This window comes from Panulirus ornatus, chromosome 42 (genome assembly GCF_036320965.1).
Source record: "Panulirus ornatus isolate Po-2019 chromosome 42, ASM3632096v1, whole genome shotgun sequence".
Classification (NCBI taxonomy): Eukaryota; Metazoa; Arthropoda; class Malacostraca; order Decapoda; family Palinuridae; genus Panulirus; species Panulirus ornatus.
The window spans coordinates 12,258,460-12,402,638 of NC_092265.1; the positions used below are offsets into that span (position 1 = coordinate 12,258,460).

General features: G+C 42.7%; 3 protein-coding genes, 2 long non-coding RNA genes and 7 other non-coding genes across 18 annotated transcripts in view; 1 reads left to right on the forward strand and 11 right to left on the reverse strand.

Annotated features, from left to right (window-relative positions):
- The first annotated feature begins 7,256 nt into the window (after positions 1-7,256).
- On the forward strand, positions 7,257-76,390 carry LOC139761905 (clavesin-2-like). Of its 2 annotated transcripts, none has more exons than XM_071686522.1 (6): positions 7,257-7,369; positions 64,677-65,078; positions 65,327-65,615; positions 66,905-67,079; positions 71,993-72,103; positions 72,302-76,390. In XM_071686522.1, exons 2-6 carry the CDS (start codon positions 64,910-64,912, stop codon positions 72,740-72,742), a joined length of 1,185 nt encoding a protein of 394 aa, XP_071542623.1. In that variant the 5' UTR covers positions 7,257-7,369; positions 64,677-64,909; the 3' UTR covers positions 72,743-76,390. The 2 variants fall into 2 exon arrangements, with proteins under 2 accessions (XP_071542623.1, XP_071542624.1); XM_071686523.1 differs by lacking the exon at positions 7,257-7,369 and adding an exon at positions 7,521-7,539.
- Positions 29,539-68,180, reverse strand: LOC139761906 (uncharacterized). Its single transcript, XR_011715636.1, has 3 exons — positions 67,511-68,180; positions 61,646-61,705; positions 29,539-29,639 (listed from the first exon to the last, which is right to left on the reverse strand). It is a non-coding gene; the product is annotated as an uncharacterized lncRNA (long non-coding RNA).
- A 14,387-nt stretch (positions 76,391-90,777) lies between the features above and the next one.
- LOC139761912 (phosphoglycerate mutase 2-like) lies at positions 90,778-107,765 on the reverse strand. The gene is made up of 6 exons (XM_071686544.1): positions 107,730-107,765; positions 105,396-105,597; positions 98,616-98,848; positions 95,756-95,898; positions 95,244-95,365; positions 90,778-91,249 (listed from the first exon to the last, which is right to left on the reverse strand). The coding sequence occupies exons 1-6, from the start codon at positions 107,748-107,750 to the stop codon at positions 91,083-91,085; spliced, it is 888 nt and encodes a 295-aa protein (XP_071542645.1). The 5' UTR covers positions 107,751-107,765; the 3' UTR covers positions 90,778-91,082.
- Positions 107,766-112,528: 4,763 nt separating this feature from the next.
- On the reverse strand, positions 112,529-137,670 carry LOC139761915 (uncharacterized). 3 transcript variants are annotated; one of them, XR_011715637.1, is made up of 11 exons: positions 137,563-137,669; positions 133,376-133,454; positions 131,789-131,867; positions 130,245-130,323; positions 128,682-128,760; positions 127,057-127,135; positions 125,349-125,427; positions 123,765-123,843; positions 122,233-122,269; positions 114,069-114,123; positions 112,529-112,593 (listed from the first exon to the last, which is right to left on the reverse strand). It is a non-coding gene; the product is annotated as an uncharacterized lncRNA (long non-coding RNA). The 3 variants fall into 3 exon arrangements; XR_011715639.1 differs by lacking the exon at positions 122,233-122,269 and having other exon boundaries at positions 137,563-137,670; XR_011715638.1 differs by lacking the exon at positions 122,233-122,269 and having other exon boundaries at positions 112,529-114,123.
- LOC139762056 (small nucleolar RNA SNORD31) lies at positions 123,909-123,975 on the reverse strand. Its single transcript, XR_011715673.1, has one exon. It is a non-coding gene; the product is annotated as a small nucleolar RNA SNORD31 (small nucleolar RNA).
- LOC139762057 (small nucleolar RNA SNORD31) lies at positions 125,493-125,559 on the reverse strand. The gene has a single exon (XR_011715674.1). It is a non-coding gene; the product is annotated as a small nucleolar RNA SNORD31 (small nucleolar RNA).
- Positions 127,201-127,267, reverse strand: LOC139762058 (small nucleolar RNA SNORD31). The gene has a single exon (XR_011715675.1). It is a non-coding gene; the product is annotated as a small nucleolar RNA SNORD31 (small nucleolar RNA).
- On the reverse strand, positions 128,826-128,892 carry LOC139762059 (small nucleolar RNA SNORD31). Its single transcript, XR_011715676.1, has one exon. It is a non-coding gene; the product is annotated as a small nucleolar RNA SNORD31 (small nucleolar RNA).
- On the reverse strand, positions 130,389-130,455 carry LOC139762060 (small nucleolar RNA SNORD31). The gene has a single exon (XR_011715677.1). It is a non-coding gene; the product is annotated as a small nucleolar RNA SNORD31 (small nucleolar RNA).
- Positions 131,933-131,999, reverse strand: LOC139762061 (small nucleolar RNA SNORD31). Its single transcript, XR_011715678.1, has one exon. It is a non-coding gene; the product is annotated as a small nucleolar RNA SNORD31 (small nucleolar RNA).
- On the reverse strand, positions 133,520-133,586 carry LOC139762062 (small nucleolar RNA SNORD31). The gene has a single exon (XR_011715679.1). It is a non-coding gene; the product is annotated as a small nucleolar RNA SNORD31 (small nucleolar RNA).
- Positions 137,671-138,389: 719 nt separating the features above from the next.
- Positions 138,390-144,179, reverse strand: part of LOC139761911 (tRNA N(3)-cytidine methyltransferase METTL6) — a 40,415-nt gene continuing 34,625 nt past the window's right edge. For all 4 annotated transcript variants that reach the window (XM_071686540.1, XM_071686542.1, XM_071686539.1 and 1 more), the window contains 3 exons: positions 139,101-139,302; positions 138,630-138,727; positions 138,390-138,428 (listed from right to left, as the gene is read on the reverse strand). The gene's annotated coding sequence lies outside the window, so the exon portion shown is untranslated. The remainder of the gene's footprint in view (positions 138,429-138,629; positions 138,728-139,100; positions 139,303-144,179) is intronic.

Sequence of the window (144,179 nt, forward strand, 5' to 3'; positions counted from 1 at the left end):
ATCGTCACATCAGGACACACTCCTGGCGTACCGTGCACTGTCTTACTACCCACCACAAACACGGAGGGAGCGGGACTCTTGAATGTGTTTACAGCGGACACTGGCTGGATTGTTTTTCTCGTGAGTCATGCATGGTGCGCTGGTGGGTGTAGAACCGTCATGCGAACACTGCACGCCATCCCCGGGTCCTCCTCCATCCATCCCTTCCTCCCTCTCCCAGGCCCTCCATCCTTCCCTACCTCCACCTAACCCTCCCTCTACTTCCCTCAAGCTATCAGGCCTTCTTCCTGCTCTCCCTTCATTCCTTCCTTCGGCTTCTCGGTTCCCTCATTCCAAACTGGTCGCTCCCCTCACCATCTCCAGACAAACCTCTTTCTCCTTCCTGTTTACCTCCTCTTCAGCTCTCCCTCCCTCTTCCTCTCTTAATCGTCCCCGTTCAACAGCCCTTCTCTCTCTCTCTCTCTCTCTCTCTCTCTCTCTCTCTCTCTCTCTCTCTCTCTCTCTCTCTCTCTCTCTCTCTCTCTCAACTAAAGCAACCCCTCACTCCTCTGTGTCCCTGGTCTCCTATCCTCCCTCCTCTATTCCCTCGGCCTTCCTCTCTCCCTTCTGTGCGCCCTCATACCTCCCTCCCTCCTGTGCGGCCTCAGCCTCCCTCCTATGCACCCTCTGCCTCCCTCTCCCCCACCCCTGTGCGCCCTCGGCCTCTCTCCTATGCACCCTATGCCTCCCTCCCTCCCTCCCTTCTGTGCGCCCTCGGCCTCTCTTCTGTGCCCTTTGCTGCTCTCCCTCCCTCCTGTAAGCCCTCCGCCTCCTTCCTTCCCTCTTCTGTGCCCTCGGCCTCTCTCCTTTGTGCCCTCTGACTCCTTCAAATCCCCCCTTCCTGTGCGCCCTCGGCCTCTCTCCTATGCACCCTCTGCCTCCTTCTCTCCCTCCCTCATGTGCGCCCTCGGCCTCTCCTGTGTGCCCTCTGGCTCCCTCCCTCCTGTGCGCCCTTGGCCTCCCTCCTGTGCGCCCTCGGCCTCTCTCCTGTGTGCCCTCCGCCTCCTCCCTCCCTTCTGATGTGCCTTCGGCCTCCCTCCTGTGTGTCCTCTGCCTCCCTCCCTCCCTCTTGTGTGCCCTCTGCCTCCCCTCCTGTGTCCCCTCTGCCTCCCTCCCTTCCTCCTGTGCCCTCCCTCCTATGCGCCCTCGGCCTCTCTCCTGTGTGCCCTCTGCCTCCCTTCCTCCCTCCTATGTGCCCTCTGTCTCCCTCCCTTCCTCCTGTGCTCCCTTAGCCTCCCTCCTGTGCGCCCTCAGCCTCTCTCCTGTAAGCCATCTGCCTCCCTTCCTCCCTCCTGTGTACCTTCGGCCTCCCTCTATCCCTCCCTCCCTCCTGTGTGCCCTCTGCCTCCTTCCCTCCTCCCGTGCGCCCTCGGATACCCTTCCTCCCTCCTATGTGCCATCGGCCTCCCTCCTTCCCACTTGTGCGCCCTCTGCCTCCCTACCTCCTCCTGTGCGCCCTCGGCCTCTCTCCTGCGTGCCCTTGGCCTCTCTCTCTCTCTCTCTCTCTCTCTCTCTCTCTCTCTCTCTCTCTCTCTCTCTCTCTCTCTCTCTCTCTCCCCCCACCTCCTCCTGCGGTGACGGTGGTGAGCGAGGCAGCGCGTGGGTCGCATGCCGCCGGTGCTCGGCAGGTAAGGTGACACCGGCTGCGGGGACTGTAATGCTTGTCAGACTGAAGCAATCCTTCAGCCTCATCTCCTGTGCTTGCTTCCACCGAAGCTGCTTGCATGATTATATCTCAGTCAAGCTTTCCTTATTGCTGGACCAGTTCCACTTCCTATAAACCTTGCCTCTGTACTGCACCAGTGCCCCTCTCAATACATCACTCCCCTGTACTGCACCAGTGCCTCTCTCAATACATCTTTCCCCTGTACTGGACCAGTGCCCCTCTCAATACATCATTCCGCCTGGCCTCAAACCTGCTTTTTACACCATGTGCCCCTCTCAATACATCATTCCCCTGCACTGCACCAGTGCCCCTCTCAATACATCACTCCCCTGTACTGCACCAGTGCCTCTCTCAATACATCTTTCCCCTGTACTGGACCAGTGCCCCTCTCAATACATCATTCCCCTGTACTGCACCAGTGCCCCTCTCAATACATCATTCCCCTGCACTGGACCAGTGCCCCTCTCAATACATCTTTACCCTGTACTGCATCAGTGCCCCTCTCAATACATCTTTCCCCTGTACTGCACCAGTGCCCCTCTCAATACATCTTTCCCCTGTACTGCACCAGTGCCCCTCTCAATACATCTTTCCCCTGTACTGCACCAGTGCCCCTCTCAATACATCTTTCCCCTGTACTGCATCAGTGCCCCTCTCAATACATCTTTCCCCTGCACTGGACCAGTGCCCCTCTCAATACATCTTTACCCTGTACTGTATCAGTGCCCCTCTCAATACATCTTTCCCCTGTACTGCACCAGTGCCCCTCTCAATACATCTTTCCCCTGTACTGCACCAGTGCCCCTCTCAATACATCTTTCCCCTGTACTGGACCAGTGCCCCTCTCAATACATCTTTCCCCTGTACTGCATCAGTGCCCCTCTCGATACATCTTTCCCCTCTACTGGACCAGTGCCCCTCTCGATACATCTTTCTCCTATACTGCACCAGTGCCACTTTCGTTATATCTTCATTCGTATGACGTCACCTGCAGCCACTCTCTTTCTCTCTCTTCATACCATGTTTGCTTCAAAAGTCAAGTCTACAAACACCTTCCGAGTCCTGATTCATTTCTTTCTTCTACTTTCTTTTCTCATGATTCTACCATGTTTTATTTGTGCCATGTCGTCACTATATATATATATATATATATATATATATATATATATATATATATATATATATATATGACACCAGGATGTCAATACTGTCGTTTCTTCCTACGTTATACGAAGGAAAGAACTGCGTACTTTATAGAACCACTGGTGTGACACACACAGACGAACGTGGCGCTCCGAGAGAATATTCATCGCCAACACTGAACGGCTACGTTTGGACTGCATGTCACACATGAACCCCGGGATGCACTCCGAATCTCTAGCCGGGGGATCAAAAGAGACGTATGGACCGCAGAGCACACGTATATCGCGTCCCTCACTCTTAAGTTAAAGGAGCACCATGCTACTGAGGACTGGAGTCACGCCAACGCCAGCGAGAGATGTTTGGTCAGGAGAGCAGCATCTGTCCCTTCAAGCAGAGTGAGTTACTCCCGTTGGATGGAAATGGAGGAGCCACGAAGGGCAATGACCTAAGTACCTATACAAGGACTCGGCTAGGGACTGGAGAGAGGGGCGTGCCAGCGGATTTTGTGGGAATCCTTTTAACAATAAATGACCTTCGAATTTCTCCCCCCTTTCCGCAAATCCGGTGCAGCTGGGCTGACTTGCGTCCTAAGGCCGACGCTTCCATAACTAGTCAGTCGTCTTGTGGGAGACAGTGTGGCGTACGGAACAAGTAAAATGACCAGTTCTTTATGGCTGATCCTTCCATTGGAGAGCGACCACGGCTGATGGGCCGCTTCTGGCTAACGACCCGTATACATTAGCAGTGAAATCCCTCTTCAGAAGATGGAGGGCTTCTTGTCTTGAGGAGGTTGTTGAACTGCGTTGTAATGATCGTGGGAGCTGGTGAGACTTGTTGGTGATGCCAAGATTTTAAAGCTGTGTGTGCTCCTGAGGTATTATTACCCTCAAGTGTAAGAGGAGTTTGGTCGTTTTCATCTGCATTTCACGTCCAGGAAAACCACTGCTGCCGAATCAGCTTCAACCAAAAGCTGGCGGAGGTGTGTAATCTCATGGCGGCGTTTAACTCGGCCCTGAAGTTCCGCTGGATTCCAAGAAGATTAGCCGCGCGATCTTTTTATGTCTCGTATTCGGCGACCACGTAACCTGTGCGGACACATCTGAATCTTCACCAGGGCCAACTCTGGGATACTCCTACACTTTCCAGCAGTGACCCGGAGTGGCAAAGTGGATCGTCGTCACTAAGGCGTCCTCTGATGACTCCATGGTTAAGGACACTCGAGATCAATGATGTGTGTAGAGCTTGTGGTAGTCGCGTTCCCTGTTGGTTCCCTGGGTCACGAACGAGGTGGAGCCCTTTGAGCCACAGTTCCCTTAACGGATGTCCCAGACACCATCTGATGACCCACTGGACCAACGTCGCTGTCCAGTGGGGGTGTGCGGATGCCTGGCGGACCCGAGGGTGTTAGGTCAGCAGCGCTGGTTCCAGGCTGGCGCACCGTGCAGCCGACACAACCAACGCGAACACGTGCTGCTTCCGGTTATGTAAGAACGAAGCGTCTGTCTTCAAGACATTGCTTTTCTCCTCCTTCCTCTTCGTATATGAGAGTGACACGGAATATCACCGAGTGACTTTTTTTTTTTTAACTACCGAGTGTCTACGGTGCAAGAGAATATCACCGAGGTTACCTTTTCTTGAACCAAATACATCTGTGAGACTTGGGTCTTGTAACTTGCTTGATTAGGGAGTTCTACGTATACCGGTGTGGACCGGTAGCCTGATCTCCGGCGGCAGGTCATCCTGGGAGGGTCACCTAAGGATGAGTAAAGCCAGGATGAAGAGTGGGTCGCGGCAACACACAAACTCGATGCTCCTGGTCGATCAGGTCAGAGTCCAGATGCTGGTGAGGTGAGGGGGTAAGTGGATGAAGACGAGCGAGGAGTGATCACGTCCCTGGCCTGCTGCACACGGCTGGTGGTGACTGCTGCAATGCGGCGCCAGGCCGTATGGTACAAACTTGGCTTTGGTCTATCGCTACTACTGCCGTCACCTGGTTTTCATCTACTACGACCGTTTACCATCATCTGGCTTTAGTCTACCACCACAGTTCGTCTGGCTTTGATCTACCCCACCGGATAAAATCACCTGCCTATCGTTGCCATTACCTGGCTCCGATCTACACTGCCACCTGCCATTTATCCACCAACATCACTACTTGGGTTTAAGGTACCATCATCACTATTACCACCACCTGGTTTTGGTCGGTCACAGTCATTATCATTAACTGCCTTTTGTATACGACCGCAATCGGGACCAGACTTCGATGTCACCACCTTCACGGCCAGGTTTCGATCCACCAACGCCACAGTTACCTTACGTCTTTGATTTCACATTAATACGACCGCTTGGTCTTCTAGTGTCACCTCCTGGATTTGTTCCATCACCGTTAGATCCTGGTTTCCTATAACGCCACTGACTGGAGGCCACCTTTGCTGCGCCACCATCCAGGTGTCCTCGAACTTGGCTTTGCTCCATCGTTTCTTGAGCTACCAAGGATTGCGATCACTTATCATTGTCTGGCTTCCGCCTGGCTTTCATCCTGGCAACTGGCTTTGCTCAAGACATGAGTACGGTCACAACCTGTTACCACTTGGGTCACCATCTACGGTGGCTTATCTATCACCATGGCCAGGCACCACCTGCAGGGCTTTTTACCTTGCCACCTTCCTGGAGGTTGCAGGGTCACGCTTAATGATCACCTCGCCATAGTCAAGGGGTTAGAAGTTCTCATGTTGTAAGGGTTCTTGTATCACTAAGACAAAATGACTCCGGCTGGTGTATCGAACAGAAGCCTGGCGACTGGGCTTGGCCAGGAATAGGCCTTGAAATGTAGGCAACTCAACGCTGGTACTCGCAGGGCAACTGGCGCCCTTGTGTGTACCTCCTGCCCTGCTTCGTTTTCACTGCTTTTGTTGATCTCATGCCACACACATACAAGGCAGCAGAAGACAGTACGTGTAAAAGCAACTACAAGTCCAAAGGTTATCATTTTCCAACAAAGAAATTCAAGATATACAGTTTTTTATCAGTCACCAACAGTATGACAAAGTAATGACATTTATCAGTCTCCAACAGTATGACAAAGTTATGACATTTATCAGTCACCAACAGCATGACAAAAGTTGTGACAGACAAGCAAGTGTACAGACCTTATCAGTTTCGCATCCTCCAGCTCATACTAAGTCATGGTACGACTTACGTAAATCATATCTGACGTAAATGAGTCAAAGCTTTTATCATTTTAGCATCAGTTGAAGATAAAATGAATGTCAGAATAATAATTTCGTAATAACGCAGACTAGATCTTTCGAAATCATTTCAAGTCAAGCACTTTAATCAACTAGTTTGAACACACTACCCTAAAAAAAAATATAATGTAAAACCTATGATAATTTTCTAAAACAAAAGCGCAAGTAAATCACAGTTCACATTCATGTATCCGGGGGAACTTCAGGACATGCGTTTGGCTACTGCGCAGCATATCTGGCTTATCCTCCCTGACCTGTCAATTGCCGTCTGGCAGCCGAGAATATTAGTGTATCGCACACGCGGACCGTTTTCTGTACTCTTTCTTCCCTTGTCATACCACTTGATTGTGTCAATACACTTGGAGACACAAAATCAAACTACAAACTATTCTCTTTATTCGTCACAGGGCTCGTGTTGCTACCACAGTTCACCTACGCTGCACGTTCATATCTGAAAAGTTGGTCCCCACGCGTAGCCGAACTGCTGGCCGAAGGCGTGCAGGGCCGACTGCAGTGACGTCACGCCTAGCAACCCCACACATGTGAAATGTTCCTCTGTTGTGACCCCCCCCTGACGCAGGTGAAGCCCATAATAAAAATCACATCTACGAAGAACAATGGTAATGCAAATCAATGAAGGCTGTTTTCACAGCTTCCCAAAACAATGAGGAGAGTTGCAGGCCAACATTAAACGTATGGTAGATCATCCCTAACAATCCACTATTGTTTTATTTTCATGTAAACTTAGGGGCTTACGTCATTCACCACAACAAAAAGGTTATGCAATGTGTACTGTGTTCAGTGCTGTGGAGAAGGCGAGACAAGGAAATGCCCGCTTTGTACAGTTCGTCAGCGGCGGCTCCAACCTCCCCCCCCACCACCCCTGCCACACACACGACTACAGCGCCTCAGGAACAATGACTGATGTAACCTTGGTGTTATTTTTTGTTTTTTTTTTTGGTTCGATGCTCACAAAGTCATGGTCGGTGATTGTCCAGTGATTGTTCAACGCCACGGAAATTTATGTATGAATACATCATAATTCATAACTTGTATGGAAAAGGTAAAGCATCCTTTTTATTGCCTTGTAAGTCAACCAGGAGCCCGTTTTCCCCCCATGGAAGCGCTGCTGGCTTCCAGGCGGGTACGACAGTGTTCCCGCCGACCCCGGCAGCAATCAGGTTGCCGCGGGGTGGTCGGCAGATTACACGCCACTCGTGCCTGGAACGTTAGAGAAGGCTTGTACGTCTCTTGCCCTCTTGTCGTGTAACACGTGAGTATCGGTGCATACAATTCGTTCGTTACATTCTCTTGAGAGGAGATTATGACCTTTATCAGTGTGTGTGGTGACTTGTGTTACTGGTTGGTGCCGCTCAGACACGTTAGCCGAACCGCATACTAGGCAAAGGTGTGGCTTGTACAGCTGTCCTCCCAGGTGTTCAGGTAAGTTCAATCGATTCTTATTTGTACTGATGAACAGGCGAGCCCGTTAGTACTGGGACGCACTGGAGGCTGAAGTCTACGTACACACGCCAAGAACATGACCATCAGCCTTTTTCGTGCTCACTACAGTTGCACAGAGATGCCACAGCGCGTTCTACACGTAATTAGACGCGATCCAAAGTGATCGATACCGGAGTCTGGTAGACTATAAACTGGAGCCAGGAGTGTTTCAAACCGTTAGGTAACCCAGAGCTGGATGTTGAATAAACAATCGTGTTGCTGAGGTGCCGCAGTGTGTGGTCACATTGAAATTTCATTGTTTACATACCATATATAAATATAATGCAAACCAAACGACCGCGGGCACATGCATAGTGAGAGTGCATGTGTGTTCTTATCAACTCCGAAGATGCAAGTGATTTTCGACGTTACCTGGCCATATTGTCCCTGGCAGGTGGTAGGCCTACAGCGTAAAGAACTAAACTTGCGTACTGTAGACCACGTGACTCGAGTGTGTGTTGGCGCACCTGAACATTGGTGGGAGCATTACTTTCCCACTGACAACAGTTTTACGTCTGGGAAGATCTTGGCGGGTAGTGTGTTGTCCTTCTGTTCCTATTTCTCGTAAGTGGTTCAGGTTATGTAGTCAGGTTGCAGATAATCCTCAGTATCATGTACCAAACTGAAATCCACTAATTAGTTTTTGGATTCTTATTCTTTTTTTTTTCCATTAGTGTGAAATGTGGTTACACAAAACTCCTAGAACCCGGTGTTAGTTCAGTACTGCATCTGTGGCCAGTGACAGTCTCAAGTGTTTGCTTGTGTAAGATGATAATAAGTGGTTGCGGGAAAGTCTGACCTCAAGGCTGAGCTAGCAATATACTTGTATGGTCTCCATTAACCGTGACCTCAGTCATTCTTTTCCATTCATCCACCATTCTTAGTCTTAAAAAAATACTATACAATCTTTTTGATTAAGTCTCTTGTTCCATGTTAGGGCCTCTGGCTGCTCTTACTCTACGTCTCTCAAAGAACTGGTCACTGTCCATGTCATTAATATTTTAAAAACGTAAAGTTTGTGATCAGATAACCCTTCAGTTTTCTTTATTCTAAGATGGAACAAATTTATAGCCTCTGGCCTTTCCCTGTAACATCTTTATTGCCTTCCTCTGGACCTTCGCTATTAGCTCTTTGTGCTTCTTTAGGTATGTTAACCAGACTTGAGAAGCACAATCTAGTTTTCGCCTTATAAGTTATGAACAGCTTGCTAAATGTTTCTCTATCAATATACTTAAAATTTATTCGATCTGCCAGAGAACAGTATGTGTCTGTGTTTTGTGTTATTGAGTTAACTAGCTATCCTGAGAATGCACATTTACACTGCTAGAAAAAAAAATAAAGCAGAAAAATAAAGTTAGTAGACACATTACGAATCTGGTCGAGCACCGTTGGAAGAGTGAAGGTGATGAGAGGTCGATGGATTCCTTTAATCATGAATAAAACATACACCGTCAGCAGGTAGACCTAGATACCACGAGAGACCGGTGCGTAGAATACCATTTAGATAAACTCGGAAATCATCGTGTAAATGCCCGAGCAGATCAGCCATTATAATAGCATTTGTCTCGTGTTGTGGTATCCAGTCCCTCACTTTGAGTTCAGCTCGGTTCGAGAATTGAGCCCTACCTACCCCTGGGTTGCGGTTAGTTAAAGGTTGATATATCTATTTTTTAACTGCTGTCTATGTCTATCCTCGCATTTCCTGGCAGCGAATGGAAGTTGCCACGAAGATGTCCATTTTAGAGTAACTCTTCTTGGTTAACGATTTAAACCAAAAGTGATTAGACAATTTATGGTAAACGTCTGGTTTAATTCATCATCGCTATTAGCTTTGAATATTGTACCAGACATTCATGAACTCTGGAAAAGACATGTGGTGTCGAAGGAAGCGTTAACTTTACTTCATTCCAGCAGTTTCTATGTAGGTCCATTCCGCGTAAAAGGTAGCACAAGAGACGGGCTGTACGTACGCATTCGTTTTACCGAAGGGGAAAAAAAAAAATGCGGATCTAAACGCTCTTCCCCATCCTGTGGGCGGTGGCACACACACGATGCAAAAAACGGCTCAGGAACTAGGTAGGACACACTGGGCAACTTACACGCTACGAGAGTGAACCATTTGCAACAAACAATACTCATTCAATGTCTGGAGTAAACAATATCTTACAAGGTATGTTTGGAGTTCTTTCTGAATGTCCGTTTTTTTTAAGTCGTGCATCATGTTACAAGTTGCAGATCCTGACGGGCGAGGTTTACACGTACATAGTGTCCACTGATCTTGTTTGTGAAGCCGTATATATAAATAAATGTTCAAGGTTCAGTTTCTCATGGATCACCTGTTATGTTTGAAGTTTAATCTTTTTAAGTTTTCTTTTTTTTTTTTAACTATATACAGATAAACCATAGCGCGGGTAGCTTCATCTCCGAGGCATATTCATGCTAAATGGTCTGTCCAGTTATTCTCTCTTGAGCTGAGCATGGGCCGGGAACGTGCAGGGTTAGCTCCCTACATGGACTGAAGCCAGCTACCCACTCACTGGCGCTCGTAAACCTTCCTCAACACGGATGATATTGTCATTTCAACTGAGATATATATTTCTCAGAGAGAGATGATCCTAACTTCACGAAACGAGTATCATATGTAGGAATACGAGTCTTTTAATATTATTACGAGAGCTGTGTCTTACATTCCCAGAAACACAATCAAGGACTAGTATTCTTAGGTATGACTTCTATGAGGATAATGACAATAGATACAGTTGTACTCTTGGATCGAATGGGGGAAGATTATCCCTCTTGAGCCTTACTGTATGTTTATAAACTACGCGAGTCTTGTGCACAGTGAGTGTTATGAGGTCTTTGAATTATCCTGAGCACTTGAAAACAGCTTTTAAAAAGGACTTTGTTATTGTAGCTTTACGTTGACGGTCATATTAATTACCCTGGCCTTTTGGTAGTCATATAATCCAGACAATTAACCCATGAACTTTTAGTTATTATCTGTGTTTTGAAGATTAACCATTATAGTCTCCCAAAGGGAAAAATGATTCGTAAATGCGTGTATATCTGATGTTTACACAAGTAACATGAAACTACCATATCAGTTTTACGACCTTTTTTTATCATCTCCGGAAGCATGTTATTTTTGTGTAACAAAACTACTGATGAACTCTGTCAGCTGTCTTATGTTGTATAAACTTCTGTTTAGACTCAAACGATAGTAGTAATTTGATATCCAAATGAACTCAAAAACTGTAGTAATTTGATATCCGAATTAACTCAAAAACACTGCCAAAAGTTTTCTTAATGATACAGTGTGTTTCTACTTTGATATTTTGAGCTCTTCGCGATTGCGGGTGTGTGAACCTTCCACCACCACTACATCCTGAGAGCGGGCCTTGGTACATCGAGGGTCCGGTGGGGGCAGCATCCTGTTAAAAGGTCGAAATACAGAACGTGAGAAAGTCACGTCCTGATCACTGGTTACACCATCGTTAGTTTTACCAATAAAACGAAAGGCTGGCTCCCACTCCTATCTCACAAACATCCCAAAAAATGATCCAGTGGGCTGAACGGCTGGGGCGACCGTCCGCTCATGTTATCAGTAACCATTGGTACGCTATAGTTTTTTTTTTCTTATGAAGCTCTCCACAGCTGTTTTGATGGCCCATAAAGTGGCATCGGCAGTTTGGAATTTATTCCGTCTTTAGTCTTGGAGAAGAAACTCCGGGGTTGGGCGTAAATAAGGGCGTAATAGATCATGGAACACATGTAATAAAAGGAACGAGCGAGAGTCGTGTGCTGGGTTCCCATCTGTTCCTTTTCCGCAACAAACTTGGAAGACTGCAGAGCCATATTGGCTCAGCTCGATTGCTGGTGGTGAATACGAAGCTAGGACAGGACATGGGGAGGGCATGACGTGCGAAGCTAGGACAGGACAAGGGGGCGTGACGTGCGAAGCTAGGACAGGACAAGGGGACGTGATGTACAATGTTTATAATGCTGTTTGAAGGCAATTCATATTTTTCCAATTTGTTTCTTCCTCTGCTTCCCCCTTCCCTCTCCTTCGTCTGCATACTTCCCTACAACCTCTCGTCTCGTATCCTTTTTTCTTAGTATTATTACTCTTCTTTCGGCTTCGTCGTGTCTCGGCTTATCCCTTCCCTCCGTCTGTGTTTCCTGCCTTGACAGTTTCTCATGTGTAAAATTTATACCCCGTACCTCGGGTACACCGAGTCGATATCGTCTGGTTGGCCGGAGCTCATCCCTTACTGTCCTCGGTGTGGTGAGCTACCGTATGCTGGTTCTCAGTACACGGGCGGCAATATGTAAACATGTGCATACGAACTGGGTCACTTGACTTTGCACTAACTGTCCGTACTAGAAATGTTACAAATTCTGCCGAGTCTGTGAACCGCTTACAGTTGTATAATGATAGTCAAAACTACACAGACAGAGGGTTCTGTTTGAAGACTCAGAACCACGACTATTGCGTTCGCTACAAGTTTCTACACAAAGGGATGCGCCAGTTATCAGCAGTGATGACTTCCATAGTAGTGTTTGCCCAGTAAAACCAGTTATGTTCATAGGGAAAAACATTGATGGCTGCTGAACTACCGTCATTCCACTGCGGAAGTTTCTTACGAAACAAATGCTATAAAGATTATATAAAACAAATATGAAATTTATGATATTTATGCAGTCGGAAAATGAACGAACAACAGTTTAGCTCGAGTACCATAAATACGAAGGTAGGATATATAAACATTTCTGAATATTGTAAAACACTACTTCGTCCTATTTTGCTAGTGTTCTCGGTAAAGTCAGTCGATGTGCGTCAGGCTGGAGCGTTTACAGCACAGTGTAAGGGCGAGCTAGGCTGTCGCCAGCGTGGCTCAAGGTTCCTAAATATTAGCACAACCGTGCATGCTAGCCCGCCCCGCCTGTTACTGCTTCACACTGTATTTCTCCCTCATCCACGTTTCTTCTTGCCTCCTTTGTTTACTTCCATCCATTACCCCTTCTTGCCTCACAATACGTCACTCCTTTCTGTTTATAACTACGCTGTGTACCACACAATAGATTTGTCCTCGCCTCAAACTGTATCCCTCCCTCGTCCACCCGGTAGTCTCCTTGCCTCACACTGTACCCTTTCCTACAAACGTCCTTGCCTCATAGTGTACCCTCCCTCCCTCCTTTAACTTCTTCCTCACGCTTTGCCCTTCCCTGTTTTCTGGCCTTGCCTGGTTATCCCCCTTTCCTTCCCTCCCTCCCTCCCTCCCTCCCGCATTTTATTCATAGTGTCCCTGCCTCCCTCCCAGGTAAACATCCCTCGCCTTTGGCTTCCCAGCCACCCATCCCCCAAATGAATAGAACCCGAAGCCAGCGGCTGGTACTGGTCCTCTCCCTTTGGCCCACCTCCTCTGTCAGCCGCATTAAAATGCTAACTGCAGTCCCTACTCTTTTCCAGTGTTCTGTTTTTTTCTTCTCATCTATCACCTGAATGTGACCACAGTGCAAAGCATCTGTATCCTTAATATCCTTGTGCACGACAGAGGGCAACACTGGAGTTCAACAACCACCATTACTGGGACAGCTCGTCCGTTCCCATATATCATACGCGTTCTTCGGCTGATGATATCTTTTACTTCTTCCAACTCGTTTGAACAGTAGTTAAACCCCCAGTTCATTAGCCAGTGGAGTCACTCGTGCGGCGGACACTGTGATAATGAGAAACGCTTATTGTCATAACTTACCCTAAGTCTCGCGGGCGTGAGGAGACTGCGAGAGGCAGAAGCCTAGTCGGTCCCCATCCCCACTCGGCTTCCCTCTCTCGCTTCCCGCGCGCCCACTGGTCATTCCCCCCAACGTCTCTGAGGTTTCAATCTAAGATCGGGAAAATGACTGCAGTTGTATGCCAACAGTATGAAACCTGAGTCTGGAAGTTGGACATAACACAAGAGGGTTGTAACCAGGTGAAGCCACTGTAGACAATGGTAGTAACATTCGCTAGCATCTCCCCGTCATGTGAACCATATCTGTTAAAGCTCTTTCTATCGACGACTCTTTGAGATAATTTACTGACAAAGGTATTAACTAAGTAGGATGGCTCAGATCCTATTATTATATTCAATACTGAACGGAACCTTTATAACAACTATAAGCTCAAGTATCGGACTCAAGAATAAACTTTACAAGAAGGACAGCCAGGACCGTAACAGGACAGACGTCTTGATTGTATCGGTCATCGCGTACCCTTTACACAACGTCGTGGATCCATTTAAACACAAAATGAACGGTGGGTTAATTTGTACGAGTAAATGCTCCCATGCATCAGCACTCAAAGTGACCGGCGTTTCTTGAATCTGAAAAAAAAAGCTTAGCCTATTGGGATGGTTGTAAGGTGTACATTCGTTTTACCTTTCAATGCATATTTTTCTTTTTTTCAGTTATAGCTGCTGAGAGAGAGAGAGAGAGAGAGAGAGAGAGAGAGAGAGAGAGAGAGAGAGAGAGAGACAGACAGACAGACAGACAGACAGACAGACAGACAGAGAGAGAGAGAGAGAGAGAGACAGACAGACAGACACAGACAGACAGACAGACAGACAGACAGACAGACAGACACAGACAGAGAGAGAGAGAGAGAGAGAGAGACAGACAGACAGACAGACAGACAGAGACACAGACAGACAGAGACACAGACAGACAGAGAGAGAGAGAGAGAGAGAGAGAGAGAGAGAGAGAGAGACAGACAGACAGACAGACAGACAGAGAGAGAGAGAGAGAGAGAGAGAGAGAGAGAGAGAGAGAGAGAGAGAGAGAGAGAGAGAGAGAGCAGTGCTAGTCTAGGGAGAGTTTTTAAGATTCCCAGTTGGTCGGGGGCAGTTGGCATATGACGAGGAGCGGTGCCGCACAGCTTGTTGATTACTATCGCCGAGCATCTGCTCCCGCGCTGAGGTCTTTGTTAATGGCTCGGGACCGGAGTCGGCAGGAGCGCAGTGACGTCAGGGTTGGCAAAGCAGTAACGTCATGGTTGCTGGCAGGTCTGATGGTGGGCTGTGATGTAGCCTCTCAGTGCTGGTTTTGTGGCAGTGTAGCGAGTGCAAGTCGCCTGGGCAGTGATGTTAATAGCGGTGCACTTGGATTATCGTAGTAGTGTTGACATGCAGTGACGTCTTGGTGTTAGAATACAGTGCCACTGTGCTAGTGTAAGTGACGCTGTCACGGCGTTAGCAGTGCAATGACGTTATGACTTCGATGTTGGCAAAGCAGTGACGTCCTCCAGTTGGTGGCAGTGGTGTCTGGCACACACTCCCTGGTTGGCAGGTGTTTACGCATGATGTTGCCAAGTGATGTCATTGTGTTGGCAGGGTTCTGACGACACTGACTATATAATAACATCACGATAACTGATGATACATACATATATTACTAACAGTATTATTAGGTTTGAACCAAAAAAATAATGTTACCAAAGAAGGACAAGTTCGTATAAAAGTCTTTAAATGTTTCGTTACGTCTCCTGGGTTGGCCTGATGCTAATAGAGATACGACGTTTAATTAGCGTGCGGTCGAGAGGCGATGTTCCTTCCCTGCTGTACAGGTGATGGGGGAGGAGGTAAAGGCAATACATCCCACGAGGAGGGGGGAAAAAAAAATATTGTTAAAGTTCAAATTATGAGACTGTATGACAGTGGGGGGAGAAAAAAGGTATATTTCAATTTCCGTATGGAAAATTTGCGTTCGGAGGCAATGGGAAAAATGATAAAATCTGGGAATGAAATTGTCAGAAAATTAGGTTTTAACCTTTTTGGTCCATGTAAAACTCTTAAATGTTCGTCCGTTCAGATCGTAAATTTTACAAAGGATATTATAATTTGTTTATACGACGAGTGTGAGGAGCTGGCTGGAGGCAGGTGTTGAGCAAAGGAACTCGACCACACAATCGGACCTGCTTCGGGTGTCTCGTCCCAGCAAGTGTAACATCCTGTTTCCCCCGCTGCGTACTGGGGAAGATTCATCAGTTTACCCTCAGTGGACTACACTGATCACGTGTCGGCAAGGTGGACGTTCTTCGTCTCGCACATTATCAGTATTTTAACAGATGGCGTCTTGGCGCCATCTCGCAGGTAGCGGCAACCTATCCTTCATGTCCTTGGTCGTCTGATGTGTGTTTACGAGCGTCATGGATGGACGCTGATTCCGCAGCGGCTCTCGAGAAGCGGCACATTATGTACGGTGCTATAGTGAGGCGTTTCCCCGTGAAGTGGTGAGAGACAGCACATGCACAGGGTTAGGAGGGTGAAGCAAGCAACGTTGTACAGTGTTTAGGCGAGAGGGAGCACCGCTGTGCAATGCGCTAATGAGATGCGGCGGGTTGTATAGTGGTGGCGAGGTAGCGAGGATGTCTAGCGTGAGTCTGAGGGCGCCATGTTTCCAGCGTAATGGTGAAGAGGCGGCAGACAACGCTGCATTGTTTTAATGTCGAGAGGCGGCAGCGTTTTATAGTGTGCTGATGGAGCAGCAGTACGAGTGAGGCGGACGTCACCCTACATAAGTTTGTTACCGAGGCCACATTGTGCCATAAGACAAACAGCAGAGTACGACTTCTGTGATGAGTCAGGATATACACTGTGGCCTGTTGACAAACGACCGGCATAGCTGTATAGTCTGCTGATCCACCAATGTTTTGTATTAGGGGCAGCTACACGTCGTATGGCGGTGGTGATAACGCAGCGGTATACTGTATGGTGCGCAAATGACACAGCCACACTGAATAATTAAATAATAAGACACCTGCCGTGCTTATGGTGAACCGGTGGGAGGCAGCAACACTATGGTGAACCAGCGAGAAGAGGCTCCGCTGTATGGTGAACCAGTGAGAAGCGGCACCACTGTATGGTGAACTACAGAAGCGGAAGCGGCACCACTTTATGGTAAACAGCGAGAAGCGGCACAGCTGTCTGGTGAACCAGTGAAAACCGGCATCGCTGTATGGTCAACCAGTGAGAAGCGGCACCGCTGTCTGGAGAACCAATGAGAAGGTACAACGCTGCATGGTGAACCAGCGAGACAGCGGCACCATATGCGGTGAAGCAGAGACGCAACGCGTTGTATGGCGATCATACAGCGGCAACTTGTATGGTGAAACAGGGAAGTGGTAACGTTGAATAGTGAAACGGCGAGACACCGGCATCCTGTTATGACGAGTCGGGAATTTTGTATGGTGAGCCAGTGTAAAATGGCACGTTTGATGGTGAACCAGGGGTAACGGCAACGCTGTATGATGAACCATGGGTAACGGCAACGCTGTATGATGAACCAGGGGTAACGGCAACGCTGTATGATGAACCATGGGTAACGGCACCGCTGTATGATGAACCAGGGGTAACGGCAACGCTGTATGATGAACCAGAGATAACGGCACGCTGTATGATGAACCAGAGATAACGGGCACCGCTGCATGATGAACTAGCGAGACAGAGGCCTTTAGGTATTAATGTATACACGTATATTGGAGGATTAAGGAAACTAAAGCCACTAAAACAGCCAATCATTCTCCCCTCTCGTTTTTTTTTTTTTTTTTTTTCCAAAAGAAGGAACAGAGAAGAGGTCCAGGTGAGGATATTCCCTCAAAGGCCCAGTCCTCTGTTCTTAACGCTACCTCGCTATCGCGGGAAATAGCGAATAGTATGGAATATATATATATATAGAAAACGTTGCGAGAAATTTTCAATACGCGACTCTGAACGAAAAATGTAGGAAGCTAACTGCTGATAACGCTTTGTTAGGAGAGGAAATAACGACAGTTGTCCATCAGCTGAGCAGAGATACGAGTTTTTATTATAAGTCGTCCGTCGTACGCTATCTGATCAAAGGGTTGTTATTGTTGATGGGAATCGATGAAGAGTGTGGTAACGGCCGCTCCTCTGCCAGCCAGCCTCGTCTCCACACACACAAGCTGATAGCCCCAAGTTTAAAGCTTCGTAATATTGTGGCTTTCTTTCATTATATTCTATAGAGCTTGAACGTAATGTAGATGTACAAGTACATAGTCCTAGCTGTGTTATATTGAAGAATTCTGGCATTAGTGGTGATGTAGCGTTTCTGCAAGTACATCGTATTCGCTTATGTATTTCTGGCCTAGGAATATAATGTAGAGTTCTTGTCTAGTCTGTGTAGTGTTCTACAGCCCCGTTATAATATCAAGTTTGAACACTCCATGTATATACTACAGTATTACTTTTAACAGATCTAGCTTGGTGATAGGCGAGAGTTTCAGCAGAGTATGAGCTAACTTCTAGCATAGATGGCCTAGTCTATAGCTGAGTTGTCCTAGTGTACGTAACAGTCCTAGTCTAAGAACAAGTGTTGAGTTCTAGTCCATTCAATGAGAACGAGCATTACCAGGGACGACTTTTAAGTTCAGCCGAAAAGGGCAGTTCGTGTAATGCCCTCACACACACACACACACTCTTACAAATTAGACTACGCTGGCAACGTCCCCTACGCTTTTCATCCTCCAGAGCGCCTGGGAACATAAACACACACACACCCGAGCCTCGAGATTCCAGGCATCAGTAAGTTAATTACCACATTATCCAGGATATCAGTGCGATGGTCGAGCTTCAATTAGGCTTCCATCTGGTTATTGTGGGAAGACTTAACTCATGCTCGACACACACTTAATACTTGCGCATGCAAACACATACACAAGTCAACACGCGCAAGCCTCGATTTTAGCCTCATTATTAGCTTCTAAAATTTGTTGGAGGAGCAGAGAGCTGGAGGAGTGGCGGCCCCCGGAAGGCAGGAGGCCGGTGTAACCTGCGGGTGGTTAGGTGAAAAGCGTGGAGGAAGGAGGAGGGAGGGAGGGAGGGTATGGCGTGCATACGTGATCGACCGATGGCGGTTTGGTGATACGCCTGGCGGGTGATTCCTGAACAACATGACTGTTTACCCGTGCTGGTTTCTGGGTCACTCGAGGTCGTTCTTGGTCGCTGTTTGTGCCATGGGGTTTTGCAGGTCACTGCTGTTCACCCTGGTCTCATTGGTCATTCGAGGTCAAATGTCAGTGCAGTATCACTTGTCTGCATATTTCATTTATCTTAATATAACTTTTTGATGGGTAACTACTGTCCATTTGTCCGTCCGGTGGTTTGAAGAAATCTTATTCACTGCTGGTCGTTAAAAATCGACCATCACTTAATTAGGTTGTCGATCACTTAAGTCTCTAGTGGGCCTCATCCCCTCAAGTTCTACCTCCACGCGTAGTTGCTTTACATTACTTCAACCTGTACAGTGAGGATCACTCCTTCCTTGAAAACACGGCGGGCTAAGCCGCTACCACCCAGCCCCCAACACAACAGAGGAGTGAGGCGAGCAACATTCAGTTGCTGAGCGGTTCTCTTGCTAAAGGAGGTTTGAGCGGTGCGGTTTCCTATGTATTCAGCTAGGCATACTGTGGTCTATTTGTCTGTCCAGTGACTTGAGAGGATTACGGAAGGAGTAGGGTTGATCAGTTCAGAGGTGTGTAGCGGGGGCTGCTAGGGTTAGAGGAAGAGTAGGGGTCGAATTCTTGGGTCTGGAAGAAATCTGTGGTGGGGTTGCTGCGAGGGGCAGAGAATTGGGTTGAGGTTGCTGATGTGGAAGAGTTAGGGTGGAGTCGGTGGTGTAGAGCGAGTTAGGTCGGGGAAGTACATGGGAAGGGCACCCATCTCCCTCTAGCTCAACCGGCATATTATATATAACAAAAGCATACTTCCACGGAAATTTTGTAAAGTCCTCAACCAATTTTACAAATGGCTGCGCTGGGGTTGGACCGTGAAAGAGATAAAGCATCTCTCCTTGTAGCAGTTTTATCTACTGTTAACACATTACCGAAGCATTTGTCTAGCTATGATTCCAAGGTAATGATAGTCTTTGCACTTGCTGCATGTGAAGTTCAAGTTTCCTTCAACGTTCGACCACTCGACAGCTGGGAAAACGTTTTTTTTTGATCGCGTTGCTGGTGAAGTTTTCTTTGGTCTAATCTTCACGTTATGTCTGGTTGGATCTCTTGAAGTCTGCACTTTGGGTAATTCTGGTTTTGACTTTTCTTCGTAACTTATTTCTGAGTGACGGGACAAATTTTGATGTTCTTTAAAATTCTTTCTAGTTTTTTCTGTGTCTTTTTAGGTTTAGTGAACATAATTTGAACACTGTATTCCAAGCTTAGTCTGACCAGAGCGTAAGAGTGATATCAAATCCTTTATTTTATACATTTCGTGCTGTGAATCTCAGGATCCTGTTGACTTTATTGTATGAAGCTTGGTATTGTTGACTGTAGTCACTCCAAGGTCTTTTACTTCTAACAATGGTCCACAAAGCATTGTGCGTTCATTTGTTTATCGAGCACCAGCGCATGCGTACCTCGCCATCTGTCAACGTGAAAATCCATTTGCCATGTCTGTTAACATCAGTACGTCGAAATACCCTCAAAGCCTCGGGTAATCTTCATTAAATAATTTCATGTCGTCGGCAAACTATTTTCTATATTGTACCGTTGGGTCTGGTCTCCAGGTCCTCCACATTGCAGGTGACGAAGCGTCCCAGGAGCGAGCCTTGTTGTACTCCACTTGCCACAGATGCATCATTCAACACCATTCGTTGTTTTCTATTCAACACAGACCAGTAGCCACGCGCCACATTCGATTTCCCATTCCGGGAGATTTTGATTTTTCTTTCTTAATATCTTTTTTTTTTTTTTGTACTTTATCGACGGCTTTATCAAAGACTAACGTACACACTGTGACATCAGAGGGTATTTTTTTCTGTTCCGTTTTTTTTTTTTTTCATATATAAAGAATTTAAGTCCTTACTCTCTGCAACGTCTCATGCTGTGGCTATTATTTGACCAGAGGCGCCCTCATAAAAAGTCTCTTGACAGCACTCGATAACTACGTGATTTTACTCATCTCTTTTAACAACCTGTTGTGTACATAAGTGATTTTACTCATCTCTTTTAACAACCTGTTGTGTACATAAGTGATTTTACTCATCTCTTTTAACAACCTGTTGTGTACATAAGTGATTTTACTCATCTCTTTTGACAACCTGTTGTGTACATAACAAAGTGAAAGATACCATTACTTGCGTCTCTTGTGAAGTAGTGATGACACTGCCGACAAAATAAATTCGCTGTGGAAAGCATTCTCAGAAAGTTACGTGGCCAGATTAAGTATCGAGAAGTGAGCCATGTTTCACAAGCGGTTCGAGTGAGAAGTGAATATAATGAGAAGACGTTGCCTCAAGGTAAAGCTGGTCTGCCACAGGGAGAGGCTGGGAAGAAAAAAAAAAAAATAATTGTGTGCCAGTGTGATGCCTCTCAGTAAAGCCCACATCTGCCAGAGATACAAGATCTAAAAAGCATTAGCTTCAGCGAGTCGGTGACTCTTCCTGCAGGGGAACCAGACAAAACTGGGTGATGGTGTGGAGGTCGGGACGTTATGTTTGCACACAGTTTTTACGCAAGTTTATGAGGTTTGTGGAGGTTGGCTGCTCTTCTTTTTTTTTTTCTACTTTTTCTAATGCAAGGATCCACAACATTTGCATATTTGCTGGTAAACATGAGCGGGGATCAGGAGTCCCGCAGGGTTCAACGCGCGTCTTGTACTGCAACAGCAGAGACAGGGTCAGAGAGGGGGCGGGGGCAAGATCCTGCAGCAGTGTGCACATGTGGGAGGTGAGGAAGCAGGTCTTACAGCATTCAGGGGTGTACTGAGAAGCCGAAATGAGCAAGGTGTCCTGGAACAGTCGAGAAGGGAGGGAGGGACATGCTACAGTGGGAAGCAGCGAGTCTTAGCAGTTAATAAACAAGTACCTGGCTCAGGCTGCGGTATATATATATATATATATATATATATATATATATATATATATATATATATTGTTATGAGTCCCCAGGGAAAATGAAACACGATAAGTTCCCAAGTGCTCTTTCGTATAATAATCACATCAGGGAAGACACGAGAGAAATATAAGTTAGTTGTTATACAACGAGGAGACGTAGCTAGGACGCCATTTGGTAAACATGTGTTTGTTCAAGACAATCATATGTTTACCAAACAGCGTCCTAGCAACGTCTCTTCGTTGTATATCAACTGACTGTAATATATTTCTCTCTAGTGTCTCCCCTGATGATGTGATTATTACCCAAAAGTGCACTTGGGAACTTTTCGTGTTTCATTTTCCCCGTGGACTCATAGGAATAAATAATACATATATATATATATATATATATATATATATATATATATATATATATATATATATATATATATATATATATATAATCATTAATGGAATGGCCATGATTAGGGCATCAGTTGCCCGTGCAGGCCCAGCTAACATGAAAAAAATATGCATCTACAGAATCTGCTCCACAGATCATGGATTTACAATACATCTATCAAGACTGGCGCCTGACTCACACCCTGCATTAACGGGTGTACGCATGTGTATCATTTGATATCGGCAACAGGTACGACGGCCTTTCAAATGGCCAAATCAATATGGTTGTAAATTTGGTACACATCGATAACATCTTTAACGGGAAGTATGATTTTCAACACGGTTGGAGCTTGGTAAATAACGAGCTGGCAATATTCACGGCAGTGTCTGTGGACGGGCGTGGGTCACGTGGTACGAATGTGGGTGGAGGGGGGTGGTCCGTGTTCACAACCTGGTTGACCAACACTTGGCCGTTGGTCTGATGCTAATGGAACAACCACCAACCACCCCCCCATCCCAATTCACCGTTCGGCTCCTCCGCTGTACTGACGGTCCCTGGGTACAAGCGTGTGGTTGTTTACAGCTGCGACTTGCTCCTGCCTGGATGCACAGGTGGTGGTGCATTTACCGCGGTGATGGACATTAGCGAAGGTGACGCATACCTGGCACACAGCGACCTTTGCTCGGCTGCTGCTGACGTCTCATACTGATCTAAACTGGACACAAGACATCGTTGCATATAATAACTGACACAGCAGCAGTTAACCATCCTAACTGTGAGGGTGTATTTCTCAGAGCCCATCTTGACCCTACTCCTATATCATATCTTGTCATTTTGCCTGATGCCCAAGTGGCTTGGGTTCTTATCCTCAACTTTCATGTCACGTGTAGGAAACTGCCATGAAAAATCCACGACATGCGAACTGCTTGTTATTCACTGTGTAGCAGGTGCGTGTCCAGGGTTGGTCAAGGGGAAGAGGACGTATTATAATATCGCTAAGGACATTTGAACAACTCGGAACAATATCTGAAGGTAAGATCACACGTTATCTTGAAGAACTTTGCTTTCTTTTTCTGATTTCTGTGGATGTTAAATTCCAATCACTAGTCCTGTTCACATTCTCCTAAACATTGTACACAGCGTCTGTACAGATGTAACGTTATAACACGAGTTCTGCGCAGACCACTTTCCACCGAAAATGTAAACATGAAAATTGATAACAGAGCCATCATCATCATCAAGAAAGTTTTGATCAAAAAGAATAATAATATCTTTTGCATGCAGAGGAAATTTCCATGATAAAACTAGAGTCATTACATTGAGTTGAAACTGACAATGTTGCTTCACCGGTCACAAGCGGACATCAGTGAAACAATCAAATAAATGTAGACCAACATTTATATTTCCCTTCGAGGAAGTAAAAGTGTAAGAGTTAATGCAGCAACACACTCCATCATCATGAAGTATTGTATATTCTCTTGGCTCGGGGAGAACTACCTACCCAACGGCGCCCCTGGATACGCCCCTGATGTCGTGGCGACCATGAGGGTCATTCTTAAAGTCACATGTCACAGCGGAGGATGACTCGGTCACAATCCTCAATGTACACAACAGCCAAGACACGTCGGGGCTCCTGCTGGTGGCAACACTGATCTCCGGGGCGGCGTTGTTAGCTCCTCACATCATCCCCTCCTCCTCCTCCACTCAGAACCAGCGTTAATACCACGCACTTTCATCTGCCAAAGGGCTGCGTTAATAGCACCCACCCCCCCCCCCCTCTGCAACACACACACACACACACACACACACACACACACACACACACACACACACACACACATGCGCGCAGGATAAGCATCAGATTCAGGTGAAAGACAAGGGCACGGCTTGGGCTGGTGGCCAGCGACGGTGGCAACTGGTCCCGAGACCACGACGACAATTTTCCATCTCATCATCATACAGCCCTTGAGGCCAGAGATGATAAATTCATCATCTTTGAGTCAACAGATAGGAGGTTCAAACAGACTGGTGCAACTGTTTGATAGTCGAGCGGACACAAACATGTGTATACTTACCTGCCATAATTCGACTGGTTCACTGATACAGGACCTTTACTCTCTCTCTCTCTCTCTCTCTCTCTCTCTCTCTCTCTCTCTCTCTCTCTCTCTCTCTCTCTCTCTCAATCTATCTATCTATCTATCTGAGGTAAGAGTGGATTATTCTTAAATACCTCCTACAGAACGATGGTCATACTACTGATTATTGAATACCGTAGACTAGGGTGGCTAGTGGATGCAACGCCACCCTGGCTCGATAATAATAACAATTATATATATATATATATATATATATATATATATATATATATATATATATATATATATATATATATATATAATTACATTCACGCAAATATCACACAAAGGCCATAAATAAATCAAGCGTCCTCAGAACACTTACCTGCACCAGATTTAGACCAGAAAGAGAATCCGGTAGTATCGTCTCCAGACAATTCGTCCGCTCCATCTTAAACTACGCCTCACCTCTCCTGCTATCCATCCTGTCAAAGACAAATATAACAAAGTTACAAACTACACTTAACAGAACACTGGGAACGAACGATAAGCGGCTCCCTAGCCACCACAAAAGGTTCAGCAACCACATAGCGAAAGAAAAAAAAAAAATAGTTCCAATGTAATGTCGCGTCATAATGCTGAGCACTTAGGTCACTGCAACAACACAGGACCCTTCCCATGCATACAGACCATTCTATAACCAACCACCAAGTGAGAAACTGAAAACTTATGCCAGCTTCACACTTCAGGTCATACTCGCAGATCATCCCTTGCTCCAGCAGACATGGACAATGAAAAATAAAAATGCAGTAGACGACCGCCCCAGTCTTCAACGCCACTTGACTTAACCTCCACATCAGAGACGGCAATCCCCATACATGAATGAATTACGCTTCCTGTCTGCCTTCTTGAAACCACCCATCTTTCCAGTACTACATATACTGATTCAACGCACCATAAGACCCCCTCATACCTGAGATACTTCGTCACTGAAGACACTCTTTACCCACTCCTCAGCTGTCCTGTACTTATACACACACACACGTCACCACCACCATACTTAAGCGGTTTCGCCCAATAGACGTGGCCCGGCTTCCTGAGTGCCGCAGGATCCCTATAGAAGGGCATCCTGGTGCAGGATAGTATTCATATATATATATTTCTTTTATACAATCCGCCATTTCCCGCGTTAGCAAGGTAGCGTTAAGAACAGAGGACTGGGCCTTAGAGGGAATATCCTCACCTGGCCCCCTTCTCTGTTCCTTCTTTTTGGAAAAAAAAAAAAAACGAGAGGGGAGGATTTCCAGCCTCCCGCTCCCTTCCCTTTTAGTCGCCTTCTACGACACGCAGGGAATACGTGGGAAGTATTCTTTCTCCCCTATCCCCAGGGATAATATATATATATATATATATATATATATATATATATATATATATATGGGGAGGTCAAACTGGAGATGAAAGGAATAAAAATATTTCGAATGATAGAGGCTGAACACGTAGGAAAGTGAAAGGCGTGCACGGAACAGTGCATTGAAACGCTGTGCAATGTGGTATACGCGGGTCGACGTACTGTCAACCAGCATGTGAAGCCGCCAGGGTAAACGAAGGAAAGGTATGTTGGGCCTAGTTGTGTATAGGAAGCTGTGGTTTCGGTGCACTGCACACGACAGAATGGATGTGGAGTAAGTGCAGGCCTTCTTCGTCTGTTCCTTGGCGCTACCTTCATAATACGTTAATGGCGCATATATATATATATATATATATATATATATATATATATATATATATATATATATATATATATATATATATATATTATCCCTTGGGATAGGGGATTAAGAATACTTCCCACGTATTCCCTGCGTGTCGTAGAAGGCGACTAAAAGGGGAGGGAGCCGGGGGGCTGGAAATCCTCCCCTATCGTTTTTTTTTTTTTTTTTTCCAAAAGAAGGAACAGATGGGGCCAGGTGAGGATATTCCAAAAAAGGCCCAGTCCTCTGTTCTTAACGCTACCTCGCTAACGCGGGAAATGGCGAATAGTTTAAAAGAAAAAGAAAAGAATATATATATATATATATATATATATATATATATATATATATATATATATATATATATATACATAAGTATGTGTGTGTGTGTGATTGTGCGCATTTTCTTTTATATTTGTTGGCCGCATTGACTATCTTAGTATGCCCCATTAGGAGCTATGTTAGTTCGTGATACTTCTAAAAATATATATCTATTTGAGCTTGCGTTTGTGGAGCCGACTCTGACGGTGGAAAAACCCTATAGGACGTAGGGGAAACACGAGCGACGGACGAGAAGTTAACACGATCTCTGTTGCAGAAGAAGAGGTGGTGTCAGAACGGCCAATCTCCTTATGGCTGGTCTTCACACGGGAGTTATAGGGGGGTGAGGGAGAAGCAGCCAGTCACGTGCCGTGGTATGTGAACACAAGGACCAGGACTCACGCACGCTGCACACGAGAGCAGTGGCTGGAATTGTGCAAGTACAACAGGTAATGATGAGGGACAGCACATCGGACGGAAAGGGATGGTGGAACAGTTGATAAGGAAAGTTTATACACCAGAAAAATAAGAAATAAAGAATCCAACTCTATTCACATCTATTCATGAGTCAAAACTGAACTAGTACACGAAAGTCATATATATATATATATATATATATATATATATATATATATATATATATAATATATATATATACACACACACACACACACAGATATATTCCTACGAGTCCACGGGGAAAATGAAACACGATAAGTTCCCAAGTGCACTTTCGTGTAATAATCACATCGTCATGGGAGACACAAGAGAGAAATATAAGTCAGATGATATACATCGAAGAGACGAAGCTAGGACGCCATTTGGTAAAGATGCGATTGTTCAAGACAATCATATGTTTACCAAACAGCGTCCTAGCAACGTCTCTTCGTTGTATATCAACTGACTGTAATATATTTCTCTCTAGTGTCTCCCCTGATGATGTGATTATTACCCAAAAGTGCACTTGGGAACTTTTCGTGTTTCATTTTCCCCGTGGACTCATAGGAATAAATAAATAAATAAATATATATATATATATATATATATATATATATATATATATATATATATATATATATATATATATATATATATATAATCATTAATGGAATGGCCATGATTAGGGCATCAGCTGCCCGTGCAGGCCCAGCTAACATGAAAAAAATATGTATCTACAGAATCTGCTCCACAGATCATGGATTTACAATACATCTATCAAGACTGGCGCCTGACTCACACCCTGCATTAACGGGTGTACGCATGTGTATCATTTGATATCGGCAACAGGTACGACGGCCTTTCAAATGGCCAAATCAATATGGTTGTAAATTTGGTACACATCGATAACATCTTTAACGGGAGGTATGATTTTCAACACGGTTGGAGCTTGGTAAATAACGAGCTGGCAATATTCACAGCAGTGTCTGTGGACGGGCGTGGGTCACGTGGTACGAATGGGGGTGGAGGGGGGTGGTCCGTGTTCACAACCTGGTTGACCAACACTTGGCCGTTGGTCTGATGCTAATGGAACAACCACCAACCACCAACCACCCCAATTCACCGTTCGGCTCCTCCGCTGTACTGACGGTCCCTGGGTGCAAGCGTGTGGTTGTTTACAGCTGCGACGTCCACCTGCCTGGATGCACAGGTGGTGGTGCATTTACCGCGGTGATGGACATTAGCGAAGGTGACGCATACCTGGCACACAGCGACCTTTGCTCGGCTGCTGCTGACGTCTCATACTGATCTAAACTGGACACAAGACATCGTTGCATATAATAACTGACACAGCAGCAGTTAACCATCCTAACTGTGAGGGTGTATTTCTCAGAGCCCATCTTGACCCTACTCCTATATCATATCTTGTCATTTTGCCTGATGCCCAAGTGGCTTGGGTTCTTATCCTCAACTTTCATGTCACGTGCAGGAAACTGCCATGAAAAATCCATGACATGCAAACTGCTTGTTATTCACTGTGTAGCAGGTGCGTGTCCAGGGTTGGTCAAGGGGAAGAGGACGTATTATAATATCGCTAAGGACATTGAACAACTCGGAACAATATCTGAAGGTAAGATCACACGTTATCTTGAAGAACTTTGCTTTCTTTTTCTGATTTCTGTGGATGTTAAATTCCAATCACAAGCCACTAGTCCGGTTCACATTCTCCTAAACATTGTACACAGCGTCTGTACAGATGTAACGTTATAACACGAGTTCTGCGCAGACCAGTTTCCACCGAAAATGTAAACATGAAAATTGATAACAGAGCCATCATCATCATCAAGAAAGTTTTGATCAGAAAGAATAATGATATCTTTTGCAGGCAGAGGAAATTTCCATGATAAAACTAGAGTCATTACATTGAGTTGAAACTGACAATGTTGCTTCACCGGTCACAAGCGGACATCAGTGAAACAATCAAATAAATGTAGACCAACATTTATATTTCCCTTCGAGAAAGTAAAAGTGTAAGAGTTAATGCAGCAACACACTCCATCATCATGAAGTATTGTATATTCTCTTGGCTCGGGGAGAACTACCTACCCTGCGGCGCCCCTGGATACGCCCCTGATGTCGTGGCGACCATGAGGGTCATTCTTAAAGTCACATGTCACAGCGGAGGATGACTCGGTCACAATCCTCACTGTACACGACAGCCAAGACACGTCGGGGCTCCTGCTGGTGGCAACACTGATCTCCGGGGCGGCGTTGTTAGCTCCTCACATCATCCCCTCCTCCTCCTCCTCCTCCACTCAGAACCAGCGTTAATACCACGCACTTTCATCTGCCAAAGGGCTGCGTTAATAGGCACCCACCCCCCCCCCCTCTGCAACACACACACACACACACACACACACACACACACACACACACACACACACACACACACACATGCGCGCAAGATAAGCATCAGATTCAGGTGAAAGACAAGGGCACGGCTTGGGCTGGTGGCCAGCGACGGTGGCAACTGGTCCCATGACCACGACGACAATTTTCCATCTCATCATCATACAACCCTTGAGGCCAGAGATGATAAATTCATCATCTTTGAGTCAACAGATAGCAGGTTCAAACAGACTGTTGCAACTGTTTGATAGTCGAGCGGACTCAAACATGTGTATACTTACCTGCCATAATTCGACTGGTTCACTGATACAGGACCTTTACTCTCACTCACCTCTCTCTCTCTCTCTCTCTCTCTCTCTCTCTCTCTCTCTCTCTCTCTCTCTCTCTCTCTCTCAATCTATCTATCTATCTATCTGAGGTAAGAGTGAATTATTCTTAAATACCTCCTACAGAACGATGGTCATACTACTGATTATTGAATACCGTAGACTAGGGTGGCTAGTGGATGCAACGCCACCCTGGCTCGATAATAATAACAATTATATATATATATATATATATATATATATATATATATATATATATATATATATATATATATATATATAATTACATTCACGCAAATATCACACAAAGGCCATAAATAAATCAAGCGTCCTCAGAACACTTACCTGCACCAGATTTAGACCAGAAAGAGAATCCGGTAGTATCGTCTCCAGACAATTCGTCCGCTCCATCTTAAACTACGCCTCACCTCTCCTGCTATCCATCCTGTCAAAGACAAATATAACAAAGTTACAAACTACACTTAACAGAACACTGGGAACGAACGATAAGCGGCTCCCTAGCCACCACAAAAGGTTCAGCAACCACATAGCGAAAGAAAAAAAAAAAATAGTTCCAATGTAATGTCGCGTCATAATGCTGAGCACTTAGGTCACTGCAACAACACAGGACCCTTCCCATGCATACAGACCATTCTATAACCAACCACCAAGTGAGAAACTGAAAACTTATGCCAGCTTCACACTTCAGGTCATACTCGCAGATCATCCCTTGCTCCAGCAGACATGGACAATGAAAATTAAAAATGCAGTAGACGACCGCCCCAGTCTTCAACGCCACTTGACTTAACCTCCACATCAGAGACGGCAATCCCCATACATGAATGAATTACGCTTCCTGTCTGCCTTCTTGAAACCATCCATCTTTCCAGTACTACATATACTGATTCAACGCACCATAAGACCCCCTCATACCTGAGATACTTCGTCACTGAAGACACTCTTTACCCACTCCTCAGCTGTCCTGTACTTACCCACACACACACACGTCACCACCACCATACTTAAGCGGTTTCGCCCAATAGACGTGGCCCGGCTTCCTGAGTGCCGCAGGATCCCTATAGAAGGGCATCCTGGTGCAGGATAGTATTCATATATATATATATTTCTTTCATACAGTCCGCCATTTCCCGCGTTAGCAAGGTAGCGTTAAGAACAGAGGACTGGGCCTTAGAGGGAATATCCTCACCTGGCCCTCTTCTCTGTTCCTTCTTTTTGGAAAAAAAAAAAAAAAACGAGAGGGGAGGATTTCCAGCCCCCCGCTCCCTTCCCTTTTAGTCGCCTTCTACGACACGCAGGGAATACGTGGGAAGTATTCTTTCTCCCCTATCCCCAGGGATAATATATATATATATATATATATATATATATATATATATATATATATATATATATATATATATATATATATATATGGGGAGGTCAAACTGGAGATGAAAGGAATAAAAATATTTCGAATGATAGAGGCTGAACACGTAGGAAAGTGAAAGGCGTGCACGGAACAGTGCATTGAAACGCTGTGCAATGTGGTATACGCGGGTCGACGTACTGCCAACCAGCATGTGAAGCCGCCAGGGTAAACGAAGGAAAGGTATGTTGGGCCTAGTTGTGTATAGGAAGCTGTGGTTTCGGTGCACTGCACACGACAGAATGGATGTGGAGTAAGTGCAGGCCTTCTTCGTCTGTTCCTTGGCGCTACCTTCATAATACGTTAATGGCGCATATATATATATATATATATATATATATATATATATATATATATATATATATATATATATATATATATATATATTATCCCTTGGGATAGGGGATTAAGAATACTTCCCACGTATTCCCTGCGTGTCGTAGAAGGCGACTAAAAGGGGAGGGAGCCGGGGGGCTGGAAATCCTCCCCTATCGTTTTTTTTTTTTTTTTTCCAAAAGAAGGAACAGATGGGGCCAGGTGAGGATATTCCAAAAAAGGCCCAGTCCTCTGTTCTTAACGCTACCTCGCTAACGCGGGAAATGGCGAATAGTTTAAAAGAAAAAGAAAAGAATATATATATATATATATATATATATATATATATATATATATATATATATATATATATATACATAAGTATGTGTGTGTGTGTGATTGTGCGCATTTTCTTTTATATTTGTTGGCCGCATTGACTATCTTAGTATGCCCCATTAGGAGCTATGTTAGTTCGTGATGCTTCTAAAAATATATATCTATTTGAGCTTGCGTTTGTGGAGACGACTCTGACGGTGGAAAAACCCTATAGGACGTGGGGGAAACACGAGCGACGGACGAGAAGTTAACACGATCTCTGTTGCAGAAGAAGAGGTGGTGTCAGAACGGCCAATCTCCTTATGGCTGGTCTTCACACGGGAGTTATAGGGGGGTGAGGGAGAAGCAGCCAGTCACGTGCCGTGGTATGTGAACACAAGGACCAGGACTCACGCACGCTGCACACGAGAGCAGTGGCTGGAATTGTGCATGTACAACAGGTAATGATAAGGGACAGCACATCGGACGGAAAGGGATGGTGGAACAGTTGATAAGGAAAGTTTATACACCAGAAAAATAAGAAATAAAGAATCCAACTCTATTCACATCTATTCATGAGTCAAAACTGAACTAGTACACGAAAGTCATATATATATATATATATATATATATATATATATACACACAGATATATTCCTACGAGTCCACGGGGAAAATGAAACACGATAAGTTCCCAAGTGCACTTTCGTGTAATAATCACATCGTCATGGGAGACACAAGAGAGAAATATAAGTCAGATGATATACATCGAAGAGACGAAGCTAGGACGCCATTTGGTAAAGATGCGATTGTCCATATATGTATATACAGCGAAAAGCACGAACGCTTTCAAACGCACACTAAAATGGCGAGGAAGCATACATTTATTTGCAGGTGTTAAGGTCCAAGTATCTGCACAAGTGTAACGAACAGACAGGCTGATATACACACCTGTGTGTGCGTGTGCGTGTGTGTGTGTGTGTGTGCGTGCGTGTTGATGTGATAAGGTCGACCTTGAGGGGCCGACCCACGGGCCTGCCTGACCTCCTCCATTGATCTTCGGCCACCTGCATGTGCGATTCAGGCCCGCCGGGACCCGCCGGTGTATAGGGATCAAGGACTAGTGGGGGGTGAGGGCAGAGGGAAGGGAGGGATGGGGTCCTGGAGATGGAGGAGCACGCCAGGCAGGACGGGCTATCACGCTTTCCTTTTAAGAAACCCGTCACGATGGCCTTCTGGTGCACTCGGCCTTTAAAGTGGAACTCGCGATGTCAGAATATCTACCGACGAGACACACACACATACACATTAGTTACTTTCAAGGTCTTTATGAATCTGTCCGCCTATTCTAGTTTTCCTTATTTCTATTTCATTTTCCACCTTTTCTCTACCGTCTTGTGCTCTTCCCAACCCCGCTCCACCTCTGCCCTGCTGCTGCTGGCAGGGCGATTATCTGTAGCTAAGGTGCTGGACGAGTCATGTTGTGGCCCTCCGCTTCACGCGTGTCAACAGCACCACGGTAGTTACTGCGTCATGATGGGACATGAACGACCGCGGCGAGGTATAGGAGAGAGAGAGAGGGAGGACGTGAGCGAGTTTAGGGCTAAGGGGAGCTTTAGTGGGGAGATAACAATAGAGGGAGGAATGATGGCAGCACTAAAGAGAAAAATGTAGTATTTTGCATTCGTCCTCACCCAGTGGCCCAGCAGGGAGGGTAGGTCGTGGGGGGAGAGCGTCAGGTGGTCCACTGGTCAACAGGGGCAGCAGTGTCTTGCCCGTGAGGTAAAGATGGTAGGTGCTGGTGAAGAAGGTCTTGCTGGCCTGCCGGGTCAGGTTGTGTGGCGCGGCCTGGGCTACCACCGACCTGTTAGGTCACGGCTGTTGGGCTGGCGTGCAGACCTAGTGGGATTACGGGAGCAAGAGACGTGGGGGGAACCTGTATGTGGGTCAGGTAGGACACAGGACATGGACGGGAGGAGTCAGACCCCAGCACCTCCATATGCTGGGGTCAGTGGAGGTGCTGGGGGTGAGGCCCTGAGCACCACCGGGATCCTCCAACCTGATCCTGTTCGTTACCAAACTTCAATCTGGTAGGACTGTAGAAGGTCGAGGCGGGATGGTTGGGCCTAAAATAACCCTGGGGAAACTGCAGGTTCCCTGACATTTGTGGATCTTGTGTCTCACACTTACCACACATCTGGTCTCCTGTTTTTAAAGCTGCCAGTGTCAAGCGTCTCCTTAGTGTGAGATGCTTCCATGACACATAGCTGCCGGACTGGCTCCTTTTGAACTCAAATATATATATATATATATATATATATATATATATATATATATATATATATAGATAGATAGATAGATAGATAGATAGATAGATATATAATACTTGATCGCCGTTTCCTGCGTTAGCAAGGTAACACCAGAAATAGACGAAGAAAGGCCACATCCGCTCACATACACTTTCTCTAAGAGATGTGTGTAATGCACTGAAACCACAGCTCACTGTCCATAACTAGGCCCCACAGACGCTTCACATTCCTTGGCTCAATACTCTGACAGCATATATATATATATATATATATATATATATATATATATATATATATATATATATATATATATATATATATATATATATATTGGAAAGGATCACAATTTTGCGCGTGATCAAGATATTCCTATGAGTCCACGGGGAAAATGAAACACGAAAAGTTCCCAAGTGCACTTTCGTGTAATAATCACATCATCAGGGGAGACCCAAGAGAGAAATATAACAGTCAGTTGATATACATCGAAGAGACGAAGCTAGGACGCCATTTGGTAAACATGATTACCAAATGGCGTCCTAGCTTCGTCTCTTCGATGTATATCAACTGACTGTTATATTTCTCTCTTGGGTCTCCCCTGATGATGTGATTATTACACGAAAGTGCACTTGGAAACTTTTCGTGTTTCATTTTACCCGTGGACTCATAGGAATATATATATGTGTGTGTGTGTGTGTATATATATATATATATATATATATATATATATATATATATATATATATATATATATATATATATATATATACACCAAAATTACAAACACTCGACCAGCTTCAGTATATACAGTTATACACACACATGCTGGTGGGAGGAACTGCTACTGCAGACGACCCCAGGTATCGTGTGGCACACCACCTAAATTCTGCCTGCGGCTCCCCCCACCATCACTGGCTGGCGCCCTTGTAAAATACCTCCTCCACATTTCCCAGACTTCTCTCTTGCGTTTGACTTTGCAAATTCTTTTCTCCGCCGTAACTGGTTCATTTAGCCTAAAAGGGGGTAGAAGCCAAGGAGATTACTGGGTCTTTTTCTTAAGAAATTTATATAAATTTTCTTACCACACCACTTAGTATTACGCAAGTCTTAGATCCAGTGTCTGGCAATTTCCGGATATTATACAGCTACGAGCTTCACGCATGCCAGTCTCCTCAAGCTGACGATTAACAATAAGACCTCTCGCACGGGGTTATGTAGCTAGTGATGGCTGTATTAAAAGATATCTCGATCGAGTCACCTTTATGTGGTCACGATTTACTTATTAAAATGTAAGTCTCACATCAGTTAGTGTTGTTGATTGAGGGATTATTTTACGTACAAGTCGTGTGTTAGTTTACGTATAAACCCATCACATAAGAATCACGTTTGATTTTATAAAAGGAATCCTTTAAATTTTAAGTTGGTCTCCACTCTCTCTCTCTCTCTCTCTCTCTCTCTCTCTCTCCTCTGTAATTATCACAACTTTCCGTTGTACATTGTACGAGTATATAACGCGACCAGAGTTAAAGAAGTGTAAATTGCAGTTATGTACAGGGTATCCCCCCAAAAAAAAATGTACTCACTTTCTGACACCCTGTAACTCACAGAATTTATAGGGTCAATTGGATCGGAAAAAAAGAAAAATTCAGCGAGTTACAGGGTGTCAAAAAGTTAATACATTTTTGGGGGACACCCTGTATATAACAATTCCTCGGAAGCACCATTTTTTTCGTGCCAAATGATAAAGTTCATTTTAGCATACGTTGGTCAGTTCAATTTGGAAGATGAACTCTATTCCGTTCCTTACGGAGGGAAAACAAACAAAACAAAAAATCCCAACCTTTTTGTATTTATAGATTTTTGTCATGTCTTCCTCTTATTACGATTTGAAATCAGGCAAGCTGTAAGCAACGTCATGTAATCACTGCAAGACCTTGGGGTGTTATACCACCGCCTTATTAAACGGACCAGATGATGTATCTGTGATGTAGACCAGAGGGCAATGGCTGCTGGCTAGCGAGAGACGCTGACGGAACTGTGCGCGAGATCATCTAGGGTGAACGAGCGAAGACCCGCCTGCCGACGCTGATTCATGATTCTTCGCTAGATCGTCAAAAACTTCTTACTTAAATGAACGCCTTTAGGTAGTGCAGGTTATGAGCCATTCTAGATTGTGGGGTCGTCGTGGGTAAAAGTTCCCCGCAACGAGCTGACGCTGATCTCCGCATGAAATAGGAGTTTAAAACTTTTAAGTCATTGTTCAATGAGGCAATGTTGGCGGTACAAGGTGCGGAGGCAGACTGTGTATGAAGGAGCCGGGGGGCGCGTGTCCCTAATGGGACACCGGGGACTTGCCCGAGACTGACAGATCCCTGGGTTGGACTAGTGGGACTTGCCCGAGGATCCTAGATTTAAGAAATCCGTGGATGGGTTGGGGGTTGAGGAGGGTCCTGTATTACGGCAACATAATCTTTTGTCATCTTAATTTGTGGTGCGGTCGACGCTACGTACCCGGGAATGGCCGAGTCCTGTGGGTTACCTTGGTGGCCCTAAGAAATGCCTGATAAGGTGCCCATAAACCTTTCTTAGGTTAACTTCAATATCTTGTGCCCTAAGAAATGCCTGATAAGGAGCCTAAAAACCTTTCTTAGGTTAACTTCAATATCTTGTGCCCTAAGAAATGCCTGATAAGGTGCCCATAAACCTTTCTTAGGTTAACTTCAATATCTTGTGCCCTAAGAAATGCCTGATAAGGAGCCTAAAAACCTTTCTTAGGTTAACTTCAATATCTTGTGCCCTAAGAAATGCCTGATAAGGAGCCCAAAAACCTTTCTTTATAATTATACAACCATCTTCATTCTGTCCAGCAGCAGTGTGGATCTACAACTAACCGTCAGTCTACGCACCAGCCGTGATGGTGGCCTGCGTGTGTACTTTCCCACCCTCGTCACGGTGCAGGGAGGTGCTGGTATAGGCGCGGATTGTGTACGCGCTCGTGTGTGTAGTACAAGTGTGAATGAATGTTGCATGGCTATGGTGCATGATAGAAATGGCGAGTGGGAGCGTTACAGGTAGGACTGGTGTGGTGGTGGTGTAGTTTCACGGATGAAGTGCGTGGACTGTGTCTGTTAATTAGTCGGTGTTGACGAGAAGTCTTGCACTCTGTTGCCGCGTTGCAAAGCCTTGTACATGTGCCTTGTCTTAACCTTGTCTATGGACACACCCCCAGCTTACGTCTAGCACCCAGGTGTGTAAATACCTATTTTCACTATGCAGGGAGGAAGTGATACACTGGTGTGTGTGTGTGTGTGTGTGTGTGTGTGTGTGTGCGCGCGTGTGTGTAGTTAAAGTGGGGGAGAGGTGGGGGGTGTGGGAAGCACCTTGCGTGAGTGTGGGGACGTGGAGCCGCAGTCTGCTGGTGTAGTGCGGTGGGAGTGGCGACCTCATGAATGATCTACGCCGGATGATGACATTTCTCGCAGTGACGAACGTTCGGGTTCCAGTCCGTGGTTGAAGCCAGCTTAGTGACCTTGTACTGTGTGTGTGTGTGTGTGTGTGTGTGTGGTCACTATCCCTTCTCTTGTGGGAGCGGGTCTAGTCGTGTTGTAACTGTATTCCTCGGAATACACTCGTGTATCATAGACTTTTAATAAGGTGTGGCTTCGTTGTCTGACGTGGCTGATCCCTTTCTCCGGTGTTTCTTCGAATTCTCTTAATACCTGGCTTCCGGTCAAGCTGATCTCTTTCTTGCGATCCTTTCTTCAGTAAATTATCACAGACGGCGACGACACAACACTGCCTGCATTCCTCCACTTGTCAAATCCACTCCATCTTCTGCTGCTCGATCTCTGGACCGTCACACAACTTTTCCTCTTTGATCTCTGATCTGGAACGGATATGCCAGTGGCACGGACAGACTTGCGTTAACTCCTTTACGTCTAACACCTCTGAAACTTGAAAGTTCTTCCAGGTTTCCTCACTGTAGAGCATCTCACAGCCTTTCTACCCGCGGCGGCTCAATAATTCCACCACTCGGCACAAAACAGACGTCTCACGTCACTTTAGAATCTGATCAGTCTTGGAATCCCCCCCACACACAATACACAACAAACCTGCAAGTCCACCTCCGTGGAACTGGAGATCTTGTTCTTATGCAGAAAAAATTTCTAATGACCGACTGATCCGACTATACAAAAGGCTTGATTCATGGCCTTTGTACTGCTTCGAACATCTCGTCTCGGAGATCCGAGCTACAGCCAGACTTCTCGGCTTTCCCGATCCCGCTTTAAAACTTGACCCACTTGGCCTAAGCCGATGTCTGTTCTCTCTCGCTCTTCTGCAGACAGGCCCTCCGTTTCTGCTCCCAAGGACTCGTGTAACCCCGGCATTAGCAGGCCCACGTGCTTCTGAAGAAGTCATATGATTACAGTGTCAATAAGTAGCTCAAGGTGGGACATTTGTGATTTCCACTCGACTCCCTAACACCGCTAAACTTTCGCAACTTGTGACCTTTTCATGTTACATTTTTTTCCCCCAACTGCTATGATTTTCTCCTTATCAAAAGGCAGGTTTTCCACTCACTGAAACTCCGACTTGTGTTTCCGATTATTGCCTCACATGGGTAGCATTTTTTTTCTGTCAAGCCGCACCTCGATGAGGACTTCTCTGGGCGAGTGGGACCTTCCACACACACACACACACACACACACACACACACACACACACACACGCGATACTTATCGCGATGAGAGATGGTGATGGCGAATGGGGTGGCAGGTGTCAGTGGTGATGGTGAGGGCTGATGATGATGATGATGGTCGGGCAACGGTGGTGGTGATGGTATGATGGGGTGGTGGTGGTAATGACGGTAGATGCTGACACAGGAGTGGTGGTAGTTGTGACGTAAAGACATAGTGATGATGGTTATGGAGGTAAGGGGTGATGAATGGGGGTCGTGACGACAATGAAAGTTGTCAGGGGGGTTGGTGGTGACGGTGGTGGTTGAGTGGTGGTGACGGCAGCAGGTCAGTGGTGACGGCAGTGGATCAGTTGGTGGTGGAGAAAGACAGTAGACAACCTTGTGGTTGGTGCGGCAGGCGACCGCAAGGGCGTCGTAAGCGACCTCGGCCTCACACACAGGATTGCTGCAGCGGTGGTGAGGCCGGTGGCCAGGAGACACGACGACGGTCATGACGGTATTATAAGTTTCTGCAGCTCTTTCATGCTGGCCTCCTCCTCCTCCTCCTCCCTCAACTCTCCCATCTTCATCATCCCTCCTCCTGTGCCTGGTGTTCTACAGCTGCTGCTGCTGCTGCAGGTGCTGTGGTGGTACTGTCGCTGATGTTTTCAGCTGTGCTCCAGCTGCTGATAATCCTGAATCAGAGGTTTACATTGCTACCCTTGTATTATATTTCTGGAGTGCGTACTATTTGTCATACGCATATTGGAACATTTCTTTGAAAGTGGTTTGAAGCTGGTGGGTGTGTGTGTTTGTGGGTGTGTGTGTTGTTACCGGCAGGGAAGGAGAGCAAGGCACTGGTACTTTCCTTGGGACGTATCGTTGTGATGGTGAATGACGTCTTCAGTCAGCGTGTGGTGCAGGTAGTGCTGTGAGGCAGGTGAGGACTTGCTGTGTGGTGCAGGTAGTGCTGTGAGGCAGGTGAGGACTTGCTGTGTGGTGCAGGGAGTGCTGTGAGGCAGGTGAGGACTTGCTGTGTGGTGCAGGGAGTGTCGTGAGGCAGGTGAGGACTTGCTGTGTGGTGCAGGGAGTGTTGTGAGGCAGGCGAGGACTTGCTGTGTGGTGGAGGTAGTGTTGTAAGGCAGGTGAGGACTAGTTGTGAGGCAGGTGAGGACTTGCTGTGTGGACCAGGGTGACGCATGCACACCTCCACGATACCCGAGGAAGTCTCCTCACCTTCTGCTACGCCACCAGACTGGTGTTGAGCATTGTTCTCGTGTCGGAAATATCAAGCTGAATGTTTATCATTGATAGATATAGCAGCATCAACCTGGAATCTCGAGTGATCTATTGCTTGTTCCATTTCTTTTCCCACAAGTGAAACTAGCCTTGAAATACTTTGGAGTCAAAGGTTTAACTAGTTTCCTTTTCAAGTCACGTAACTTGGGCTCGGTATTGTAACTACCTACACAAAGTGTTTCCTGACGGTCTTATGTCGTGTAGATCCTCAGGCCGTCCCTTCCTTCAGACAAGGTGGGAAGGAGGGAGGGCTAGAGGCTCCGTCAAAGGCAGGGGAGGGAAGAGTTCCTGTGGTGGACGCTTCTGGTCTTTGACCATTATCCTCCTCACATATATCGCCCACGACTCCCTACTGTGTGGCAGAGATGACCGAAACATTCGATGGTTCTTTCTCTCTCTCTCTGACGAACGCAGATGCCAAGTGGTGGTTGGGTCTCTGCCGAGCTTGGCCAGTGTGCTGCCACTGCTGGAATAGATTACACAGTTCCGTTCATAAATACCGAATTAGGTCTTCGATTATTCCCTGGACGGAACACAATTGGGAAAGTAATAAATATTGCGAGAAAACCCGGGAGGTTGTGAGCGGGTCGTGGGCCGCTGGTGCCTCGCTTATCGTCTACCTGGATGGACGACTCGATAAAAAAAAAAAAGAAAAAAAAAGGTCTCCGATTACGGCCGCTGATGCGCGCTCCAAGGTCGAGCCTGCTGGGGGGAAAATGAAAGTGTGGGCCGGTCTTTACATCGGACCTGCCGCTTAAAGGGAGCAAAAAATAAAATAAGATTATTGGAGTCTGGGAAGAAGACAAAGCAAAGGTTCTCCAGACCGAGTGGAGAAAGAGCCGATCATGGGGTCTGCCAGTCCTCAAGTCGACCAAAGTTAAATGATATATTCAGTGGTCAGTGAGTGAGTGACCTGTGCTCGTGACGGAGCCGAGGGAGGAGACACGCAAGCAGCCAACCCTCGGTGGCAGAAGCGCAGGGGAGACCACAGAGAGAGAGAGAGAGAGAGAGAGAGAGAGAGAGAGAGAGAGAGAGAGAGAGAGAGAGAGAAGCATTAGTGTCGCGATGAGAGAGGGGTTCTGGTCGAGAAGCGAATGTCAAAAGTGTTAGAGGAAAGCTCCTATGACCAGTGTGGGAAGGATGAAAGTGCTCCTAATGGTGTGTGTGTGGAGTCCTGTATGCCATACAGGGATGGATCAGTCCTGTACCTACCATGAAGAGAGACACACGCCTGAAACCTGGACAGAATCCTTGGTGTTACGAGAGACAGACACAGTTTTCAGTGCTACAGTTTCATCATATATCCAGGTTGAGTAATGTCAAGGGTACAATTGTGTTAAGCAATCAAAACAATTTTCAAGGGAAGTAAACGTAATCGAATTCTGAATTTAAAATCGTGTTCGGCGAACTCAAAAAAAGTAAACGATACACCGGTAAGTTGTATGGAACTCTGAAAAAAGGGAGATAAATTCCCACAAAACCAGTTAGACAGACGTCCGAGTGATCAACGTAGATGTTAGCAGTATCTGGCAACCCCACCTAGCCTGCTCCAGTCGTGTGTATTCTCCCTCGTAAAGCCCAAATAACAATTATGTTTACAAGTTTGTCAACGTCGTATCTCAGAGGCATTCCCCACATCGCTAGAGGATCGCTGGTACAGAATTCCCACCGGAAACCGTTACCTCGTAGAATTGGTCTTCCCTTGTACCTTAACGTACCGTCACACATTACAAACTACTTCTCGTATAATTACTCCCTCAGCCTAGTTTTGCATACCTGTATCTCAGCAGTCCGCATTCCCCCTTATTCTTATCAGCCATGGCCTAGGATATGTGCTGCCAGTTTTGATCCAGAACAAGTTACTCAGAACCAGTGTATCTAACAATACAGCCTTGCTGTCAAGACTGACACAGGTGTGTTACACGAAGACACAGAACAAACAGGTAACCACTATACATGTATTACGACGTTACCGTATGAAGAAACGCATCTCATTTGTTGGTAGTTTTTTTCGTTAGATGCCCCAGTCATGGACAGACGTCCACGTCGAGGCCCGGCCGTGAGTGAGATACAGAGCGTTAGGAAAGGGGAAAAACAAGAGACAAGAGAAAGTACTTGCGAATTTGAGAGATGTTGTAAAACCTCGTGTCTTTTAAAATGTGCCAGGTCATAGGAATTTGGGAAAGACGTGAGAGGGTCGAGAGTTCCAGAGCTTCGAGGTGTAGCGAAACCAACTTAACAAAACGGTCCACCCTTGAGCTGCCAACAGCCACACATTAATCATGTGACGCAGTAGCTTGCAGAGTATTGCGTGGTCAAGGCAGTGGTGGAGGAACACAAGCAGCCAGCTCTCGGGAGCAAAAACCAAAGTAATAGCTATGGAATAAGGAGAGTGAACCAACATAGCGGCGTAGGGCAAGTGGGTCAAGTTTTGAAGTCAGCCTGGGAGAATTTACAAGTCGGACCGCTTTCAACTCGACTGTCAAGCAAAGATGCAGAGCTAGTACCACCCCAGATGTGGGAGCATTACTCCATACATGGATGGATCGGTCCTTTGCATAAACGGAACAACTACTCAGAAGAAAAAAATCGCCTTCTAAATAGGGCTCCCAGTTTCTTAAGAGGCAGACATAGCTATCACCATAATGTGGGTTTTCGAGAGAGTGGATGTTACAGTAATGCCAAGTACCTTCACTTTGTCAAGAGGTGGAGATACAAAACTGTCAAAGGAAGGAACTTTGGAGGAACTTTCGAAAGACTTTCGAAAGAGACTGATAGAAACTAGTTCTTGGAGGCATTGTACTTAACCAGCTTTCGTTAACCCCTCTGAAATATCTTGTCCGAATTCGAGTTTATGGAAGAAATTGCGTCGAGACGAGATGCAGATCGAGAGATAGGAAGGATCAGAACTGAACGATGTGGAAGATTGTAGTGTTGAGTCGTCAGCTTAGGAGTGCATTTGGGTATTTGTGGAATAAAGTTAATCGATAAAAAGAAAACGGAGTTAGAGGACAGATTACGAACCTCGACGTACACCGCTGTTGACGGAGAAATGTGGGGGAGGCTGATCCATCAACCACGGAGACAGATCGGCCTGAGAGGAAGCTAGATATGAGGGAGCAAAGTGAAGAAAGGAAGCAAAGAGATGGAAGGCTAGAGACGAGACCCCGATGCCACACCCGTAAGAAGCTTTGAATATGTCAAGGGCAACTACATACGATTCTCCAAAGACCTTTTCAGGATGATGACCAGACATTAATGTAGACCTGAAACCTCTTAAGTTTTTCCAGAGTTTGAAGGTGTGGCATGTGAGGTTACTCGTACTTCCTTATACTGAGTTGAAACTTTCTGGCACAGTCATTCCAATTACCGATTGTCTGATTACTTTGATCGGAATCTTTTTCCCCCAATTTCTCGAATATATTAAACGACTATTCTTAGTAGAATGCCAACACTTTTACATAAAAAAAAAATATTCTCCCTCAGATGCTGTTTTAAATCCTGGTATTAATCTTGTTGCCTACTTGGGGAAGCTCTCCAGCAGGTATTTCTGTGTAGACCAGACCTATAGAGCGTACTCAAGATGTGGTCTTACTTAACGAGTTACATAAGAACCTTTTGAACGTTTATTGGCTTGTAATAAACAGTCTCTTGGTAGCCAACCTCAGCGGCGGCAAGATTTTAATTTCATATCTTTCGATATTTGCAATCCCTCGTCTGCATATACAAGCGTAAGATCACCTGAAGATTTATTTACCCCTCTCCCAATGTTTTTCTTGGCCTACACTAGTTAGGTTATAAGACAACTTGACCTAACATGGCCTGGAAAAATGTTGGAGGTGGGAAGATCTTCGGGGTATCCAAGCGAGTTCTTTTTCCCCCCCCCCCCCAAAAAAAAAAATTTCACATCTGTTGGCAAGTCGTACTGTACCCAATGAATTCGAAACCCATTCCTTCTTCCCAGCTATCGGGGTTAGAGATTCCAAATCTGCAGTATCAACGATTCCAAAGCAAGGGCGCATATATGGGTCTGCTCCACCACGCGTGAAGGACAAAGGAGTTTAGTATAACAGATGGAGTTTCATTTCCCCACTTGTGGCACCAAGTGGACATACGGCGGAGGCCATTTGGATACATACACAGTTTCCTGATGCTGTCTGTCAGAGTTTTCTATCGCCAACAGATCTCGAATTCTGGAATAGTCTTAATGCTACACGAGTAGTTAAATTGCAGGTGCATTATCCACTAGTTCAGACGCCAGTCCTGTGTGTGTGTATGCGAGAAACAGACGACTGGATAAATTCAGTAACGCTGACATTCTCGGAAGCAACACAAATGTCTGGCTGTACCTTGGTCCTTCCTAGTGATACACAATTTATATAAATCGTAAACAGGATTGTTGAGGACAAGAACTGAGCCTTGAAGTACACCAATTATTGCTCCCAAGATTCCCTTTTTTTTCCCCTCTATATCCAGCCAGGTACCTCGTCACGACCACCAGTGTGGACCAGATGCTATTCCTAACTAGGATTATATTACGTCCACGAAGCAGTTCACTATTTTTCTAAGACTGATGTTGCCACTATGATCAGGGTTTTTGCAATACTATACATAACCAGTTTACAGATTTTAATTATATATATATATATATATATATATATATATATATATATATATATATATATATATATATATATCTTCTTTTTCTTTTAAACTATTCGCCATTTCCCGCGTTAGCGAGGTAGCGCTAAGAACAGAGGACTGGGCCTTTTTTTGGAATATCCTCACCTGGCCCCCTCTGTTCCGTCTTTTGGAAAATTTAAAAAAAAAAAAAAAAAGCGAGAAGGGAGGATTTCCAGCCCCCCGCTCCCTCCCCTTTTAGTCGCCTTCTACGACACGCAGGGAATACGTGGGAAGTATTCTTAATCCCCTATCCCCAGGGATATATATATATATATATATATATATATATATATATATATATATATATATATATATATATATATATATAATTAAAAACTTTGCGACAAGTTGTTTGTTCAGTTTGCCTCCACGCTTGACCTGTCCCCAGGTATTCTCACCAAACTCATCTCACCTGACCCATTAAGATCCCAGTGTAGCCATTCCCGAGGTGTTAGGTTAAAGTTCGATAGTCCGTCACGGGTGATTGTACTGAATTCCTCTATTGTTATTCAGGGATTTATGTGAAATTACATTCGAACAGTCAGCGTTAATCATGGTGGACCCATGCTTCCCAGTGGTACGTATATCACAACAGGTCCGGAAACTGGTGCTGACAAGCCTGCCTGCTTATGGTATGGTGGTGGTGAGTGTGTCGCCCCGGGGAAGGTGCACACCGTCACACATCTAGTGCTCACGCCGCCGCTACCGCCGCCGCGCCGCCACCCAAGGTGGGCGGCAGGAATGTTTACAAGGACGCAGACTCCCACAGACACGTACATGTACACAAACAAGCTACTTTTCTAAGACACGTTGTCAAATGAAATCTATATATACATAAATACACATACTGTGCTCGTGCACGATTCTAAGCCCGTGGTAATCGTCCAACCTGTCCCTCCCAACGCCAGGCAAACAAACAAAACAAAAACCCAGGCAGGGGGGCAGGCAGACCATCGGCGTCACCAAACCACTTATGAGTCACAGATCCTCATCTAACAGTCGTGAACTTTCACTGTCTAGTTGTCACTCCTCGCTCGCTGGTGCGGGGTTTGCTGGAACTACATGCCTGACGACGTGTTGCCTCGATGCACGACGCCTCCTCCTCCTCCTCCTGACCCCTACCTGCATGAGGACGTCGATCAGCCTATGCTAGGTAGGCGGCCCTATGAAGCCACTACACTTCGTCAGCTCGTTGCAGGCTTCCTCCTCACAACCTGACACATCTTCTATTATATTCTCCTAAAACGTAAACATCAGCGTTCAGAGTGACCCCTGACTCTCCGCTTTACTCTTCCTATACCATCACACCGAGCGAGGCGACCCCCTGGCTCCACTCTAGACTCTCCCTGCGGTAACACGTCATCCTGTTCTTCCATTCACCCTCACCCCCTTCCTCCTATTCGTCCCGAGCATCGTCCCCATTCCCTGCTGTCCTTGTCTACAGACACAACACCTGGACCCGTGCGAGGGTCCCATGGCTATTATACTGGCCAGGCGCTGCGTTCCCACCTCTCCCCTCTCCCTCTTTCTCTCTCTCCCGCAATGTGTGCTCACACTACCAGTCTGTGTTCGCCTCGTAGGAGGCCCCCTCCTCTTCTGCAGTCGAGCACTCAGATCATACCCCAAGATGGGGGTCTGTATCCAGTGTTTTTGTATTCAGTTTACCTGGGGGTTTTCACAGTACTGCAAATCCAAGGTGTCAGAAGGTTAGCATCATCAAGCGACTGGCCTGAGGAAGTCTCGCTCGCCTCTTTAGCACAACCTGGTGGGCCGTCTCACACGCTTTCAGCAACGTTGACGTCAGTCAAGTCTCCGTGTAGCAGTTAGCCTTCACGTACCAGGCAACGCCCGAAAGGCTCGTGTCTGGCTGGCGGTCGTGTGGGGGTACCATCTGATAACGCCGTTACCCCTGGTGGCGGTACATCCTAAATGGCATTACGCTGGCTGGCGGAGGATGTAACCCTCCCACCATGATGTTCCTGTGTTGTGCTCTCATAGTGCTTGCTCTCCAGAGACGGCGTCCGTCAGTGATGCGGTCACGGGACAAGGTCGTGCGTCTCACTAGAATACTGACCACAGATCCATTACAGTATGATGATGGATACTGTAGTGTCATGGTTAATACTACTACTACTACGCACACTCTGTAGCAGCCTCCTCGACGCTAAGTTTCGACTGTATGCCTTTCATGTTTCTTGCGTTTAAAGAGGCAGCAACTGACTGAAGTCGTTGTCCAGGAGACTTCAACATGTCAGGCAGCGTCGCGTACATTTCCAGCGTTGTGTGCCGTAGTATCATGGTCGTGTTCAGCAGCAGCAGTTGTCCGGTCGTCTGGCAGTGATGTTCAATGACAAGACTCTTCGTCTTTACTGATCGGAGCGCCAGTCCTGGAGCAACACGTCAACAATGCGTCCAGGCATCAGACGATATGACCTGGTAGCAACCGCTTGCACGAGTGGTTGCACGGTACACAGTTGCAGGTCCTCTGGCATAGCATGGTGTGATGGGTCGCGTGCCACCACACGTCTGGCAGCCTGGTACAGTGTTGGTGGCCGTGTGGCATCGCGTGTTGGGACCGGCCGTTTACCACCAACACGTCTGGCAGCGCGGTGGTGGTGTGGTGCTGAAGTTCATCTTGCACCTGGCAGGGGGGTAGGGAGGGAACAGTTTTTCGGGCCATATATCTAGTACTGATATTGCATATTCATGATTTATATTTAATCAGAACATCTGATAATTTAAAACCCCACACCTGAGCCCAGTGATCCAACTTAAACTACGATTGGCTGTCACGGGATCAGCATGCCGTTCTTATTGGCCATCCTCACTACACTACTTCCTTCGTCACATTACGTTTTGTGGCAACTCGTTTGTTGGATAAAATTTGAAACGTGGCGTCTGATATCTCCTTCCCTCACCTCCCCATTTTCCCTCCCTCCCTCCCTCTCCTCTCCTTACCTTACCTCTCCCCGCCTCCTCACGCCTCCCTGCCTCCCTTCAGCGGCACCGCAGGCTCAGGTATTGTGTCTGCTGTACCAGAAGGAAGGGCCGGACACTGGTAAATACATGCTGTGGAAAAGCGGATTGTAACTTCTTTTTTTTCCCCCCTAAGTTCTCCATTTCTTTCCCCTCGCATGCGTCACACGCCCACACCCACAGTACGGCAGAGACGAGTCTTGTCATCTTATTCCCCCTTTAATGAGGGAGGAGCTTACGAGCAGAGGGGCGGGCGTGGTGGTGGGGAGGAGTCCTGCTATCCTTGGGTGGGTGGGGAGGGAGGAAGTGTGGGGGGCTGGGGTGCGGCTGATGCTCTGGTAACACACACACACACACACACAAAACGCTCTTTACTTCACCGATGTTACAAGCACATGCGACACGCGACTGCGTCAGGAGCCATGATAAAACTGTGCGCGCGTTAAGTCTAAATCAGGGAAGAGACCAGTGTTACTGCACGTGTGGAAAGCAACCATTCCGACTTGACTTGCGTGTATAAACAACGATGTACGAAGGTGGTTCTAGAGAGGACACAACGATGTACGAAGGTGGTTCTAGAGAGGACTGGGTTATCCCTGGGGTACAAGGTGGTTCTAGAGAGGACTGGGTTATCCATGGGGTACAAGGTGGTTCTGGAGAGGACTGGGTTATCCCTGGGGTACAAGGTGGTTCTGGAGAGGACTGGGTTATCCCTGGGGTACAAGGTGGTTCTGGAGAGGAATGGGTTATCCCTGGGGTACAAGGTGGTTCTGGAGAGGACTGGGTTATCCCTGGGGTACAGTGTACGGTCCTTGCGGCTGGGTTGGGTTGGGCCGGGCCGGTATAGCCCTGCCTGTTGTGACAGCACAAGCCTCCTCTGAACACCGTTGCACAGACACCTGCAACAATGCACAGAGAGAGAGAGAGAGAGAGAGAGAGAGAGAGAGAGAGAGAGAGAGAGAGAGAGAGAGAGAGAGAGTCTTCACCGATAATGACGGTAGGCCCGGGGAAGGGAGAGGCAGAGAGAGACACTTGGACACACACACAAGGCCACCACCCCAAGTCTCGGTGACTGCTACACAACAACAAGCCCGGCTGAGAGTGTCCCATGTTTACATTATAAATACATTCTTTCATGAGATATTCAAACATAAGTAATCATCTGGCTGTAGAGCAGTGACAGCTGCAGCGACCAGGTGGTGGTGTTGGGGGGGTGGCAGCAGCAGTGCTGGCCCCGACCCCGCCATACTCATGACTCACGACGGGTGGGTCATCCCTGCGGGTGACTGGCTCGCTGACCGGCTCAATAGTCACTTTAGGTGTAGGGGTAAGGAGGGGAGGTGGCTATAAGGCAGCGGTTAACGATGATCGACGAGTGTCGTGGGGGTGATTAACGGGGGTTGTCACGCTCTGTGACAGACCCCGCTAATCTGGCCCACGCGGAGTGTGGTGTGCGAGAGGGGGGAGGAGGGTGGGGTGTGAGGCTTCTGTCTCCCCCGCCCCAAAAGCTGGGGAATGGGGAGGGAGGGGAGAGTGATGCTGCCGGGAGGGGATGGGAGGAAGGAGAGCCCTGTGGTGGCAGACTGCTGGTGGTGGATGACGTCACCATTACTCACCTGTACGTTACCATATATGGAGGACCCGAACTACGCACATGTTCGTTCATGTGTCTTCCCTGAAGACAACACCCTCCCCGTTCCATCCTGTACTAGTTTAACCCGTGTTAATCCACTGTTTAGACTCCATCATTTCATCTTACACACCTGGGGTTATAACATGAGAACACGGCCTCATCCAACGACTGGTGTTAGCAGCAAGCTTGACCTCGCGCCACCCAGACCCCTTTACTCATGCCTCACACTTCAGCCATCCCGGTTACAGGAAATACTCAACATACTACATAAGGTCATCGTGGCGCTAAGTTACAGTTACAGGCATACCCCGGTCACGACCTCCTCTGTCCCCCCTCACAATCCACCACCACCTCTACCTCTACCGACTACATCAGAACTGCTGGTTGGCGAGAGGCCCTGGAAGCTCTAACTTGTACAACTAACCCTACATAAACCCGCGCGCGTCATTGACCGAACCGTTCCCCTGATAAACCATGCATTAAACCATAGGGCCAACCAGAGTGCTTGCTTTGTTCGAGTGGCAGAGGACGAGAGCGCCAGCGAGGGGTCTGCAACGTGAATGGTCGAGCGGGTGTTGTGATTGATAATTAACTGTATTGTGGCCAAACTTTATTTACGTGTCTTTTTACCGAGAGCTGTTTTCACACTTTTACTTGTGTGCTTGAATACATATAATTTCGTTTATTGTTATTACAGGTTACTGGACAGAAACTGATACAGTGTCACATCATTTACATGGTACAGCAGTGTATCAGCTCATGCTCAACAAGGTGTACGAGCATAGCCATATTGGTCCACTGTTACGTGCCTTCTTTTTTCAGTCCGCTGTCACACCTGCGCCCTGACTCGGTCGATGCCAGTATACATAAAACGTGAAAGTGGAAGTGCACGCTAATCGACTGGTCAGTTGCATTAGACTCGGTGAAGCTCGGATAGAAGTAAATCGGCTTAGTAACACAAAACATATATACAGTGCCTCAGCAAAGTACATTTAGATTATTGGCATCAAAGTCAGTGTCTTTTACACGTCCTAAAAACATTGGTGGATCAGAGCACTCGAGGTTTTGTTTATAGTTGTCCACAATGGTCCAGTGCGTAGGTCTTGTGCCGCTACGTGTCTGACGGTAAAATTGCGCTCTGGCTCTTCTTCGGCCCGCCATCATCACATCTCGTAATGTGCCAAGGTTGTCCCCAGCGCCCAAGATGGAGATATGCCCATGACAAGTACCTGGCGACCGGCACGTCCCTACGTGGTCTCCGCGAGACCCATGTATCGTACAACAAAGATATTCCTCACCACAAGCCCTCACTACAATACTCGTACTTCAGTTTATCTTCTCGGGGAAGGGGGGTAATCGGACTTCTTGTCAAGGTGGAAACAGCAGTCACCTCGAACATCAAACTGAGTAAAATTCGTTCCCATCCGCTCTTCCACGGGTTCTTGAGTCAACTGATAAGCACCAGAAGAAGGAAATAGATTGTTCCAACGTCTGACAACTGTAATTCGATAAGGCTCACACACACAAACACACACACACACACACACACACAGAGGAAAGGTGTTAGGAAGTATCATTTTAGTGTTAGGATGGTGGATGATTGCAGTGCAGTAAGATATGAAATTGTATGTATATCGACGGTAAAGAAAATTCGATGGGGCCCCACGAGAGTACAACTCTCTCCTTAGTATACGAATAGATAATGGCACAGTGTGCACAATAAGCGTCATCATTATTAGGAATTACAGTTATAGCAGGAATAATACACCCTCAGGGTACGACTCTTTGTTTAACAGTTGAGCGAGCTCAATATTGTTTTGGTGTTCGTGTGGTGGGAGTGGGCCAGGCTACTATGACTGCACAGTGTAACGTGAGGGGGGAAGAGCTGTGGTGAATGTTGGCCAAGTCCAGGCCCAGGGTGGTAAGGGCGGAGTGCTCTGTCCAGCGCCGCCACCACCAGCACCACCGCTCCTCTGGCACCTTGCTAACACACCGCCGTGGTGACGTGCACCAATACATAAACATACACAACAAACATACATGCTACACTGAGAGCCAGCAACACTGGTCCCTGCGTCTGTCGTCGTCGCGTCGTTTTCTTTGTTTGGCGCTTATTTGTGAAAATCCGCCACCTTAGCAGGTTATGGTGGTCGCCTCTAATCATGAATCAGATGGTAGCGAGATACCACAAACAATCACGAGATACTACACAGTTGTATGGATACACGTAAGTACGAGGCACATTTCAAGATATGATCAGCCGTGTGAAGCCGAATTAATCCATACGTCTGCTGGCGGCAGATGATTTAGGGGAACATTTCTGGATTTTCCATCAGTTTCTGTGTACACATATAGTTGACACATACAGACACCAACCAGATGTGCTCAACTGGTTGGTGTCTCGGGTCCAGCCGTGAGGAGCTGTGTGGTACGTGTTTACCTCAGGGACGCTCGAAGAGATGGAGGGACGAAAGATTTGTCGAGAGCAGGACGGGGACTACGCGCAAGGTTGTCAAGAGGAAAGGGGAACGGAAGAGAGAGAGAGAGAGAGAGAGAGAGAGAGAGAGAGAGAGAGAGAGAGAGAGAGAGAGAGAGAGAGAGAGGCGGAGTGATGGTAAGGGGAGGGTAAGTGAAGGGAAAGGGAGAGCCAGAGGAGGAGACAAGGGGAGGAAAGAGGGGCGGGGAGAAAGAGCTACTGCGCCGGTATTAAAAATGTAAGAGGTTTCTCCCGTGTCTGGTGACCTCTGACGAGTTCTTTAAGTTGTAGCATTTATTTATCTGTGCAGGTGAAGTGATACAGGTCTGATGTATGACTACTGTACATGGGAAGGATACAGGTCTGATGTATAACTACTGTACATGGGAAGGATACAGGTCTGATGTATAACTACTGTACATGGGAAGGATACAGGTCTAATGTATAACTACTGTACATGGGAAGGATACAGGTCTGATGTATAACTACTGTACATGGGAAGGATACAGGTCTGATGTATAACTACTGTACATGGGAAGGATACAGGTCTGATGTATAACTACTGTACATGGGAAGGATACAGGTCTGATGTATAACTACTGTACATGGGAAGGATACAGGTCTGATGTATAACTACTGTACATGGGAAGGATACAGGTCTGATGTATAACTACTGTACATGGGAAGGATACAGGTCTGATGTATAACTACTGTACATGGGAAGGCTTTAAGGTCATAGTTACGGCTTGACTACCATCCATGTGACCCGTACTTGATGATGGAATAAATTCCTCTGGGTTCGGAACCTCTGCGATCAGGCACGCTGATGGAGATACAATGAAAGTTTGTGTTGAAAATGTGGAGGGAGAGAGAGGTTGTGGTGTGCAGAGCATGACGTAACGTGGACACCTTCCTCTCCCCCTCTCTCTCTCTCCTTGCAGGGGTGTGTGTGTGTGGGGGGGGGGGGGGGCACCGCCCCCGCCTCACCGGCTTCACCCTGCCACATCACGACAAATACGACACACGACAAGTACACCACAACATGACGTACAAGTACGACCTGCAAGAAACGAGACGACCCACACCACCACCTTCCGTCCTGCACGACACACACACACGCCACCGAACACTCCCCGTTAAGGTCGATTCATACCAGCAGGACGAGGTAGTAGGACGAAGAATGTTATCTTGAGCAGCTTTCCGCAGTGTTCTGACGCAGAGCCCAGGGTTGTGCGATTAATGTCTCATGCACATAAAAAGCGGTGGATTATGATGGCGGGGAAAACACAGGCGTTTTTTTTCTTTCTTGTTTCTTTTTTAGTATTCATGTTTTCTTTTTTTTTTTGTCTTTTATTTGCTACGGCTTAGCGGCGCACAACATTGTTACGTCCTCGTCCACGTCGAAACCTGGACACACCTGTTGGTTTCCGACGTGGGTGTTACCCCCCGAGCTGGAGCAGGTTTGATTACGTGACTAATGTTGATGACGGTTGTTATTAGGTCGGGAGTTCACGGCGGGTTCATGGGGTCAGGTCATCCCGCTGTGCCGGGTCATTTCCACCACGGTGGCTAAACGCCGGATGGCAAATATGCCCATGGCTCAATGTTTCAGGTCATGAACCATTCTTTTTTTTTTTATACCGTTCTTCTGAAACATGCAGGATTCGGGAGGAGTGAACCAGCGAAGCCCGTGACCTGTTGGTCAACCTCGAGCAGGTCTGGCCACCCTGCCAGACTCATGATGGTAAACCGTTCCTCCTTGATGTCCACAAGTTTCGTCGACCAGCATCATGTGTCGTCTGTGCCAGAGGCCCAGCAGGTCAGGTCAGTGAAGGGGGGGAGGGAGGGTCACAATACAAGGTCGCCGCCAGTGGACTGTGTGCACGGCCTTCGGGTGGAAATCCTGCCCATCTTGAAACGTCCGCGAAGCCGAACGTGGAATGAGCCGGTTATTTTTGAAGGTTCCACACTGACGTCATTCATTCAACCTGCCCCGAGGGGCCTCCCGTCACGGACATCTGGCCACACTAGAGTGTCGGGTGTTGTTACGAAATATTTAGAATTTAACTCCGGAGTAAAGTGGTCCCTGTGATATATATATATATACATATATATATATATTTTTTTTTTTTTCATACTATTCGCCATTTCCCGCGTTAGCGAGGTAGCGTTAAGAACAGAGGACTGGGCCTTTGAGGGAATATCCTCACCTGGCCCCCTTCTCTGTTCCTTCTTTTGGAAAATTAAAAAAAAAAAAAAGGCGAGAGGGGAGGATTTCCAGCCCCCCGCTCCCTCTCCTTTTAGTCGCCTTCTACGACACGCAGGAAATACGTGGGAAGTATTCTTTCTCCCCTATCCCCAGGGATAAAATATATATATATATATATATATATATATATATATATATATATATATATATATATATATATATATATATATGCGAGAGAATAATGCTTTCTTTGACGAGGTTAAGGATTACCAAGACGAATCTTAGCTTGGAATTAAGACGTAAGCTTGGCATACAGTACATGTTAACCTCCATCCGGTTTGGAAGCTGTCGAATCATACCTAAAGCTCTTGTGTGTATCACCTACACCATAAGGATGTGTAGCAACACTGGTGTTATGAAGGGAACTGTGTATCAACTTGGCTGCCTGACTGGTTGGTGAGCACGACACGAGAGAAAGGTTGGTGAACTGCGCGGCGTCTGGTGTGTGTGTGTGTGTGTGGAGCAGGAGCTGTGGACACAGCCTCCCAGGAAGAGAGCGCAAACACACACACACACACACACACCACACTCGGCCACTGATGGCGGTCTCGATAAGGTAGCGAAGGCGCAGCTTGACGTGAGGGATGACGCACTGGTTCATGAGCCTGGTAGTCTCGTCATGCAGTATCATGCCGCAGATCACGACAGCAGTGGGTTGGAAAGGCGCCTTCCCTCGCCAGGAGTGGGACTCCCAACAAAGTGTGGTCATGGGCTTCGCCTCCAGCACCACATAGGAGCTTGCCCCATGCCCATCCTTCAGGCCTCCAGGTCCCATAATTTACGTACTTATTTATACCCACATCCTTGAGGATGTGACACTTCTGTACCTAAGCTTTCCAACCGTAGGAACCTCTACGTAATCAACTGTAGACCTCATGCTATGTGAAATGCCTTAGACTTCTCAACTGTACATGTACGCTAACCCTAATGATCCGACTTATCTTCGGGGTGTAGAGTTGAGAGTCACCTCGAGAGCGGCCAGGGTCGACCCCACACAGCTTTCATTCCTGGTAGAGGCATTCGGCATACACCCAACCCGTGTTCGTCCTTCCCTTGGGGATGGTCGATAAACAGATATCTGGCTTGGGTGTGTGTAAAGACATACATAAATATGAGTAAAGACATGGCACGAATATAAAAGGTTAAGGGATGGGCAACACGTGTGTATAAAACTCTCCGTAAGAAACAAAGAGCAATCACACAAAACGCAGGTGGTGACTGAGCCTGTTATGTCTGTGTCTGTGTTCTGAATACATGAGACCCTCAGCCCAACCGTGTCACTCGACTCGTGTGTCACCTGTCTATATGTGGGTACTGACCCAGTAATGTGCGAGTGTCTGTACTGAATGCACAAGGTCCTTAGTCCACCCTTGTGATGTAATCTTTGTATTGCTCTACTGTCCACGTATACTGGTACCGACCCATCCTGCACTGTGCTTTGAGTACGTGCGGAACTCAGCCCACCCCAGTTAAATGCCTCGAGTTTATCCTTATTTGTATATAACTAAACGCTGAGGTTTGGCGAGTACCTGCAATGTCCTGCCCACGCAGCAACTTGTGGTGCTGGTAATTCAAGTGGTTAAACAAAAGGTTAAACAAAAGCAAACTCCATCTTCTACCACTGTCGACCTGAGGAATCTAGAAAATTTGATCAGATTCCAAAAGAATTTTCCAACGTTAAGTGAAGAGGAAGTGCTTGGGAGGGGCTGTATGAGAGAGAGGCAGGGCTTGCCTCCCTTACACACACATCAGCTGAGGGTAGATGATGCAAGCGTCTCTGAACTAGAGGTAAGGATTAACGTCACAAAGATGGGTCACATCCAGGAGGACTTTCCTAGTGATGGAGGCATCCTGTAGTCGCTGATGAACATCAAATAGAAGCGAGAAGTCAAGTCGTTTGAAAGTCGCATCAGAGTCCTGTAGCGAAGAAAAAGATTGTATGACCGAAATACCATGACGCAACGTACCCACACAGGCTTCGGTTCACATTTTGAAAGACAGGATTGAGAATGTCATTTCAAGGGCCACCTGTAGTCCACAACAAGAACTCCTCTCACCACTTCCCATTTCTGATCACACAATGCACACAACCCATACAGTCACCAGGGAAAAACAAAAACACGACTAGAGAACGTAAGAGTGGCCGTACAGGGGCAGGATTCTGCTCGATTTGGTCCTTGTATTTCTGAGGAACATCGATGGTAGCACCCAGACCCGCAGGAGCGTTAGGTATGTACGGAGGATAATTGATGTTCCCTGGCGTACACACACAGGAGGATGGCCTACATCCACTCTCTACGAAACTCAGGTTGGTAACAACAGTTGGTGGTGTTCAAGGGAGATGTAGTTTCAATCGTGTGAGGCCAAGAACGAGATAACCGTTCTCAACATTGTCTATCTAAGCCAGATGAAATCATCAGCACGTATGGCATCAGCCGAGCGAGGAAGAATTATTCTAGTGTTCAATATTGACGTCCGAAAATGGCTGTTAGAAAGTGTGATGAGCGTCCTCGCTCACCGTGCCGGCAGGCCGGGGGCAGGAGCCCTGACATTAACGGTCTCTCCTCAAGTTCGGTGACCTTAATGAAGATTCTCCTTCATTCACACCAGCCACTCAGTGTCAGTCGGCGATGGCAGACGCCCCCCACCCATCCTCGCCGCTCCTCCTCAACCACGGCCGTACCTGTGGGTATGCCGACGGAGGGGATGGGAGGGGAGGGTGCGGTGCCCGCCGCCCCCCCAAGCATCACGGTCACGGCTTCAGCAGCCTGGGGTGTCGCTCAATCACCCCCCACCCCCACCGCTTGGCTTTCTCTTCCCCGCCTTCATACCCGCCATGTTGGCTTCCTGTGGAGGGTTCAAGCGTGTGTGTGTGTGTGTGGGTTATGATCGCACTTCACCGGACTGGCAGATGGGTCAGTTTAGTTTGTGTGTGTGTGTGTGTGTCGTACAGGGGAGGGGTACACAGAAACATCCGGGTCCCGCTCATTACCATAGAGATATAACCGCGTCCATATACAATTACCATAGATGGCCACCACACTGACTGAATCGCCTCCAGACAACGCCTACGGTAATGATCTAATTACATACGACTATGAAGAGTCGTACATCACAGGAGTGCAGAACACCAAGCTGGGTCAGTGATGGTGCGGTGGAAGGGAAGGTTTGGTGGCCACGGACGGATGAAGAAAGTTGCAGGGTGAAGAGCTGGCTGTCCAGCGTGGACCGACCGGCTCTGGAGGAATATTACATAAGGGTGTGCGTGCGTGCGTGCGTGCGTTGGATGGCCTGGCTCCGGGAACAGCCTCATCCCAACCACTGTCAACGGTAATATTTTTCCCCGCCACCGTCGTTTTCAGCCGTTCGCTTCAGTGGACAAGCCGATTATCATCACCTTTATCACTATTATCATCCTTGTAATTATTATTATTATTATTATTATTATTATTATTACAATATGGCGGGTCTTTGTTGTGGAGAAGCGGCAGGTCAGGTCCCACCCCCCGCTCCTCCTGGCCGGCCATGGCTGCCGTGCCGTGGGTGAGTCATGCTGCCCTTCACAGCTCAGTGCTCAAGGCCGCGCTGTTCCCGTTCTCCCTCACTCCCACGCCCTTCATCACCTACACCCCCTCTCTCCCGTCGGCACGCCCTTCATCACCCACAACGCCGCCTTCCTCGTACACATACTCACCTGTCGGGACGCCCTCCATACACACACACACACACATAACCTGTCGGGACGCCCCTCCGTACACACACACACACACACACACACACACACACACACACACACACACCTTGGTGTAGATGAGAGTCGCCTAGCTGTCTGCGCGCCATGACCACTAGTCTGTTATTAGAATAATTTAGACTCCAACTTTCCGAGCCGTAATGTTCCCTGCACACGTGAACACTCGTGTGATGTATGTAGGCAGGGCCACGCTCCAGGCCCAGCATTATCACGGACAAGGACGACCAAGCTGTAGCGCACTAACCTACATACTGAATAAGCCTCACACACCAGCGGCATCCATTCCGCTCATACTACCTAGCAATTAAATATGTATATATATATATATATATATATATATATATATATATATATATATATATATATATATATATATATATATATATATATATGTGTGTGTGTGTGTGTGTGTGCGTGAGAGACAATGAAGATGAGGCCCGGTGAGAGAGCCGACCGGGAGGAAATTCTTGGAGTGAAATGATGAGACGGGTGATCCCGGAGGACGGTGCTGCTGGCCAGTCGTGAGGAAGCCCTACCGGTGGTACGCCCTGTCCTAACACCAGCCCTCCAACCTGTTGCCATACTGAAGTCTTCCCTCCCTCCCTCCCCCCCTCCCCTGTACCAAGAGCACCTAAACCAGTTCCCACTCATGAAACTTCCCTCCCTCCCTCCCTCCCTCCAGCCCTCACTGCAGCCCTCCAGCTCTCACTGGAGCCCTCCAACCTGTTACATCACCGGAGTCCGCCCACCTCCTGGCTCTCTAGTCTCATTACCCCACCTGTGGGACCAACCCTCCCTCGCTAGTCATAATACTCGTGCCAAAATTGACTTACGCAAACGGTGAGCAGGTCTTGTGCGAACGGTATGCGCCAGATGAGCAGGTCTTGTACGAACGATGAGTATGCACCACGTAAGTAAGAATCGCCACTTGCCAAGAGACACTGTGTGTGTCACCTTCCTTGTGGCGAATCCAACCTGGAGGGGGCCTTGCATCACCTCCCTTCCATCGACACGGTGTCGCCTGGAAATGCCCCTTTCTCAGTACAGCCAATGGACACCGACATAGCCGGTCCCATCTTACACCACGTTCCAACACCATTACACTTCCCGTCAGTGAAATTAATAACTTGAGGGTTATATCTGCACCAGTAGGTGACCGTGCAGGGGTTGTCAGAAAACCGGCAGTCGGTATAACATAACCCAGTGCATCTATACTGACGGTTCTTGCCACTGGGAGGGCAGGCAATGTGCTGCCACTGTGATCATGCCCAATGGTAATATAGTAAGAGATAAGTGTTAGAATACACAGCTGGGCGTCTGTCTACTCCACAAACCGAATTGTTCGCCATACTTATCGCCCTTGAGCAGGTAGAAAACACTGCCACAGACAGTTCAATTATCACCGATTCTTTATCTCCCCCCCCACTTGCCCTTAACATCCCGAGATCAGAATGCGACATGCTGGTCGCTGAAGCCAGACACGAATACTCAAGACATAATTGCTCGGGGGATTCAAATCAAATGGTTATGGATTCCCTCTCATACAGGCCTCCGTGAGCATGACAAAGTTGATGCTTTAGCCAAACTTGCACTCAGTAAAGGTGGGGGGGAGGGGGGTTGAGGCCACCCCGAGGAACGTTGAAGACTCGCTCGTTCGATAATTACCAATGTTTAGCCTCGTATCCTGGGCAGAGTTGACAATGACTACTTAATATCATCTGTGCTTTCATCCGTGCTGACAAACAACATACACAGCCATATTCTGGGACTCGCGCTAAAGCTGCTTTCAAATAACAACAGAATATTGACGCGTCCTCCTGTAGCTGTAACATTGCTCGAATGAAACGGGAATTTATTCTGAAGCAAATTTGAGCGCAGTCTGCACGCAAACACTGTACAGGAAACTATATACAGAGAATATGTGCGAGTGAACGAGGCCTTTTCTTCGTCCGTTCCATTCCTGGGCCTGCCTCGCTAACACTAAAAACTACCACCTCTGTGTATATATATATATATATATATATATATATATATATATATATATATATATATATATATATATATATATATATATATATATATATATATATATATATATATATATATATATATATATCTGGAGAAGGCATATGATAGAGTTGATAGAGATACTCTGTGGAAGGTATTAAGAATATATGGTGTGGGAGGAAAGTTGTTAGAAGCAGTGAAAAGTTTTTATCGAGGATGTAAGGCATGTGTACGTGGAGGAAGAGAGGAAAGTGATTGGTTCTCAGTGAATGTAGGTTTGCGGCAGGGGTGTGTGATGTCTCCATGGTTGTTTAATTTGTTTATGGATGGGGTTGTTAGGGAGGTAAATGCAAGAGTTTTGGAAAGAGGGGCAAGTATGAAGTCTGTTGGGGATGAGAGAGCTTGGGAAGTGAGTCAGTTGTTGTTCGCTGATGATACAGCGCTGGTGGCTGATTCATGTGAGAAACTGCAGAAGCTGGTGACTGAGTTTGGTAAAGTGTGTGGAAGAAGAAAGTTAAGAGTAAATGTGAATAAGAGCAAGGTTATTAGGTACAGTAGGGTTGAGGGTCAAGTCAATTGGGAGGTGAGTTTGAATGGAGAAAAACTGGAGGAAGTGAAGTGTTTTAGATATCTGGGAGTGGATCTGGCAGCGGATGGAACCATGGAAGCGGAAGTGGATCATAGGGTGGGGGAGGGGGCGAAAATTCTGGGGGCCTTGAAGAATGTGTGGAAGTCGAGAACATTATCTCGGAAAGCAAAAATGGGTATGTTTGAAGGAATAGTGGTTCCAACAATGTTGTATGGTTGCGAGGCGTGGGCTATGGATAGAGTTGTGCGCAGGAGGATGGATGTGCTGGAAATGAGATGTTTGAGGACAATGTGTGGTGTGAGGTGGTTTGATCGAGTGAGTAACGTAAGGGTAAGAGAGATGTGTGGAAATAAAAAGAGCGTGGTTGAGAGAGCAGAAGAGGGTGTTTTGAAGTGGTTTGGGCACATGGAGAGGATGAGTGAGGAAAGATTGACCAAGAGGATATATGTGTCGGAGGTGGAGGGAGCAAGGAGAAGAGGGAGACCAAATTGGAGGTGGAAAGATGGAGTGAAAAAGATTTTGTGTGATCGGGGCCTGAACATGCAGGAGGGTGAAAGGAGGGCAAGGAATAGAGTGAATTGGAGCGATGTGGTATACCGGGGTTGAGGTGCTGTCAGTGGATTGAATCAAGGCATGTGAAGCGTCTGGGGTAAACCATGGAAAGCTGTGTAGGTATGTATATTTGCGTGTGTGGCCGTATGTATATACATGTGTATGGGGGGGGGGGGGTTGGGCCATTTCTTTCGTCTGTTTCCTTGCGCTACCTCGCAAACGCGGGAGACAGCGACAAAGTATAAGAAAAAAAAAAAAAAAAAAAAAAAAAATATATATATATATATATATATATATATATATATATATATATATATATATATATATATATATATATATATAATACAGTAAATTACTGGGTGGAACACAAGAGTCGGGGCTGCCTGCCTCATACCGAGGATCGGGAAGGATTCTCACAGTTGACAATAAATGGCTGATCTCACTGAACCTTCCCAGAGTAAGACTTAGCCGCTGTGGTATTCACCAGGTAACCTGCTCCTGCCTCTCCCTTTCGCCCGTACACGTACTCCAGCCTTCCTGTCTGTTAACTTGCACGGACTCAGCCAGCCTCCCTCCTTCCCGGTACCCCACCTGAGCTCTCCCTCCCCTTACCCCTGCTGTAACTAGCATGGGTCATCATTTCCTCTTTCCCTCTTGTCCGTTACCTCACCTGAACCCTCCCTCTCTCCCAGTAACTAGCGCCTTGGCGTACTCACGGTTTTTACTCTAACCAGGGACTCGGGGTCAATAACTAGTCATCCACACTCCAAAGGGAACTAATTGCTCTCCTTATGGCCCTTAAATATCTTGGAAAGTCTTACTGCAAGTGATTCTCTTTCATCATTAACCAGGTTATACTCGCTTCATTACGACTGTAATGTGTTTGTGTCTCAAGCACGACACAGGCGTAACAAAATCACTCAAGCTGGTGTTAGAATCCACTTTCTCAGGGTTCCATCCCATATTAGGCTAAGAATACATAATAAGGCTAATGAACCAACCAAACCTTGAAGGATGAAGTTGATTACCTCCCTGGGTCTACGTGCGATTAGCCTTGAAGCAATCATTTAAAAAGAACATGGAAGAAAATCTTTTAGGCTTGGTCCATCTACCACCACAGTATCATGCAAAAAAGATCCATATACATACGGTTCCACCAACAGGATTAGTACACACCTCGATGTTGTGGTCGCCCGACTTCGTGTAGCCACAGATATCCATGCGAGTTTGCCCCTCCTGTTGATAGTGAACAAACTAAATGTAAACTTCACCAACATGAGTGATGCTCACACCTTTGAGCATTACATCCTTGACTGTTGTAAAATCAGAGTCCAGAGATCATACGTGCCAAATATTGCAACAAGATATGTGCAAACATTTCATACAAAATATTCTACATTTCATACCTAATATTCTACCTTGGATATTTGTGAAGTATCAAAACTTTGCTTATTGTAAACATCTCTCATTCAGCCAGATACGTAATCTGATCACTGTTGTTCAACTCTTGTAATCTTATGTAATTTGCCAAATCATTCATTGTTACCCAAACCATGTTAACACGTTCCTCCTGATGTAACCTGTGATGTATTTCAACCACTGAAGCCACTAGTCCCTAGGCCTTTGGTGCACTGCGTATCCTCATGTGCCACCGCCCAAAAGATGGTTAGGAGTGCACAATAAATTAACCGCAATTGCAGCAAAAATCAAGCCTAAAATCTCGTTTCGTCGTGTTCTTCGTCATTGTACCCATTTCCCACGTTTTTACGCAAGTCCTCGCCGCTCCGGCCTGTACAATTTGCTTGTCTGTCTTCTTCAGTGTAGTCCTGTTCACGTCCCTGGCCGTGGGCCTTAGAATTGCCTCCTCCACCGCTCTTACCCGACTCCACACCTCCCCCTCCCAACCCTTCCTATACACACCTCTTCCCACTTCCTGCTTTCCCCACGTGAAGGAGCCACAGACGGACACTTGCCCCGTGTGATAAGACACAGTTGGATACTTGCCCCACGTGATGATGTAGCCACAGACGGACACTTGCCCCGTGTGATGAGAGACACCGTTGGATACTTGCCCCACGTGATGGAGCCAAAGGGGTCACTTGCCCATAATGGTTGGAGGAGCCACAGACGGACACTTGCCCCGTGTGATGAGAGACACCGTTGGATACATGCCCCACGTGATGGAGCCAAAGGGGTCACTTGCCCATGATGGATGTAGGAGCCACAGACGGACACTTGCCCCACGTAATGATGGAGTCTGAAGATATTTATACCTCGTGAGTCACGTCTTGCCGACTGCTGTGTCAGCTGCGGCGGATCAGGTGGACGGGATCCTCTTACACCTGCCTGGCCTACGCGTCAGTTGGTCACACGTGTCATTTGTGGTCAGGTCAGGCACATTCCTCATATGTTACAAGCACCTCCTCGCCTACTCTCAGGTCAATAGTTATCCTCAGCCCGGGTCGACGTCTGCATCTTTTGCTCATCTGTCCTGCCGCCACTTCTGCTGCCGTCTTGTTCCTCCTGCCCTTCCGTCCACCTGGTGCTGCTCCCCGCTCGTCTGCGGCTGCTACACGGTGCCGCCCACCAGTGACAGATGCGGCCTTCCAGGACCATTAGGTCGGACTCTGCCCTGCATCTCAATGAGGCTGTTGAGTACTGCTGTGTCGCCAGGTCTCGCGTGTCGCGGAACAATTTTATGTTCAATGTTTTTAACTGAACAAGTTATTATGTTTGGGTTTGACAGCGTCAAATGTCACGGATAATATCGTGCAATCGGTCTGCATCGTCGTGCTGACTGGGGTCGCAGAATTCAGATGGAAAGGGGCTGTCAAGTCCTGTAGTATATGGGGCCGAGACGTGGTAGATGAACTGGTCGAGTTCTGCTGGGTAAAGTCGTCGACAACAGACGAACCTCATTCATCCTCCCAGGCTCTCCCTGGTAAACTGTCGCGCGCGCGCGCGCTCGCACGCCTGGACGTCAATCGTGTCGGGGGTGTGGGGCGCCTTTCCTGCAGTTAAGTATTTAACTGCGAGCGCCCAGCCAGCGCCAGCCTTGGAGCCAAGGAATCAGCCCGCCTTAGGACCACTGGGGAGGTCTAACAAGAGGTTTTACCAATGTAGCATTTCGCAAAGCATTGATGAACAAGAGCCAAACGAGGGGAGGGACATTGCATACGCTGTTCATCTAACGAAGAAAAGAAAAAGTGGGGTGTGTGTCCCTCCCGTCTCCTACCGATCGACATCCATGACTGTCTGTGGGGGCGACTTCGGGTGAGGTTATGGGAACAACAGTAGTGTGACCCAGACCAGCACACCGCCACACACTGGCTGCAGCCAGGAGCACAGGGCACCGTGTGTCGTCGGATTAATCATTATACTCGATGGGATTCCCTTCCCAGCTGATCCTGATTACTAAAGTTTTTCCCATCACTGGGTAAAGGGAACATCACAGTGGACTACACATCCGTGTACACCGGTACAACGCATCGTGTGGAATCACGGAAATAATATTCTCTCCGGAGAAATCAGTAAAAAGGCTACAAATGAGGTGCACGGGACAGAGAAACGACAATCAGGGTCTTTACATAACTGTGACTGTGGGGAGGGGGGTGTGGTTCCTTCTCATCAGTATACTGTCTGCCGAAATATAGCGCAGTTGTGATAACGTGCTGATCCGATACAAGTAGTTAATCTCCCCCTAAAAAAACGAATGAAGTACAATACTGCACTGCTTTTTTTTTTTAAAGGCTTGCGTTTATACTTAAGTCACGACTGTATCACTGGGCAGAACACCTGTAGACGTGCGGGTTTTAATTTAAAGTAATTCTCACAACTTGTCCACCAAATAAAAGTCAAAATTACTATTTAAGTATTTTCTCGAGTGAGTATTTGGAATTTTTGCACGTACTGTTTTGCGTGCTGCATTTAAAATGTTATAATCACTTCAATATACATCTGGTTATAATGCGCTTATGCGTGTGTAGAATGATTTTAGTTTTTTTTTTTTTTCCTTTCAGTGGATAAGTAAGATATAACAGTACATCGGCAAAATTTGATTCTGTGTGTCAGAAGAATCGAACACTCGAAACTGTGCCATGAAATACAATAAATAAGTTCAACTTGCAATGCACCCAGATTTTCGTTTTTCTTCGTTGTCCGTTTTATTAACTATTTGTTTCATAATCATTTTTTCCCCAATCCGCAGGTAAGCTGGGTGAACGCAAAGGCTAAAACGCCTTTTGTTGCTACATATTAAGGAGCAACGCAGTGTACATCGAAAGCAGAAATTGGAAGCACGTAATACCAAGAAAAATCCAAGGGAGGAGGGATCCCGGCAGGTGAGGCTAACAAGGAGACTGACCTGTTATAAGCAGTTACCACTCAGCCAAGCTGCTTAGGGCTGCACTCAGGGGAGCGCTCAAGACGGCGCCTCCCGAGATGGACGTGTGTGACCTGAACGGTCCGTGGGGCAGACACATGCCAGCGCCCTACAGCTGCGAAGAGCTGGGCCTGGAGGAGAGAACAAAGGAAGACTTGGCACCTCTTCCCGACACGAACCACGCAATACAGCAGCTACATGCTCTTCTCCCTACCAGACCAGACGTTGGTAAGTGACCCCCCCCCCCCCCCTGGCAACACTCAGCGAATCCCGTTCTAGTGTGTCCTGCCGATTAAAAAATTTATTTTTCTTGAAATAAGTTCTGTTAAAACACCATATTTATGTTGAGCCTGAAATCGTTCATACCACACGTCGTTGTATTATGTTGCACAACCCCACTTAAACCCATGAGCATTTGCATACATTTGGAAGCGTCGTACATTTTATAGTAATATACATGTATATGTTTCATCCAGCATTCCTGAGGACTGATCATCCCTTCCTGCTACGTTTTCTGAGGGCTAAGAAATTCAGAGTGGGAGATGCTTTCCTCCTCTTGTGCCGCTACTTTGAATACAGACAGCGTCACCGCGAGCTGTTCCGTGGACTGAGTGTTGGGGGTGGCGGCGGTGGTGACTGTGACGGCGGTGGGGAGACTGGCATACAGGCAGCTTTACTGGATGGCCTCCCAGGAGTGCTGGCAGAGAGAGACCCATGTGGGAGGCCAGTCATTGTCCTCTTGGCAAGCAACTGGGACCATTCCAGGTAAGTACCGTTTTCATGAAATTATACATACCCATACAAGGTCTACGTCTTACGAGTTAATGTATGAGCATGGTTGACGGAGAAATTTACATACATATACGTATATGGATACGTGAATGTTAGTTTTTAACAAAGGACAACAAAAATGAGGCTATCTGAATGTAATTATAAAAAATTATAAAAAAAATCCAATATCGCTGTGTCTGATTTTTGTCATAAACGGTAAACCATTCACTTATAAACTTTAGTATAGACGTCATAATTTAAAGAAAAAAAAAACAAGTTGTCTGGTTGATTGGTCTGACATGGGTTTTCAAGGTCATTCAGGCTGTCTGCGTCAAGTTATAACAACCAGTCGCGAAAGGTGACAATTAACTCGAGATGTAACATTATGCAAGTAGTCTGGTAATATATATATATATATATATATATATATATATATATATATATATATATATATATATATATATCGGGTGTTACCGGACTCCGCCAGCAGGTTGTACAGTGAAAAGTCGCCTTGGGTGAGGCTTTAACACGAAGTACAGTCTCGTACCGGAACTGTCCACTTCAAAAGTCTGGATTTCCCTTAAACGAAGTAGCGCGGCCTTGGGCTGTAAAAGGCTTTTGAAGGGTAGTGGATTACGCCTGGAATCTTTCCTGGAAACTCGTCTTGGGCTAATAATAAATAAATACATATCCATTGCAAGGGGTTTACACTGCGAGTAGTCAGTATGGCCAGGCTAGAGCATCGACAGCTGACAAAATATGTTTTACAGTCACGTTCTCATACCCAAAGTAATGTATCTCGTCATAACTACTCAGCGTAACACACTTGGAATTGTATTTTGTAATAGAAATATCAATAATGTATATTGTGATCATACAAATATTTCACAGGAATGCTGATGAATGGAGCCTTTTACAGTTCCTTATATCAATGCCCTTGGGAATATGAACATGACAAATCATATTTGTCTCAGTGTTTGTTTTAAATAAATTCGATATTTACATATTAGTTGTAGGTTTAGGATCAGACACCATTACAAATATACGAGTCCATTTATGTATTTATAGTCTCACTGAGCATTATTACGCATACATGTTAACTATTACAAGCATTACACTCAGTGATGAACATTCAGCAATGATACTCAGGGACATCATTTTAAACTAGGCAATAGTTGAGCTTCTTCCATCGGGCTCACTGACAGCCATATGCCAAGTTTTTTATAAATTAATTTTTCTGATTGCTTTTCAGCTCCCGTTCATATTGACTAACTATTTCTCAGGTATGATGTGCGGACTGTGTACCAGGCAGTCCTGTTAACACTGGAACGTCTAGTTGAAGACGAAGCTGTTCAGGCAGCAGGGGTCGTAGCTATCCTTGATTGGTCCAATTTCCCTGCGCGTCTGACCACTAGTTTAACACCTAAACTCTTAAGACTCATGCTTGATGGTCTTCAGGTATGTGTAACTAAGTTTTATTGTTCATAAAACCGAGCTTCTTACACTAGTCATTTTTCAGCAGTTTACCGATGTTAAGTCTTCTGGCTGATATATTTTGACGATAATGGTACCAATGGATTCCCCTACACTGTCTAGACCTGATACACAGTGGGGAGTTTTCGGTGCAGCTCTTCCTACAACAACGACTTTAAATTATGATAAAGTGGGCAGGGCTCTTGACAAATTACAGGGGAAACTGTTGGGTAAAAACAGCATCTCAACTGAACAGTTAAGGGTAACGAATGTATTGGTAACGGCGACGTCATTATTGGTACACAGCGTTTCAAAGAATTTTTCTAGAAAACCTTTCGATTCTACGTACCCCAAACTCACAAAATAAAAATGATCGGATTTCAATCAACCAAGGCAAACTAACCTCACACACTTACCCAGCATATATAATATGGCGTCTGGTAACAGAAAATAAAAACAAAAAAAAGCACTGAATTGCCTAGGCTTCACTTGCAGAGCGTCACTCACAGGATAGAGGCTGATGCGGACTGACTTCAAATCCTCGGCCTCTATATTTATCGAAGGAATAAGAAACAAATCCAGTGATTGGCTGAATAATGAAAAATGAACGGTCATTGGCCCAGAGAATAGGCTGTTCGTGACGTAACTTTTCATTTCAAGCTCATTGGCCCAAAGATCATAAAATTAAGATAGGAAGACTCTCCTGTAACGAGCAGAAATTATTGTGAGCCAAACACATGCCAGATACTTCTATAATAGCGCCATCTACTAAACGAGTTGTAAACTAAATTGTAAGTGGATACTATTGTCATTATTTTTTTTTCTTTTGAAATATATTTAAATATATTTATTCTTTTCATACTTAATCCTACAAACTCTTTTGTGTATACGCTATAACTGTCAACAGCATTCGTAGTTTGCAAGGAACGCTTTAAAGAATTAAATGGCTGTTTCAAGGATATTGATGCATATATTACTGAAGATGCGAGTGCACTTTTCGCATTGAGTTTTCCTTACCTTTTATCAAAACCTATTCATTTTCATTAACCTTACAATCTCCATTCTGTTATATCCTTTTATTTTATTTTTATTAGTAAACTGGCGTCACATCTCGAAAAACAGCCATCACTAGAGAAAGAGAGAGAAAGGTGGATAGATAGATAATCAATGTGAACATCTTTTTACAAGTACCAAAAGCCTTATCATATTGTCACAGTATCAGAGAGGAAACAGTTATTTGAAAAAATAACGCGTGAAAGGTACGACTAAAGGTTTTATTATTGTTTTTTTCAAATATACATACTGGTCAACAAGTGCAGCCGAGTTTGAATATAATGTTTAAATAGTTTGATGCATTATAAATAACTATCATTTTTAGCGCTTTGCACTCAAATACAGCAGGCATTAACACAGGCAAGCAATATGCTGGCTGAAAACATTTGATATTTTAACACAGACCATAACAGGTATTAAATGGAGCAATGGGTAGGGTTACAGGTTCAACAATTGAAGAATTGATAACAAATATCGAATATAATCTGAAACATGACTAGATAAACAGAAACACAGGAAGGAATACAGCTGCAGCATATTTTAACTTGTTTCACTGTAACTAGTGTATATTGTAGCATCGGATAAGGTTATTGGTTCTGCTCTTTGTAAAAGATCAGACGAGGATTTGTCACCTTGCTTTTATCTACAAATAACGCTTGAATGCTGCGACTTGTTAGCCATTGTTGACATGTTCACTGCTTTGAATAGTTGGGAACTCGGTGGCGTAAATAATTACAGCTCTATCAATACGTGAAACTCGCGGTTTTTTTTTTTCCGTTACTTTACCTCAGATCCCAGTTCGTAATACGTAAACCATAGTTTGTTTTTTCTTTCTTTATCTTAAAAGTCTTTACTTTGGCTTGTCATATTACAAATATGAACATGTGGTGACCCTGACTGGAGACAGATCATCCGTCAGTTGCAATTTGATCATCGGACGGTGATGGGTGGTGAGGGGTAGAACAATCAAATCCTTACTGAATCCACATGTAAGACTGTTCTATGATTCGAAAAGGTTCTTGCCAAAACCATGGAACTTTTAGCAAATCTTATTTGCCAAAAGTTGTGTTCTGCATAATCAAAACAGCTCCATCTGTCTCTATCTATGACGGCGGTTCCCTCCGGTAACTCCCATCAAAGGGCTGGCCACGGCAAAAAGGTTGATTGATTTATGCCGGTAACCCCGGCAAAATTTATTGTGCACCCCATGCTCATCCTCTCCACTTATACCCGTCCTTACATGCCTCTCTCGCATACGCTATTCCACTCAGGCTTCCAATCTATTTCCCAATGTCACAGGTGGTCTTCCTCTCACGCCAACCCCTTTCACTGTAATAAAACATCTCAATAGCAATAAACCTTTCCCTACTCGAATTCTTTCCCGCGTACCCTGACGAGGATTCACCTACTCCCTCGCGGCCCTATGGACCTCAAGTGTGAAACCACTGTTATAAAGCTTCACCCGGTTCGTATGTCGATGTACAAATAAAGTTCATGCAGTTTGAATAGGCAAAATATCAAAATAATTACATTACTGACGTGCCTCATAATAATATACAAACACTACCTGCTAAAACCTAGACCAATCCATGACTGTTGATGGTCGCTATCATTAGTTAGTTCTCTTGAATTATAGAATTTACCGATCTTTGTACAGGAAAAAAGGTGAGATTCCTCAAAAAAAAAATCTGGTAAGGCACTTCTCTTAACTCTCCGGTATACTTTCCTCTTATGTTTCCACGGCTGGAAAAGGCGTTTATCACAGCGAAAGTGGAGTGTTTTCGTATTCAAAAGGATATTTACAGTACAGTTTGGGTACTTACATACTGAATCAAATTGTATTCCAAAATAAACAAAACAAAGACCTATTGGTTAAGAAATGTATCCAAAGTTCTAAGCTGGTATAGCAGCGCCCTTCACATATTTCACTTACAGTGAGAATGCTGTAATGATGCCAAAAATTACTTCAGTATTCATAAAGTTATGGATTTCATCATCACGGGAAAAAGTGGTATGTCACTGTTCAACGGAATCACACTAACATCCCATTGTTTTCCGCAAGGAATAGGCTCATAATTCTCCTGTACGATCGGATCATTTGTAACGTTTCTTATACATTCGTTGTTCCATTTATAGCCATAAACAAAAAAAGGCAATTTTATGTGCTACTTCAATAATTTTTATCTTTAAAGCTTGCCTTTAACCATCCAAAACATTCAAGTCCCAATTCTTTGAAGCTACTTTTATTTCATTCTTCCTTTTCATAGTTTGTAAGTCCCTACCCCTTTTTCCATCTGCACATAAGACAGGCACTGTCAGTCATTCTTCACTCATCCATCCCATATCCCTAAACCATTTCAGCACATCCTAGTCAGACTATGCTCCCTACATCAAAATACTCGCCCCATCTTTCTACATCGTTTTACAGTTACCAGTTCCTCCATTTGTCTTTTCATGCAAAGCACCCATTTTATTTTCTCTGAATTTCATTGATACTTTTTCTCTCAATATCTCGTTGCCCTTATTTCAGCCCTAATGCCATATTCTCTCAAACACCTTCCCTTGTAGATATCATCTGTACACCTTGCTTTTCCAATTCACTATTAATTTAAACTTCATTTCACTTGTCTACCCTTTCTCACATGTCCACATCCTAACTTTTGGACACAAGGCACTTCACCTGCATGCTTGAGCACTGCTTTATACCTTCCTCTTCCTTTCTGCTACCATAGTTTCATCTACTCTTACCTATGTTAATCTCTAGTCAGTCTACCACAACAAACAACTTTGCCCAGCTGGCTCACTTTCACTACTTTTCACATGTACATCATTTCCTATCCTTAACCAACCATTAACTTTCACCCTCACATTTTCCAAGAAATCATAAGATGTACAACCTGTTACTCCTCTCATTATGCGCACAGTCAATACCTTTCCTTTGTATACCTGTCATTTATAGACAGGGATTCCAAACCCCACTAACCCACATATACTTTATGTATGCACCATTTTTTTAAACTGTATTCTTGATCACCATGCCCCTTTCAGTGCTCAGATTGGCAAGTTTTTCCCCATTCATATACATTAGCGACCTTCAGCTTTCAAGTACTACTCTCAGTACCCACATCATCCACTTTTGCATTCAGATCCTCTAGCAAATTACATTAAAATTGGTAAAGCATTCTGCATTAGAATTAGGTTGAGCATTCCCATCATCTCCCAAATTGTTTTCCTTTCTTCAATCTTCTCATTTTCTGGTGCATAAAAACTAACAGTAACCCACTTCTCATAATTTACTTTGATCCTAAACTACATTAGCTCTGACATGATTTTCTTGCAATTTTCATCACAGACCCACAGCTCTTTCCACACAAGAAGTGTCACCACCTTAAGTCACATCCTTTCACAAACCCCAAATTTTGCCTCATGAACATTCCCAAAGGACTCTATTCTGTTAACCTTCAACTTTGTGTTTCTCGGGACTAGAATATCTTGGTATCTCTCATCTTACTTATCACTTATCTCCCCCTTCTTTTCATCATAGTTACAATTGCACATTTTCGTACATCCCAGCCTAAACCTTCAAGGAACAATCCTCACCTTACTTCTCCCTCTGTATGTGCTTTTGGGTGATAATAAAAGAAAGGAAGGTTTCCAGCCCTTGCTCCACACCGAAGAGATGCATACTTGTATTTTTTCTACCCTATCCCCAATGATTAACATACAAATTTTGTGTTTCACATATCCTTGACACACTGCCATACCTTTCTTTATCTCCATATTATGCACTCCTGACCATACCTTCTGATCATTACCTCATTCCTTCTTACCCTTGTTTTCCACAGGATGCATTTCCATTACGTTTGGGGTCCCTACACCTGGTCAACCAGCCATGGTATGTTGAGGCAGCACTGGGTCTTGCTCGGCCCTTTTTGAAGGAGAAACTTCGCTCCAGGGTCAGTACAATTTCACTGCAATGAGATTATCTGGTATATACTCTTGAATAACTAACTACTAACTTAAGTTGAGCTTTAATGGAGTTCCTTTTTTAATTCACTAACATGTTTTATGTAAACTTTATTTCATAACTCATCTTTTAAGTTGTGGTTAACTAGTGGCTTGTATGTTTAAATATAGATACCTGTGTGTTACAGATACATGTTCATGGTAACAATCTAGCCATGCTTCATGCTCAAGTACCACCAAGACTTCTACCAGCTGAATTAGGAGGTGAAGGTGGAGAATACCATGCACATACCTGGGCCTCCACCATGCTCAACTACATTCCAAACCAGCCAAATGATAAGTCTAAGCAGAATTCCACATCCACAAAAACTACACAAGCACAGACGCCTACGAGTGTAACCACACCTTCCTACTCCTCTAAGACTCCAAGTATAACAAATTCACTTTATGAATCATCTGCTGCCGATACCACCATCACAGCCTCACAGAACACCCCACTGGTAGACAAGGTGGATAATGTTGCTAGAACAACCAGTTTTGCATCATTACTCTTTGGGAAGAATGACTCTGAAACTGCCACCAATGGGAATGTTAGTGAGGGTGAAGATGCAGCACTGAAAGCTCACTAGTGTCAATCTTTCAAAAAATCTTGAACAGTGTGAGGCTGGTCACTGTGTAATAACATTTAAGCACAACTTTTGTAACCAAAACTTGTTTCATGTGATATAAGCTATTTTTATTTCTCATGTCGTTTCTTATAGTGTGGTGGGGTGGCATGTGCAGAATGTTTCTGAAATCATCTCCATCCTTTTTTTTTAAGTTTCAAATCCATCCATTTGCTAAGGTATTCTGCATGTAAGTTTGGCTGTTACAAACAGTTTGCCTTTTCTAGCACTAAATTGAAGTTTATTGAATAGAAAGAGGGTGTTGTATCACATTAAGAGCTTTTGAGTTACTTCTTACAACTTTGCATATACTCATGTACATCACATGTAATTAAGTAACGATACACCATAAAGCCTTAGTCACGACTGTGAAATTATCATGAATTACCAACCTCTTTACACTTTGTACCTCTTGTGAAGAAGTCGAGACTTCCCTTCCAAGGTTTCATGGTTTATATTTTTTGCTGGACACTTCTGGGGATAGTTTTCATGACTGGTATGAATGAATCATAATGGCTGAAGTATCATTGCTGGGTCTGTGAGTACATAAAAGTTATTGCCTGAACTGAAAAAAAAACATGAAATTTACTTTTGTTCCCTGAGTTCCCCAAACTGCACCATTTAGCTTTTACAGTCTTCCCCCCTTTTTTTTTTTTACCATGACACCCTGGGCTCTCAGCTTGAGATACCCAACTCTTGTAGGTTTAAGTGAATGACAGACTTGTCAGTTCTTTGAATCAGGGAATGATTACAGGCCTTCACATGTTCTCTGTGGCTTACTCTTATTACATTTGGATTCATTACTGGTGCCATTTAAGAATTTGGTTGAAAAAAGTTTAAAAATAAAAGAGAATTTAATCCATTTGTTTCAGAGTGTGATATCACAGTATTAAATTTAAACCATCTGTGAACTCAGCTGCTTGTCCTCTAGTGGAAGAGTTGTCAATTTCCTCAGTTGCATCACACATAAATGGCCACCTCCTGATGTATATATTCACATGTTGGTCCAAATGTTGAAAATATTATTTTACCAAAGATACCTTTCCTCAAACTTATTCTAATGAAAGTGAGGAGACTGCTTGAATCAGGGTAAGCCTTGGGATGTATTGCTAGAACCATGGGAAGCCGAGGAATATAATTCATTTAAATATAACTCGTATACACACATTTAAAATGTTACCCACTTTCAGCTGGTTTAAACTGTACAATTTTTGTGAAAAGTGAACAAGGTGAATCGATAGAAACTTATTTAAAGAGGAAGTTACAAGATGACCTGTGAATTTGCCTTTGAAGCAAATCCTGTAGTGCTTCTTGTTTTTCTCAGCATTGAACTTTATTTCCCCAAGTAAAATCATACTAAATTGTTCTTGAAATTCACTGCTGATCATCACACAAATATTGGAATGTTTTTAACAAAAAGGGAATCACTACCACAGAAAAGGTTATCATATATCTAGAATTTTAGACCATTAAAATTATGCAAGTTCTTATATGGCAGAGGGTTTCTTTCTTGTAGATAAAAATAAGAACTTTGAGAATCATATATTCCACTTCAGTTTTTCTTTCATTCATGTTTACTATATCCCACCTCTGAGATATCAGTAAAAAAACTATGTGTATGTATTACAATCTTGTTTAAAAATGGTTCATCTTTATAAATTTTTGTTAGTCATGTATTTTCCCTTAGCTATTCAAATAAGCCAAACCTTGTACCTATACATACTCAACATTTGGTATAATAATACAAACAATATTTGTACCATATTAGTGGAATTTTTTGTGTAAAATATTTATTTAATCCTATGGTTGTTTTCAGTAACATCATAAAATAATCCATAGGGAAAGCTGTTACAAATGCCACTAGCTCTACACGAATCTCTTAATCATCAGTGATGTATTCTGATAAAAAAAATTTGCCCTTAGACTTTTCCAAATTTGAGGCCAAATACTAGTCAATTACTAGTTTAACTGAAGTGTTAACACTTTAGATACAGTTGATTGAAGTATTAACAATTTAGATAGTTTTTAGCCTAATACTAACTTGAATGTTTTGAGTCCACATTACCATTGGTTAAACAATGAGTAAGAGTGCTCATTGACTGTTGTGTCCATATATATATATATATATATATATATATATATATATTCGAATGTGAGGGAGAAAAAGAGAATAGGGAGACCAAATTTGGGGTCTAAGGATGAGATGAAAAAGATTTTGGGTGGTCAGGACCTGAACATACAGGAGAGTGAAAGGTGCCAACCGAATAAAATGAATTGGAACAATGTGGTATACTGACATGCTGTCAGTGTACTGAACCAGGACATTATAAATATTTAGGGTAAACCATGAGCAGGTCTGTAAGGCCTGGTTGTGGATAGGGAGCATTGGTTTCAGTGCATTTGGTATAATAATGAAAACAATATTTGTACCATATTAGTGGAATTTTTTGTGTAAAATATTTATTTAATCCTATGGTTGTTTTTAGTAACATCATAAAATAATCCATTGGGAAAGCTGTTACATATGCTACTAGCTCTACATGAATCTCTTAATCATCAGTGTATTCTGATAAAGAAAATCTACAATCTCTCACATCCATTCTCTACCTGTTATGTGTAATGCACTGAAACCACATCTCCCTATCCACAACCATGTTCCCATAGACCTTTCAATGATTTCCCTCAGATTCTTCACAAGTTCTGTTCAGTCCAGTGACAGCACATCAACCACAGTATACATCATTCCAATTCACTCTATCCCCTGTTTGCCATTCACCCTCCTACATTTTCAGGCCCTGATCATCAGTATAGTTGTCACTCCACCCTTCCATCTCCAATTTGTTCTCCCTGTTCTCTCCAATTCTGACACACACACATACACACTTCCACCTGCCTGTAGTCACATCACAAGTGAAATTATCTTTGATGAGGCTGTATCATCACTTGTTACTGTACTTGAGTAGCAGATTGCATTTTGAGGCTTGTGTATGGGGATGGTGCACATAAGTTTTGGAAAAATATTAACTTAGAATTACAGTGTGGACTTCATATTATGTACTTGTATAAATGGAGGACTCCATTAGTTATGGTTCCATTTACATTTTTGGAAAATATTGTTAAAATATGTGTATAAATCTACCTATTCAATCAAGTGTGCATTGCAGGGCTCAAGTGCATATACTGAAGAAAAGGACCTTAACTGTGTGATGGACATTACGATATGGAATGTGGTTCTAGAATTTATTTTTAGGTAAAACTTTCAACTCTTTTCCATTTATTTATAAACACTGTTCATAAACGCAGTAGAAATGATGAAGACTTCATTCTCTGATATTATGATATATCATATTACAATGTGGAGTGTATGTCGAGTACATTTTTTTCAAATCTCCATTAGAAGTGATTAGATTTTTTTTCTACCCTTACTGTATTGTCTTTTTATCATCTATGCACAATGCATCACTTGTTTGCTAATACTAGCTAAGAAGGCTATGCCAGTTTCTTAAAAGATTGAAACTCATGAGAGGGAAAATAAGCATGTAGTATTCAGATGTTATGTGATGCCTATGTAAGTAGACAGACTATTTTTAGGAAATAATTTTTTGATACAAATTATTGTATTTTCATTTTCCTTTTCTTTGTAGTCGGGGATACTTCAGGATAATTTCTGCTGGGACAGAGAGTATTGACAGTGAGATTTTGCCAGTAGGCAGGACTAGTGCATTGCACTTATCATATACCTTGCTTCATTCATATCATGGTTTTTTCTACTACCATGCATAGCAAATAATTGTCCTACAATTATCTGGAGCAGTCTTTAACTATTTATCTATATTTCTTACAACTGTCTCTTAATCAGTCCTGGGTTTGGATGTATGGAGAGGAGTGAGGAAAGGTTGACAAAGAGGATATATGTGTCAGAGGTAAAGGGAACGAGAGGAAGCAGGAGACCAAATTGGAGGTAAAAGGATGGAGAGAAACAGATTTTGAGTGATCAGGGCCTTCACATACAGGAGGGTGAGAGCCGTGCAAGGAATAGAGTGAATTGGAACAATGTGGTATACTAGGGTAGATGTGCTGTCAATGGATTGAACCAAGGCATGTAAAGTGTCCAGAGTAAACCATGGAAAGGTCTGTGGGGCCCAGATATGGATAGGAAGCTGTGGTTTTGCTCACACTCACTCACACTCAGTATCTAGCTGTCATGTATAATGCACCGAAACCACAGCTCCCTTTCCACATCCAGGCCCCACGAAACTTTCCATGGTTTACCCCAGATGCTTCACATGCCCTGGTTCAATCCATTGACAGCATGTCAACCCCTGGTATACCACATCGTTCCAATTCACTCTATTCCTTGCACACCTTTCACCCTCCAGTTTGTTCAGGCCCCGATCACTCAAAATCTTTTTCACTTTATCTTTCCACCTCCAATTTGGTCTCCCACTTCTCCTCGTTCCCTCCACCTCTGACACATATATCCTCTTTGTCAATCTTTCCTCACTCATTCTCTCCATGTGACCAAACCATTTCAATACACCCTCTTCTGCTCTCTCAACCACACTTTTTATTACCACACATCTCTCTTACCCTTTCATTACTTACTCAATCAAACCAGCTCACACCAAATATTGTCCTCAAGCATTTCATTTCCAACACATCCACCCTCCTCCACACAACCCTATCTATAGCCCATGCCTTGCAACCATATAACATTGTTGGAACCATTATTCCTTCAAACTTACCCAATTTTGCTCTCCGAGATAACATTCTCGCCTTCTACACTTTCTTCATTGCTCCCAAAACCTTCGCCCCCTCCCCCACCCTGTGACTCACTTCTGCTTCCATGGTTCCATCCGCTGCTAAATCCTCTTCATGACAACTAAAACACTTCACTTCCTCCAGTTTTTATCCATTCAAACTTACCTCCCGATTAATTTGTCCCTCAACCCTACTGAACCTAATAACCTTGCTCTTATTCACATTTACTCACAACTTTCTCCTTTCACATACTTTTCCAAACTCAGTCACCAACTTCTGCAGTTGAATCAGCCACTAGAGCTGTATCATCAGCAAAAAACAACTGACTCGCTTCCTAAGCTCTCTCATCCCCAACAGACTACATACTCACCCCTCTCTCCAAAACTCTTACATTTACCTCCCTAACCACCCCATCTATGAACAAATTAAACAACCATGGGGATATCAAACACCCCTGCCACAGACTGACATTCACTGGAAACCAATCACTCTCCTCTCTTCCTACTCACACACATGCCTTACATCCTTGGTAAAACCTTTTCACTGCTTCTAGCAACTTACCTCCCACACCATATACTCTTAAGACCTTCCACAAAACAGAAGTGAGTCACAGGGTGGGTGGGGGAGGGGGCAAAGGTTCTGGGAGCGATGAAGAATGAGTGGAAAGAGAGAATGTTATCTCGCACAGCAAAAAGAGGTTTGTTTGAAGGAATAGTACCTCCAACAATGTTATATGGTTACATGACATAGGCTATAGATAGGGTTGTACAGAGGAGGGGGGGATGAGTTGGAAATGAAATGTTTGAGGACAAGATGTGGTGTTAGGTGGTTTGATCGAGTAAGTAGTGAAAGGGGAAAGGGTAAGAGAGTTGTATGGAAATAAAAAGAGTGTGGTTGAGAGAGCAGAAGAGGGTGTGTTGAAATGATTTGGACATATGGAGCAAATGTGTGAGGAAAGACTGACAAAGAGGATATAAGTGTCAGAGGTGGAGGGAACAAGGAGAAGCAGGAGACCAGATTGGAGGTGGGAGGGAGTGAAAAAGATCTTGAGCAACTGGGATCTGAACATACAGGAGGGTGAGAGGCGTGCAAGGAATAGAGTGAATTGGAACGATGTGGTATATCGGGTCTATGTGCTTTCAATGGACTGAACCAGGACAAGTGAAACTTCTGGGGTAAACCATGGAAAGGTTTGTGGGGCCTGGATGTGGATAAGGAGCTGTAGTTTTGGTGCATTACACATGACTGCTAGAGACAGAGTAGGAATGCATGTGGCCTTTTTTTTTTTGTCTGTCTTGGCAATACTTTGCTGAAGCAGGGGGTAGCAATGCTGTTTCCTGTGGGGCAGGGTAGCGCCAAGAATGGATGAAGGCAAGCAAGTATGAATATGTACGTCTTTGTATGTGTATGTATTTATGTATACGTTTGTACATGTGCGTGTATGGGTGTTTATATATATATATATTTTTTTTTTTCAAACTATTCGCCATTTCCCGCATTAGCGAGGTAGCGTTAAGAACAGAGGACTGGGCCTTTTTCGGAATATCCTCACCTGGCCCCCTCTGTTCCTTCTTTTGGAAAATTAAAAAAAAAACGAGAGGGGGGGATTTCCAGCCCCCCGCTCCCTCCCCTTTTAGTTGCCTTCTACGACACGCAGGGAATACGTGGGAAGTATTCTTAATCCCCTATCCCCAGGGATAATATATATATATTTTTTTTTTTTTTTTTTTTTTTTCAAACTATTCGCCATTTCGCCATTTCCCGCGTTAGCGAGGTAGCGTTAAGAACAGAGGACTGGGCCTTTTTTGGAATATCCTCACCTGGCCCCCTCTGTTCCTTCTTTTGGAAAATTAAAAAAAAAAACGAGAGGGGAGGATTTCCAGCCCCCCGCTCCCTCCCCTTTTAGTCGCCTTCTACGACACGCAGGGAATACGTGGGAAGTATTCTTAATCCCCTATCCCCAGGGATATATATATATATATATATATATATATATATATATATATATATATATATATATATGAGTGGATGAGCCATTCCTCGTCTATTTCCTGGCTCTACCTCAGTGACACGGAAAACAGTAATTAAGTATAATAAATAGATAGATAAATAAAGTTGATGAAAGTTGATGGAGAGAGATGGGTGATTATTGGTGCATATGCACCTGGGCATGAGAAGAGAGATCATGAGAGGCAAGTGTTTTGGGAGCAGCTGAATGAGTTTGTTAGTGGTTTTGATGCACGAGACCGGGTTATAGTGATGGGTGATTTGAATGCAAAGGTGAGTAATGTGGCAGTTGAGGGAATAATTGGTATACATGGGGTGTTCAGTGTTGTAAATGGAAATGGTGAAGAGCTTGTAGATCTATGTGCTGAAAAAGGACTGGTGATGGGGAATACCTGGTTTAAAAAGCGAGATATAAATAAGTATACGTATGTAAGTAGGAGAGATGGCCAGAAAGCGTTATTGGATTACGTGTTAATTGACAGGCGTGTGAAAGAGAGACTTTTGGATGTTAATGTGCTGAAAGGTGCAACTGGAGGGATGTCTGATCATTATCTTGTGGAGGCTAAGGTGAAGATTTGTATGGGTTTTCAGAAAAGAAGAGTGAATGTTGGGGTGAAGAGGGTGGTGAGAGTAAGTGAGCTTGGGAAGGAGACTTGTGTGAGGAAGTACCAGGAGAGACTGAGTACAGAATGGAAAAAGGTGAGAACAATGGAAGTAAGGGGAGTGGGGGAGGAATGGGATGTATTTAGGGAATCAGTGATGGATTGCGCAAAAGATGCTTGTGGCATGAGAAGCGTGGGAGGTGGGTTGATTAGAAAGGGTAGTGAGTGGTGGGATGAAGAAGAAAGATTATTAGTGAAAGAGAAGAGAGAGGCATTTGGACGATTTTTGCAGGGAAAAAATGCAATTGAGTGGGAGATGTATAAAAGAAAGAGACAGGAGGTCAAGAGAAAGGTGCAAGAGGTGAAAAAGAGGGCAAATGAGAGTTGGGGTGAGAGAGTATCATTAAATTTTAGGGAGAATAAAAAGATGTTCTGGAAGGAGGTAAATAAAGTGCGTAAGACAAGGGAGCAAATGGAAACTTCAGTGAAGGGCGCTAATGGGGAGGTGATAACAAGTAGTGGTGATGTGAGAAGGAGATGGAGTGAGTATTTTGAAGGTTTGTTGAATGTGTTTGATGATAGAGTGGCAGATATAGGGTGTTTTGGTCGAGGTGGTGTGCAAAGTGAGAGGGTTAGGGAAAATGATTTGGTAAACAGAGAAGAGGTAGTAAAAGCTTTGCGGAAGATGAAAGCCGGCAAGGCAGCAGGTTTGGATGGTATTGCAGTGGAATCTATAAAAAAAAGGGGGTGACTGTATTGTTGACTGGTTGGTAAGGTTATTTAATGTATGTATGACTCATGGTGAGGTGCCTGAGGATTGGCGGAATGCGTGCATAGTGCCATTGTACAAAGGCAAAGGGGATAAGAGTGAGTGCTCAAATTACAGAGGTATAAGTTTGTTGAGTATTCCTGGTAAATTATATGGGAGGGTATTGATTGAGAGGGTGAAGGCATGTACAGAGCATCAGATTGGGGAAGACCAGTGTGGTTTCAGAAGTGGTAGAGGATGTGTGGATCAGGTGTTTGCTTTGAAGAATGTATGTGAGAAATACTTAGAAAAGCAAATGGATTTGTATGTAGCATTTATGGATCTGGAGAAGGCATATGACAGAGTTGATAGAGATGCTCTGTGGAAGGTATTAAGAATATATGGAGTGGGAGGGAAGTTGTTAGAAGCAGTGAAAAGTTTTTATCGAGGATGTAAGGCATGTGTACGTGTAGGAATAGAGGAAAGTGATTGGTTCTCAGTGAATGTAGGTTTGCGGCAGGGGTGTGTGATGTCTCCATGGTTGTTTAATTTGTTTATGGATGGGGTTGTTAGGGAGGTGAATGCAAGAGTTTTAGAAAGAGGGGCAAGTATGACATCTGTTGTGGATGAGAGAGCTTGGGAAGTGAGTCAGTTGTTGTTCGCTGATGATACAGCACTGGTGGCTGATTCATGTGAGAAACTGCAGAAGCTGGTGACTGAGTTTGGTAAAGTGTGTGAAAGAAGAAAGTTAAGAGTAAATGTGAATAAGAGCAAGGTTATTAGGTACAGTAGGGTTGAGGGTCAAGTAAACTGGGAGGTAAGTTTGAATGGAGAAAAACTGGAGGAAGTAAAGTGTTTTAGATATCTGGGAGTGGATCTGGCAGCGAATGGAACCATGGAAGCGGAAGTGAATCATAGGGTGGGGGAGGGGGAGAAAATCCTGGGAGCCTTGAAGAATGTGTGGAAGTCGAGAACATTATCTCGGAAAGCAAAAATGGGTATGTTTGAAGGAATAGTGGTTCCAACAATGTTGTATGGTTGCAAGGCGTGTGCTATGGATAGAGGTGTGCGCAGGAGGGTGGATGTGCTGAAAATGAGATGTTTGAGGACAATGTGTGGTGTGAGGTGGTTTGATTGAGTAAGTAATGTAAGGGTAAGAGAGATGTGTGGAAATAAAAAGAGCGTGGTTGAGAGAGCAGAAGAGGGTGTTTTGAAATGGTTTGGGCACATGGAGAGAATGAGTGAGGAAAGATTGACCAAGAGGATATATGTGTCGGAGGTGGAGGGAACGAGGAGAAGTGGGAGACCAAATTGGAGGTGGGAAGATGGAGTGAAAAAGGTTTTGAGTGATCGGGGCCTGAACATGCAGGAGGGTGAAAGGCGGGCAAGGAATAGAGTAAATTGGATCGATGTGGTATACCGGGGTTGACGTGCTGTCAGTGGATTGAATCAGGGCATGTGAAGCGTCTGGGGTAAACCATGGAAAGTTGTGTGGGGCCTGGATGTGGAAAGGGAGCTGTGGTTTCGGGCATTATTGCATGACAGCTAGAGACTGAGTGTGAACGAATGGGGCCTTTGTTGTCTTTTCCTAGCGCTACCTCGCACACATGAGGGGGGAGGGGGATGGTATTCCATGTGTGGCGAGGTGGTGATGAGAATGAATAAAGGCAGACAGTGTGAACTGTGTGCATGGGTATACATGTATGTGTCTGTGTGTGTATATATATGTGTACATTGAGATGTATAGGTATGTATATTTGCGTGTGTGGACGTGTATGTATATACATGTGTATAGGGGTGGGTTGGGCCATTTCTTTCGTCTGTTTCCTTGCGCTACCTCGCAAATGCGGGAGACAGCGACAAAGCAAAATAAAAAATAAATAAATAAATAAAATAAATATAAAAAATATATATATATATATATTTTTTCATACTATTCGCCATCTCCCGCATTAGCGAGGTAGCGTTAAGAACAGAGGACTGGGCCTTTGACGGAATATCCTCATCTGGCCCCCTTCTCTGTTCCTTCTTTTGGAAAATTAAAAAAAGTGAGAGGGGAGGATTTCCAGCCCCCCCCGGTCCCTTCCCTTTTAGTCGCCTTCTACGACATGCAGGGAATACGTGGGAAGTATATATATCACATTAATGGGATGGCCTTGATTAGGGCCTTAGTTGCCCTTGTTCTCATGGCTCACATGAAGGATAAAAATGATCATTTTGCATGGTTGTGCACTGAACAGCCTTTCCATCCTACATGCTGGGCTTTATTATATTTTTGTTTGAGTCATTGTGAACAAAAGTAACAGAATGCTGCAGTGGGATGAGATATATGATTTTGGTGCAAATATGAACATACAAAACATTGAAGTATTAGTAGAGTACATAAAGTACATACCTGGGAATGGACATTGCAGTGAATGGAACCATGTGGGCAGTAGCAATTCATAGGGTAGGAGAGGGATAGCTAAAGTCCCAAGTGCATAAAGAACATATGCAATGTGAATTTAATATCTCTCAGGGTAAAAATGGGTGCATCTGAAAGTACAGTAGTTGAAACAAAGGACAATATACATATGAAATTTCCCAGGACAATGTAGTGTGGGTTAGGTAGATAACGTAAAATATGAATTTGAGAGGTGTGGCAGTAAGTGCAGTCTAGTTAAGATACCTGCCCAGGATGCGCTGAAAGGGTCTGGAGATATGAGAAAAGATGAGCAAAGAAAGGCTGATTGCAGGTCTAGATGTCAAAAGTGAAGAGAGAAAGGGAGACAAAGAAGGATAGAGTGAAGAAAGCTTTGGGGTATTCGGCCTAAATATCTAGGTAAAGGAGAAGTGACAAAGGATGATTTTCTGTAATCTCAGGTATGCCTAACTGTAGTAATTTATACTATAGGCAATTTGTCCACACTTTGTTTCCAGACAAAGCAGTGAATTTAAATCATGGATTGGTCTTTGGGGTTTGGTTGTCGATGGTGGGCTCATTTCATTGTATGTGACAGGATAGGCAACTAGTTACAAAAAAATAAGTTTACTGTTAACAGATTCATTGTTGTAATTCAAGAGTAAAATATGCTCTGAAGAAAACATATTACTGTACCAATCTTAGGGAAGAATTTTGGAGAAAAAAAAGCACATTTACTAAGGATGAAGTACAAATCAGGATAACTTTTGTGGCCCCTGTGGTAAAGTATCAGAAAATAACATGGGCATTAATAAAATATGATAATATAGTCACACATAGATCATCAATCTCTAACACTCCTACTAGTCTGAAAAGGAATACAGTAGATCAAAGTCTTTATGACTTATCAGTCCTGGATCTATTTATGTGGACGTTATCCTGCATGGAATGCAAAGAATTAGGTTTTAAAAACAGGCAAAAAATAAGTATTGAAAAATATTCTCCATAATTTTCTGCTGTTTTCCACCTTTGTGATAGAGTACCAGAAACAGATGAGCAATGGTCTTATTTGCTCATACCCTCTAGCACTCTTGTATAATATACAAAAATCAATGGCTACCATCCTCAGCCAAGCCCTCCAGACAATTCTATGATTTGCTGTGACCATATGCCCTCGTTCAGTCCATTACTACAAAAATTCATGTGCTGAATGCATATGCTTTAAGCAGAAACCCAGAATAAGACTGTCAAATCACTTGTGAAGGAGGAACTTTTTCAAAAATAAACTCTTAATTTCTCCAAATACATATTTATGCAAGTGTGGTGATGCCCTAGAAGGATATTTCGAGAGTTTGGTACCTTAATTTCAAGGCCAAGCACCAACCTTACATGTTGGCCGAGATGTCAGTGCACGATAATATCTCCTCACAGTCAGTCATCCTCCAGTCATGTTAATGAGAGCAAATTTGAGCAAGTTTTTTGAGTAAATTGAGCAACTTTTAGCTAGAATGCAAATGATCATAAATTATTTGATAATGATCTGGCTGCAAATTATACGGAGTGCTTTTATGGACAATGACTTTTTCAACATCAAAATTTTGCTAAGATGAGGCAGGAAAACATTCTCTAGCAAAAGTAGAGGAAGTGTACCATCACCTACCTGACCCTCACAACACTGCATCAAACTGGTGAGGCTGGTATTTTTACAAACCTTCATAGTTGTGCTGTTAAAAAAATGAATGACACTGATTATAACAAGAAAAGGTTTCTTATATACTGTAAAGCATAATACTAATCAGTTATCAATATTTTGGTGTAGGTAACATAAACAATAAATCATGCATAGAGGCAACTTACTTGACACTCGTGCCTTATTCTTGCACTTTTTAGCACACTATGCTGCAACATCTACAAAACTTCTACACATTATTACAGTGAAAGTGGTGGACAAAATTGATCTTATAGCTTTTTTCCACACGTATGAATGGAGAAAAATGGAGGAAGTGAAGTGTTTTAGATATCTGGGAGTGGATTTGGCAGCGGATGGAACCATGGAAACGGAAGTGAGTCATAGGGTGGGGGAGGGGGTGAAAGTTCTGAGAGCGTTGAAAAATATGTGGAAGACAAGAACATTATCTCCGAAAGCAAAAATGGGTATGTTTGAAGGAATAGTGGTTCCAACAATGTTATATGGTTGCGAGGCATGGGCTATAGATAGAGTTGTGTGGAGGAGGGTGGATGTGCTGGAAATGAGATGTTTGAGGAAAATATGTGGTGTGAGGTGGTTTGATCGAGTGAGTAATGAAAGGGTAAGAGAGATGTGTGGTAATAAAAAGAGCGTGGTTGAGGGAGCAGAAGAGGGTGTTTTGAAATGGTTTGGTCACATGGAGAGAATGAGCGAGGAAAGATTGACAAAGAGGATATATGTGTCAGAGATGGAGGGAACGAGGAGAAGTGGGAGACCAAATTGGAGGTGGAAAGATGGAGTTAAAAAGATTTTGAGTGATCAGGGCCTAAACATGCAGGAGCTTCAAAGGCATGCAAGGAATAGAGTGAATTGGAATGATGTAGTATACCAGGTATGACGTGCTGTCAATGGATTGAACCAGGGAATGTGAAGCGTCTGGGGTAAACCATGGAAAGTTTTGTGGGGTCTGGATGTGGAAAGGGAGCTGTGGTTTCGGTGCATTATTACATGACAGCTAGAGACTGAGTGTGAACGAATGTGGCCTTTGTTGTCTTTTCCTAGTGCTACCTCGTGCACATGTGGGGGGAGGGGGTTGTCATTTCATGTGTGGCGGGGTGGCGACAGAAATGAATAAGGGCAGACAGTATGAATTATGTACATGTGTATATATGCATATGTCTGTGTGTGTTTATATATGTATATGTTGAGGTGTATAGGTATGTATATGTGCGTGTGTGGAGGACGTGTATGTATATACATGAATATGTGGGCGGGTTGGGCCATTCTTTTGTCTGTTTCCTTGCACTACCTCACAAACACGAGAGACAGCGACAAAGTATAATAAAATATAAATAAATAATGAATATCTTAGAAGCTGTAGGGTTAATACAGTTTTCAAACAACTTGAAAAATGTGAATTTTGAGGACTGAAAAAACAACTTGGTAGGTCATAAAGGAGTCAATATATCACCCCTGGGACAAGGACAGGCTACATTTGAGAAGCATATCACAAGAAAGCACCTGAACATGATGAAAACTGGCCTTGTGGAGAATGAGACTTTCATACCAAATATTTAGAAATACCTAATACCAAACGCCTAATGTTCCTAATGACAACTTCTACCTAATGCTCCTGCCTAGTGTTCCTACCTACTATTTCTGCCCAGTGCTACTCCTAATTGTCCCTACCTACAACTCTATCTATTGCTCCTACCATTTTGCCAAAAGGCAGGAGTCAGACATTGCTCACCAAAAGAAAATCTAGCATTACAAAGAATGAGCCGAGTGAGGTAAGTGTTGTCAAGTGTTATGTGTGATAGGGAAAGACTGTTTGTAGACACAATGCCAGTAGTCCATATGTAGGTAAGGCAGATAGAAAAGACAGCTACCTGGGTCAGAAGAGTGCAACTTGACAACCAGTGAAGTGCTGGCTTGTTACACAGCTGTCACTGACCCTCGCCCCCAATAACCAGGCGGGTGATACAGGTAATATAACTCCCTGGTGGTTGGCTGCTTACCAACTACTACCTACAAAGCTTGTGCACCTTTAAATCTCTGAAATTCTCATATCTAGTTGATTTTTTCCGTCACTAGTAATATTCACATACTGTATTACGTTACTTTTTACTTCTGCGTCTTGATCTTCAATGAATTTTCTGAGTGTATGCATAAGACACAAATATAGAATTCTATCAGTGATTAAATGGGACACATCATTGTAATAACTGACAAAAGAACCTATGTTTACCTTGCGTAATATTTTATTCATACCTGTTCACCATTTACATTATATAATTCCCTAATACACAGATGAAAGACTAAAATGAAAGGGCTCTATGCTCTTTATCCATCTTGTGTTCATAAGAGAATTGCAGTTAATAAGACACAGTCTCTTACCTCTTTCAGAAAATCTCTTTCATGCGAACCCATTCATTTTAATCTTTGTACACTTAATCTACCAATAAAAACGTCTATGCCAATACTTTCTTTTTCCATACTTGTCTATCATTTCCCACATCAGCGAGGTAGTGCTAGGAGCAGATGAAGAAAGGCTGCATTTGCTCACATGCATTTTCTAGCTATCATGTGCAATGCATTGAAACCACAGCCCACTATCCATAATCAGCCCCTACAGATCTTTCCATGGTTTCCCCTGAATGCATCTCATGCCCTAGTTCAGTCCAGTATCTATCATCAGTAAATCCACCATAATTACATGGAGTGCATCAGGTACATGCTGTCTCGCCAATCACTTATACACATCCTCAACCCAATATTGAGATAAAACTGGAACTTATGCATTTACACGAGCACATTTTATTTTTTCAACACACACACACCAAGTTGAGTCATCAGTGGAGTGTTACCAGACAACCTGCATGAGAGTACAGTAAGTGAAAAGTCATTTTCAGAGAAGCTGTATTGTTGGGAGCACAGTCTCATTAAAGAACTTCTCACTCCAAAGGTGTTTACATTTCTCTGCTACTGGATGAGGTGAAGTCTTGGGTTGCAAGAGACTCTGAAAAGAGTGCCTGGGTAACAAGAGGACCCTTCTTCCATAAGTGGTTCTCGGTTAATACATAAATAAATGACTTCATAATCATTGCAATTATGTTATCCATGAGGAACAGCATTCCTTAATTCAAAGAAAGTTCAATAACCTTTCCTCGTCATCCATTGATAGGTCTTTCTGGTCTTTAACTAAGGGCATCATTGCTAACAACTTCTGTCACTCTACCTTACCATCAGTTTTCTGTTCTGAAGGCACTTTAGCAGTCTCTCCCTCAGATAAAGCTATTCTTTTTGGTTCCTGTTTCTGTTCTAACCCTAACTTAGATGACTATCAATCCTTCACCATTTGAAGCTCTTCTTCCTAATACTATGCCCCTTCCCATAATCCCCTTTCAAACCATATAAAAAGTGCTTCTCTCTCTCGCTCTCAACACAAACAAGGTTTATGGTCCTGATGGCATCTATCGCCATGTATTAAAAAGAGAGTATAGCTTGTCTCTGAACTTGCACTTCTGCTTCCTCGTCTGTTCAAAAACCATAACTTTTTCTTCTCGAAAGTATGCATTGGTATATTCCATCCTTAAGAAGAGTGACCATGCTAACCCTTCTATCATCCTAATGTTTTGACATTTACCATTTCTACAATCGGTGAATCCCTTCTCAATTCCCATATCCACAGACACCTTGAATCTCACAATCCTCTCTGATCACCAGTGTGGCTTCCGTTAGGTGAGACCCATCGATAATATTGTTTCTCATCTTACTTATGTTTGGTCATCATCCCTGAAAGATTTTGGGAAATCCAGCGTAGTTTGCCTTTGACATATCCAAAGCTTTTAATAGGATGTGGCATTGGGGTCTCATTTCTAATTTCCCCTGTTTTGGCTTCTCTCCCTAACCTGCTCCCTCGTACCTAGCTTCCTCTCTGGGTAATCTGTTCTCATGGCTGTTGTCGGATCAGCCTCTCTCCATCAGCAGCAACGTTCCTCAAGATTCTGTCCTGCCTCCTACATTTTTTTCTACTTTTTATCAACGATTACTTTTCTTCTGCAAATAACCAAACACACTCATATGCTGATAACACAACACTGCATTCCACTTCATTCTACAATTCTGCTTCTTCTCTTCCTAGCTCTGCATCTCATCTTGACACAACCTCTTCAATAAACTCAAACTTGAATGGTAAAGTGTAATGCCTCCAAAACCCAATTTCTACTTCTCTATCAAAAATTCCTCAACTTTCCCTTAGCCTTTGATGGTTCTGTAATTACACCTCTTGACTCAACGAACATACTTAGTTGGTATCACTGTAACATTCACTAAACAGCATTAAGCAGCAAGTAAAAAGGCAACCAAATGTTAGGTTTCATAGCCAGGAACATAGATTACAAGACACCAGAAACAATTCTCACACTTTATAATTCTCTAGCAAAATCCATACCTTGAATATACAGACCAGTTTTGGTCCCCAAACTATAAAGACGAGGAAAAGTTGGAGCAAGTACAAAGACGGGCAACAAAATTGATCCCATCCCTTAGAAGTCTGGCAAATGAAGAGAGGCTAAAATGATTGGATCTCTTCTCCTTTAAAAAAAACCAAGACTTCTCGGTGACTTAATCCAAGTGTTCACAATTCTGAACAAGTTCGATAGAGTAAACCAGGAGCATCTTTTCGAAATACAAGAAAGTGCAGCTACTAGGACAAATGGAATAAAACTCAAAGCTAAAAGATGTAGTATAAATAGGGGAAAAAGCTTCTTTTCCTATAGATGTATTGAGCACTGGAATAGGTTACCATCAGACGTAGTGAATGCTAAAACTATAAATACCTTCAAAAGTCTTTTAGAAAAATATATTTCATAAATTCAGGTATACTCTGAGAAAAATGTCAAATAAATGTATAAACGACAGTGGTAACAGGAACACAAAATGGATAATGTGCAACAGAGGGGAGTCTGTGATAGCTTAAAAAAGTACTGAGCGTAATTACATTTTTTTTGTCATTATATCTTATTTTTTTTCTTTTTTTAAACAATCCAGTAGTGGGCCAATCAGGCCAACTGTTGTCTCTTTCTCATGTAAATGCTATCTTGGAAACACCACATTAAAGAAATAGCCAAGTCTGCCTCTACGAAACTGAAGTCCTGTTTAGATGTAATTTTTCTTCTTCTGAACCATTGCTTCATTTATACAAAGGAATGATCTGTCCTTGTATGGAGTACTGCTTTCACATCTAGGGTGGTTCTAGTTCTCACTTGAAAAAGTAGAGTTAAAAGTGGTCCAACTTATAAACTTTTCCAGGCTAACTTCAGAGTTGACCCACTTACCCTGCACCACAATATTGGTTCACTTTCCTTCTTCTATTGGTATTACTTTGAATTTTGCTCCCGAGAGCTAGCTGCTTGTTTGCCTTCACCACTAGCTAGACCACACAACACTCGGCAAGCTGCTGTGTCGCATGATTATTGTGTGGCCATTTTGATAACTGTTTCTTCCCTACACCTACAAGCTTTGGAAGTCTCTACCCTCTCTTGTCTTTCCCATCAACTATATGCCACATCTTAAAAGACAAGTTTTTAATTTCCTCAAAAATTTGTGAATACGTCACTTCTTTTTCCCCATTAACTGACCTTTCTATATCTCAGTTAAGGCCAGGCCTTGATGTGGACTTTTGTCTGTGACTGGAGGCTCCAATGTACAAAAAATATAATACTAATAATAAGACCAACAATTTCATTAACATATTTATATAGAATAAACTTTAGGAAAGTGAAAATATCCTCAATAAACATTACTTATATTCATAAATATATTACAGGGGTACAGAAATAAAATTAAAGCATACTCTTCTTTGACTGAAACAAAAAAAAATCTAATAAAAACCAATTTCAAAAGGGCTATAAAAACAGTAATGAGAGGTTTCAACTATAAAAAATGGAGAAAAAACTTTCATCAGTATCAATGAAGAAAAAACCTTTCATCTGTACCACTGAAGAGAGATATCCTATTGCAGCTCTTATTTTGCTATGATGCAGTTGGTGGATAGGGTGATGATCAGTCATCTATTCTAAATGAAAATTCCTGGATTATTTGGCCTTGCCCTGTGCTGCAACTGCTTCCATTGCCTTCCGCACAGTCTCTTCATCTCCCAAGAACTTCATGGAAACCACAGGTTTGAGGTTCTCATCAAGCTCATACACGAAGGGGATGCCAGTGGGCAAATTCAAAGCCATGATTGCTTCATCAGACATTGCTGTAGGAAAGGAACAAATATCAAAAAAGACTAAATAAAAATATGCTGTACACAGATTGCTCATACACATGAAAACTAGAGAAAATCATCAAAAAAGACTAAATAAAAATATGCTGTACACAGATTGCTCATACACATGAAAACTAGAGAAAATCTTTATACTAAAAGTGAAACAACACATCAACACTAATTCCAACCAAACTGGAGTTGTATCCTTGCAGTAAAAATTTCTAGTTCAAAATTTGCAATAATAATCAGTGATGATGGAACAGTTGTCTCTAACAGATCAGAAGAAATTATATAAAATGAAAGGGATAACCTGTTAAGATAGCTTATCCTCCTAAGATTTTGTTCCTTTAGCACAACAAACTAGACAAACGTATCTCATCCTCAAAGCTTTTTAATCCAGTGAATAGCGTAATGTGAAGAACTGAAACTGTAGACGAGTTTAGATACTTAGGAGTAAAGTTCAATAAGGATGGCAATGATAAAACTATAGTTGAAAGGAAAGTAATGCAAGAGATAAAAATTGACGGATCACAGGTAGCTCACGTAAATGGTAGAAGCTTGCTTGCATGAGGGAGTACTTTTCCCATTTCTAGTGTATGAATGTGAAACCAAAATTCATACAGGTCAGGAAAGATGAAAAATTAGGAGCACCCACAAAACTTTTCTCTTCATTACTCTTTATTCTATATCTCTGCCCTCCATCCACTGCTTTCTGATTCTTCTCTACACTAACAGATCTCTAAACTTCAATCACAACCATCACTCCGGCTGCAAGGATTAGAAAGGATGGACCTTGAGTCTCCTAATCCTAATGTTATCTAGCTTCAAATCACTCTACCCTTTATAATGTTTCATTTATTTCCCTGTTCTTCTGACTCTGTACAACTCTTCAACTACTTGATTTCCTGTAATGAGGCATTCCTCTCCTAACATCCATGAGCTAAAATCCACTATACTGGGGTTTTTCAATGTACACCACAGGGATTGGTTACAGGGTTGGAGTACCTGTTATTGTAATTCAATAGATGCAATCAATTAGAAACATTTTTACTAATTGTAGTTGAAAATAAAATCTAAGTAATTAATTGTAACTAATTGTGATCAAGTAATTGTAATCTAATTGTAATTGTGAAAGGGGAAGTAAGTGGTACTGGTAACCCTGTAAATGCAAGAGGGCAAGTGATATATTTCAAAGTACCGGTGGTAGCAGTACCGGTATGTTATGAAAAGTTCAGCAGGTATCAGTAGCAGTACTCGCTAGAGGTATTTTTTTTTATCATTAACGATTTGAGTCCACCCTATTGATCCTTTCATCCTACCCAAACAAAATTATCAGTCCAATAATAAAAACAAAACATTATATGAACTCAAGAACCATGCAGAGGTGAACAATGCAGCTGATCTTGTGTCCCTGAGAAAGCAAAGGAGTAATAAAATCATGCTAGTGGAGATTTCTGCCTTAAAGGAGCTTGTGATTGTCCTCAAACCTTTTCACGAGGACCACCGATTCAGAAAGTTAAAACAACACTCGCTGGAGAATCTAATTCGTAATCATAACACCCATTTACATTACTGTGAACAACTGGCTGAAGTCCTATTAGACTCCGAAGTAAAGGTTGGATCCATACGAGAAAATGAGAGATGTTCAAGTAGTAGCTTTTTTTGGAACCTTTCAAACTGGACTGGCTTCCATTACAAGAGCAGAAGGACCAAATGCTGGTATAAGTCAAGGAAATACTTGAAGAATTGGAGGGAGTTCAGGAAGGGTCGGTCAACATCAACATTGGATAAAGTAACAAGGATCATTTAGCAAAAGAATTACCAGAATCAAAAAGAAGCAGACTCTTCTCATTCATACCAAAATGTTCAATGAATTTAGAAAATCAACAGGGATCAGAGGGAAGCAGTGTCAGCGAGTCTTCTAATGAAGCAACATGTATAGGAAGGAACTCTTGTCATTTTCAAGTGATCCAATGTTATACTGGTAAGAAGAGTCCCAAACTTTGCATCCAATGAAGAGATTATTGGGTGTACTGCTACATCTGCTCCATCAGAACAAGTTTTCAGCATTGCTGGAAATATTTTTCACTGCTAACACAGCTCAACTTGGTGTCATTTCTTTCCATTCAATGTTATTGATAAAGTGCAATAGTGAATTGTTTGAGAAACTACCAGCTTTCTAGTTACCATCAGCAACTTTCACTTAAGTGAAATCTTTATCTTAGTTCTTAAAATAGTTTGTGACTCTTGTTTGTTAATAAAAGATAACCTTAAAATGCAAAATTAGTGTTTTTCTTTAACCAAAATCATTTTTTTCCAAATCTGGGAAATTGTAATTATAACTGATTTTCTTTTGTGGTAATCGAAATGCAATTGCCATTCCCAAATGTATTTGTAATAAATATTATCTAAAAAATGGAAAATAATTGTAATTTAATTCTCAAAGCATAACTGCTCCAACCCTGATTGGTTATGCTCTAGCCAGGATCATACCAGTGGAGCTTAAGCTTTTTCTTTTACACTTCTCAATGATTTGGGACAGATAAACACCAACAAAAAGTTGCTGACCATTACAACCACTCTTCCAATACACTCAACTTTTTTTTTTTTTTTTTACTTCTAAAGCCTCTCACTTTAAATAATCTTTTTTCCCACTATGGGGCCTTGTTACTATCTCTTCCCTTAGGTATGCCTACCCTTTATCACAACCTCAAAATGCCAACTATGGCACTCAGAGAAAGCTCAGCAGGTATCCCTACACAGCTTCTCTACTGATTTACCCCAGGATGGGTACTACTTCACCAGCTGGGATGCCTCACACCGTTCCGAGTATATATAAATATATATAGCAAAGGTTATGTTGGCTGGGATGGAGTCCTATACCTGTTCTTTCATATAATTTTTTCCCTAATCACAATTTCATTGATCTTGCTTTGATGCCTATTGCATCAGGGTCTGAACATAATGGGCCACGAAACACTCCCCTCCCACTGAAACCCCCATGCTATCATTTATGCCCAGAAAAACTACAAAGCCATTCTTCATAAAATCAAACACCTTCATAAAAAGAAAGTGTGCTTACAACATTTTCTACTACTAACAAATCTCCTAAGTCCTTAACAGAAATCATCTCCAAAACTGATGAAATTTAACCATTCATCCTCTCTTCCAAAATGATCAACTTACAGCTCACTCCAACCAACAAAATGGCTCTTTTTGGTACTTCTTTTACCTTTCATTCAATGTGGATTGATTCTACTTCTAATCCTCCACCCCATTTTCTCTCAATGAATCTCTGACATCTGCATTTTCCTCATGCACGGTATTCTAAGTACCCCCCCAGCTCTATGTGGACAAGAAGTATTCCGCCTCTGTTTATACACGCACACTTTTCCTTCCTGTTGGAAGTATGCCTTGGTATAGCCCATCCCCAAGTAGAGCCAAAATTCTAAACCCTCCAACTAATGCACCACTGCTCTCACTTCTGTTGCCCCTAAAGTCTGAAATCATCCTTAACTCTCATTTTCTCAATCATTTCCAATTCCATTCCTTTTTTCTGATCATTATAGATTTTGCAGTTAGGTATAATGGTAATATTTCCAATATTTCCTACGTGGCTCATATATGGTCCTCTCTCATGTATTTTAGCAAAACTTTTGTTGTAACTCTTGACATCATAGCATATGAGTGAGTGTGACATAAGTCTTTGCTTTCTAAACTCCTTTTCTTTGGTTTTACCAATTCTCTGTTCCCTAATGTACCTTCTGTTGCAGTAGTTGCTGATGGAATGCCTTTCCCTCCTATCCACATACTTAATTCATTCTGTCCCTTGTTTGCTTCCCATCCTCCTGCATCCTCAGGCCCTTAACCCTTGAAACATCTTTCACTCCATCTTTTCACTTCTATCTGATGGTACTTCATTAAATTTTGCGAATAAACCATGAAAGTTTTTTACTCCTTCTCATGAGACAAAAGACATACTTACAATCAAGATGTTTGACAATGCCTCGCAGGGAATTTCCATGAGCAGCAATAAGGATCTTCTTTCCTTTCTTCATCTGGGGCACAATAACATCATTCCAGTATGGGAGAGTACGCGCAATAGTCCTGTTCACACAAAATTGGGTTAGGATAGTGAAAATAACAACTGGATTTTCTTAGTACATTATATCAGTGAAGAGGAAGAGACGATGAAAGAAAAGGAAAAAAATTAGTTGCCTACATTTACCTAGGAAATATATAATCAATTCTCTTGTAACAGAATAAGCACATTTACAGTAAGGAATCTTCATTTCAGTAACTGGTTTAGCTAGGAGCATGTGGTATACAAGTTGTGTTTTTAAACAGTTACATTAATACAAACACCATATGCCTGCAATGTCTGAGATTTTGTGTCCAAGACAAACAAAGAGACATTCTGGCATATACATTTATTTCCTAATTACAAGTATTAATGAACTCATCAAAATTCTTTCATTTTTCACGCTTCATACTTACAACTTAAGGGATTCAAACATTGGGAATTCTTCTTTGCTGGGCCCATCTTTATAGCGAGGATCCTCAACAATCTCCTTGTAGTAAGGGTGATTCTTATCCATTGGAGGTGGAGGAGTGTCAAAGCTACGACGCCAAATCTGAACCTGCATTAATCACAAACTTACTATGATTATCCATCCTGTCAAAACTTTTTGATGCATTTATTTATTTCCAAGATTTCATCTTTATCTTTATACTTCATCACTATTTCCCACATTACCATGGTAGCAAGAGGAAACAAAGAAAAACACATCCATTCAAATACATTTATATAAACATTTTTGCACACACACACACACACACACACACACACAGAGCACTGGTCACATGGAAAGAATGAGTGAGGAAAGATTGACAAGGAGGATATATGCATCAGAGGTGGAGGGAACGAGGAGAAGTGGGAGACCAAATTGGAGGTGGAAAGATGGGAGTGAAAAAGATTCTGAGCGATCGGGGCCTGAACATGAGGAGGGTGAAAGGTGTGCAAGGAATAGAGTGAATTGGAACTATGTGGTATACCAGGGTCGACATGCTGTCAATGGATTGAACCAGGGTATGTGAAGCGTCTGGGGTAAACCATGGAAAGTTTTGTGGGGCCTGGATGTGGAAAGGGAGCTGTAGTTTCGGTGCACCACACATGACAGCTAGAGACTGAGTGTGAACGAATGAGGCCTTTGTTGTCTTTTCCTAGCACTACCTCATGCGCATGCGAGGGGAGGGGGTTCTCATTTCATGTGTGGCGGGGTGGTGACGGGGAAGAATAAAGGCAGCAAGTATGAATTATGTACATGTGTACATATGTATATGTCTGTGATCAGGGACCTGAACATGCAGGAGGGTGAAAGGTGTGCAAGGAACAGAGTGAATCGGAACGATGTGGTATACCAGGTACAATGTGCTGTCAATGGATTGAATCAAGGCATGTGAAGTATCTGGGGTAAACCATGGAAAGTTTTGTGGGGTCTGAATGTGGAAAGGGGGCTGTGGTTTCGGTGCATTATACATGACAGCTGGAGACTGAGTGTGAACGAATGTGGCCTTTGGTGTCTTTTCCTAGTGCTACCTCGCGCACATGCGGGGGAAGGGGGTTGTCATTTCATGTGTGGAGGGTGGCGACAGGAATGAATAAGGGCAGAGTGTGAATTATGTACATATGTATGTATGTACGAAGGAGGGTGGATGTGTTGGAAATGAAATGTTTGAGGATAATATGTGGTGTTAGGTGGTTTGATCGAGTAAGTAATGAAAGGGTAAGAGAGATGTGTGGTAATACAAAGAGTGTGGTTGAGAGAGCAGAAGGGGGTGTGTTGAAATGGTTTGGTCACTTGGAGAGAATGAGTGAAGAAAGATTGACAAGGGGGATATGTGTGTCAAAGGAGGAGGGAGCAAGAAGCGGGAGACCAAACTGGAGGTGGAAGGATGGAGTGAAAAAGATTTTGAGCAATCGGGGCCTGATCATGCAGGAGGGTAAAAGGTGCGTAAGGAATAGAGTGAATTGGAATGATGTAGTATAGCGAAGTCGATGCACAGTCAATGGATTGAACCAGGACATGTGAGGCATCTGGGGTAAACCATGGAAAGTTTTGTGGGGCCTGGATGTGGAAAGGGAGCTCTGGTTTTGGTGCATTACACATGACAGCTAGAGTCTGAGTGTGGACGAATGTGGCCTTTGTTGTCCTTTCCTAGTGCTACCTCACATGCATGCGGGGGGGGGGATGTCATTTCATGTTTGGCAGGGAATGGGTGTTCCATGGAAAGTTTAGGGCCTGGATGTGGAAAGGGAGCTAGAGACTGAATGTGAATTAATGTAGCCTTTGTTGTCTTTTCCTAGTGCTACCTCACACATGCGGGGGAAGGGGGTTGTCATTTCATGTGTGGCTGGATGGCGACGGGAATGAATAAGGGCAGACAGTATGAATTATGTACATGTGTATATATATGTATATGTCTCTGTATATATATGTATACGTTGAGGCGTATAGGTATGTATATGTGCGTGTGTGGAAGTGTATGTATATACATGCGTATGTGGGTGGGTTGGGTCATTCTTTCGTCTGTTTCCTTGCGCTACCTCGCTAATGCGGGAGACAGCGACAAAGACAGAGTAAGTATGATAATGTCTGTGTGTGTATATATATATGTATACATTGAGATGTATAGGTATGTATATGTGCGTGTGTGGACGTGTATGTATATACATGTGTATGTGGGTGGGTTGGGCCATTCTTTTGTCTGTTTCCTTGCGTTACCTCACTAAAGTGGGAGACTGCGAAAAAGTAGAATAATATAAAACATATATGATATACCTGGGTTGATGTGCTGTCAATGGATTGAACCAGGGGATGTGAAGCGTCTGGGGTAAACCGTGGAAAGTTTTGTGGGGCCTGGATGTGGAAAGGGCAGGCTGTGGTTTCAGTGCATTATACATGACAGCTAGAGACCGAGTGTGAATGTGGCCTTTGTTGTCTTTTCCTAGCACTACCTTGCGCACATGTGGGGGGAGGGGGCTGTCATTTCATGTGTGGCGAGTTGGCAACGGGAATGAATAAATTCAGCAAGTATGAATTATGTACATGTGAACATATGTATATGTCTATGTATATATGTATACGTTGAAATGAATAGGTATGTATATGTGCGTGTGTGGACATGTATGTATATACATGTGTACATGGGTGGGTTGGGCCATTCTTTTGTCTGTTTCCTTGCGCTACTTCACTAACAAGGGAGACAGCGACAAAGAATAATAAATAATAGATAATAAGAAATAAGTGTTTTGTATGTATGAAAGTTATCTGTAAGCTTTCACCTCAAAACTCACCTGCTCCTCTCCATGTTTCTGGGCTGTTTCAGCCTTATTCAGTCCAGTAAGACCACCATAATGACGTTCATTGAGTCGCCATGTCTTATAAAGTTCAATATCAGTCTGACCAGACTCTTCAAGAATGGCAAACAGTGTCTTATGGGCACGTGTCAGCACGGAGGTATGGGCAACATCAAATTTGATGTTAGCATCCTTTATTGCCTTCCCTGCAGCATGAGCCTCCTTCACACCTGTCGATAAACCATATTCAAAATAATGCATATTGCTAATAGAGCCACAAAAGAATTCACTAACATGTGACACTACAATGGGTGTGAAAACCAACAGTATCAAAATAAACATCAATATATGCTACAAATACCAAGCTACTGATACTTCATTTGGGAAATGCATTATAATCATTTGTTTTAAAAATTTCAAAAAAATCAAAACCATTAAAATCAGAACTATGTACCTAGAAAACTGATGTACATGAAATGGATTATAGCAAAACTAGATGGCAGTATGTATATGTAATGAACGTTGTATGTGTTAGTTGTAAGGCAGCCACTGACCAGGTAGGTATATCACCGGTCCTACCCACCTGGGTATCAGGAAGTTTAGTGATGGATACACAGTAAGCAAGCACTCCAGTGGTTGTCAAGCTGCACTCTTCTGACCCAGGTAGCTGTCGTTTCTTTCCGCCTCATCCACACATGGGCTGCTGGCATTCTGTCCACAAACATACAGTCTCTCCTTGTCACACATATAACTTGACAACACTTAACTCACACAACTCATTCTTCATAACTAAATTTTCCTGCAGAGAGGTATAGGTTATTCCTGCCTTTTGGCAAAATAGTAGGAGCAATAGACAGAAACAGTATGTAGGAACATTAGACAAGAGAATAAGGTAGAAACATTAGGTACAAGAAGTAGGTAAGAACATGTGATGGGGGCAGTAGGCAGATATAGGTTGGAACATTAGGTGGACAAATTAGGTATTGATAGTCAGTAGGAGCACTAGGTAGAAGCCTCTGAAAACACCGCACTTGAGATGCCCTATGCCAGTGGTCTGTTAAGGGTAAGGCACTTAAGCCCAAGAAGTGGCACTGGAGTTCTCGTTATGGAAAGACTTCTGCCGTGGCCACCCCCTTGAGGAAGTTCTCGAACTGAACGAATGTCAGAAACAGAATAATACAGCGATATGTAAGAAAGACAATACCCATTTGGTATAGTAGGTTCAACATGAAAACAAAAATGGTAGGGGTAGCTATCATGCATATGGCTAAGTAGGGAAGAATACATAACAGGTTTCACATTTCAAATATTTCCTTATATCTGTTATTCTGATGAAATCCATGAAGTGAAAATGAAGGAAAACAATGCCAAAGACGATGTAAGACCATCATGATCACATTCTTTTTAAATAACATCCAAAATAAGGAGAGTCTAGGCTCATAGTAAAAGTAAGGTTAGATTTTTGTAATAATCGATTTCTGAAAGTTTTAAAAGACAGCTTCATTTAAAGTCAGGTTTGCCTTCCTGGAAAGGACAAATCTAAGCAATTCCAAGTTTGTCATACGAAATAAAGTTACTTTCATTTCTTGGGACCTAACACAGGAATATTCACTATAATCATTTTCTGCAATGAAAGCTAATATAACTTAAATGCTAAACAGTAAGTATAATAAATGTAAAAGTTATACTATGATGAGGTACAGTATTAATATTATTACGAGAGCAAATATTGTAATGATTCTTGCTTAACTCCTCAACACACTTTTTTGTTCCTGTAAAACCTACTGTCTTTTCCTTTACGAAAATTTTACCCTTACAGAATGGAGTACACAATATAACATAACTATGAAAATGTTGTCAACATGCATATTTCTTCATATTTCTTCCACCTGGTACATAAATGGAATGAATATCATTTTGCTCTAATTCTGCTGTATCACTATATCTTTCACACACATACATCAACACTATAATCATTCATTCAAATATCTCATATATAACATAATAAAGAAATCTGTGACTTGGCAACATCTCGACAAACTCTGTTATCTTCATTTTAGAGGGTAACTTAAGAGTAACTAAGAGTTCTGCCCCAATATGACCCCACCCAACCACAGCCTTGATTTGTTTTTCAAGCATGCTTGCCATTCCTACATTAGCAAGGTAGTGCCAGGAATAGATGAAGAAAGACTATACCTGCTTACATTCATTCTCTAGCTGTCATGTGTAATGTACCAAAACCCAGCCCCACAGATCTTTCCATGGTTTACTTCAGATGCTTCACATGCCCTAGTTCAGTCCACTGACAGCACATCATCCCCTGAAAATCACATAATTCCAATTCACTAACCCATCTACATCTTTCACTCTCCTGAATGTTCAGGCCCTGACACTCAAAATCTTTTGAACTCCATCCTTCCATCTACAATTTGGTCTCCCTGTTCTCCTTATTCCTTCCGCCTCTGACACATATATCCTCTCTGTCAATCTTTCTTCACTCATTCTATCCATATATCCAAACCATTTTTGCACCTCCTCTTTAGCTCTCAACCTCACTATCTATCATCATACCTCTCTTTTACTCTTTCATAACTTACTTGATCAAACCACCTCACACCACATATTGTCTGCAAACATTTAATTTCTAACACATCCACCCTCCTCTAAACAGCCTTATCTACAGCCCATGCCTCGAAATTATGGCAGGAAATAAATGCCAGGAAATGTGCCCTTGAACCATAAATATAATTTGCATTTAGAGAAGCTAAAAGGCTAAAAAAGTGAGTTGAGGTGGAGTGGCAAAAAGGCATCAGCCTAGAAGCTTGTGAACTGAGGTCTCATCTAGCATCATTATCAACAAAAACAGACACTGCTTCACTTGCCAGGTGTTTCTGACTTACAACAAGGAGATTGCAGCCATATATTGAAACTTTTGACATTGTAACTTCACAACTTTACGAGTCTAAAAGCAGCATCTGGCAACTCAAAAGAAAAGTGTCCCCTAAATATTCAAGATACATCAAAGCTAAACACCTTAAGTGAATTACCTTAATAAGGGGGTACCTCATACCTGCTTTTACATTTACATGCTGCATCATCTGCAATTCTGCATTTACAATTTGGCCAATAAAAATCCAAATATTCAGAATTTCAACGAAAAAACAAAAGAAATACAGGCGATAGTAAAGTATATACACAAACAAATGAAGTAATGTAACTTATGTTTGTAAATTCCCAGATAAAGACAAAGGTGCAGCTAAAGAGGAAGGGTGGAGGATCAGCAAAGAAGGGATGTTCCAAGGGAGTGAATTCACTTGAAACACATTAATACTGACAAAAGATATAAGATATAAAAGTAAATGTAAAAGATATGTACAGATAAGTAAGCTAACATAACTTGCATAGCTGTAGTAGAGCACTAAAGGTAATGCATAACTCAAGGCTGAAGTGGTCGAGGGAAGGTACAGCAGGTGGGTGAACCTTCCGACACAAATTCACCACGTGACATCACTTTAAGATTACTATCTTATCTACACATAAGTAAACATCTTTACACATTTTCTTCATACTTGTTCGCTGTTTCCCATATCCCATATAGCATGGTAGTACCAGGAACAAATGAAGAAATTACTTCATTTGCTCACATCCTCTCTAGTTCCCATGTACAATGCACCAAAACTGCAGCCTACTTATCCACAGGCATGGCCTACAGACCTTCCATAGTTTCCCATGACCACTTTTTAAGCACTGTTTCAGCCCAACAGCAGCATGTCACCCTGTGTATGACATTGCTCCATTCCATAAATGCCTCAAACTCTCCAGCTTATTCAGACCCTGATCACTCAAAACATCTTTCACCCCATCCTTCAATCTCGTAATCAGTCCCCTATCTTCTTGTTTCCTCCACTTTTAACATGTATATCCTCTTAGTCTGCTTCCCCTCACTCATCCGCTCCATATGTCCTAACCACTGCTGCATATACTCTTCATTTCTCTCAAGCAGACTGTTCTTACTAACAAACCCTATCATTTCTATCTTGATCCTCACAAACATTGTACTCGAGCATTTAATGTTCAACATGCCCACCCTCTTCTGTATTTCTGTATCTAAATCCCATACTTCACATCCATACAACACTGATGACACCACCATACAAACATTTACATGTATTCATCTACCTATCTCTCTGATGCCCATTCCCTTCCGGTATTCTGTAAAGGGTGTGGCAACAGCAACAGAGTCTCCATAACTAGTGAACTCCAGGGCCAATTCTCAGCCTTTAGTGCCTGACCCTTAACAGGCCACCAGCAGAGGGAAAGTCTAGCAGTATTTGCAATGTCTCCTACCTAGTGTTCCTATTGACTACTACTTAATACTCCTGCCTAATGTTCCTACTGACTACTACTTAATACTCCTGCCTAATGTTCCTACCTACTACTTTTCCCCACTGTTTCTACCTAATGCTCATACCTACTATTTCTATCTACTGCTCCTACCACCTTGTGAAAAGGAAGGGCTAGCACATATAGCTCACCACAGGAAAATCTAGAGTTACGAAGAATGAGCTGTGACAGTTAAGTTTGTCAAGTGTTATGCAAGACAAGGAGAGATTGTATGTACATGGACAAAATGCCAGTAGTCTACATGTGGGTGAGACAGAAGGAAAAGACAGCTACCTGGGTCAGAGGAATGCAACTTGACAACCATTGAAGTGCTGACTCACTATGCAGCAGCCACTAACCTCCTGATACCCAGGCAGGTAGTAATGGTAATATACTTCCCTGGTCATTGAATGCCCACCAACTACTACCGACAATATTCAAAAACATCAACATTTATCTGCATGTACGTTCACACTTCAAAATTGCTTACAGAGAGGCACACTTACAGAGCCATACAAATATCAAAATCATTGACAGATGGATTTAAACACCGACCATGAAGATTAGTGCTCAAATGATAATCAATTCCCTGCACGTTACAAGAGTCTTCACTAGAAGACTATTGGCATCTATGTTACTTAACCTGTTTTCCTTTACCTTCCGAGCTCTCCCCAATAACAACCTTAATAGTGCAGAGTAAAATTCAATAGCCCAAATCAGGCTCTGTCACTTTTATCATATTTTCCACTTAGTACACCACCATTGCAAATTAAATCCATGGATAGTCCAAAGATAGATCTGATGTGCCCCCATGTCACAATCTTAATGTCTATACCAATTTCTCCTCTACAAATTGTCATAATATATCTGCAAATAAAGTGGTGTACAAAGGGTAATACCAATTTTTCCTCTACAGATTGTAATAACATATCTGCAAATACAGTGGTGTACAGAGGGTAATACCATAAATATTTTTGGATGCTTTAAAAACTAATTTTTTAAATAATTTTCCTAAATTTCCAATAAAAAAATACCAGAAAACTGGCTAATGCAATATAGTCTGATTATCGCAGCAGCTGTTAAAACCAATGTTATAGAGGAAGAATGATTAACAGTGAAGCAGCTGAAAAGCTAACTCCATGACACAAGATAAGCCATCACTATGAACAATGCAAAGTCCGATAACTGAACATGTATTTTAACAGAAAAGAAAAACAAATGCTAAAGCAGTGAAACATCTTTCATGTTCTGATATCATAACGACACCCAGAATTGAAATATGTTCAGCTATGTGTGGAAGTCTCCCTAACAGAAACTGAGCTTAAATATGGAATTCAAAAAAATACTTGCAGATTAAAGAAGAGTCTGAGAAATACAAACATAGGTTTGATATTCAGTCTGCAACCTGAAAAGTCACATTTTCTGATGCCAATCTCAGGAACTGCAAAAACTTTACACCAAGTAAAATAGTAGTATATATATATATATATATATATATATATATATATATATATATATATATATATATATATATAAATAAACATTAAATTCACCTGCCAGTGTATCTTGCATGCAACTGTGACCCCTGTTGAATCTGAATCATATAAAAAGTATGGAATCATATTAGAACGGATATCACAAAAAAAAACAAATAAAGACAATATAAATCTGATGAAAAAAATCATCAGTCACCTAAGTATCCTACAAAATCTCAGATGTGTTTCTTCGACCTATCACATTCCTTGTAGTCCTGCAAATGAGTAAAAACTTCCATGTTTAATGATTGTGGATATGGTTGGTTGGTTTGAATACAAAGTCTAAGTCCTGTCTGTCGTATATATATATATTATATCACAACATATGAAAGGTATGCGGCATTCAGAAAATCAATATGTCTGGTGGCTGCATGATGCATTGTCCTACGTGAGGATCAGCACGACTGGCCTGGGTGACGGGTTGGCCACAATGTCGACTGTGTTGGGCGAAGTAATGGAGAGTGTGGAGAGAGCCTTGTGTGAGGGAACAGTGAGTGTGTGAAGAGAGCCTTGTGTGAGGGGAATGGCCCGAGCAGCGAGGATACGACTTATCAGACGTTGGCTGGCTGGCAGCACCTTCGCCTAGACTTCATGTCTGACATGGGGTGTTACGCGACCATCCACACCTCACACCATTTACTTTTCCCCATTCATTAGGAGAGAATCTGTGGCATACATTTACAGTACCGACCATACATGTCAACTGGTCACCTGAAAAGGGAAAACTAAATAGTGTCATAATGAATTTAATAAGCCACGCACTTGCCATTACAGTAAGACATGGTAATAACGTGCATGGAAAAACGTCAGCAGCAAGATGTGTTAAGCCTTCAAAATTAGTCCATTAAAGTTGACTAACCTTTCTCGGAGAGTTCGGCGTCCACCCACCCACAGAATTTATTGAGCTTGTTCCACTCGCTCTCGCCATGGCGAACCATAACAATCCGATACTTGCCCCCCATCCTGAGAGTTGTGAAGGATGCTCTGCTCTGCAAGACAAGCTCAAGGAGACTGAGCCGGTCACCGGTGCGTCGTCTGCCCTCAACGTCGTCCGCTCCGACCTTGGAAGTCAATGAGAAAGTTGCCACAAACATTTCCTGTTTCACTTCTTGGATTTCCAAAATCATCTAAATTTAACCATCTTTTTCATATTTGTGAGTCAGTTTAGTGACACTATGATAAGATTATTTATTCAACTCACTATCTTAAACAGATTATAACTTAATAAATGCGATAACGTTAGTTGGCAATGCTCTGCACGTGACACTCATACATCCCTGGACTTAATCTCGTAAAGAAACATATATACATAAATAGATCTTCTTAGGATGAATATTGATTTGCAATACTGAATCAACTTGCTTTCTATAAATCACTATCAAAGAAAAATGTTGTCCTTAAAATGAATCAATACATCAAAACATTCTAAGGGCTGGACTCTACTATCGATTTATATATTCGGCCTAAGAAAGCCAAAATGTGATCACTTTTTTTTTGTAAATTTCTGTTTTATCATATGATAACAGAATGATAAAAAAAAATTACTTGGAGTTACAAATCACCGAAATGATTTAAATATAGCTTTGATCCAGTGCGAGCGAGACAATAATTATCGTATCCACGCCAACACAACGCAGCCTAAGTAACAGAAGGGATCGCTCCATTATTCTATTTCCACCAAATTTTAGCCATATATAAATATACCAGAGAACTTGCTATGCATCCTTAGATCCTAGTTACATCTTCTCACTTTCCTTAATATTCAGGATAGAAATAGATTGCATCAATTTTTCAAATACCATTAAAGACTAACAGACGCCAATAACCCATTTATATAATGTAGCTCACTTGATATGTAGATACGTATTGATTTCGATATAAAGAGATGGTCATCAGCTAAGCCACCTTAATTCTTTACAGATACTGAAATAGAATGTCATGTCTCGATCTAATGCAGGTAACCGTGACTTCCGCTTGCATCAGTGCCGGCAGTAAGATGCCACCACGCCCAAGGACACACAAGGTCTTACATGTTACAAAACCATTTGCCTGCAAGAAACGATAGGAAAAGAAAAGACGAACTATAGATCATTTATTTTACCTGCCATCAGGTTAGAAGGAAATAGATTTAATCTTAAGCTAAAATTAAGAAGCACTCTGTTGCAACGTTTTGATTTTCTTTACGTAATCACTTCCAGGTCAATTTGGATAAAACCCAAAATTCCAAGACCTTTTGATGAATATCATGTCTTCAAAGGCTAAATTCTTTATGACATCGTTCTTAGATCTAATTTTGTTACACCCATGATCTAATTTTAATGCATGACCTTGAAAATCAAAAATGTATAATCAGTGATACCATCATTATCAATTTTTGCTGCATTTTAAGAGAGTATGTGAACTACGGTATATCTATACTTATATGGTAAACACATGAATCTGTAATGAATCATTTTTGTCTAACGTATCTTGATTTACATATTTTCTATTCTCAAACCTGCCCTTCAGGCTGGTGTTGCTCTGTAATAATATCCAATCTAAAGCCTGTTAATCCTACATTTCACTCATCATGCAGTTAATTAGTCATATGCCCTATCTCCAATAAGGTAAGGGCAATTAGACCTCATCAGTAAAAGGTGGAAGGCTAACAGACATGATATTTTCATGATTCGTCGTCAAGTGAATGTCCTTCTGCGTCCTTCATATTGGAGGCACTTTGCCAAAAAGACGTACTGTCATACCCAGTTTCGTGACCCGGTCCAATGTAACACACACATAAGTGTATGTACTCCTGCCTCACACTTCAGTTACCTCTACTCACAGATCATCACACCCTCAACAAATATAACACTGACAAAAGAAATACTGAAAAAAAAAACTCACAAACACTAAACAGCTTAACTCTGCTTTAAATTCCATCTCATTAGAAACCACACACCCCAGATAAACACGAGTCAATCCCCCCTTTGAAACTTATCCCAAACCTCTTCATGCAACAACCATGAAAAAGAGGCCAAGCACCTATTGGTCAATTGCCCTACACTCTGCTCACAGACGCACACACACACACTCACTTCACAACACTGTATGGCTTGTGGTCCCGACAGGTGGACGTGACCAACTTCCTGGAAGCTGCAGGAGCCTCGTAAGGATAGAAGGGACTCCCTCCCGGAGCAAGAAATGTTATACGTACGTACATATGTATCATATGCATATTCCTAGGAAATCTTTCGTGGCTGCGTTACAATCAGCAGCGAAAGATAAGTTCCTCGACGATACTGTACTCGATTTCAACTGATGATGATGCAGCCTCGAGGTGTAGGTAAAAGAGCAGGTGGAGCCTGACACAATGTCTTATCTTCCTACCTCAGGAGTCCCTTATATCATGATGCCCGTGAACACGGGTTATAAAGTGATTGGTTGCAGTGTGTGTGCGTCTTTGTGCTGAAAATGCAAGGCAATCAAGTAGGAAGTGCCCCGTGTCTTCCTTATGGTAATAGCAGTGTGGGCATGTCGAAGGGTCTTGGGATATGATGAACTGCGTTTGTACTGTTGTGGTGATGCGCTACGTCCAATGCGTAAGCGAGTGTGTGTGACGTGTTTGTTTAGGGAGCATGGTTTTTGATGTAAGTCGATTGTCTAATGCTTGTCGGGTTATTTCAGTGCGTACGAGTTACTTGTGAGTGTTCTGTTTGTTGGGGGGGGGGGGGGGGGTCAAGGTATGTGTGAGGAGAGGTTCCTGAATAATAAGGCAGAGATAAGCTTTTTATTTCTACCTGGAGGTTGGTGGTTGATTATGGAGTGGTTAGAGTGGGAGGGGTCAAGTGCTGTTGCATAGAACAGAGTGCCGAACACGTTGAAGTGGGCTCGTATTGGAAGGATCTTTGTTTCATTGTGAAGGTGTTGATTGTTAATTGATATGCAGTCGTTGATTGTTCCAAGTGAAGCATTTTGGGCAGTTTGCACCTTTGTTATTTGTTTTCGAGAGGGTGGAATACCACGCGGGCGAGGCATAGTTTAAAGTGGAGCGGACGAGTTGTTTGTATAGGATGTCGAGGGATTCTTGAACCAATTCTGGTGCCAGTTAGTGTTCTGAGGACGTTCAGCTTGCGTGTTTATGCTACTGGTGTTGGGAATGATGTCATACCCGACACCTTGAATGGCTGAATAAGAATTGTTTAAGCAGCACACGTGTAGCCACCATTACAAGAGTTACAGTATAAAATGTGATATTCCATAGCTGATAATTTTTGTTCACTTTCGTTATAAAACGAAATTCATATTTCAACATGGTCATATCTGACATGAAGCATGAAGATTTATTTTTCACCCAACCAGAAAGCTTGATATCAGACTCTGCTAGGGTTAACCATTATCTTAGCGTGAGTGGAGAGAATATATGTTAGAGTGGAGGATTCCCAAATATGCGCATGCCACAGGGTTCGGTTCTTGGACGATATTTCTTCTGGGTCTTTGTATATGACTTGCCTGAAGGTATGGACTGCATTGAAACATACTTGCAGATGATGCAGAGGTCGTGAGGCAAGTGGAAAGCAAGGAGGATTTCACCATGTTACCAGGGAAGGAACCTAAGTCGATATGAACACTCGTAACACCAGTAAATAAGCTTCAGGATTCGACATCGTTCACCTGTCACCGAAGTCATTCTTTACCGAAAATGATTAAGGAGCCAACGTATCTGCTGGTAAATATCAGAATATCCTTCAAGTATATGGATAAGTTGATATTTAGCAAGCTATTTATATCCTACGTATGGCCAAAACTAGATCATGCTTCTCAGGCTTGGTACCATAGTTAAGGAAGCTCAAAGAGCTAAAAGAACAGTAAGGCAACAGAGATGGTGCCAGAGATAAGAGCCAGTGAAAAGCAGGAATCGTAAATTTATCGAATTTGGAAGAGATAAGAGTAAGGGGCGACCTGATCACAATCTTTGTTTTTGAAATATAGCGATAACGTGTCTAATGAACAGTTCGTCTAGATGAAGGGATTGAAAAACGTGGACACAACGTAATCAAATAGGAAACTTGTTAAAAAGGATGTTCACACTTTAATAGTGCGAGTGGCAGATGAATGGAACTGAATGACTTAGGACATGGTTAATGCAGCAGCATACTTAAGTTTGAGGCAATAATTACGATAATGTTCAAGGGATGGGTGGCACCAAGAGTGTATGTAACACCGCCTTCTGGTACATTACAAATAGGTGCTTACGTCTGGTCTCGGAAGACGGAAGCAATATTCATATTTGTTTTATATGGAGGGATGTAGTTGTGAGGTGGTTACGGTGACCTGTGGTGGGAAGATTGTGAAGCGCGATATATTTAACTGTACAGTTTCATATGTTCCTAGTGGTTTACGTAAAGAGTGCAGCGTCATTGTTCCATGTAAATCTCTTAATATTAACATGCGTTTATATATTTTTATGTTAGCAGAAACAGAGATGGCAACCGAATAGCGGAATAAAGACCATTTCTCTAAGGGTAATGCATTTCTTCAATACTTAACCATCAGTTTCCGCAGTGGCGTCAGAAACAGGCGATGGCCACTTTCTCTCATACTAATCTAGGTAACCTTTATATCGACCAATCTCTGCAGGAAGTTGAACAGCTGGGTTGACTGCAGATAGACTGCTGCCACAATCAGGATTCGAACCTAAAGGGCGTGATCCTAAGCGGCCAGTGAATGAGTCACGGTCAGCGTCGCTAAAATCGGTTACACCACACAGGTCCATTAATTTGTTACCCTAAAAAGGTTATATAGGATGATTCAATAAAAATTGCATGAACTTTGCGAGTGCCAACACAAGTGGGACGAGATGGTAGGCTGCGGACTTCAGGTGAAACGGGATGGCCCCAAAATAGTGCCCAGACCAAGACTGGCAGGGTGTATATGTGTGGGTTTGGTATATAGATGGGTTCAGATGCCGGGTGTGGCGGGACTTTTTATGTAGTTTATATTTAGAGGCACGAGGTTTAACTTATGTTGTTGGGTTATGATCATAAGTTGGTATGTCAATGTCCGAGGTCTGGAGGTCTCGGTACCTGGTGCTAATTCTGTTGCCAGTTCCATCCTTCCATCAGTCTCCAATTTCAATTCTACTCATGATATTCTTGGTCGTATCCTTATTTTAATACTTGACTGCCGTTTAACATATTTCAAACTTCTACACTGCCGGGGCCTGCAATGCAAAATACTCGAGCTCGTTCGCGCCGAATAACCTTAAGGAAATAAGTGCAAATGCATTAAACTTCGTAAAAATAGTTTGATTATTTTAGCATCCACAGTCTAACAAAAACTCCCAACATTCCTGAATAAGGTAATCAAATTTGATTTATTACAACTACAGGACTTTATGTGTATAAACTGAAATCTAACTACCGCATATTATGGGAAAAGCGTTGACTTGTTTTATTTGTAATTTTATCTTAAAATTTTACTTGAAATATTTTTCAACTAATCTTTTCCAGTTAAACCACTTGCTCATATGGACGATGATCAGTCACCATGCAAAGAAGATTCCTCTCCTTTCCCATGCATCGGGTTCTATTTGAGCATCTTGGGCACGTCTTATGTCCTCTAGTCTGCAGGGATATTTATTATGTGAAGTACCTTCAAGGCGTCTTGGCAAACAAACTGGTAAAGGTAGTGCGGTTTCATGGCGCTAGTTTTAAAGGCTTTGTGGCATAGTATGGTTTCTCCATCTGCCGCGTTCCGAACTGGAACTACCTCAAAGGGGTGGCTACGGCAGTCTCCAAATTAGTGAACTCTAGCAACGATTCATTCTTAGCCTTTTGTGCCTCAACAATCATTAGGGAAACTAGCGCGGGTTTGCAGAGATTCCTACCTAATGCTCTCACCTTAGCACGATCGTTGTGGTACAACTAGTCAATAAAGAAAATGACCACAGCATTACTTTCCCTCAAGTAGTATTTTAGTATGTTTTAAATAGCTTTTGATACCGTGAACGAGAAAACCGTAACCTAGGTCGTCCAAATAGGAAACCTTGAGATACAAAGTAGCAAGTTCGTAAGTTCTGAACGAGTATTAGACTTTATATTATGCAAAGCAGAAATGAAAAAAAAAAATACGAGCTTCAACACTACTTATCAAGGTCAGAACCATCTGGTCGGAAAACAGGAGGAAAGACTGAACAGCATTAGTTATTGGCGATGATTCTGGTTAAGACAAGATTCAGTCATGTTGAATCAACGCACTTAATGATGGCCATACAATATTAAAGGGAGGAAAAAGCTTCATGATCCACAACATACCATCTTTGATGAGACGGGAATCAGTACTGGTGGGATACAACTTCAACTCGGCAAAGATGACCTTCGCCATGCAAAGGCCTCATCCTGTGATAAACAGATATTGTTCCCCCACGGTCCTAACACTGCATCATTATTTCTACATAAACTCCAACACAAATACTTTGCCATCTTGATTAGATGCAACATTAATCTACATAAACTCCAACACAAATACTTTGCCGTCTTGATTAGATATACTACTAAAAGGCACAAAAAACAGTATTCAACTAAATGGCTAAGCTAATACAACTATCATATAAAGAGAATCTAACTCAGATATGACAAGTTTATATGGTAATCTCGTTCTACAACGAAAACGCATAAAAAAAAATGCAAAGAGAACTTATCTTAAAGAACGCCAGAGAATCACCTAAGGCCACACAACGAAACTCATCCTAGTGTCATTACTTTACAACCATCATGCCACATTTAACTGTCTAGTTTTCTCGAACTGTTCATGACTAATTAAATAATACACCCTCATTAGAAATCTTAAAACAGTTCTGCAAGTGCTTAAAATGTAATTTACCACTCATCTAATATAAATATGATGTGCATGAGATTATAACAAAGATGCATAAAGAAATCAAATTCAGCGCGAGGATAATGAATAACGGTAAGAAAGTAAATTTGGAAAAAAAATGGTCAATGATAAAAATACTTATACAAGGTATTATGTTTATTTTATATTACAACAATCTACATCAGCATCTCAACAGGAACTGCCTGCAAGAGAATTGAAATAATTAGACCTGGCACTTGGCAACTGGAGATATTCATTTTTCACTCATGTGTAAACACAGCAATTCATCTACAAAAATACAAAGTTGAAGCTTCTTCCTTCATATTACATATCCTAACAAAACATCCACCACAAACATTTTTCATTATCAAATCCTTATACAGTAAGGATATCAATCTGTTCTAGTATAATGTAACAAAAGAAGGGCGTGATGATTATCATGACAAAGTAGCCACGTTACTGCTGGTGGAAGACAAAGCTCAGTATTTTCTGGAAACACACAATTAGTCTTTTCAGTTAAAATGTGGTACAAATCAATTGCGGCATGGATACAAGGGGCGATAAATGACATGCATCAAGTGCAATCTAACTAATCACAAACTTCTGCAAATGTACTGACACATACACAACTAGAAGCCAAAAATTACTTAAATAACAATGAAACAAGCCTTAAACGAGTTTTAAAAATCTACATTGTACCTGTCATTGCCATTACTTATTGTTTCTTTCTGAAAAAACAAAGCAATCTGGAAATGCTCTCGCAATCTACAATATAGAAATCTTAAACACATAACTAAATATGAAATGGATCAATGTGTGAATCGCAAATATGAATCATACCAATGAGCAAATGTCCCATACACTACAACAGGACATTTTTCCTTTAATATAGAGGCCGACTTAACTATTCCCATAATGTGGGTTTTCAAGAAAGTGATTTAATGTAATGCCAAATATGTTCATAGAGTCGAGGTGTAATTATAGAATTGTCAAAGGAGAAACTAGAGTTGCAGGGATTTTCAAGAGAGGGATAGAAACTGGCATTAAACTCTATTAGATATTGTCTACCCACTGACATACCCTGTCTGAGTGTACTGAGGAAGATGCGTCATGATGCAAGATCAAGTGAGAGAAGGGGCACAACTGATGGATGTGGATGAATGTAGTGTTGAGTCATCTGTGTAGAGCACACTTGATCATTTGTACTTCACCCCAGATGCATCACATGCCCTGGTTCAATACAATGACAGCACGTCGACCCCAGTATACCATATCGTTCCAATTCATTCTATTCCTTGCACACCTCTGACCCTCTTCTATGTTCACAAGCCCTAATCCTCCTAGTTCCCTCCACCTCTGACACATCCTCTGTCAGTCTTTCCTCATTCATTCTCTCCATATATCCAAAACATTTCAACACACCCTCACTAAACTACACTTTCAAAAGGTAGTCAATAGCAAACTAACAATGGTCTCATTAGTGCACATTCACACTGGAGATGTGTATAATGCACTAAACGCAGAGCAAAACATGCACAGCCAAGCAAAACACCTACAATTGTTTAGGAATAAAATAATATTGAATTACATTAATAAATAATCCTTTCCCTTATTGAGTCTTTTAGAATGGGGTTTTCCTGAACATCACTTGGACTGTAAAATATATCTTTTTTCTTACCTCAGAAAATCTTGATTAGGTAGAGGACTGCACCCGTATAGACAAAGACAATTTCCTGTGCAAATCATAAGAAAAATTTCAACCAAAGTCACATGAATATTTTCATAATGCTTAAAGAAATATTTCAGTTAGAGCTAATATGCTATCACAATTTTTGCAATTACTCAGAGAAAATGAATTCATCACAAAACCAAAGATTTGTAAATTCACGATAAAGAAAAAAATCAACCAACACGAGGGAAGAATTATATTTACAAAGATCTTAAAGTTCTGAAAACAATAATTAATATATTCATTTTATTAATTATACTTTGTCAGTGTCTCCCGTGTTAGCAAGGTAGCGCATGGAAACAGACGAAAGAATGGCCCAACCCACCAACATACACATGTATATACATACACGTCCACACACACACATGTACATACCTATACATCTCAATGTATACATATATATACACACACACACACATATATATATATATATATATTTTTTTTTTTATACTTTGTCGCTGTCTCCCGCGTTTGCGAGGTAGCGCAAGGAAACAGACGAAAGAAATGGCCCAACCCCCCCCCCATACACATGTACATACACACGTCCACACACACAAATATACATACCTACACAGCTTTCCATGGTTTACCCCAGACGCTTCACATGCCTTGATTCACTCCACTGACAGCACGTCAACCCCTGTATACCACATCGCTCCAATTCACTATTCCTTGCCCTCCTTACACCCTCCTGTATGTTCAGGCCCCGATCACACAAAATCTTTTTCACTCCATCTTTCCACCTCCAATTTGGTCTCCCTCTTCTCCTCGTTCCCTCCACCTCCGACACATATATCCTCTTGGTCAATCTTTCCTCACTCATTCTCTCCATGTGCCCAAACCATTTCAAAACACCCTCTTCTGCTCTCTCAACCACGCTCTTTTTATTTCCACACATCTCTCTTACCCTTACGTTACTTACTCGATCAAACCACCTCACACCACACATTGTCCTCAAACATCTCATTTCCAGCACATCCATCCTCCTGCGCACAACTCTGTCCATAGCCCACGCCTCGCAACCATACAACATTGTTGGAACCACTATTCCTTCAAACATACCCATTTTTGCTTTCCGAGATAATGTTCTCGACTTCCACACATTTTTCAAGGCTCCCAAAATTTTCGCCCCCTCCCCCACCCTATGATCCACTTCCGTTTCCATGGTTCCATCCGCTGACAGATCCACTCCCAGATACCTAAAACACTTCACTTCCTCCAGTTTTTCTCCATTCAAACTCACCTCCCAATTGACTTGACCCTCAACCCTACTGTACCTAATAACCTTGCTCTTATTCACATTTACTCTTAACTTTCTTCTTCCACACACTTTACCAAACTCAGTCACCAGCTTCTGCAGTTTCTCACATGAATCAGCCACCAGCGCTGTATCATCAGCGAACAACAACTGACTCACTTCCCAAGCTCTCTCATCCCCAACAGACTTCATAATTGCCCCTCTTTCCAGGACTCTTGCATTTACCTCCCTAACAACCCCATCCATAAACAAATTAAACAACCATGGAGACATCACACACCCCTGCCGCAAACCTACATTCACTGAGAACCAATCACTTTCCTCTCTTCCTACACGTACACATGCCTTACATCCTCGATAAAAACTTTTCACTGCTTCTAACAACTTGCCTCCCACACCATATATTCTTAATACCTTCCACAGAGCATCTCTATCAACTCTATCATATGCCTTCTCCAGATCCATAAATGCTACATACAAATCCATTTGCTTTTCTAAGTATTTCTCACATACATTCTTCAAAGCAAACACCTGATCCACACATCCTCTACCACTTCTGAAACCGCACTGCTCTTCCCCAATCTGATGCTCTGTACATGCCTTCACCCTCTCAATCAATACCCTCCCATATAATTTACCAGGAATACTCAACAAACTTATACCTCTGTAATTTGAGCACTCACTCTTATCCCCTTTGCCTTTGTACAATGGCACTATGCACGCATTCCGCCAATCCTCAGGCACCTCACCATGAGTCATACATACATTAAATAACCTTACCAACCAGTCAACAATACAGTCACCCCCTTTTTTAATAAATTCCACTGCAATACCATCCAAACCTGCTGCCTTGCCGGCTTTCATCTTCCGCAAAGCTTTTACTACCTCTTCTCTGTTTACCAAATCATTTTCCCTAACCCTCTCACTTTGCACACCACCTCGACCAAAACACCCTATATCTGCCACTCTGTCATCAGACACATTCAACAGACCTTCAAAATACTCATTCCATCTCCTTCTCACATCACCACTACTTGTTATCACCTCCCCATTTACGCCCTTCACTGAAGTACCCATTTGCTCCCTTGTCTTACGCACCCTATTTACCTCCTTCCAGAACATCTTTTTATTCTCCCTAAAATTTACTGATAGTCTCTCACCCCAACTCTCATTTTGCCCTTTTTTTCACCTCTTGCACCTTTCTCTTGACCTCCTGTCTCTTTCTTTTATACTTCTCCCACTCAATTGCATTTTTTCCCTGCAAAAATCGTCCAAATGCCTCTCTCTTCTCTTTCACTAATACTCTTACTTCTTCATCCCACCACTCACTACCCTTTCTAAACAGCCCACCTCCCACTCTTCTCATGCCACAAGCATCTTTTGCGCAATCCATCACTGATTCCCTAAATACATCCCATTCCTCCCCCACTCCCCTTACTTCCATTGTTCTCACCTTTTTCCATTCTGTACACAGTCTCTCCTGGTACTTCCCCACACAGGTCTCCTTCCCAAGCTCACTTACTCTCACCACCTTCTTCACCCCAACATTCACTCCTCTTTTCTGAAAACCCATACTAATCTTCACCTTAGCCTCCACAAGATAATGATCAGACATCCCTCCAGTTGCACCTTTCAGCACATTAACATCCAAAAGTCTCTCTTTCGCACGCCTGTCAATTAACACGTAATCCAATAACGCTCTCTGGCCATCTCTCCTACTTACATAAGTATACTTATGTATATCTCGCTTTTTAAACCAGGTATTCCCAATCATCAGTCCTTTTTCAGCACATAAATCTACAAGCTCTTCACCATTTCCATTTACAACACTGAACACCCCATGCATACCAATTATTCCCTCAACTGCCACATTACTCACCTTTGCATTCAAATCACCCATCACTATAACCCGGTCTCGTGCATCAAAACCGCTAACACACTCATTCAGCTGCTCCCAAAACACTTGCCTCTCATGATCTTTCTTCTCATGCCCAGGTGCATATGCACCAATAATCACCCACCTCTCTCCATCAACTTTCGATTTTACCCATATTAATCGAGAATTTACTTTCTTACATTCTATCACATACTCCCACAACTCCTGTTTCAGGAGTATTGCTACTCCTTCCCTTGCTCTTGTCCTCTCACTAACCCCTGACTTCACTCCCCAGACATTTCCAAACCACTCTTCCCCTTTACCCTTGAGCTTCGTTTCACTCAGAGCCAAAACATCCAGGTTCCTTTCCTCAAACATACTACCTATCTCTCCTTTTTTCACATCTTGGTTACATCCACACACATTTAGGCACCCCACTCTGAGCCTTCGAGGAGGATGATCACTCCCCGCGTGACTCCTTCTTCTGTTTCCCATTTTAGAAAGTTAATACAAGGAGGGGAGGATTTCCGGCCCCCCGCTCCCGTCCCCTCTAGTCGCTTTCTACGACACGCGAGGAATACGTGGGAAGTATTCTTTCACCCCTATCCCCAGGGATAATATACATATATATATACATATATACACACACACACACATACGCACATACACACACATACATATATATACATATGAAAAATGTAAGAAACAATTTAGAAACAAACTTTTAGCTTGAAATGAATGAAAAAAATGAATGTCACATAATAGTCTGCCCTTATTCATTCCTGTCGCCACCCCGCCACACATGAAATAACAACCCCCTTCCCTGCATGTGTGCGAGGTAGCGCTGGGAAAAAACAAAGGCCACATTCATTCACACAGTCTCTAGCTGCCATGTATAATGCACCGAAACCACAGCTCCCTTTTCACATCCAGGCCCCACAGAACTTTCCATGGTTTAACCCATTCGCTTCACATGCCCTGGTTCAATCCATTGACGGCACGTCGACCCCGGAATACCACATCGTTCCAATTCACTCTATTCCTTGCACGCCTTTCACCCTCCTGCATGTTCAGGCGCCGATCACTCAATCTTTTTCACTCCATCTTTCCATCTTCAATTTGGTCTCCCACTTCTTATTCCCTCCACCTCTATCACATATATCCTGTCAATCTTTCACTCTTTCTCTCCATGCGACCAAACCATTTCAAAATACCCTCTTCTGCTCTCTCAACCACACTATTACCACACATTTCTCTTACCCTATCATTACTTAATCAAATCACCTCACACCACATATTGTCCTCAAACATCTCGATTTCCAGCACATCCACCCTCCTCCACACAACTATCTATAGCCCATGCCTCGCAACCATATATCATTGTTAGAACAACTATTCCTTCAAACATACCCATTTATGCTTCCCAAGATAACGTTCTCAACTTACACACATTCTTCAACGCTCCCAGAACTTTTGCCCCCTCACCCACCCTATGATTCACGTCTGCTTCCATCCGCTGCCAAATGCACTCCCAGATATCTAAAAATTAATATATATAACTATAGAATTTATTAAAAAAAGGGGGTGACTATTGTTGACTGGTTGGTAAGGTTATTTAATTTATGTATGTCTCATGGTGAGGTGCCTGAGGATTGGCGGAATGCTTGCATAGTGCTATTGTACAAAGGCAAAGGGGATAAGAGTGCTCAAATCACAGAGGTATAAGTTTGTTGAGTATTCCTGGGAAATTATATGGGAGGGTATCGATCGAGAGGGTGAACACATGTACAGAGCATCAGATTGGGGAAGATCAGTGTGGTTTCAGAAGTGGTAAAGGATGTGTGGATCAGGTGTTTGCTTTGAAGAATGTGAGAATGTGAGAAATACTTAGAAAAGCAAATGGATTTGTATGTAGCATTTATGGATCTGGAGAAGGCATATGATAAGAGTTGGTAGAGATGCTCTGTGGAAGGTATTAAGAATATATGGTGTGGGAGGCAGATTGTTAGAAGCAATGAAAAGCTTTTATTTAGGATGTAAGGCATGTGTACGTGTAGGAAGAGAGGAAAGCGATTGGTTCTCAGTGAATGTAGGTTTGTGGCAGGGGTGTGTGATGTCTCCATGGTTGTTTAATTTGTTTATGGATGGGGTTGTTAGGGAGGTGAATGCAAGAGTTTTGGAAAGAGGGGCAAGTATGCAGTCTGTTGTGGACGAGAGAGCTTGGGAAGAGAGTCAGTTGTTGTTCGCTGATGATACAGTGCTGGTGGCTGATTTGGGTGAGAAACTGCAGAAGCTGGTGACTGAGTTTGGTAAAGTGTGTGAAAGAAGAAAGCCGAGAGTAAATGCAAATAAGAGCAAAGTTATTAGGTACAGTAGGGTTGAGGGACAAGTCAACTGGGAAGTAAGTTTGAATGGAGAAAAACTGGAGGAAGTGAAGTGTTTTAGATATCTGGGAGTGGATTTGGAAGCGGAAGTGAATCATAGGGCGGGGGCAAAAGTTCTGGGAGCGTTAAAGAATGTGTGGACGTCGAGAACATTATCTCAGAAAGCAAAAATGGGTATGTTTGAAAGAATAGTGGTTCCAACAATAATATATGGTTGTGAGGCGTGGGCTATGGATAGAGTTGTGCGCAGGAGGGTGGATGTGTTGGAAATGAGCTGTTTGAGGAATATTGTGGTGAGAGATGGTTTGATCGAGTAAGTAACAATAGGGTAAAAGAGATGTGTGGTAATAAAAAGAGTGGTTGAGAGAGCAGAAGAGGATGTTTTGAAATGGTTTGGTCACATGGAGAGAATGAGTGAGGAAAGATTGACCAAGAGGATATACATTTCAGAGGCGGAGGGAACGAGGAAAAGCGGGAGACCAAATTGGAGGTGGAAAGATGAGTGAAAGGCCTGCAAGGAATAGAGTGAATTGGAACGATGTGGTATACCGTGGTCGACGTGCTGGCAATCGATTGAACCAGGGCATGTGAAGTGTCTCTGGTAAACCATGGAAAGTTCTGTGGGGCCTGGATGTGGAAAGGGAGCTGTGGTTTCGGTGCATTATTACATGACAGCTAGAGACTGGATGTGAATGAAAGTGGCCTTTACTGCCCTTTCCTAGCGCTACCTCACGCACATGAGGGGGGAGGGGGTTGTTATTTCACGTGTGGCGGGGTGGTGATGGGAATGAATAAGGGCAGACAGTATGAATTATGTACATGTGTTTATATATGTTTATGTCTCTGTGTATATATATGTATACGTTGAGATGTATAGGTATGTATATTTGCGTTTGTGGATGTGTATGTGGGTGGGTTGGGCCATTATTTCGTCTGTTTCCTTGGGCTACCTCGCTAACACGGGAGACAGCAACAAAGCAAAATAAAAAGTGAATAAACATGAATGCAGGCCTGAACATGCAGGAGGGTGAAAGGCGTGCAAGGAATAGTGAATTGGAACGATGTGGTATACCAGGGTCAACGTGCTGTCAATGGATTGAACCAGGGCATGTGAAGCGTCTGGGGGTAAACAATGTAAAGTTTTGTGGGGCCTGGACGTGGAAAGGGAGCTGTGGCTTCGGTGCATTATACATGACAGCTAGAGACAGTGTGAACGAATGTGGCCTTTGTTGTCTTTTCATAGTGCTACCTTGCACACATGCGGGGGAGGGGATTGTCATTTCATGTGTGGCGGGTTGGCGACGGGAATAAGGGCAGACAGTATGAATTATTTACATGTGTATATATGTATACATTGTGATGTATAGGTATGTATATGTGCTGTGTGTGGATGTGTATGTATATACATGTGTTTGTGGGTGGGTTGGGCCATTCTTTCGTCTGTTTCCTTGCGCTACCTCACAAACACGAAAGACAGCGACAAAGTATAATAAAATATAAAAATAAAAAAATTCTTTCAAAATCAATACCTGCATTTTCAGAGTAGACCCTAATGATATGATTATATACAATCTGAACATAAAATTACAAAATAGCTGCTTATAATTCAGTCAATGGATTGAATCAGGGTATGTTAAATGTTTGGATAAACCATGGAAAGGTCTGTGGGGACTGGAAGTGGATAGGGAGCTGTGGCTTCAGTGCATTACACATGACAGGTAGATATCGAGTGAACAAATGTAACCTTTTCGTCTGTATTCCTGGTGCTACCTCATTGAAGCATGGGATAGCAATGCAGTTTTCCCTGTGGGGTGGGGTACCGACAGCAATGGATAAAGGCAAGCAAGTATGAATATGTACAAGTGTATGCATTTCATGTCAGCATATGTGTAGGTATTTATGTGGGCATTTATGCATATACGAGTAGATGGGCAATTCTTCATCAGTTTCTTGGCGTTACCTTGTTGATGGGGTAAACAGTGATTATGGGTCAGGGAGAATGGTTCAGTAAACAAAGAGGGAGTGAAACCCTTGCGTAAGATGAAAGCTGGCGGGTTCGGATGGTACTGCAGTGGAATTCATTAAATGGGTAACTGCTGTCGATTGGTTAAGGATACTCAATGTATGTATGGATTACAGAAATGTGCCTGAGGATTGGCAGAATGCATGCATAGTGCCATTGTACAAAATGAAAGGGGATAAAGTTGAGTGTTCAAATTACAGAGGCATAAGTTTGCTAGTATTTCCAAGAAATTACATGGAAGGGTACTGATTGAGAAGGTAAAGGCATGTACAGAGCATCAGACTGAGGAAGAGCAGTGTGGTTTCAAAAGAGGTAGATGATGTGTGGTTCAGGTATTTGCTTTGAAGAATGTATGTGAATAACTTAAAAAAACAGATGTGTTTGTGTGTAGCATTTATGGCCCTGAAATCAGCTATTTCCTCAGAGATCTTGGTGGGAATGTAATAAAAACATTCATAAGTAGCAAATGAATCATGACAAAGCATTGGTGTGTGTGTGTGTGTGTGTGTGTCATAAACAAAACTTATCACTATATAGCTTAAACATACTTTACAGTAAAAATGTGAACCCACCTAGATACAACTGTCTCAATCTGCTTTTATCTTGAATCTGAAAGACAGAATAACATGTAAAAAACCAAAAGGAAAAGGGTAATGTTTAGGTACAAATCAGCTATTTCCTCAGAGATCTTGGTGGTTGGTAATGTAATCAAAACATTCAGAAGTAGCAAAAGAATCATCATGACAAAGCATTATTCATGTATTACCGTAAAATAATGATTTATTATATTTATACTTAGTTGCTGTCTCCCGCGTTAGCAAGGTAGAACAAGGAAACAGACGAAAGAATGGCCCAACCCACCTGCATACACATGAATATACATATATGTCCACACACACACATACATTTCAACATATACATATATACACATGTACATAATTCATTCTTGCTGCCTTCATTCATTCCCGTCGCCACCCTGCCATGTGAAATGACAAACCCCTCCCCCTGCATGTGCACTTAGTAGAGCTAGGAAAAGACAACAAAGGCCACATGCGGTCACACTCTAGCTGTCATGTATAATGCACTGAAACCACAGCTCCCTTCCCACACCCAGGCCCCACAAAACTTTGTGGCAGGGGTGTGTGATGGACGTCTCCATGGTGGTTTAGTTTGTTTATGGATGGGGTTGTTAGGGAGGTGAATGCAAGGGTTTTGGAAAGAGGGGCAAGTATGCAGTCTCTTGTGGATGAGAGAGCTTGGGAAGGGAGTCAGTTGTTCGCTGATGATACAGCACTGGTGGCTGATTCATGCGAGAAACTGCAGAAGCTGGTGACTGAGTTTGGTAAAGTGTGTGAAAGAAGAAACTTGAGAGTAAATGTGAATAAGAGCAAGGTTATTAGGTACAGTAGGGTTGAGGGTCATGTCAAGTGGCAGGTAAGTTTGAATGGAGAAAAACTGGAGGAAGTGAAGTGTTTTAGATATCTGGGAGTGGATGGAACCATGGAAGTGAATCATGGGGTGGGGGAGGGGGCAAAAATTCTGGGAGCCTTGAAGAATGTGTGGAAGTCGAGAACATTATCTCGGAAAGCAAAAATGGCTATGTTTGAAGGAATAGTGGTTCCAACAATACTTTATGGTTGCGAGGTGTGGGCTATGGATAGAGTTGTGCGCAGGAGGGTGGATGTGCTGGAAATGAGATGTTTGAGGACAATGTGTGGTGTGAGGTGGTTTGATCGAGTAAGTAATGTAAGGGTAAGAGATGTGTGGTAATAAAAAGAGTATGGTTGAGAGAGCAGAAGAGGGTGTTTTGAAATGGTTTGGTTGCATGGAGATAATGAATGAGGAAAGATTGACCAAAAGGATATATGTGTCAGAGGTGGAGGGAACAAGAAGTCGGAGACCAAATTGGAGGTGGAAAGATGGAGTGAAAAAGATTTTGAGTGATCGGGGCCTGAACATGCAGGAGGGTGAAAGGCGTGCAAGGAATAGAGAGAATAGGAACGATGTGGTATACCGGGGTTGAACGTATCCATTGACAAAAAATCAACCCCAATACAAGTTCCAATACACTACATACACACAAATTTATGTTATATCCACTTACCAACATAAGTTCCAAAGCTATCAGGAATACTTGCATCTATTTCTGTTGGAAGGCCCACTACAAACGTGCTCACGCCTTCCTGTTGCAATAAAACACCTCATATTAACTGATGCACCAAATCACAAACATTACAGCTCTAAAATATATAGCTCAGGAACACGAATCTATCACCTTCCTCAGACTGGGACGGTAAATTTTCATCATTTGAAAAAATAAATATATATATATATATATATATATATATATATATATATATATATATATATATATATATATATATATATATATATATATATATATATATAGTGAATTGGAATGATGCGGTATACCGGGGTCGCGTGCTATCGATGGATTGAACCAGGGCATGTGAAGTGTCTGGGATAAACCATGGAAAGTTCTATGGGGCCTGGATGTGGAAAGAGCTGTGGTTTCGGTGCATTATACATGTCAGCTGGAGACTTTGAATGAATGTGGCCTTTGTTGTCTTTTCCTAGTGCTACCTCGCACACATGCTGGGGGAGGAGGTTATCATTTCATGTGTGGTGGGGTGGTGACGGGAATGAATGGGGACAGACATATATATATATATTTTTTTTTTTTATTATACTTTGTCGCTGTCTCCCGCATTTGCGAGGTAGCGCAAGGAAACAATGTATATACATACACGTCCACACACGCAAATATACATACCTACACAGCTTTCCATGGTTTACCCCAGACGCTTCACATGCCCTGATTCAATCCACTGACAGCACGTCAACCCCGGTATACCACATCGATCCAATTCACTCTATTCCTTGCCCGCCTTTCACCCTCCTGCATGTTCAGGCCCTGATCACACAAAATCTTTTTCACTCCATCTTTCCACCTCCAATTTGGTCTCCCACTTCTCCTCGTTCCCTCCACCTCCGACACATATATCCTCTTGGTCAATCTTTCCTCACTCATTCTCTCCATGTGCCCAAACCATTTCAAAACACCCTCTTCTGCTCTCTCAACCATGCTCTTTTTATTTCCACACATCTCTCTTATCCTTACGTTACTTACTCGATCAAACCACCTCACACCACACATTGTCCTCAAACATCTCATTTCCAGCACATCCATCCTCCTGTGCACAACTCTATCCATAGCCCACGCCTCGCAAACATACAACATTGTTGGAACCACTATTCCTTCAAACATACCCATTTTTGCTTGCCAAGATAATGTTCTCAACTTCCACACATTCTTCAAGGCTCCCAGAATTTTCGCCACCTCCCCCACCCTATGATCCACTTCCACGGTTCCATCCGCTGCCAGATCCACTCCCAGATATCTAAAACACTTTACTTCCTCCAGTTTTTCTCCATTCAAACTTACCTCCCAATTGACTTGACCCTCAACCCTACTGTACCTAATTACCTTGCTCTTATTTTGAGTGATCGGGGCCTGAACATGCAGGAGGGTGAAAGGCGTGCAAGGAATAGAGAGAATAGGAACGATGTGGTATACCGGGGTCGAACGTATCCATTGACAAAAAATCAACCCCAATACAAGTTCCAATACACTACATACACACAAATTTATGTTATATCCACTTACCAACATAAGTTCCAAAGCTATCAGGAATACTTGCATCTATTTCTGTTGGAAGGCCCACTACAAACGTGCTCACGCCTTCCTGTTGCAATAAAACACCTCATATTAACTGATGCACCAAATCACAAACATTACAGCTCTAAAATATATAGCTCAGGAACACGAATCTATCACCTTCCTCAGACTGGGACGGTAAATTTTCATCATTTGAAAAAATAAATATATATATATATATATATATATATATATATATATATATATATATATATATATAATATATATATATATATATATATATATATATATATATATATATATATATATTATATATATATATATATATATATATATATTATATATATATATATATATATATTATATATATATATATATATATATATATATATATATATATATATATATATATATATAGTGAATTGGAATGATGCGGTATACCGGGGTCGCGTGCTATCGATGGATTGAACCAGGGCATGTGAAGTGTCTGGGATAAACCATGGAAAGTTCTATGGGGCCTGGATGTGGAAAGAGCTGTGGTTTCGGTGCATTATACATGTCAGCTGGAGACTTTGAATGAATGTGGCCTTTGTTGTCTTTTCCTAGTGCTACCTCGCACACATGCTGGGGGAGGAGGTTATCATTTCATGTGTGGTGGGGTGGTGACGGGAATGAATGGGGACAGACATATATATATATATTTTTTTTTTTTATTATACTTTGTCGCTGTCTCCCGCATTTGCGAGGTAGCGCAAGGAAACAATGTATATACATACACGTCCACACACGCAAATATACATACCTACACAGCTTTCCATGGTTTACCCCAGACGCTTCACATGCCCTGATTCAATCCACTGACAGCACGTCAACCCCGGTATACCACATCGATCCAATTCACTCTATTCCTTGCCCGCCTTTCACCCTCCTGCATGTTCAGGCCCTGATCACACAAAATCTTTTTCACTCCATCTTTCCACCTCCAATTTGGTCTCCCACTTCTCCTCGTTCCCTCCACCTCCGACACATATATCCTCTTGGTCAATCTTTCCTCACTCATTCTCTCCATGTGCCCAAACCATTTCAAAACACCCTCTTCTGCTCTCTCAACCATGCTCTTTTTATTTCCACACATCTCTCTTATCCTTACGTTACTTACTCGATCAAACCACCTCACACCACACATTGTCCTCAAACATCTCATTTCCAGCACATCCATCCTCCTGTGCACAACTCTATCCATAGCCCACGCCTCGCAAACATACAACATTGTTGGAACCACTATTCCTTCAAACATACCCATTTTTGCTTGCCAAGATAATGTTCTCAACTTCCACACATTCTTCAAGGCTCCCAGAATTTTCGCCACCTCCCCCACCCTATGATCCACTTCCACGGTTCCATCCGCTGCCAGATCCACTCCCAGATATCTAAAACACTTTACTTCCTCCAGTTTTTCTCCATTCAAACTTACCTCCCAATTGACTTGACCCTCAACCCTACTGTACCTAATTACCTTGCTCTTATTTTGAGTGATCGGGGCCTGAACATGCAGGAGGGTGAAAGGCGTGCAAGGAATAGAGAGAATAGGAACGATGTGGTATACCGGGGTCGAACGTATCCATTGACAAAAAATCAACCCCAATACAAGTTCCAATACACTACATACACACAAATTTATGTTATATCCACTTACCAACATAAGTTCCAAAGCTATCAGGAATACTTGCATCTATTTCTGTTGGAAGGCCCACTACAAACGTGCTCACGCCTTCCTGTTGCAATAAAACACCTCATATTAACTGATGCACCAAATCACAAACATTACAGCTCTAAAATATATAGCTCAGGAACACGAATCTATCACCTTCCTCAGACTGGGACGGTAAATTTTCATCATTTGAAAAAATAAATATATATATATATATATATATATATATATATATATACATATATATAAATATATATATATATATATATATATATATATATATTATATATATATATATATATATATATATATATATATATATATATATATAGTGAATTGGAATGATGCGGTATACCGGGGTCGCGTGCTATCGATGGATTGAACCAGGGCATGTGAAGTGTCTGGGATAAACCATGGAAAGTTCTATGGGGCCTGGATGTGGAAAGAGCTGTGGTTTCGGTGCATTATACATGTCAGCTGGAGACTTTGAATGAATGTGGCCTTTGTTGTCTTTTCCTAGTGCTACCTCGCACACATGCTGGGGGAGGAGGTTATCATTTCATGTGTGGTGGGGTGGTGACGGGAATGAATGGGGACAGACATATATATATATATATTTTTTTTTTATTATACTTTGTCGCTGTCTACCGCATTTGCGAGGTAGCGCAAGGAAACAATGTATATACATACACGTCCACACACGCAAATATACATACCTACACAGCTTTCCATGGTTTACCCCAGACGCTTCACATGCCCTGATTCAATCCACTGACAGCACGTCAACCCCGGTATACCACATCGATCCAATTCACTCTATTCCTTGCCCGCCTTTCACCCTCCTGCATGTTCAGGCCCTGATCACACAAAATCTTTTTCACTCCATCTTTCCACCTCCAATTTGGTCTCCCACTTCTCCTCGTTCCCTCCACCTCCGACACATATATCCTCTTGGTCAATCTTTCCTCACTCATTCTCTCCATGTGCCCAAACCATTTCAAAACACCCTCTTCTGCTCTCTCAACCATGCTCTTTTTATTTCCACACATCTCTCTTATCCTTACGTTACTTACTCGATCAAACCACCTCACACCACACATTGTCCTCAAACATCTCATTTCCAGCACATCCATCCTCCTGTGCACAACTCTATCCATAGCCCACGCCTCGCAAACATACAACATTGTTGGAACCACTATTCCTTCAAACATACCCATTTTTGCTTGCCAAGATAATGTTCTCAACTTCCACACATTCTTCAAGGCTCCCAGAATTTTCGCCACCTCCCCCACCCTATGATCCACTTCCACGGTTCCATCCGCTGCCAGATCCACTCCCAGATATCTAAAACACTTTACTTCCTCCAGTTTTTCTCCATTCAAACTTACCTCCCAATTGACTTGACCCTCAACCCTACTGTACCTAATTACCTTGCTCTTATTTTGAGTGATCGGGGCCTGAACATGCAGGAGGGTGAAAGGCGTGCAAGGAATAGAGAGAATAGGAACGATGTGGTATACCGGGGTCGAACGTATCCATTGACAAAAAATCAACCCCAATACAAGTTCCAATACACTACATACACACAAATTTATGTTATATCCACTTACCAACATAAGTTCCAAAGCTATCAGGAATACTTGCATCTATTTCTGTTGGAAGGCCCACTACAAACGTGCTCACGCCTTCCTGTTGCAATAAAACACCTCATATTAACTGATGCACCAAATCACAAACATTACAGCTCTAAAATATATAGCTCAGGAACACGAATCTATCACCTTCCTCAGACTGGGACGGTAAATTTTCATCATTTGAAAAAATAAATATATATATATATATATATATATATATATATATATATATATATATATATATATATATATATATATAGTGAATTGGAATGATGCGGTATACCGGGGTCGCGTGCTATCGATGGATTGAACCAGGGCATGTGAAGTGTCTGGGATAAACCATGGAAAGTTCTATGGGGCCTGGATGTGGAAAGAGCTGTGGTTTCGGTGCATTATACATGTCAGCTGGAGACTTTGAATGAATGTGGCCTTTGTTGTCTTTTCCTAGTGCTACCTCGCACACATGCTGGGGGAGGAGGTTATCATTTCATGTGTGGTGGGGTGGTGACGGGAATGAATGGGGACAGACATATATATATATATTTTTTTTTTTTTATTATACTTTGTCGCTGTCTCCCGCATTTGCGAGGTAGCGCAAGGAAACAATGTATATACATACACGTCCACACACGCAAATATACATACCTACACAGCTTTCCATGGTTTACCCCAGACGCTTCACATGCCCTGATTCAATCCACTGACAGCACGTCAACCCCGGTATACCACATCGATCCAATTCACTCTATTCCTTGCCCGCCTTTCACCCTCCTGCATGTTCAGGCCCTGATCACACAAAATCTTTTTCACTCCATCTTTCCACCTCCAATTTGGTCTCCCACTTCTCCTCGTTCCCTCCACCTCCGACACATATATCCTCTTGGTCAATCTTTCCTCACTCATTCTCTCCATGTGCCCAAACCATTTCAAAACACCCTCTTCTGCTCTCTCAACCATGCTCTTTTTATTTCCACACATCTCTCTTATCCTTACGTTACTTACTCGATCAAACCACCTCACACCACACATTGTCCTCAAACATCTCATTTCCAGCACATCCATCCTCCTGTGCACAACTCTATCCATAGCCCACGCCTCGCAAACATACAACATTGTTGGAACCACTATTCCTTCAAACATACCCATTTTTGCTTGCCAAGATAATGTTCTCAACTTCCACACATTCTTCAAGGCTCCCAGAATTTTCGCCACCTCCCCCACCCTATGATCCACTTCCACGGTTCCATCCGCTGCCAGATCCACTCCCAGATATCTAAAACACTTTACTTCCTCCAGTTTTTCTCCATTCAAACTTACCTCCCAATTGACTTGACCCTCAACCCTACTGTACCTAATTACCTTGCTCTTATTTTGAGTGATCGGGGCCTGAACATGCAGGAGGGTGAAAGGCGTGCAAGGAATAGAGAGAATAGGAACGATGTGGTATACCGGGGTCGAACGTATCCATTGACAAAAAATCAACCCCAATACAAGTTCCAATACACTACATACACACAAATTTATGTTATATCCACTTACCAACATAAGTTCCAAAGCTATCAGGAATACTTGCATCTATTTCTGTTGGAAGGCCCACTACAAACGTGCTCACGCCTTCCTGTTGCAATAAAACACCTCATATTAACTGATGCACCAAATCACAAACATTACAGCTCTAAAATATATAGCTCAGGAACACGAATCTATCACCTTCCTCAGACTGGGACGGTAAATTTTCATCATTTGAAAAAATAAATAAATATATATATATATATATATATATATATATATATATATATATAGTGAATTGGAATGATGCGGTATACCGGGGTCGCGTGCTATCGATGGATTGAACCAGGGCATGTGAAGTGTCTGGGATAAACCATGGAAAGTTCTATGGGGCCTGGATATGGAAAGAGCTGTGGTTTCGGTGCATTATACATGTCAGCTGGAGACTTTGAATGAATGTGGCCTTTGTTGTCTTTTCCTAGTGCTACCTCGCACACATGCTGGGGGAGGAGGTTATCATTTCATGTGTGGTGGGGTGGTGATGGGAATGAATGGGGACAGACATATATATATATATATTTTTTTTTTTTATTATACTTTGTCGCTGTCTCCCGCATTTGCGAGGTAGCGCAAGGAAACAATGTATATACATACACGTCCACACACGCAAATATACATACCTACACAGCTTTCCATGGTTTACCCCAGACGCTTCACATGCCCTGATTCAATCCACTGACAGCACGTCAACCCCGGTATACCACATCGATCCAATTCACTCTATTCCTTGCCCGCCTTTCACCCTCCTGCATGTTCAGGCCCTGATCACACAAAATCTTTTTCACTCCATCTTTCCACCTCCAATTTGGTCTCCCACTTCTCCTCGCTCCCTCCACCTCCGACACATATATCCTCTTGGTCAATCTTTCCTCACTCATTCTCTCCATGTGCCCAAACCATTTCAAAACACCCTCTTCTGCTCTCTCAACCATGCTCTTTTTATTTCCACACATCTCTCTTATCCTTACGTTACTTACTCGATCAAACCACCTCACACCACACATTGTCCTCAAACATCTCATTTCCAGCACATCCATCCTCCTGTGCACAACTCTATCCATAGCCCACGCCTCGCAAACATACAACATTGTTGGAACCACTATTCCTTCAAACATACCCATTTTTGCTTGCCAAGATAATGTTCTCAACTTCCACACATTCTTCAAGGCTCCCAGAATTTTCGCCACCTCCCCCACCCTATGATCCACTTCCACGGTTCCATCCGCTGCCAGATCCACTCCCAGATATCTAAAACACTTTACTTCCTCCAGTTTTTCTCCATTCAAACTTACCTCCCAATTGACTTGACCCTCAACCCTACTGTACCTAATTACCTTGCTCTTATTTTGAGTGATCGGGGCCTGAACATGCAGGAGGGTGAAAGGCGTGCAAGGAATAGAGAGAATAGGAACGATGTGGTATACCGGGGTCGAACGTATCCATTGACAAAAAATCAACCCCAATACAAGTTCCAATACACTACATACACACAAATTTATGTTATATCCACTTACCAACATAAGTTCCAAAGCTATCAGGAATACTTGCATCTATTTCTGTTGGAAGGCCCACTACAAACGTGCTCACGCCTTCCTGTTGCAATAAAACACCTCATATTAACTGATGCACCAAATCACAAACATTACAGCTCTAAAATATATAGCTCAGGAACACGAATCTATCACCTTCCTCAGACTGGGACGGTAAATTTTCATCATTTGAAAAAATAAATATATATATATATATATATATATATATATATATATATATATATATATATATATATATATATATATATATATATATATATATATATATAGTGAATTGGAATGATGCGGTATACCGGGGTCGCGTGCTATCGATGGATTGAACCAGGGCATGTGAAGTGTCTGGGATAAACCATGGAAAGTTCTATGGGGCCTGGATGTGGAAAGAGCTGTGGTTTCGGTGCATTATACATGTCAGCTGGAGACTTTGAATGAATGTGGCCTTTGTTGTCTTTTCCTAGTGCTACCTCGCACACATGCTGGGGGAGGAGGTTATCATTTCATGTGTGGTGGGGTGGTGACGGGAATGAATGGGGACAGACATATATATATATATATATTTTTTTTTTTATTATACTTTGTCGCTGTCTCCCGCATTTGCGAGGTAGCGCAAGGAAACAATGTATATACATACACGTCCACACACGCAAATATACATACCTACACAGCTTTCCATGGTTTACCCCAGACGCTTCACATGCCCTGATTCAATCCACTGACAGCACGTCAACCCCGGTATACCACATCGATCCAATTCACTCTATTCCTTGCCCGCCTTTCACCCTCCTGCATGTTCAGGCCCTGATCACACAAAATCTTTTTCACTCCATCTTTCCACCTCCAATTTGGTCTCCCACTTCTCCTCGTTCCCTCCACCTCCGACACATATATCCTCTTGGTCAATCTTTCCTCACTCATTCTCTCCATGTGCCCAAACCATTTCAAAACACCCTCTTCTGCTCTCTCAACCATGCTCTTTTTATTTCCACACATCTCTCTTATCCTTACGTTACTTACTCGATCAAACCACCTCACACCACACATTGTCCTCAAACATCTCATTTCCAGCACATCCATCCTCCTGTGCACAACTCTATCCATAGCCCACGCCTCGCAAACATACAACATTGTTGGAACCACTATTCCTTCAAACATACCCATTTTTGCTTGCCAAGATAATGTTCTCAACTTCCACACATTCTTCAAGGCTCCCAGAATTTTCGCCACCTCCCCCACCCTATGATCCACTTCCACGGTTCCATCCGCTGCCAGATCCACTCCCAGATATCTAAAACACTTAACTTCCTCCAGTTTTTCTCCATTCAAACTTACCTCCCAATTGACTTGACCCTCAACCCTACTGTACCTAATTACCTTGCTCTTATTTTGAGTGATCGGGGCCTGAACATGCAGGAGGGTGAAAGGCGTGCAAGGAATAGAGAGAATAGGAACGATGTGGTATACCGGGGTCGAACGTATCCATTGACAAAAAATCAACCCCAATACAAGTTCCAATACACTACATACACACAAATTTATGTTATATCCACTTACCAACATAAGTTCCAAAGCTATCAGGAATACTTGCATCTATTTCTGTTGGAAGGCCCACTACAAACGTGCTCACGCCTTCCTGTTGCAATAAAACACCTCATATTAACTGACGCACCAAATCACAAACATTACTGCTCTAAAATATATAGCTCAGGAACACGAATCTATCACCTTCCTCAGACTGGGACGGTAACTTTTCATCATTTGAAAATATATATATATATATATATATATATATATATATATATATATATATATATATATATATATATATATTAAATTTTAGGGAGAATAAAAAGAGGTTCTGGAAGGAGGTAAATAAAGTGCGTAAGACAAGGGAGCAAATGGGAACTTCGGTGAAGGGCGCAAGTGGGGAGGTGATAACAAGTAGTGGTGATGTGAGAAGGAGATGGAGTGAGTATTTTGAAGGTTTGTTGAATGTGTTTGATGATAGAGTGGCAGATATAGGGTGTTTTGGTCGAGGTGGTGTGCAAAGTGAGAGGGTTAGGGAAAATGATTTGGTAAACAGAGAAGAGGTAGTGAAAGCTTTGCGGAAGATGAAAGCCGGCAAGGCAGCAGGTTTGGATGGTATTGCAGTGGAATTTATTAAAAAAGGGGGTGACTGTATTGTTGACTGGTTGGTAAGGTTATTTAATGTATGTATGACTCATGTGAGGTGCCTGAGGATTGGCGGAATGCGTGCATAGTGCCATTGTACAAAGGCAAAGGGGATAAGAGTGAGTGCTCAAATTACAGAGGTATAAGTTTGTTGAGTATTCCTGGTAAATTATATGGGAGGGTATTGATTGAGAGGGTGAAGGCATGTACAGAGCATCAGATTGGGGAAGAGCAGTTTGGTTTCAGAAGTGGTAGAGGATGTGTGGATCAGATGTTTGCTTTGAAGAATGTATGTGAGAAATACTTAGAAAAGCAAATGGATTTGTATGTAGCATTTATGGATCTGGAGAAGGCATATGATAGAGTTGATAGAGATGCTCTGTGGAAGGTATTAAGAATATATGGTGTGGGAGGAAAGTTGTTAGAAGCAGTGAAAAGTTTTTATCGAGGATGTAAGGCATGTGTACGTGTAGGAAGAGAGGAAAGTGATTGGTTCTCAGTGAATGTAGGTTTGCGGCAGGGGTGTGTGATGTCTCCATGGTTGTTTAATTTGTTTATGGATGGGGTTGTTAGGGAGGTAAATGCAAGAGTTTTGGAAAGAGGGGCAAGTATGAAGTCTGCTGGGGATGAGAGAACTTGGGAAGTGAGTCAGTTGTTGTTCGCTGATGATACAGCGCTGGTGGCTGATTCATGCGAGAAACTGCAGAAGCTGGTGACTGAGTTTGGAAAAGTGTGTGGAAGAAGAAAGTTAAGAGTAAATGTGAATAAGAGCAAGGTTATAAGGTACAGTAGGGTTGAGGGTCAAGTCAACTGGGAGGTGAGTTTGAATGGAGAAAAACTGGAGGAAGTGAAGTGTTTTAGATATCTGGGAGTGGATCTGGCAGCGGATGGAACCATGGAAGCGGAAGTGGATCATAGGGTGGGGGAGGGGGCGAAAATCCTGGGGGCCTTGAAGAATGTGTGGAAGTCGAGAACATTATCTCGGAAAGCAAAAATGGGTATGTTTGAAGGAATAGTGGTTCCAACAATGTTGTATGGTTGCGAGGCATGGGCTATGGATAGAGTTGTGCGCATTAGGATGGATGTGCTGGAAATGAGATGTTTGAGGACAATGTGTGGTGTGAGGTGGTTTGATCGAGTGAGTAACGTAAGGGTAAGAGAGATGTGTGGAAATAAAAAGAGCGTGGTTGAGAGAGCAGAAGAGGGTGTTTTGAAGTGGTTTGGGAACATGGAGAGGATGAGTTAGGAAAGATTGACCAAGAGGATATATGTGTCGGAGGTGGAGGGAACAAGGAGAAGAGGGAGACCAAATTGGAGGTGGAAAGATGGAGTGAAAAAGATTTTGTGTGATCGGGGCCTGAACATGCAGGAGGGTGAAAGGAGGGCAAGGAATAGAGTGAATTGGTGCGATGTGGTATACCGGGGTTGACGTGCTGTCAGTGGATTGAATCAAGGCATGTGAAGCATCTGGGGTAAACCATGGAAAGCTGTGTAGGTATGTATATTTGCGTGTGTGGACGTATGTATATACATGTGTATGGGGGGGGGGGTGGGCCATTTCTTTCGTCTGTTTCCTTGCGCTACCTCGCAAACGCAGGAGACAGCGACAAAGTATAATAAAATAAATAAAATAAATAAAATAATTCTTTTCTGGAATACCTTTAAGCTGAATTTCCTATAAGTTTACACAACTTCGTTCTAACAGATAACACAGCAGCCATAAAGACGAACCCCACATACACATTGTTTTCTGCATCTAACAATCCAGAAATGAAACATTCATTCTTACCTAGCATTTTCCACAATGAATGAACAAAATTTATTGTGAACCTTTAATGAAGATGATATATTACAGTCATCTATCCCAGTTATGTCTTTTAATAATCACATTCTAGGTATAATACCACTACCACTCACACATTTTAGACGTACTAGAAATAACACTTGTAGATACTGTAAATAAAAACATTTTGGAAGAAGCAACTATCATTATCTACAATTATTGAGAAAAAAAAAAAAAACGGTGCATGCTAAGACAAGTTTTAACATACAACTTCCGAGATGTTAAACTGTACTCAACCAGGACACAGATATCACGAGTGCCCTCACCAAGTGCAAGTGTGTCTGTATGAACACTCACAGGGAAAAGTCATAGAGCTACAAACTGGATGTGCACAAATGGAGCCACTGTTTGGTGGTTCATGGTTACTTCAATAATGTATGAAGGGAAAATTGGTTTAATAATTCTAAAAATCAACCACCTCTAGAACTTACAAACAAACAGGGACTCCATATGCACACATCCAATTTGTGAGGTACTTCAATAACGCAAGAAGGGCAAATTGGTATATTCATTTTAAAAATAAAATGCCTATTCCATCGTAGCAAGGGAATTTCAGAAACAAATAATGGTCTAATTTATCCACCTCCATCCTTTATCATGCATTATTTACCAAAACCAGCACCTACCATCCACAGCCAAGCAACATCAACTGCAAGAGCAGCTGATGCAGCTTGGCCATTTCAAGCCAAAACTCAACCCATTGATTCACAGTGCCTTCATACATCACAATGATCCAATTCATCTTATCCCAGAGAGAAAGGTATAAAAAAAAAAAAAAAAAAAAAAAAAAAAAAAAAAAAAAAAGTTCTGGTGCCGGTCTATATCTCCCCCCCCCAGACACAAGGGGGTTCTAAAGATAATGCATTAGATAAACAATGTGTACGAACAGTATGCAGGATAATGCTTTTTATGAAGTGACATGGCTACACTTGTATCAATACCAATGACCTTTCTCATTCTTCTGAAAGCCTTATTTGCACATTTCCTCTTCATGCAGTAACTATCAAACACTAATGAAAAATCATTTTCCCCAAAAGACTCCCACCTGAATCAGTTCTATCAAAACATATACAAATGCTAGTATTCACATTCATTCCTCTAGTTTACAAAACTTTAAAATATCTTTCAATGTTCTGAGTTCCCCTTTCATCATGTCCATCACACAGGATACAAATTGATTCCCAACTCCCCTTGTATTCTTTTCCAGTATACCTTCAAACTGAATACCCAATGAAAAGTTTGCACAGAACTTCACTCCAACTGATAAACAGCAGCCATAAAGACAAACCTAACCTAAAAAGAAATTTCTACACCTTATACAATCAACAAAACATGCATTCTTACATTGCATTTTGCAGAATGCATGAACAAGCAATCCACTGTAAACCTCTAATGAAGTTATGTTAGCCTTTAATGAAGAAAAATTAGTTTTATATCACATATGTCATAATTATCACAAGAAATATAATACTACTACCACACTCACATTTCAGGCGTACTAGAAATGGTAACAGACTGGTAGATCCTGCAAACAAAAACAAAATATATTTGAAGCAGCAACCATCAATTATTACATTAATTGAAATTCAAAAATTCAGTGCATGTTAGGACCAAAGAAGTTCAACATTCTACTTCAGAGATTTTTTTTCATCATGTTAAAATGTACTTAACCAGGACAAACAAAGCTTTAATAAACTATTGAACAAATTCAAAGATAAATTCATACCAAAACAACAAGGTTGACAAAATTTCACCAAAACTGTACTTCAAATGTTCAACATAACCAATGGTTGCAGGCAGGTTAGTCCACTGCCTTTCCAGCATCTGCAAAGGAAGCAAAGTAGGTTACTCAGGAAATTAACAAATGCAAAACATGGCATCAAACTTCACACTGTTTAAAGATACAACAAAGGGGTTCTAAAGATAATGCATTAGATAAACAATGTGTACGAACAGTATGCAGGATAATGCTTTTTATGAAGTGACATGGCTACACTTGTATCAATACCAATGACCTTTCTCATTCTTCTGAAAGCCTTATTTGCACATTTCCTCTTCATGCAGTAACTATCAAACACTAATGAAAAATCATTTTCCCCAAAAGACTCCCACCTGAATCAGTTCTATCAAAACATATACAAATGCTAGTATTCACATTCATTCCTCTAGTTTACAAAACTTTAAAATATCTTTCAATGTTCTGAGTTCCCCTTTCATCATGTCCATCACACAGGATACAAATTGATTCCCAACTCCCCTTGTATTCTTTTCCAGTATACCTTCAAACTGAATACCCAATGAAAAGTTTGCACAGAACTTCACTCCAACTGATAAACAGCAGCCATAAAGACAAACCTAACCTAAAAAGAAATTTCTACACCTTATACAATCAACAAAACATGCATTCTTACATTGCATTTTGCAGAATGCATGAACAAGCAATCCACTGTAAACCTCTAATGAAGTTATGTTAGCCTTTAATGAAGAAAAATTAGTTTTATATCACATATGTCATAATTATCACAAGAAATATAATACTACTACCACACTCACATTTCAGGCGTACTAGAAATGGTAACAGACTGGTAGATCCTGCAAACAAAAACAAAATATATTTGAAGCAGCAACCATCAATTATTACATTAATTGAAATTCAAAAATTCAGTGCATGTTAGGACCAAAGAAGTTCAACATTCTACTTCAGAGATTTTTTTTCATCATGTTAAAATGTACTTAACCAGGACAAACAAAGCTTTAATAAACTATTGAACAAATTCAAAGATAAATTCATACCAAAACAACAAGGTTGACAAAATTTCACCAAAACTGTACTTCAAATGTTCAACATAACCAATGGTTGCAGGCAGGTTAGTCCACTGCCTTTCCAGCATCTGCAAAGGAAGCAAAGTAGGTTACTCAGGAAATTAACAAATGCAAAACATGGCATCAAACTTCACACTGTTTAAAGATACAACAAAGGGGTTCTAAAGATAATACACTAGATAAATACATAAGAATGGTATGCAGGATAATTCTTTTTAATGAACTAACATAGCTGCACTTTTATCTATACCCATGACCTTTCCCAGTCTTCTGGAAGCCTTATTTGTGCATTTCCTCTTCATGCAGTGGCTATCAAACACTAATGAAAAATCATTTTTCCCAAAAGATTCCCACTTGAATCAGTTCTATCAAAACATATGCAATGCTAGTATTCACATTCATTCATGTACTGCACATAAATAAAACCTTTTTTCAACATACCTAGTTTCATTGCGTTTGTAAAATTTATCCCAGTTCTTAGCAGCCTCTTTTTCCAGCTTCTGTTGCTGAAATTCTCCAACTATTCCACGGGAATCTTGGTGATGCAAGCACTTTACCTCCGAAGGATTAAGTATACGAAGGTAGTGACCAACGTCCCCACATTCCTGCTGTGAAAAATCACTGCCAGCTTGTGACATTTTACCTGAAAAGGAAAAATAAATTAGGCAAAGTTTGTGTACTGAACAAATTAAAATTATTTCATTTTTCAAGCAACACTATAAACCTTGAATAGACTAACTTGTACCTCTTCTCATGGACACAAACTACTAGAAATATAGTCTATCTCACCCATATAGAAAAGGAAATCATCTACTTCCACTTCGACGGCCAGAGAGGAGGAACAAATCCAGACTGGTGCTTTCAGGAAGCCAAAAACAATATATAGAGGTCACACATCCCATACTGAAACTGATATTAATAGCCAGCAGCAGTAACTATCTTCCCATGCCGCAATCAAAACTACTTTCACCCACCAGACTAAACTATTTTAGGAGTCTGTATAGAGTTGTCCTGCAGAACTGTAGTAAATATTAAACTAATTTCATACTGGGATTTGGATTACTTCACTATGAAGTAATGTTTACCACATTTTAAAACACTCATTGGAGCAAACATACTTTGTAAAGTCTCATGTTGGTCTTATAGAAACATTTAAACTCTCAAGCACCTCTAAAATTAACCTTACAGTTTTAAACTTTTTGCTTATCCTCTAAACCAAATACTCTAACAATCTCACTTTCCACCTAACCCATGTGCATCACTTCAATATTTTGGGAAGTTTGTAAGAGTTAATTCTAGTAAAAGACAAGCTAGAGAGAATCAGTGTCAAGTAGAATGTTCTCACCTATCTGCAGGCCAGTAATATACAAATGGCCAATGAAAATTACGTTCAGAATGCAATAAAAGGCTCTCTTTCCTATTCTACTCCATGTATTTTGATCAATAACAATCCATAGAGTTCAGTTGATACACAGTGCTTTTACCTCAATTTCCTTCTACCGAAATGCTCTGCTCACTTTATGAGAAACACTTTAAAAGGAGGGGGGACGGCAGGCAGGGAACATTCTGAGAAGTGATTATGATGGAAACTAGACATCAAAACAGTAACTCAACAGTATGCATTATTAGCAAGTGCTTTAAACACCATTTGGATGGATGATTTCTCTTTTCAGGACGAGTCACAAAGGAGTAAAACGCTGTTTTGCCGACAAGTCTGTAACAGGGACAAATTCACTTAGACTAATGAATCCCCTAAGTCATTACTACTCTTACCCAGACTGAGCTGAATGCCTACTTAAAAGAGTATATGGTATGCAGAAACTTACAGAATTACACTCCCTGTCGTAGCACCAAGCGGACTAGCTTAGCATTCCCAAACTAAAGCTAACCACCAGATAGATCCCTAAATTCTGAATGAAATTATTATTCAACCAATATTTGAATATGACGGCAGTGTCCATAAACCAATGATAGGCACGGTGCCGTACCAGAGAATGGAATACCATTAGTATTAAAATACTGCAAGTCAACTAATCATGCTTCCTAGATTATTCTAATAAATATATACACAACAGGAGACAAAAGACAAGATCACGTATACGTACGGCCAACTGATGCAACTTGTCGGCAAAATAAGCGTTGCCCTCCTGACCCAGCTTGCTAAATAGAATTGGTGGTGTTGATGGTAACTAGCCAACACATATTAGACTACTCAAAATACATATATATACACACAGACATATACATATATACACATGTACATAATTCATACTTTTTCTTTCTTTCTTTTAAACTATTCGCCATTTCCCACGTTAGCGAGGTAGCGTTAAGAACAGAGGACTGGGCCTTTGTGGAATATCCTCACCTGGCCCCCTCTGTTCCTCCTTTTGAAAAAAACGAGGAGAATTTCCAGCCCCCCGCTCCCTCCACTTTTAGTCGCCTTCTAGGACATGCAGGGAACACGTGGGAAGTATTCTTAATCCCCTACTGTCTGCCCTTATTCATTACCATTGCCACCTCCCCACACATGAAATAACAACCCCCTCCCCCCAAATGTGCACGACGTCGCGCTAGGAAAAAACAAGGGCCACTTTTGTTCACACTCAGTCTCTAGCTGTCATGTAATAATGCACCGAAACAACAGCTCCCTTTCCACATTCAGGCCCCTGATGAGTTGCCAGAGGATTGGCGGAATGCTTGCATAGTGCCACCGTATTCCATGTGTGGCGAGGTGGCGATGGGAGTGAATGGGGGCAGACAGTGTGAATTGTGTGCATGGGTATATATGTATGTGTGTGTATGTATATATGTGTACATTGAGATGTATAGGTATGTATATTTGCGTGTGTGGACGTGTGTGTGTGTGTATACATTGTGTATGAGGGTGGGTTGGGCCATTTCTTTCGTCTGTTTCCTTGCGCTACCTCGCAAACGCAGGAGACAGCGACAAAGCAAAATAAATAAATAGTATATATATATATGTATACGTTCCTTGCGCTACCTCGCAAACGCGGGAGACAGCAAAAAAAAAAAAAAAAAAAAAAAAAATACATTGAGACTTATGGGTATGTATATGCGCGTGTGTGGACGTGTATATATATACATGTGTATGTGGGAGGGTTGGGCCATTCTTTCGTCTGTTTCCTTGCGCTCCTCACTAACACGGGAAACAGTGCCAAAAGTATCAAAGAAAAAAAAAAGTCAAACTTCAGATTGTAAAAAAAAAAAAAAAGTCAAACTTCAGATTGTAAAAAAAAAAAAAAAAGTCAAACTTCAGATTGTAAAAAAAAAAAAAAAGTCAAACTTCAGATTGTAAAAAAAAAAAAAAAGTCAAACTTCAGATTGTAAAAAAAAAAAAAAAAAAAAGTCAAACTTCAGATTGTAAAAAAAAAAAAAAAGTCAAACTTCAGATTGTAAAAAAAAAAAAAAAGTCAAACTTCAGATTGTAAAAAAAAAAAAAAAAAAAAGTCAAACTTCAGATTGTAAAAAAAAAAAAAAAGTCAAACTTCAGATTGTAAAAAAAAAAAAAAAGTCAAACTTCAGATTGTAAAAAAAAAAAAAAAGTCAAACTTCAGATTGTAAAAAAAAAAAAAAAGTCAAACTTCAGATTGTAAAAAAAAAAAAAAAATAAAAAAAAAAAAAAAGTCAAACTTCAGATTGTAAAAAAAAAAAAAAAAAAGTCAAACTTCAGATTGTAAAAAAAAAAAAAAAGTCAAACTTCAGATTGTAAAAAAAAAAAAAAAAAAGTCAAACTTCAGATTGTAAAAAAAAAAAAAAAAGTCAAACTTCAGATTGTAAAAAAAAAAAAAAAGTCAAACTTCAGATTGTAAAAAAAAAAAAAAAGTCAAACTTCAGATTGTAAAAAAAAAAAAAAAGTTCTGGTGCCGGTCTATATCTCCCCCCCCCAGACACAAGGGGGTTCTAAAGATAATACACTAGATAAATACATAAGAATGGTATGCAGGATAATTCTTTTTAATGAACTAACATAGCTGCACTTTTATCTATACCCATGACCTTTCCCAGTCTTCTGGAAGCCTTATTTGTGCATTTCCTCTTCATGCAGTGGCTATCAAACACTAATGAAAAATCATTTTTCCCAAAAAGATTCCCACTTGAATCAGTTCTATCAAAACATATGCAATGCTAGTATTCACATTCATTCCTCTAGTTTACAAAACTTTAAAATATCTTTCAATGTTCTGAGTTCCCCTTTCATCATGTCCATCACACAGGATACAAATTGATTCCCAACTCCCCTTGTATTCTTTTCCAGTATACCTTCAAACTGAATACCCAATGAAAAGTTTGCACAGAACTTCACTCCAACTGATAAACAGCAGCCATAAAGACAAACCTAACCTAAAAAGAAATTTCTACACCTTATACAATCAACAAAACATGCATTCTTACATTGCATTTTGCAGAATGCATGAACAAGCAATCCACTGTAAACCTCTAATGAAGTTATGTTAGCCTTTAATGAAGAAAAATTAGTTTTATATCACATATGTCATAATTATCACAAGAAATATAATACTACTACCACACTCACATTTCAGGCGTACTAGAAATGGTAACAGACTGGTAGATCCTGCAAACAAAAACAAAATATATTTGAAGCAGCAACCATCAATTATTACATTAATTGAAATTCAAAAATTCAGTGCATGTTAGGACCAAAGAAGTTCAACATTCTACTTCAGAGATTTTTTTTTCATCATGTTAAAATGTACTTAACCAGGACAAACAAAGCTTTAATAAACTATTGAACAAATTCAAAGATAAATTCATACCAAAACAACAAGGTTGACAAAATTTCACCAAAACTGTACTTCAAATGTTCAACATAACCAATGGTTGCAGGCAGGTTAGTCCACTGCCTTTCCAGCATCTGCAAAGGAAGCAAAGTAGGTTACTCAGGAAATTAACAAATGCAAAACATGGCATCAAACTTCACACTGTTTAAAGATACAACAAAGGGGTTCTAAAGATAATGCATTAGATAAACAATGTGTACGAACAGTATGCAGGATAATGCTTTTTATGAAGTGACATGGCTACACTTGTATCAATACCAATGACCTTTCTCATTCTTCTGAAAGCCTTATTTGCACATTTCCTCTTCATGCAGTGGCTATCAAACACTAATGAAAAATCATTTTTCCCAAAAAGATTCCCACTTGAATCAGTTCTATCAAAACATATGCAATGCTAGTATTCACATTCATTCCTCTAGTTTACAAAACTTTAAAATATCTTTCAATGTTCTGAGTTCCCCTTTCATCATGTCCATCACACAGGATACAAATTGATTCCCAACTCCCCTTGTATTCTTTTCCAGTATACCTTCAAACTGAATACCCAATGAAAAGTTTGCACAGAACTTCACTCCAACTGATAAACAGCAGCCATAAAGACAAACCTAACCTAAAAAGAAATTTCTACACCTTATACAATCAACAAAACATGCATTCTTACATTGCATTTTGCAGAATGCATGAACAAGCAATCCACTGT

Coding starts and splice junctions, on each gene's coding strand:
- LOC139761905 (XM_071686522.1), top strand. CDS start 64,910: ATGGACGTGTGTGACCTGAACGGTCCGTGGGGCAGACACATGCCAGCG. Junction 65,079..65,326: donor CCCTACCAGACCAGACGTTG/GTAAGTGACCCC, acceptor TGTTTCATCCAG/CATTCCTGAGGACTGATCAT. Junction 67,080..71,992: donor TCATGCTTGATGGTCTTCAG/GTATGTGTAACT, acceptor TGTTTTCCACAG/GATGCATTTCCATTACGTTT.
- LOC139761912 (XM_071686544.1), bottom strand. CDS start 107,750: ATGCATATGATACATATGTAC. Junction 105,598..107,729: donor TGCATATGATACATATGTAC/GTACGTATAACA, acceptor TTGACTTCCAAG/GTCGGAGCGGACGACGTTGA. Junction 95,899..98,615: donor AGAAACATGGAGAGGAGCAG/GTGAGTTTTGAG, acceptor TGATTAATGCAG/GTTCAGATTTGGCGTCGTAG.